General features: G+C 42.3%; 7 protein-coding genes, 1 long non-coding RNA gene and 5 other non-coding genes across 15 annotated transcripts; 5 read left to right on the top strand and 8 right to left on the bottom strand.

The window, feature by feature from the left end:
* Positions 1-1,347: 1,347 nt before the first annotated feature.
* Positions 1,348-13,724, bottom strand: ical1 (islet cell autoantigen 1-like). Of its 2 annotated transcripts, XM_070855471.1 has the most exons (16): positions 13,643-13,724; positions 12,840-12,872; positions 12,529-12,703; positions 9,191-9,263; positions 8,809-8,932; positions 8,501-8,699; positions 8,016-8,141; positions 7,763-7,861; positions 7,560-7,645; positions 6,846-6,895; positions 6,462-6,506; positions 6,077-6,310; positions 3,435-3,737; positions 3,240-3,335; positions 2,808-2,970; positions 1,348-1,643 (listed from the first exon to the last, which is right to left on the bottom strand). In XM_070855471.1, the coding sequence occupies exons 2-15, from the start codon at positions 12,845-12,847 to the stop codon at positions 2,855-2,857; spliced, it is 1,734 nt and encodes a 577-aa protein (XP_070711572.1). In that variant the 5' UTR covers positions 12,848-12,872; positions 13,643-13,724; the 3' UTR covers positions 1,348-1,643; positions 2,808-2,854. The 2 variants fall into 2 exon arrangements, with proteins under 2 accessions (XP_070711572.1, XP_070711571.1); XM_070855470.1 differs by having other exon boundaries at positions 1,348-2,970.
* A 1,036-nt stretch (positions 13,725-14,760) lies between these two features.
* wdr12 (WD repeat domain 12) lies at positions 14,761-18,764 on the bottom strand. The gene is made up of 13 exons (XM_070855635.1): positions 18,629-18,764; positions 18,159-18,253; positions 17,888-17,982; positions 17,555-17,661; positions 17,093-17,208; positions 16,855-17,009; positions 16,695-16,740; positions 16,520-16,605; positions 16,262-16,402; positions 15,786-15,891; positions 15,554-15,686; positions 15,226-15,298; positions 14,761-15,088 (listed from the first exon to the last, which is right to left on the bottom strand). The coding sequence occupies exons 1-13, from the start codon at positions 18,667-18,669 to the stop codon at positions 15,011-15,013; spliced, it is 1,272 nt and encodes a 423-aa protein (XP_070711736.1). The 5' UTR covers positions 18,670-18,764; the 3' UTR covers positions 14,761-15,010.
* Positions 18,765-19,511: 747 nt separating this feature from the next.
* nop58 (NOP58 ribonucleoprotein homolog (yeast)) lies at positions 19,512-24,679 on the bottom strand. The gene is made up of 15 exons (XM_070855472.1): positions 24,536-24,679; positions 23,950-24,026; positions 23,794-23,846; positions 23,395-23,519; positions 23,182-23,318; positions 22,913-22,977; positions 22,552-22,686; positions 22,025-22,170; positions 21,305-21,431; positions 20,951-21,114; positions 20,726-20,860; positions 20,556-20,617; positions 20,306-20,460; positions 20,102-20,211; positions 19,512-19,996 (listed from the first exon to the last, which is right to left on the bottom strand). Exons 1-15 carry the CDS (start codon positions 24,578-24,580, stop codon positions 19,934-19,936), a joined length of 1,599 nt encoding a protein of 532 aa, XP_070711573.1. The 5' UTR covers positions 24,581-24,679; the 3' UTR covers positions 19,512-19,933.
* Positions 21,189-21,271, bottom strand: LOC139224174 (small nucleolar RNA SNORD11B). Its single transcript, XR_011586237.1, has one exon. It is a non-coding gene; the product is annotated as a small nucleolar RNA SNORD11B (small nucleolar RNA).
* Positions 21,878-21,961, bottom strand: LOC139224173 (small nucleolar RNA SNORD11B). Its single transcript, XR_011586236.1, has one exon. It is a non-coding gene; the product is annotated as a small nucleolar RNA SNORD11B (small nucleolar RNA).
* On the bottom strand, positions 23,060-23,148 carry LOC139224171 (small nucleolar RNA SNORD70). Its single transcript, XR_011586234.1, has one exon. It is a non-coding gene; the product is annotated as a small nucleolar RNA SNORD70 (small nucleolar RNA).
* Positions 24,680-25,451: 772 nt separating the features above from the next.
* nufip1 (nuclear FMR1 interacting protein 1) lies at positions 25,452-30,031 on the top strand. 2 transcript variants are annotated; one of them, XM_070855726.1, is made up of 10 exons: positions 25,452-25,696; positions 26,347-26,432; positions 26,579-26,680; positions 26,777-26,839; positions 26,922-26,998; positions 27,119-27,211; positions 27,341-27,546; positions 27,702-27,836; positions 28,943-29,205; positions 29,322-30,031. In XM_070855726.1, the coding sequence occupies exons 1-10, from the start codon at positions 25,465-25,467 to the stop codon at positions 29,823-29,825; spliced, it is 1,761 nt and encodes a 586-aa protein (XP_070711827.1). In that variant the 5' UTR covers positions 25,452-25,464; the 3' UTR covers positions 29,826-30,031. The 2 variants fall into 2 exon arrangements, with proteins under 2 accessions (XP_070711827.1, XP_070711826.1); XM_070855725.1 differs by having other exon boundaries at positions 26,576-26,680.
* A 662-nt stretch (positions 30,032-30,693) lies between these two features.
* LOC139223679 (cilia- and flagella-associated protein 47-like) lies at positions 30,694-77,861 on the top strand. The gene is made up of 67 exons (XM_070855653.1): positions 30,694-30,837; positions 31,319-31,479; positions 31,624-31,739; positions 32,321-32,459; positions 32,547-32,631; positions 32,715-32,855; positions 33,117-33,286; positions 33,664-33,770; positions 33,914-34,143; positions 34,234-34,441; positions 34,724-34,949; positions 35,256-35,408; positions 35,497-35,692; positions 35,833-35,929; positions 36,017-36,233; positions 36,325-36,569; positions 36,720-36,850; positions 37,549-37,671; positions 37,769-37,900; positions 38,043-38,120; positions 41,700-41,847; positions 42,132-42,214; positions 43,636-43,834; positions 44,029-44,105; positions 44,383-44,599; positions 46,610-46,835; positions 47,628-47,739; positions 48,111-48,238; positions 48,667-48,767; positions 49,192-49,314; positions 49,450-49,675; positions 49,790-49,861; positions 50,290-50,427; positions 50,667-50,748; positions 50,887-50,982; positions 51,361-51,532; positions 52,178-52,275; positions 52,744-52,860; positions 53,169-53,303; positions 53,773-53,885; positions 54,883-55,033; positions 55,261-55,349; positions 55,677-55,763; positions 56,518-56,582; positions 56,737-56,873; positions 58,543-58,648; positions 59,041-59,267; positions 59,408-59,549; positions 60,243-60,370; positions 60,484-60,549; positions 60,890-61,033; positions 62,885-63,058; positions 63,593-63,704; positions 64,080-64,133; positions 64,269-64,366; positions 65,418-65,593; positions 65,859-65,966; positions 67,668-67,779; positions 68,243-68,347; positions 69,592-69,748; positions 69,876-69,959; positions 70,303-70,450; positions 71,764-71,948; positions 73,106-73,280; positions 76,081-76,242; positions 77,215-77,380; positions 77,541-77,861. The coding sequence occupies exons 1-67, from the start codon at positions 30,694-30,696 to the stop codon at positions 77,730-77,732; spliced, it is 9,312 nt and encodes a 3,103-aa protein (XP_070711754.1). The 3' UTR covers positions 77,733-77,861.
* trnad-guc (transfer RNA aspartic acid (anticodon GUC)) lies at positions 33,519-33,590 on the bottom strand. Its single transcript has one exon. It is a non-coding gene; the product is annotated as a tRNA-Asp (tRNA).
* On the bottom strand, positions 62,583-62,653 carry trnag-gcc (transfer RNA glycine (anticodon GCC)). The gene has a single exon. It is a non-coding gene; the product is annotated as a tRNA-Gly (tRNA).
* Positions 77,862-88,083: 10,222 nt separating the features above from the next.
* Positions 88,084-90,385, top strand: LOC139223420 (fucolectin-1-like; the record flags this gene model as incomplete). The annotated part of the gene is made up of 4 exons (XM_070855336.1): positions 88,084-88,090; positions 89,175-89,487; positions 89,928-90,070; positions 90,273-90,385. Coding segments are annotated over exons 1-4 (576 nt in total), but the record flags the coding sequence as incomplete, so codon positions are not given.
* A 4-nt stretch (positions 90,386-90,389) lies between these two features.
* LOC139223883 (uncharacterized) lies at positions 90,390-93,324 on the top strand. The gene is made up of 3 exons (XR_011586043.1): positions 90,390-90,492; positions 92,095-92,270; positions 92,894-93,324. It is a non-coding gene; the product is annotated as an uncharacterized lncRNA (long non-coding RNA).
* A 7,917-nt stretch (positions 93,325-101,241) lies between these two features.
* Positions 101,242-117,442, top strand: LOC139223842 (transmembrane protein 47-like). The gene is made up of 3 exons (XM_070855846.1): positions 101,242-101,506; positions 113,104-113,244; positions 117,223-117,442. Exons 1-3 carry the CDS (start codon positions 101,278-101,280, stop codon positions 117,399-117,401), a joined length of 549 nt encoding a protein of 182 aa, XP_070711947.1. The 5' UTR covers positions 101,242-101,277; the 3' UTR covers positions 117,402-117,442.
* The last annotated feature ends 4,454 nt before the right edge of the window (positions 117,443-121,896 follow it).

Below are 121,896 nucleotides of genomic sequence, written 5' to 3'. Positions count from 1 at the left end.
TCGTCCATCTCAGGTTGTAGTGACTAGGATACAAAAAGAAGACATATACTAACTTCTCAGCGCACACTAACAAGTCTACACTACTATTAAGAGAGCAAACCAACAGCTGCTATCTATGTAGCCTCACAGCGTGGGAATGCCGAGTGATGGAAAGCTGTAGCAGAGTAGAAGTAGAGACAAGTGTGGATGTTATTTATCCTGTGATCTGATTTGGCACGAGCAATATTTCTAAAAAAAGAAAAACAAAAAAATGAAATTAGTGATGAAACGATGAGTTCTGTTCCAAAATGAGATATCCACTTGCTGAAAAACAATCACAACCAACGACAACATGTTCCTCTTTGTCGTTTTTAGCCTGTTTACAACACAAAAAAAGAGCAGATTCATACATAATACAGATTTATTTCAGATAATTATTTTTTTTTTCAAAGTGGATAAACTGCATTTTGGAATGAGGCTCCGCACAAGAAAAACTCAACACAGCGATTCTTTGTTTGCTTGTCCAGTTTATTGGAAACAGAACTGCCAAGTTTTCATCTGTTAAACCCCTTGAGTGAAATAAAAAGGCATAGTTGAATTAAATAAAGCATTTGTGATTGACTTGAGAAATACATTCTTTTTTTTTTTTAGTGTGTAAATTAACAGTTTAATATGTGATGTGACAGAAACACTAAAACGTCGTCCCCTTTGACAGGCTGCACCTTGTGTCCATGAGTCACATCAAAAAGAAGAGGAAAATTAATAGAAGCTGCAGTGAAGCAGAGACACTGATGTGCAGCTTGTATTAAAAAAAAAAAAAAAAAAAAGGCTTCCAGAGACCGACAAAACATGACCATTTTTCCCCCATGATGCACTCTGATCGCCTCGGCTCCGCAAGTGTGCGTACAGTGTGTCGTAAGTGAGGACGTCATGTTCACATCTCAGCAGCTCGGATAAATGACCCACGGAGCTCATCTCAGAAGCCTACAACAACTCCACGTCTTCACTCAACCAATTCACAAACATTCAAAAATGTCAGTCTTGGTCGTTTTTCCCCCCCAGTCGGTGGGAACGGAATCCACATCAGGTACGTTTTAATTCATCTTACGACATGGTAACAGTTCTCCAGTGTTCCCATAAAACCAGAATATATTTCCATCTGAATTCTCAAAATACACAACACACAGAGCAAAAAATACAGTATTTTACAGTGTTATTTCATAGAGTTACTTTGTCAGTGTACTGCACAACAAAAACATCTGATTTGGTAAAGAGTGATATAATCTGCAAATAAATGCTGTTTGATGCAGCTCAGGTGCTGTTATTTGCAGACTGATAGAATTTAAATAACTCCCCCCCCCACCCACCCCAAAAATAATCTAATTCCTGTGTCCTACTTTACAATTTACAGAGTTGTTCATCCTTCACACGTTTTTCTTGGTCTTGGACTTGTGATTGTGCCGTTTAAACGACGGCTGGTACTGAAGATGATTTCAAACGCACCCCTATTTTTACCTGCTTCGCTGCGTTCAGCGAGCAGGCGACAGGAGAGACGTGACGGGGCTGCTGCGTCACAAAGCAAGTCCAGGTGAGTCGCCCGCTTCGCCGAGACCAACGGCAGTGATCTCGTGGACGACGTGATCGTTCATGTGAAAGAGGTGAAGCTCTGTTTTATGTGGCGGGAGATTAAGGGAGGAGAAAGGATTAATATCCACATAGTGAAGGCAGGTGTGGGGATTATTATTATTGTTATTGGGCCTTTTTGGATCCAGCTGGCATCGTCAGTCGGTGGAGGTGAGTTTGGCAGATGCTTTGCATAGTGACATTTTGGTGTGTAAGGTCGTTCCTGCTGAGAGGACAAGTGAGCTTTAGGGTCTGGAGAAAACATGTCTGAAGAGGTCTACCTGTCGTTTACCCAGCTAACTGATGCGCTGGCGACGTGGTTCTAGGGACGACAACCTGTCAGTCGGTCTGAACGACTGTTAGATGGGTCGCTGTGGAAGTTTCGTGACATCCTGATTCACACAGTCCCTCTTGGCTACACCTGTTTTGTAGCTCTTTTGTTTAGGTTTGGCTTTGTTTAGTTGTCCAGCGTAGGTGACGGCTGGGTAACCCACTAATCTTGCTTTGTGATACAGGCCCCTGGTGCAGCTCGAGCTTCAGCTGTTGCTGTTTTTTTGTGCAAATACAGGCTCAGTCACCGGCTCCCATCTTATCTCATACATACAATATGTCTAATATGTGACAATCATGTGCTACCATGTAGAAAACACTGAGCAGTGAATGGAGATACACAGACACGCATCCGAACATAAAGAGAACAGAAAAACAAACCTGTAACCCACAAACTCTCTCTGATCGACAGAAGCTGCGACAACTGATGGCCAAAAGTAACACAAACCACGTGAGGTTTGCTGTGTGCATATGAGTCAGTGGCTTCACGGTAGTGTTAACAGTCGGTTACAAAAGCTGCAGAGAGCAGCCGGAGCCACTGAGGGGAGCGTCTGGCCATCGATTCAGCTGACAGAGTTTTCCCTTTCCAGTGTAAGATAGCGTCTTCCAGTGGATCACTAATGTGTGTGTGTGTGTTTGCATGTGTGGATTTGTACACGTCTCTCCTGCTAGCAGGAAGGCGGGAGTGTGTGTGTGTGTGTGTGTGTGTGTGTGTGTGTGTGTGTGTGTGTGTGTGTGTGTGTGTGTGTGTGTGTGTGTGTGTGTGTGTGTGTGTGTGTGTGTGTGTGTGTGTGTGTGTGTGTGTGTGTGTGTGTGTGTGTGTGTGTGTGTGTGTGTGTGTGTGTCTGCCAGTTTGTTCATGTGTGTTCTTTTACTTGGTTGTTGACTTGCTGAGTCTTTGAGAGAAATCACACACGCAGCTTTAGGCGTTGAGCAGCTCGTCGGCGGAGCGTCCAATGGCGTCGGGGTTGGAGAGGGGGTCCAGGTCTGCGAACAGGTTGAACCAGGCAGACATGTCTTTGGATCCAACTGGAGCAGCTACACACACACACACAGACACACACACACACACAGACACACACACACGTTAGTTTGGATTTAGCTGCAGAACTAAATCGTTGCTCACAGTTGTCATTCTAGCTCACGCGCTTGTCACTGGTAGATGTGAAATGCATGCTGGGAGTCTTGTCTAATAGAGTTACAATGATAAATCCACCAGGCCGATGTATGGGCCGATATTAGCTTATTACAGGTTTTTTTTTTTTTTTAAATGACCGGACGAGGACACAGGATGAGACAGAGCTTACCATTGGCTGCTGAACTTGCAGCTGGCTGAGCTGATTGGTTCTGACCAGAGGGCGGCTGCAGGGGCGGGGCTTGGAACATAGGTGGGGTTGACCAGCCTGCAAGACAAAACGTGGTTGAGAAGAATTATTGAAGAGAGAGATCGACCCGTGTGCTGCAGTGAGCTCGTCCCTCCAGCAGAGGGCAGTGTGGCCGACCTGTGGAGCTCAGACTGTGATCCAGCAGCTGGGAGGGCAGAAAGCCTGTGGGGCTGGGGGGGTTGGAGGACGGACGCGCTGCTGGCCCGCTACTCGCCGCTCCTGTGCTCGACAGAGGGACGCTGGGGGGGTCAAACAGCCCGAAAGCATCTTGCCACTCTCGGCTGAACTCGTCGCTGGCACCCGGGCCCGGGCTGAGGAGGTCTTTGAGGAAAGCCATGTCGCCCCGTTCGCCGTCCTCCTCCTCTGATCTCAGTCCTGTCTCAGAGAGGGGGGGCACACCACCTGAGAGCAGTGCCCCACCTGGAGGGAGACAGGAGGGGTGCTGTGTTAGAGCAGAGGCACATACATCACAGCAGACACACAGACAGTGAAGGAGAAGAAGTCTGGCCTTGCAAAGGAAAAGTCAAAAGGGGAAATGAAGGTTGAAATGACTAAAAAGGACCAAGCTCGCTACAGAGAGCAGAGAGTACACCTTTCTTCAGACTTCTCCATAAAGAACATGCTGTACTTTGTAAAGAGGAAAGTCTGGAGCTCAAAATACTGTAATTTATCTCCTGATGCTTTTTTACGGGACAGAACAAAACCCAGCATCTGTCCTGTGCAGCAGAAATGAGCCTGAGGCCAGCAGAAGATGGTGCCTTTAGTTTAACACACATCCGTTTGACTTCAGAATACCCTTTAAATTTCACGCGCTGACATTTTCTAAAAAAGTAGCCGTTTAAAGATGAAGCCAAGGTCTCAGGCTGCAGGTGGGAGGAGAATGTGGAGTGACGTTAAAGCTGAATAAACCTTTTCACAGAGGGCTCGTGAGACGTCAGTGTAACTAATGACGGAGAGTGAGAGAGCATCGTGTCATTGGGGTGTCGAAACCAGAAAAGTTTAAGTTCTCTGAAGCTGATGAGAGACAGACATGAAGTGTTTTTGGCTTTCAAAGCGGGACGTGACACCAAACATTTGGGAACCACTGCTCTGGGCCAGGGTTTCTAAATCCTGGTCCTGGGGACACGCTGCCCTGCATGTTTGAAATGTTTCCTGCTTCAAATGAATGGACCGTTATCAGGCTTCTGCAGCTTCTTCATGACAATCTGATCGTCTGAATCAGGAGTGTTGGAGCGTCTGAAACATGCAGTGCAGGACTGAGAAACGCTTTCATCGGGGTAAACATTTGCCAGTAGAGGATCCCACAGCTTATGATGACATCAAACAGGGCACGCCTGTGCTTAGTCACGCAGGTACACGTAGGAAATGAAGCTCACACGTTCAAATACACAGGAAATGCTTTCTGTGTTAATTCATCCTCAGTTATTGTGTGTATGTTGTAGAAGCTTCTGTGTATTTGGACCATGGGAAACTGCATTTCCCAACTAAACTTGCATGCCAAAGCACAGGTGACCTCTATTATGGCGCTTTTCCACTAGTACCTACTCGACTGGACTCAGTCTGTCTGGTTCTCCACTAGGTGATAGTTCCTGGTACCAGGTACTTTTTTAGGCCAGGGTTCCAAGCGAGCTGAGTCGAGCCGAAAATGTGACGTCAACATACTGCAGGCCACTGATTGGTCAGGGAGTGACGTCACTGGAGAGTCATGAGAGCGACTCGTTCGTAAGAATCAAGCCCGCCATTTTTAAAACGCTGGAAACAGACCGGGCGTTTTTATTATTTCTGTGAACGAGGTAAGCGGCTACACACAAACCAAACGCTCCACGTCCTTAGTTGTGTTTGTTTGTACCGCATACAAATTACACCACCGGAGTTTCGGCCCGCCTTGCTATGACGACCCCCCCACTTTGAGGTGGTACGCTACTGTACTGGAAAACCAACCAAACAGAGTCGAGTCGAGCTAAAACTGTGTAATGGGTTGGCGCCATTAGCTGTCATTATGAAGGATTCCCATTTGTCAAACATTTGCTCTGATGAAGGTCCAGAGGCTAAACGGGAGTGTGGCTTTCTTCTCTAAACACAGCTGTCACACAACCCTGGCTGCTTAGAAATAAAGACTCAATCTGGGCGTTACGTAACTGAACTTAAATTATTTACTTAAATAACCTTCCTGTAATTACATATAAATTATGTTAAATGTACAAAAGGTGTCAAGTGTCACACTTTCCACACAGTGAAGCAGGACGTTCTTACACACTTCCAGGCTTGTGTGAGTCTAGTTTTCGATTATGCAATTTGTTTTTTACCTTTGAACAGAACCGGACTATTTCCGGTCTGTATGCTAAGCTAGCAGGCTGCTAACAGCTACATATCTAACGCACAGATAGGAGAGTGTTATAAATTCTCTCAGCTAACTCTGAGAAAGAAAGTGAATTGGTGTATTTTCCCAAATGTTGACTTATTCCTTTAAACAGGGATTATAAACGGCTGTCTGACTGTACTGTAAGAGGTCAGTAAATGCAGAATATGAAGCAGCAGAAGTGAAGTAAATGCAGAGAGTGAAGGAGACGTAGCCCCCTGCAGCAGCCAGGCAGACTGAATCCAGATCCAAAGTGTAGAAGGAAGCAGAGCTGAAATCCCCACAGAGGTGAGTTTGTGCCACAACCACGCAAAGTCAGATGGGAAAGCAGAGACCCAGCGAGGCAGCTCGAGGTAAAAATTCACAGGCAGACTTGACAGGAGACACCCAGCCAGTTTACCGGTGGCGGGCAGCTGCGAGAGGCTGGACTGGAGGCTTCCAAAGCCCTGGGGCTCCTGCGGGTCTCCACCCTGAGGAGGAGGCAGGAGGTGGGACTGGAGGGGGACGTTAGCTGGGGCTGAGAGCTGCGACTGTGGCAGATCACCCGCCATGAGCATCAAGTCGTCATCGGAGCCCACTGACAGTCCTCTGAGGTCACACAGGGCTGGGGTAGGTGTCGCGGCCTTTTGGAGTGCTGAGATCGAAGGATCATAAAGCCAACAGGCACCCGGTCCAGTCAGCAACAGCAACCCCAAAGTAAACATCTATACTATTGTGCTGGCTATAGAACCAGCAATACAGCAGAGCTCTGTGGAGGACCGCAACACAAACACACATAAACTTACCGCTGTCGCTGGTTTGGCTCTGTGCGCCTGCACTGTGGGTGGGCTCTGGAAAGGAGGACGCATCAAACAAATTACTGTTTTTTTTCTTCACAGCTTAAGCTCATTTTCTGAAACCCTGTTGCATTTAGAGCAACTACATAATTTTAAAGAGTGAATCACATGCTCCATTTACCTTAAAAAAGGCAGTCGTTTACTTTAAACAACATGTCAAAAGTACATAAATGTGTCATAAATGTGTGTCTGTCCAAACTGACACGTACAGTTTACTTCCACATGTCCCTGCAGTGTGAGCAGACTTCTGTCCCTCCCTGATGTTTTGTCTGAGAAAAACTGCTCGGACTTCACTTTAACTCTGTGTTTCAGCCTGCAGGAGGCGCTACATACTTGCGTCAGAGGCACTTCCTGATGGCTTGTCGTCATCCAAGGACACCAGACTGAGGGAGAGGGGAGGAAGGAGGGAGGGGAGTAAATGAGAAAGTGCCTTATCTAGCTGGCGAGACACGGTTTTGCTATTTTTAGCGATGCAGTAGCCTTTATTTGATTTGGAGCTACTGTTAAGAAGCACAGTCTCAGTCAGGTTCACTATTCTAAAGCCCTGAACTACCACATGGACCACTACTGCTCAGCATGTGCAAAATCTGCCACACACACTTACTCGTGAGTAATTAAGGGCATGACATTGGCCTCGTCTTTGATGGGGACATAGCTGAGGTGAATGAACAGAAAAAAAGGACAGAGCAGACAGCGAGATGAAACTATAGAGATGGAAAATGGCTGACAACAGAAGTGTGTGTGTGTGTGTGTGTGTGTGTGTGTGTGTGTGTGTGTGTGTGTGTGTGTGTGTGTGTGTGTGTGTGTGTGTGTGTGTGTGTGTGTGTGTGTGTGTGTGTGTGTGTGTGTGTGTGTGTGTGTGTGTGTTAATGATGACAGGGCAGAGAGAGGAGCGTAGTGGCATGAAAACAGAGGCAGATGGTGAGTGTGTGTGTGCTAGGACTGGCTTCCAGAACACACATTAGGCTACACTTGACTTAATCTCAATGGAGATTTTCACTTTACCATCTCCAGCCTCCTGTGTGTGTTCAGTGTGCTCTCTGTCACCTGTCTGTGTTGCTCTGTAGAGCCTTCTCCTTCTTCTGCTCTTGCTCCTGCAACTCTGTCATCTCCTCCAGTGGGTCTCGCAGGTCCTGTGGGAGCAGGGAGCACATTTACAGGTAACCTCAGCCGTAGGAAGTGAGGTGCTGATGCTGCGTTGATGACGTCTGTGTGGGACTGCACACTAGTTTGTCTTTAGTTTGAACTACCTTGAGTGTGGTGAACTGGTACGGTACGTGTCCTTGGAAGGCCTCGTGGATTCCCGACATGGCGTGGGCCGTCTTCTCCCAGAACTGCAGCAAAGTGGTCTGCCGTGACAGCAAGGAAAGAGATATTGAATAAACGACACAGACAGAAAAGAACTAGAGTAACTAGGTCAGATTTCACAAGCAGTGCAGACAAATTGTCGTATTGCTGTTCATTAAGCACAGGCTAACAAAGACGTAACATCCTTGGACTTACCTGGTAGGTGCAGAGGGAGTGGGAAAGCATGTTGCAGCGGCTTGCTCCCAGCATGTCAACCTTCTGACACACGTCATTCTTCAGCTTTTCAAACTGGCCCTTCGTCCCTCTCACCTGGGCTTGGACCTGACAGCAGAAAGAGAAAACAAACAAGACAATGAAAACACACTGTTACGGCCCCAGAGCCTTGGTCGTCTCTCTCTCTCTCTCTCTTGCTGGGCGGAGCATGCAATCACCCACCCTGGCACACCTGGCCAGTGTACCAGGTTATATAGGCTGGCCTGTGGAACCAGAGCCCTCTCTCTTCACATCCAGCCACCCATGCTCTTCGTTGTTCTAATAAAATGGTCTTTATTTACAGTAAAGCCTCTCTTGCACCTCTTCCTTTGTTGTGGACTGGGAGCCAGCCGTGACACACACTTAACTTAAGTTAAAGAACAGAGCATCAGCCTCATCCTGACACGACCAAACATACGTCCTGCTACCTTGCGGAACTTTTCCAGCTGTTTGTAGGTGTCTGGGTCCAGTTCTTGGGAGACGTCTTTCATCCAGAGCAGAGCGCCTCTGTACTCGGTGCGGGCCTTCTCCATACGACTGACCGTCAGCAGCGTGTCAGCGATGGCGCGCCGCCTGAACGTCTCCACTTCCTGGTGCAAACGGTGCAGCGGTGGGCAAAGTGCCATCCTGTGGAGAACGGAAGGAGGTCAGTAAGAAGGGATGTTGGGAGATTGTTTAAAATGCACTGTATATTCATGACTTGCAATCACTAGCTGCATTCTTTTCTGCCACACACCTCTGCTTGGCGGAGGTGCACAGGGCCTTGCTGGTGGCGTCCATCATGTTGCCAGCTTTTGTGCGGTCGTGTTCGGCCTGGAAGCGCAGGAACAGGCCGAGCTCGTTCTCCTCCTGAGACAAGCCTGGAGAAAGAGTTCAAGGATGAGAGATAAAGACTACGGAACATCAATCTACGAGAAAACCTGACAGCCTTATTAAATCCCCTAAACCCACCAAGAAGCACAAGACCACCACAATTGTGGTAAGTCACTTTTCAGTACGGTGTATGAGTGAGTAGTTTCTTAGTTTTATTGTGCCATCAGTGTGTGAGTGTGTGTGTGTGAATATGCATTAGATCAGGTCAGATATCTGTAGTAGGTGCAGTTTTGACTGTCACTCACGTGTGATCCTGTGCTGGTACTTCTCAATCACCTTCAGCAGCTCTGTGCACGTGGACTGAACCGAGCGGAAAAACTGCAGAGACAAACAGGCCGGTAAGAACACCTGACACACAAAATGTGCTACTATGACACTTTATTCTGTAGTGTCCACACAATGTCCCTCTGCTTCAGTGAGGCCGCAACCCCTCAGTCCGTAAACACAACATATTTTTCTCCTCCTTGTGTTCTGTCTGGCAGCGAGCCTCCGCTCCTCCTATCTGGTAGGCCACAGCAGTGACTAAATGATGTGATGTGTCTCATGGCAACGAGATTTCGAGGCCACTCGAGTGCTGTTGCGTGACGGGGAGGGACGACAGAGGGGTGGAGGGGTCACCTAGATTTTTAGAGTCTGACATTTTGGCTTTGTTCAGACTGCAGGCAAATCAGATTTGTTTCTTACAGCAGACCATTAAGACAGACTGTCTGTGCCGTTATTTGCTTTGATCAGTTCCAGACATTACCAACCTATCTGCATGGGTTGCTGTGGTAACACAGGCATCAGAAACTACGTACGCTGGTGAAGCGGCTTTCCAAAGCGTGAAGAATGGAGTTCCAACACCTCATTATGTGGCGGTGCAGAACTTCTCTGTCCTCTGTGCTGTCCTCCGTACCACTCTGCTGGTAGCAGCATGGACACAGCTCAGACGCTCTGATGCACCACAGCCACTCTGGATGTGATGGTGTTGTCGTGCTTTGCGTTACGAGTGACGCAAAAGGCACTTTGAAATTCAATTTGAGTGTCTGGGGAACCACCTTCAGATGTGGCTTGGAACTAACTGGCAAAAAAGTGGATTTTCATGTAATTTTACAAGTCCACTCTTTCTTAAATCTGTCTGGATACAATCTGAATGAGCCAAAAAAGGAGAAGACCTGAGACAAGTCACAGTAGGAGAAGCACAGGTGTTACTGATGAATCAACAATAGCCCACCATAGTCCTCTGAATCAGGGACAGCTGCATCCTTTATTTGACAAGGACCTATTATTCAGAGGAAACGTATACAGAAGAGCAGAGTGCTGCCTGCTTCTTCTTAAGACTGTGAGAAGGCGGAAGAGACTTGAACATGTGCAGTTACTGATTAACTGTAGAATAAACAGCCGCTACCTTCAGTCTGTCTGCCTAAGCAGTGGCCAGACGCCTGTCGGGGGGTCAGACCTCTGGCTGTGTGCAGCCCGTCGCTCCTCCTCTAATGTTTATTAGTGAGATGAGCAACACAAGTCGATTCATCAAGATCACGCTTACCTAACAGCATCTGCTCAGCAATATGGCAGGGGAAAGTAATGCTAATAACAGGCATTAGCAGGCAAAACCCCCAAACAGCAGCAACAAATAATGAAATTTGTTGAAATAATAATAAGTAATATATGCTATAAAAACAGCAATCATGTTAGTGCAGTACACACACACACACACACACACACAGAAATGTCAAATTGTTGTTGCTAGAAAAATAGTACAAGAAAAGCTTTCAAAAATGTATAAAAACTATTGACAAAATCTGATGTTTCACTCATGTAGAACAGAGCAAAAGTAGCGGAGATGAAATGTGAATGTGCCCTGAGGCGATGCTGTGATAATAACCCGATAAAATCAGGTTAGCTGCGAGGCTGCCGTCCAGATGTAGCTCCAAATCTAATCTGCCAGGGCAATTTTAGTGCTCTGCTGCCCCACGGAGGGCTCCAATCAAGATCGAATTTGTGGAGGAGATAGAGGACGGCAAGAGAGCAACGGGACAGGTCGGCTCTGAATTAACTCTCACTCCTCAACACTCTCCCCTTCCTTCCTGACTTTGTCTTGCCGGGGATAAATGGAGGGAGAATGAGAGCAGTGAAGGACAGAGGAGGCCTGATCTTGTTCCAGAGCAAACAAAAGGCTCACAGAGCGTCTCAGCAGCTTGGTGAAACTCTACCACAGTCAGGCAGCCTGTCACGACTAAATGCCAGCCGGGTTTCAGCCAATCCCAACTGTCTGCTCTCATTTGTTGCACCGGTGAGAAATGACTAAGAGGCAGAGGGACAAACTGTACCCTGTTGACATACTTTTCACAGCTGTGAAGTGGTGTGAGACATCTCACGTAAAATTACAACAGTTATAAGCAGACAGCAGAAAAGGATCTCCATAAACAATGGACACCTTGTGCCAACACACTGCTGGTATTCTGAAAAAACCTCTTTGTTTTCATTCTAAAGCTAATCCCTCACAAAATAACATTTGGTATATAATACCTACATGTTTGAGATATCTCACAGGCAACATTTTAGTTTTAGAAGCATGTGCTGTGGAAATGGGAGACATAAACCAGTGTGTGTAGCTCCAGGACTGTGTGTACCAAATAGTAAATTCCATTACAAGTCAACAAAATGCGCATTGAGTATTTTTTTCGGCTCTGTGGCAAAAACACTGACAGAAAGGAGTTTGTCGTTACTATTAACATTAATTTTTTGCCTTTTCCCCTTTATGTTTGGAAATAGTAAAGTATTTTGTCAGATGAATATATTCTAGACATCTTCTGCATCATTTTAGACACATTTTCACGTATTTAGCATCTTTGGAAACTTTGGGATCACCACCAGTAATCAAAATAAAAGTACTGTGGTATTAGAGTATCAAGTGTGGTATCAAGTTTGCATGAGTGTGTACTGACTGAACCACCAGTGGGTCAGTGGGGTGTAAGACATTAATATTTATAACTTTGCCTTTAGAAAGCAGCGTCTAGTAAGACCTCCCTCTCGTGTTTTAGAATGTCTAAAGAGACATTTCTCCTCTAAACTTCTCACATAGTTTAATTTTTATAACTGTATGAGACTCCTATAATTATCCAATACTTCAGATAAAAACAAAGATTGGAGAAAAGTCCAAAAAATCAATTCATATTTCTCCAATTAATCAGGGGGGGTCCTAGGCTGGAAGCTACTGCAAGCTATAATTTCTCTCTTTCTGAATGAAGTCTGTCTGACAACCTTCAAAGTCTAGTGCAGATTAGTGTTAAGTCACATGAAACACATCTGAGTGAAGGCACCGTTCTTGGTTTACTGCTGTGCTTTCTGAAGCAGTGGCTTTGGCCCCACAGTTATTGAATGGGAGAGGGGAAACCAGTGCTTAGAAAATGGCCTCCAGTGGTAGAGAGCACCCAGAAATGATGACAGTGGCAGAGCAGTGGGTCTATACAGGAGAGCATCTTTTAGTATGAAGCGTTTGTGGAATACAAGGCAACATGGAGACACAATTTGTGTTGCAGCTGCTGCTAAACACCAAAGACTGGAGAGGCCTTAAGGCTCGAGTTAATCTCTCCTCTCCTACCTCGAGCTTGGCATCCAGGTCGGCGTCTGAGGCCACTACGTACTCGTCCTCCTTCTTGCCCGTGGCTTTGATGAGGACCTGCTTGGTCTTCCAGAACTTCTTCTGCATGCGAGCCATCACCGAGCTGTCCTCACCGAGCAGAGCCCGGCCGCCGCTCAGCATGTCCCCTGCAAACCTGCGGCCAAGGGCAACGGCTCAGTCAGAGACACTAGAGGTACAGTTTCTAGCTGACTGCACAGGATTTCATACTATAATAATTATATTAACGATGGCACTGGCTACAGTCTGGTGAATATGAAATGTGCACATACCCGTCCATCACTGAATATCAGCCTTTTTCTGCTCTGAAAACAAAATATAGAGGTGATGTTTAGACAAAGGAAGAACAAAGATCTAAAAACATGTAGATATAAAGAATAATACAAATTTATGTCAATGATCCTTCATCTGGTTTCATATGTTGGGTCCCCACACAGAAAGACACGACCATGCAGACTGAAGACTGCAAGCTCTGTGAGGGGAATACAGTTTCATGGAGAAAACACTGTCTAACACAAGTGACATTTATACTGTCAGCCTTCAACAGTGAATGAAATCCCAGAGGAAGGAGGCTGATTGACTTTTGCGAGCATGAGCACAGAGCTGACAGATGTGAGTTATAATCGAGTTCTACGCGGTTATCGTGCAGGATCACGTGTGGCTGGACAGAAACCCCTCGGTGCTAAAGGCTGAGAAGCTCATCTAACACGGTCCTTGGAGCAGAGATCAGACACCTGCGAGTCCAGAGAGGTGAGGTGAGAGCCAGCTGGCTGCCGAGCAGGTGTTCAGTTACAACAAACGCTGCCGTTCAGGACGCACACAGAGAAGAAACAAAGGCTGATTCTGATATTTACAAATCCTGTGAACACACGATGCCACGGGTTGAGAGTAGAAATAAACATAGGTGAACGCCAGTCGAGAAAACCTGCCAGAAAACCTCTGTGGGGGAGCTTGTAAGCTAGCAGCAGTTAGCTAGTAGCAAGTGTCCACAACACAAATCAAATTAGAGCTTTTAGCAAAGCGATCCCGGTTTTTATGTTGGAGACAGACATGTTATTAAAAAAGGTGAATGTACCTTTGCCTTGCTTTTAGTTTAGTCAACAGTCCGAGCATCTATGCGGCGCAGCTCGGCTAGCCTCCTCTCCCGACAGCCGTCATAATCTGAGTCAGAGAAACAGGATATGCAAAGTAGCTGTAGCGCCGCTTGGACGCAGGGGGCGCTGCTGCTCAGGCCTCACCGATGATCGTCTATTAAAACGATGAGCCGCTCACAGCAAATAATTCACACAGACAAAGATCTAGTAACCAGCTGAAATGATCTCAGTGTGTGTGTGATCTCAATGAGTTTACTTCCCAAATTAAGAAAGCAGCATCAGCCATATTTATATTTCTGATATATTTTTATACATATATTATTATATCATGTCTCCTACACATACAATATATCATTATATATACAACAGCATAACTCAGTATAAAATAATTCATGCATTATCACCACTACTGTTATTATAATCATCATTTTGTACCATTGTGTACATATTTATATATGTAATCCCAAAGCAGAGAATATTTAGTGTTTGATCCAGTGGGAAATTGAGCATTGAATGTAGATAAATAAAACAAAAAATTCTTCAATACACTGAGGACAGAAGCATTTTGTCATGTCTATCTTGTTTCTCTGTTTACCTGTTTCCATTTTCAGCTGATGTCTCTACATATATACCTTAGCCTGTAATTTTGATTCTCCCCTTTCTAGCTTTATTTTAACGGTATTCTATTGTATTCAGATGTACCTGGCTGCTATGGCAATTTAATTTCCCTTCGGGACTAAAGTCCTCTATCATTTTGATTTTGTAGTGCAATAAAAAATAAGCAGAGGGAGAGCTCTTCGTTTTTCCTGCTCTCTGGTCAAACCAGTCTGAGGAGGAAAAAGTCATTAAACCCACAAGACAGCAGGTTTTTCTTTTTGCAGCCAAAACACAAGGAAGTTCATTGTGTACTGTTGCACAATGTGACTTAACCTGACATAATTATTGATGTCTTACTTCCACTATTAATAGTCTAATTAGGCACCCTGGAGGTCAAGAAATAAAACAATCAATACAAATCTAACGCCACATTTTAATTCAATTCATTAAATCGCTATTCTGTGTTTATTGCATCCTCAAAGTGTCTTCCACCTGCTTAGAAAACCAAGAACCACCATGAAAATATCACAAATCTACAATCAAGCAGTATTGAGTGAAACATTAAACAGAAGACACATTTTAGGAGACAAAATTAATTTATAGTTTTCTCGGATCACATGAAAACAACGACAGTCCATAAGAAAATATGTTTTAAAACGGAAGGGGGGGGTAAACGTATCCAGGAAAGTCTTTATGTCTGGTCTGTGGTGGTGGATGTGGTGGATCTCTGCACTCCATGCTGGCTGTGGAGCCTACGCCCCGGCATCCGTCTGACAGGCTGAGTATCTGTAGGTGTACAGCTTGTTATCCGCACCTCCGCTCAACATCAGCTGAAAATGGAAAGTAAACAGTGAAACGAGATAGTAAGAAATCATGCAACTTCTGTCTTCAGTGTATTATATCCTCAATTTTCCACTGGATCAAACACTGAATATTCTCTGCTTTGGGACTATATGTGTGGTCTTACCCCACTTTCTGTCCAGTCCACACAAAACACTTTGTCCTCGTGGGCCGCCAGGTCATACAGGGGAGCCTTACAGCTGGGAGACATGACAGCAACATTTATAGTTAACTTTATTCACTGAGCGCCTTCAACACAGCATTTAAGGAGAGATAAGACGGAGCAGACGTATCCGCCTCTACGTGTCTGCTCCGGCGCTCTCTCACACACACTAACAGCATGGATAATGACCCAGCTTCTGCTCTCCTAGTTAATTGGACTTTTTAAAAATAAAACTTTGACTGGACAACACATTTATACTCTAAGTATCCACTGAACTATGTGCTTCACAGACCTTCTGGTGTCCCACAGTTTGACCAAGTTGTCAAGGGAGCCGGAGACCAGCTGGTGCTCGTGTGACGGCGCCCACTTCACGGCAGTGACCCAGCCAGTGTGGGAGGTCAGAGACAGCAGCACCAGCGACCCGTCTGGAGTGGAAAGGAGAAGAGGGGGACGTTCATGAGAGGCAAAGTGCTCACAGAGAGTGGGGACACATCAGTGCTGCTGAAACAGACAAAAAGCGGTACCTTTGGTGCGAGGGTCCCACAGTCTGATGTGTCTGTCAGTGCTGCCTGAGGCCAGCCGTCGACACAGAGGCGAGTAGGAAATACAGTTAAACACTTTACTGCCCGTCTGTGGAGACGACAAAAACCTCAGTGAGTTAATCACAGGAAATGCCAAAGAAATGGTGCCTGGGTGTTTCTAAGTTTCTAAAATTGTTACTAATGTTACTATTCAAAAATGTTCTCCCAGTTTTTTGGGTTTGAAAGTATGTTTTTAGAGAAATGCAAGAAAACACAATTAAGCATTCAAAAGGTTGAAACAGCCATGAAATTCACTGACAGTGTAAAGTAAAACATGGAGGAAATGGTGAGTGTTACTGTTTTTGCTTTATACCATCATTTCTGGTAAAACTTGAAATATTGCCTGCAGTTTTCTTTTCAAATTGCAGTTACAAACTTTGTGCGGTCCACTACGATTTCTGCTTGTCTGTGTTTCTCACCAGCGTAGTCTTCACTCCTCCCGTCTCCACGTCCCACACGCGGATGGTGTGGTCCCATGATGCACTACAAACTTCCTCACTGTCGCACCACAGGACAGAGGACACTGCCTCGTTGTGTCCGGACAGCGTCATCAGGGGAGTCTGCGTTGGCATGAGGAACACACAGCCCACACTTTTTGATCTCTTTTCACATTCAGCATGTTAACCTGCACTAATGCATCACTTTTGATTGATTATCAGCTCATACTCTACACCCACCCTGGTGAGGCCAAGCTGTTGGGTCTTCTGTTTCTTCCTCGGTCTGTCGGCAGGTTCTTCGACCTCGTCCGCCTCATCAGACGGCACTAGCAGCGCAGGAATAAGGTTGGAATGTGTTAGAAATTTTTTTTATTCATTATTGTTGAAGAGGCATTCAATCATACTGGCAACGTACCTGCTGACCAAATCTTCAACATTTTGTCCCAAGAGCCACTGCAGAACTGTGTGGGAGCAACACAAATGCTTTAACTGACAAATAACTGTGAAAGCCCTTAAATTTGTCCCTCCTCATTCTCCTTCCTTGTTCTTCTTAACCACTTTGCGTCTCTATTTACCTTCGAGCCGCTGGGGTCTGTGGCGACTGTATCAACGCTCCCCGTGTGTCCCCGGCAGCAGTGTCTGGCTTTCACCTTGTTCCTCTCAGAGTTCCACTCCCACAGCAGGATGTTTTGGTCCAGAGAGGCGGTCAGAAGCAGAGAGGTCAGGCCTTCTGCAGAGAAACGGCGACGCAGATGTTTTAAAGCTTGTCACTGCTGCTAGCAAAGTGAATGTCTGTCATTCTGTCCTGCTCACCTCTCTTGACCCAGGCTACATCTTTGACCACATCGGTGTGTCCGGCCACCGTCATCACCGCCTTGCCCTCCACAGACCAGATCCTGGCCGTCTTGTCATATGACCCTGTTAGGATCCTGCAAAAAAAAAAAAAGATAAAAGTAAGGAAACACAGCGATTATGGTAGATTTCACACACATATATTCAGACAAAGGACAAGCAATACAAAACAATGATGTTTATCTAGATATACTTATCAGTAAAGAAAACTAAATAAAATATTATTCAGAACACTAGCAACAAATCTTGCTTGGGACCAGAACTATGTGATGTTGTGTGATGCTAATGTGCAGCAAACAATTTCTTGGATGTTTTGAAGCAATTAGTTACATGAGAAAATGTAAATGTGATACAAAACAAAGCAGAAAATGTGATCCTGGGCAACATTTCCCCCCTTTGACAGTCTGATCTCTGTCATCTTACCATTCAGCATCTGCGTCCACTGAGCTAATCCAGTCGTCGTGCATCATACACTCCTCTGGCTCTGGGGCTGTGATCCTCTCCACGTACTCAATCTCCACCACTTCTTCCTGAAACACACACAGAAACACTATATAATATCAAAATATGCATTCTCAGGCAATTAAATGACTTAAATCCCACAGACCCATATCTCTTTAATCAGTCCCTGCTTCGCTAGAATACAAAGAAGAATCTGAAATCCTTTGAAAAGGACAAGTACAAGTATGAAGAGCCATTAATGTAACAGGCCCACAGCACATCAAGTCAGGTTTAAGCAGTGACGGCCAGTCATACCGTTGATATGCCCTCTGTCTCCATGTGAGTGGACAGCGACGTCCGCAGGAAATGACCCCTGACCAGGAAGTCGAACTCCACTTTGGTGTGAGATGCTGTGGAACATGTAAACATCATGATAGTACAAGTAAATTAAGCATCTGATCTCATTTAAGCTCGGTGTAAAAAGAAAAGGCAAGTTATGTGTTATCAGAATCTGTGTTTAGTAATAATAGACAATGACAGCAATACTGGAAAACCATACTAATACTTTTTTTTTTTTTTTTTTTACCATTTCTGGCCTCCAGCAGCTTGTTGATGACATTGCTGAGGTCCTGCACTTCAGAGCCAGCAGGGATGGAGAACGGGACATCATCTACAACATACCTACAGACAGACAAAGGTGTGTCATCAGTGTGTACAGGTTACACCCACCACATCCACCTATACATTCAACATTAAATGGACTCATTTGTCACTCAGGTCAATGTACAACAAAGCTAACATTAGGTGCAAATACGTGGAGAGCAGATTTGGGACAGTTAGCATTAGCTAGCTACAGCAACAAGCTAAAAACATTAGCTAAATGAACTAAACAGTAAAGTAGAGGCTGGGCTCCACATACTAACATGTAAGGGTGAAGATAGTGTCTCACAGTAAAGAGAGCTGGTACTGTTTACTGTGAGTTACTAGTTAGGCTAGTCTGCCTGGCCGCTAGCCATTTTAGTTGTCCAATGATGCGTTCATGGGCTAAGAGCTCACCTTTTGTTCTCTGTGAAGAACCTCGCTTGTAACTGCGACATTTTTAGTCGTGTGTTCCTCTTTCGGACCCCTGGAGTAATTAATCTGGTTTAGTAGTCCTGCTCAACACACCCGACTCTCGTGCAGCCACGCCATGTGGTACTGAAGCAAGGCATATGAGCAGAGCACAGATTCAGCCACTAGATTATGCGGATCTGTGCTCCACTAGTACTGTCTGTGTGTAGCTGCCAGAGCCTCAGTTATCATCTGACAGCACATTCAAGTCGAAGTGTCTAAAAAGACTGTTCTATATCACATTGTTGGGTCAGTGTCGCGTTTTAATGTTGTGGCTGGTGAATGTGGAGCTCAATTTAACTATTTTAGAGTATTAGGTTGATTCATTCATAACATTGCAGCTCATCATGTCATGTAATATCTAAATCTTTAGGAGCCAGAAGTAACTACAGCTCTCAAATAAATTGAGTAATAAAGGATACGCAGCATGACGTTGAAAGATCACATATTTGTACTTTACAGCGTTTTAAATGTAAATGTTAGTTACCTTCCACTCATTGGTGGTCTAATTTAATAAAAGGTTCATAACAGGCAAGTAGTCTTCTAGTGAAGGGTACTGAGTGCATTTTACAGTCACTCTCATAGCCATTTCTTTTTCAGTACCAAAAGTTCCCTTTCTTGGTGCCCGGTATTTTAAAGGGGTTTGTAACACCTGGGGTGATTATCATGATATTGTATAGTTGATTCTCTGCTTTACGTTTCCTTTTTTAACCAAGTATAACTCCCTTTTAGAGACTGTTTGCTATAGTGTCCTCTGTGGTGTGCTTATATCATAGACCGTAAGCCAACTTCAGTATTCTATTTACATCCATACAACCAAACCACACAGTTACAGCAAAAAATGTTTATTTTCATCAGGGCAGACATTCAGTCTTGGACAATATAAAGAGAACTGGAGGAGAACTTTCCTCATCAACTCATTCATCCGGGCTGAATTTAATACATCTGGATGTGTTCCCAGATCAACATAAAAACTGTCAAAGCAGGATAGTAGATTAAACATAATTAAAAAAAATAAAATTTGTACATTTTTCACTCACTTTAATACTGGAAATACCATTGGTGTGATGTCAAACACCTCACTCACAGTTATAAAAGGAGATCAACGTTTGATTTCGTACTTTGACAAGAACTCTTTTTGGTGTCCAGAAACAGGCACTCAATACAGTATTGCCCTAATTAGATATAAATGTATAACACAAAACTAAAATTACAAAACTAAAACAGGAAATATGTACACTCTCCACTCTTTCATTCATCTTCTTCCTCCTCCTTGACCTTCTTTTTTTTCTTCTTTTTCTTCTTTTCTGTTGACTGCAGACAGAAAACAAATATTCAACAAAAAAAAAAACAGCACAGGAAAACTTGTCAAATCTCAACAATTGTCTTTAGCCTTGGGATCAAGTCCTAAATTCCTACCTCTGTTGCTGCGACCTCTTCCTCCTGTGGTTCCTCGGCTACAGGCTCTGCTTTGACCTTCTTTTTCTTCTTCTTCTTGGGAGTCTCCTCTGCTGCCGCTTCTTCTTCTTCTTTTTTTTTAGAGGGGAAAAAAACTCCTTAAGCATCATAAACTCCATTATGAACACCTTCTCATGAGATTAGATTCATCACCATTCCACCCACCTTCTGCTACAGCTTCCTTTTTGGGCTTTTTGGATTTGACCACCGGCGTTTCAGGTGCAGCCGCGTCCTCTTCTTCCTCTACCTCTTCAAACTTCCTCTTCTTAGAGGTGGAGGGAATTGTAGAATCACCAGATGGGTCGTAAATTCTCACTTCACTGTGGAGGAAAAAAAAGCAGTGTTTTTAAACAGTCTTCATATTTACACATGCCAACGTAAAATCTTTGGAAAGATGCAGTTTGTGACTATTCACCTCTTGTGCTGGTATTTGTCTGCCTTGGCCATTGCTTTGCCTGTTCCACTGATTCTTCGAATCTGAGAAGCAAAAATAAGATGAGATCAGACACCCAGGAGTGTAAATTTCAGCATACTAATTAGGACACCTAAAAGGGATAAATATCTTTCAGTAGTAATTGTACTCACTCCCTTCTCCTCCAGCTGGCGCAGCCTGGCCTCCAGCTTGGCACGGTTCTCTGCTCCCATTTCTGCATTCGTGTCCTCTCCCAGAGCATCATAGCGAATAGCCAGGGCTGCTTTAGCTGCCAGCATTCTGGAGATCTGGACAAATGTTGCAAAAAGAGAAGCCCATGTTTATTTTCTACCCACCAGACTGTGTTGATCATTCCTTGGTCCCGTTACTGCACATACCTTGCCCTTATTCTTGGCAGTGGTCTGGCCCACAAGGGAGGCGTGATAGATGAGACCGTACTTTGGTGTGTCTTTGCGGGTCTTCAGGGCTCTGAACAGAGCCTTCTCTGCTCCGAGGATCTGCACTGTGGAGGCCGGATGCTTTGCCAGATTCAGAAGGGACCCTTTATGATAGGGCGACAAGACAGAAGAGTAAATATGATGCTCTCACTAATACCTGCGCACTGCAACCTCTTAACACAAGCTCAGATGAGGTAGTGACTTAAAACCATCAGTCAATTTCAGGAAAGTGACGTAATGTCATCATCATCACCGCTTGGCTGGTTTTCACACGGTCTCTTGTCTGCGATTTACCTGCGTGTGAGATGAGACGTGCGCCAACCAGCTCGCCCACCATTACTGTCAGGTTGGGGGCGATTGCCATCATTCGGTTCTTCAGGTAGTCATAGAGCTGAGTGCGGTATTCTGTTATCTCAATCACCTGTGGGAACAGAGGAGATAATGAAATAAAGTCAAAAGCTCTTATGGCCTTTCTGCAGTTAGAAGCACTGTGATTTAACACTCAAAGAAATGGGCTTTTCCTAAACACTTTCTCTTTGCCCCAATACAGGAGAACTGATCAGGACATAGGAAAGACATATGAGAATATGTCTGCACTTGCACTGGGCTACATGAGCGGTCAGATGGCACAGTGCTTCAATGTTGCTGGAAGGAATTTACAGGATGGCGTTATCTCCTTTCCTAAAGGATGGTCCAGTGTACCCTATGCTAAAGGAGATAAGCAAAGAAGCATTGAAGCACCTTTCCTTAGCATTTAGAGAACAGGACTGGCTCTTATCATAATTGCCACCCTGATACTTCTGGGTCATTCCACTTGATTAGAAACCTTCATAAAAGAAAAAAATGCAGCCCAGGAGTCAAGAAATGTGACTGTTCAGATGAGGTAGTGACTGAAAACCCACATGATTTGTTTCAGGTTTAAGACAACTGTCGTCATCATCACCACTGTCACTTGAGCTCGTCGATTTTCAACAGTGAAACGGAAACAAGTACATATTGATGTGAGCGACGTGCCTGATCACACAGGTGCCTGATGTTGCCGATGTCCTGTTCCGACACTTCTGTTCCCATGGAGATCTCAGCAGCCAGTTTAACCTCTGCCTCGATTTCCTCTGGGAGGATGTCCGACAAATCGGAGGTGGCCACGTTAGTGCGATCACCTGGACACACACAGACACATTTAGTTAGTCAGGAACACCGTCACTGACACCTTCATGCATGTATGTTTACGTTAATGAGTTTTGAGACAGAAAGCCTGCATTACAATCTAAAACAGTTTTCAAAGATGTGGGCGTTTACCAGGCACAGGATGACTAACAAAATATTCTAATGAGTTACATTATGGGAAATGTAGGAGCCAGAGTTTTGATGTCTGACCCACACTAGAGACAAAAAGTCAGAATCTCAGCCTGTGATACACCCATTTGATTCTTTTTTAATGCCTCTCTGGCACCCCTCCTAACTTGGAAACGTGGAAATTCAATACTAAAACACAACAGTACCTCTTTAAAGAGTTATGTGGAAGTGGAAATTATTCTTACCAATTTTGCGGACAGCTTTGCAGTAGGCCAAGTTATCTGTGATGACCTTTCCCAGCTCAGGAAAGTGCCAGCCGTACCATTCCCTGCAGCGCATAATGTAGTTGTTAAGCTCCTTGTCCAGGTCATCCAAAAGAGCTGAAGAAACAAAGAGGAAAATGTGACACGGTGAGACAGTTTATCAAAAATGGAAGTATTTGTTAGACTATTTTTGGACTTGGACTAAAAGGGCAGGTTGATTATGTCAACTTGGACCAAACAATCGATTCACTGAGAAAAACAATCAGTTGACTTGCTAATGAAAATAATTAGTTGCAGCTCTATTCATTACAATATACTTCATATCATAATGAAGACAACTTACAGATGGCCTGCACAATCATGGTGTCCACTTTGTCTGGGCTGAACTTCAGCTTGTAGCGGGATAAACTGGAGAACACAGAGACAAAAATACTTATTATAGTTACTTCACACAGCAAAATATTTCTGAATTATTTAGTATGACGATGGAAAGACTGCTGCCTCAGTGGTAGTGACGAATGCTGAGGGAAATCTACAAGGAAGTTTCAGACAGCAGGTGTAATCATAGGCAGCAGTCACATTTCTGCAGCACTGTGTCTGCGTGCCATGTACCTGTGAGCCAACCCCAGAGACATGGCGCTGATCTCCCTGGGAGGAAGTCCAGTGATGAGGTTCTCCATCTGGCCCCTGATGCATCTCATCAGTTCAGCCACGGCAGGGCTGTGAACACAGCTCAGGTCCAGCTTTTCCTGAAAACCACAAACAGTTAGACACACCACACTTGCATATAATACTTGGGAACTGAATATCAATGACGACACTTACTTTGATGACACCACCTAGTTTAACATCACTGATGGCCAGCTGCTCATGAGCCTCCTTGGCAACAACTTTCTTCAGCACTTTCTTCAAACTCTTGCCAATTTTTCCCTCGACAAGGGCAGTTGCAGCTGTGGAGCAGAGGTATAGGAACATTGCATTAAATACACTCCAACATGCATATAAACTAGCCCAAAAAGAGTCAGCGCCTGAAGGGGGATTGTAGAGCATCTAATCTAATCCATGCTTTTTTCACTATCTAAACTACCTGCTAACAAGAAAAGATGAGGTCTCAGGGGTAGTGACGAATACTGTGGAATGCCTCATGCTTTTATCAGACACAGAAATACATCACAGACCACAGAACTCAGGTACACATTAGTGCAGAAGGACATGCATCATTACCTGCTAGGGCCTCTGTTGTGTCCTGAAACTTCTCAAAGTGCTTCAGCTTCACACTAGCAGGAAGAAAACAAGAGCAGTGAGGACACATGGCCTCCACTAGCTTTAACAATGTGACGAATCAGCCAGACAGAGTCTAAATACTGCATTAACACTTACATTTTGTTCGCTTTTTCTGGAGTTTCAAACTCCTTATACAGGCTGTCGACCTGTTGCAGCTTGGATTCATCGAGAACCTGAAAGGTAACACACTTAAAGTCAGCTGTCATGCATTAAAGAGGCCTGATGGAGCAGCCAAACCAGCACAGGTATGTATAATGTCTCTATGGATCACAACCTCTTCTGTGGGCCATTCAGGATGAGTGCTGATCACATAACATCAATAAATGTCTAATATCTGATGTACACGTGGGTGTTAAGTGAGGCAAGGCTGCATTCACTGAAGTTAACTTTAGTGTCGACATGCACACGTGGTTACAGGGCCTTCATGCTAACTTGAATTAGCTTGAGCATCAGCAAAAACGCTAATATGCGAGCAAATCATCGCTAATCAGCCAGTTCATGTACTAGCATACAAACCAAAACATTACATTTTACTTTGTTCACTGCCTGTTAAGTTGTCTAGATCTGAACCAGCACGACATTTGGGTAACTAACTGTTAGCTATGTGGCTAACTGAAGCTAACGCAAGTAGGTGGTGCGCAATTATTACCGATTCTTTACATGACAAGATGTAAAAACATACCTTAAAAATTGCATATCCAGCGGCGGTCTCAAATAACACGAGCATTTTGGCAGCAGCTCGGTTACTTCAATAGACTTTGGTTTCTCTCTGAGCTGAGAGCCTTCAGGTTTTGCTCGGACACCACGATGCCACTGCTGCTGCTGCTCCTGCTCTGCCTGAAACACACGCGGCGAGAGACGGCACCAGGAAACTGCTGGGTTGCCACGTCGTTTCACACGATATCCCCCCATACCACACGTGACGTTGTGATTTTACTCATATTTTAGCTTATTTTCAAACACAAACATTAATGTTTAAATGACATGAATAGTGAATGTTGTCTAAGAGTGATTTATGTTGTAGTATTGTCTTTGAAACTGCGCAATTTTGCGCTTAATATGTTGTAAAACCCCAAATAAAGGTAGAGTTGTCCTGTAAAAATGGGTTGCCACTCGTTTAACACATATTATGCCTACATTGAGACTTAACTTGCTTTTGTGTTTTCATATATTAACCAGGATTTGGTTACTCCATATATATTTCTTTAAAAGTGGAAAATAATTTATCTTCGACTTTCTCCTCCTCAACCTGGCAACCCAAACAGAGCCTACCGCTAAAGCTCGACGGAAGTTGGCGCACACATGCCGGCTTTAAAAGTAATACATTAAATAAACTCGCAGATCACCCAAATTATCAGTTGAAGATGATATGTACAATTATCACAAAGCTCTAATAGGTGTATTATGATAGCCGCCGTTAATATTTTGTATTTTCCCGGTGTTCATATGTTTTATGCGATGGTTTTATGTGCTTCCTGCTTTTGCGGAAGTGACGAACATGTGTGTAAACTAGAGCAAAACATGCACATGTGAGAGCTGCACGGCGAGAGCCCCAAATTTGCTCCAAATTAACTTCACAGTCGGTGTAAACACAGACTTCGGGCGTGTACCATGAGTGAACCGGGACACTATCCTCCGCCGGACTTCGGCTGCCCTCCTCCAAACTCCATCCAGTCTCTCCAGCACCACCAGCAGCCCCGCTCCAGTAGCTTCCACCCCAACATGTGGAGCTGGACCGAGCCCAGCTGGGACCACAGCGGCCAGGCGGGGTGGCATCGTGGGGCAGCGGCAGGGTTTGGTTTGCCATCAGGCCGTGGAAACTATGGACCTAAACGTCCATACGGTGAGTTGTCTAATCAGTAATCTGTTAATAGTAATCAAACTCACGGTATTATCGCAAACTTAGCAGAGATGCAGCCAGTTTTAAACATACTTTCCTTGAATTTCCTTGAAATCATTATAATTGCTTTAACTTAATGAATCATCAAAATCACAACCTGTGCTAATGTCAGTAATGTATTGCTGTAGTTTAAATGTTATCTCAGATGGTCATACAGGCTGCACTGATTCCTGAAGTGATCCAACCATATTGTCTTTCACACGGAATGTCACCATCATGACCATATCACTAATGATTTGTAACCTGACCATATCACTAACCAAATAGTATAAAAACACTGGGAAACCTTTAAAGGGATACTCCGCTCAGGCTAGGAGATGTAGGCTTATACCTCTAGAAAATTGGGGGCCAAGAAGAGACAAAAAAGAAAGGTCATGATTAGCACAGGCCCACACTTAGTAATGAGGATCAAAGTCCAAAAACCTACATTTCCCATAATGCCACCAATGCCTTGTTTGTTTATAACCTCTCTAATAAATGTTCACGCTTTTCAAAGTCCACACCTCCAGTTTGGAACTCTGTGCCCCATCATAAAGAAAATATTGTCACATTTTGAAGGTTTAGGTACAGTCTAACTTCATTCTTGCCTTCAGGTCAAAACTTTGGTCATGAGTGGCATCAGGGGGGGCATGGAGGAGGAAGACAGAATCATGGACCCCCCAACAACCATGGGAAGAAGGTAACTATCTGCTGGAACACTTCCACTTAAATCAAAATTGTGATTTTAATGGTGTGTGTTATACAGCAGCAGTGAACTGTGCACTGAGAAGAAGCTGTATGCTATACAGCTTTATGGTGAACTGATTTGTGTTTAACCCAAAGCAGAAAAATAAGAAGGAACCAGAGTTTTCCCATTTTTGTGACACCTGTGACCGGGGCTTCAAAAACCAGGAGAAGTACAATGAACATGTTTCCCAACATGTCAAGGTAATTTAGTTTCATACAGTATATTTTTCTTCATTTCATGACATTTGTGCTCAGTATTTAAATGTACTGACTGCCTCCATCACATCTCTTTCATAGTGTTCTGTGCCCGACTGCAGCTTCATGGCTCATGAAAAAATAGTCAGCATCCACTGGAAAAATGTAAGTGAATCGACTCGCTGAGTATCTAAAACTCTCAGCATTTTCCTCGGCTAATGTCAGTGTTTTCATATCCTGACTGCAGAACCATGCACCAGGAGCTAAAAGAATCAAGCTGGACACGCCGGAGGAGATATCAAAATGGAGAGAAGAGCGGCGCAAGTCAGTATAAGTCAAGATGATGCAGATTTCCTATGTTTTACATGCATAGATCTTACCTATGATGATCAGCTAAATGTAAAGATTGTTGTTGTTCAACTAGAGCTTTAATTTTCTTTCCAGAAACTATCCAACACTTGTGAATATGGAAAAGAAGAAAAAAATGATGGAGGCACGGGAGGACACTGGAGCTGTTCTAGAGACGGCTCAGTTTGGGTAAATATACACATTAGATGTGTAAATACTATGTTTGTACTGTAAACCAGACACAAGAGTGTATTTGCACTCATTTGCTTTGATGTGAGGTCTGAATCTAAATCTTAACTTTTAATATTCTTTTCGCAGACGAATGAGAGGCAGAGGACGGGGACGAGGATGGGGTCGGGGTCGAGGTCGTGGTCGGGGTCGTGGCTGGGATAACAGAGGGTTCCATGGGCGACACCCTCAAGGGCCTCACCCATCAGACAGCCGTGCTACAGACGGTCCTCCGTCACTCACCCAGCGCTGCAGGGACAGGGATCCACTGGGAGTGCTGGCCAGCAGTGACCACGGTGAGCCACTTGTCCGACACATCCATATCATATTTTTGGACTTCATGGACAGATTGCCGTTTGTTTTATATTGACTGTGTTTTAGATGTAACAAACAACAGTAATAGTAACTCATAAGCATTAGTATAAGTAATGTGTTTCTCATGTGCTTCCAGATTCTGACAGAGAGGATCCAGCTGCTGAGGCCGGGACAGACAGCCTGGTGGTGGCTCCTAAACAGATGAGCTCAGCTCTGGGCTCCCTGGTGGCAAACTACGGCTCCACGAGTGACAGTGACAGTGAACCAGAGGGTGAGTTTGCCACCATCCTCAACCTGCTGCCGAACAGGATGTGTGCCTTAGGATTATCCAGTATGGATTTACAGGCACCACTCATTTAATGCTGCACCACAAGCGAATTTCTTTGCTGGAAATTAATGAAAATGTATCTAATCTTCTCTTGAGTGACAAAATCAAGAAGTAGCTAATGCTATTCTACTTTTGTTTTAGTGGTATGTCACTGTTGATTACTGGGATGCTGCTGTTCTGGTGTATGCCGCTGCTGTGTGCCAGTTAGTCTGTAACCAGTGACACTCTGCAAGCATGGCTAATAAAAAACAGCACCCTGCTTACATCTCATTAGCAGCTACAATGTGACTCAGGCAGCATTTCCAATGAAGGCAAAGATGAACTTTTGTGGTTGCTGAGCCAGCATAGCAAGCAATTGTAGCTACATGCCAAATGGACATTCAGTCAAAATGTCTTTTTGTGTCTGTGGAACAGCAGTCAATTCGTTGTATCAGTTGCACGTGCCAGTGAGAATCACTATAAGCTCGTGTGGAGTGGTGTGTGGCAGTGGCAGCAACAGGAAGGATGGACTGATTCAATGTGCCATATGCCAAAAGAATAACAGCAACACACCACTAGCTAAAGAGGAATACCACTAAAAAACAACCCATGACACCAAAACAAGAGTGATGTACCATCCATGTGATGGCAGAGAGTGCTATCTACAAGAGGTACTCAATTTAAAAGGTCCATAAGCCAGTGGAACAGTAGGAGAATATCTGTAACTTCAGCATCGGCATATAACACTAAAACAATAGTGGCATATGACCAGACACTATTTTATCTTGGCTGCATTTTTGAGTGACATTGTTGAATTTTTTTGCTGGTATTTCACTTGTGAAGTTGACTCGTGTCACCTGTAAGTGGAGGATTGTTACTGTTGAATTGTCATGACTATTTATCTATACCCTGGATAATTAATAAAGTAGTTTAATTTGACTCAAGAAAGGCTGTATTATATAGGGTTTGGTTGTACTCTGTCAAAAAAACATACACATAACGTACAAGGAAACAAATTTTACCATCTCTTACATCCTGTGTTCTTTTTATTCCTTTTCCTTGTGTTTCAGCCGCCCCCATTCAGAGAGCCAGAGACCTTGTGCAAGAAAACCAGGCTCTGCTAAACACAATACCACCAAATTACCAGGACAGACGACCATCTAGAGGCCAGGAGACCTCATTGCACAGTGCAGAGGCTCACAGAGCCCCCCAGCCTGACTGTGCCCTTTACACACACCACAGCAGAAGAGGAAGAGGAGGCAGGGGAGGAAGGGGTGGTAGAGGAGGACGGCAAGATACACGGCAGGCAAGACGTCCCACTCTACTTGAGATGGTAAGGAGACATCGGATATCTGATGCTTTAAACTGAAAAAGAAAAATGACATTTAAATGTGTATTGTCTACATAAAGCATGTTAACAGTTTCTCTGTTTTCTTTCACTCTGTGTAGTTACTGGCCCCAGATATCCGCCATGAGAGGAACGTCCTCCTGCAGTGTGTGCGCTACGTTGTCCAAAGCAACTTCTTTGGCCTGGAGAGCAGACCTCCGAACCAGGAGGTGGTAAAGAACAGAGCCACACCAGCTATCCCAAACGGAGAGCACAAAGGGAGGCGGGAAAAGCCATCCGAGAAAGCCAGGGCCGTGCCCCTGTCCCTGGGTGGCGGGGAGAGAAGATCAGCAGAAGCTATTACAGAAACAAGTGAAGCCGTTGGAATAGACCAGAACATGCCACAAAACTGTCAGGACCAGGGTTTGCAGAGTGATCAAGTATGCTCGGAAACATCCGGGGATCTTCGTGTGGACTCAGCTGAGCAGGTTTCAGGGGATGTCATCCAAAATACTGAAGAGACACCCGCCAAAGACTGCGACAGCCGTGACTTGACGGCCACAGATAGAGTTGCATGGAATATTTATGATGATGAAATATGGGAGAGCCCTGGTGCTCTCATGTGAAATCCTATCAGATTACTATAATGGATTAATCTTATTTTGCTCTAAAGAGTGAGGATGTTATTTTTAAGATGTTTATGTTAATACTTTCAAATTCTTGCTATTTTTTAAGGACTGTCCTATTTTCTTATGTGATGTGACATTAGTTTGACTAACCATATCCAGTTATATTAGTAACATGCTATATACTGAAGAATAATTAATTTTTTTTCCCTCTGAAATAAATCACATAAACTCTAGATTCAGATTTGTTTAATCATTTTTAAACTTGAAGTGTGGACACGTTTATGATTTTGTGTTGTACAAAGTATAGTTATCATATTTTATCTGTATTATAGTATGTTGTATTTGCAAAAACACACTATTAGAGTAGTGTAGTTGGAAGACAAAACATTTACACGGTGTTCAACCAGAGGATGAGATTTTAGATTGGTTTAACTATCCGTGTAGGAAATGCATTGTTATGCCCCATGGAAAAACGCTGAGAGGCGGAGATAAGCTGAGAAATGTCTCCGTTTTAGAAAACACCGCAGCTTTTTGAATAAAACTGAGTCTACCTAGACATGGTATCAAAAAATGTAATTCCGCTGTAATAAAAAATATACTTTAGTTCTGTAAAAAGTTCAGCACCGCCCGCCTGGACTGCCCCAGGTCATAAAAAACGCGAGCGCAGCTACAAGTCGTCGCCTAGAAACCACCTGAGCTGTCAACCTTTGTTTAGTCTCCAGCGTTTGTGTAGCAACGCTGAAGTTTACCATCGGTATGTCAGTCAGCAGAGCGGACCACATCGCTAGTTGAGTTAGTTTACTGCTTGTTAACGCGAGGAAAAAGCATTTGGTGTGTGAGTGAGTGGTAACCAGAAGGTATCACCATGCCTGGAAGTTGCGTTCGTGTTGACCCCCCGTTTGTCGAGTTCAACGGTGTGAAAGTCGGGCAGGTGTACAGGACGACAGTCACGGCAGTAAACATCGGGAAAACCTCCAAGAAAATAAGGATTGAAAAGCCCACGTCAAAGGTAGTGTAAACTCCGAAGTGGTTCGAACAACAAACCAAACAAACTAAAGTTCACAAACGGCCCAGTTGTAGTAAAATGTGAATTTAGCTAGCTAAAACATTAGCCAACTTAGCTAACACCTCTGCAAGGAACTTCGTTAGCTAGCTAAAGTTAGCTAGTCAATTAGCTAGATAATTAAATATGCAAATGTGAATTTGGTTATAATTTATTCCTATTTTTCTCCTTTTCAAGAGAGTCTGCCACATTTCAAAAATGGCCCATCTTCTCTAAAGGAACTAATTAGTATTTAATTCTCCATTAACTCTCTCAGCTTTACCTGAATATATTGTATTAGCATTTGGATCGGTAAGACGCATTTTGTCCATCTCTTAAAATGCATCTCCAAGTGTTGTTTCAATTAAAAAGGAAATACCAAAGTGGTTCCTTCTGTGCATTTCTTTGATGCCCTTCTCACCCCCTCTCCCACTCCTTCTTCCTGCAGTTGTTGAAGTTCACAGCATCGAGCTCAGCCGAGGCGGTGGCTCCTGGTCTGTCTGTCAGCGGCCTGCTGGAGTACACTCCAGATGATGAAGAGGAGGAGGTCAGAGACTGCCTTCTCATTCATGTAGATGACGTGGAGACCATCAAGATCCCACTGCTGGGGTAAGCAGGCTAGAAATAGGATATATGTTAACATATGATGTACATTGAAGATATTTAGGACCGGACACACTGCCTGTGACATACAGAAGTCACATATTGATGTTTATGCACACATCTCTTCATCTTCTTTATGTTCTCCTCCAGGTTCCCCAAGGCTTGTTCCCTCCTAACTGACTCCGTACTAGACTTTGGCTGTGTTGCTGCCAGTAGTCAGGTGATCAGCAAACATCACCACATAACCAATCGAGGAACAGCGCCAGGTAAACCGAGCTTGCCTTTCTTAGATTCCTGAGATGCTGTATTTAAATATCTCTCAAGGGGATGACATGTTCATTTTCCCCAACACAGAATCCATGATCCATCAAATTATTAAAGTATTAGCTGCTGCTGTAAGTGATATCTATTATCAGAAAACAGTTTTCTTTTTAAGCCTGATAATGCAATTACCAACTTTTTAAATAATCAGTATACTTGATCATTTAATAGATATGAAAGTGGTCAAAATCCCTTGTTCAAAGTGAATAAAATGAAATCACAGAGTTCTGGATGTAGGAATGTAAAACCTGAGAACTTATGTAGACGGTAAACAATCAGCAGTATTTTATAAAACTGAAACATGCCGAACCAAGTTATGTATCAGCATTTTTGTAACTCGTTTGAGATTTAAGTGCTATTGATATAAACTGGTACTTTACTTTTCTTAAATGCAGTGAGCATTTTTTTAAACCAAACACCTTGCCAGTGATAAACCACTGTTTGAAGAAGAGGGTTTGCACTAGGGATTATTAAATGAATTCACTCCATGAGCATACGCCTATGTTTTTGTGTGTGTGCGTTGAAGGTGTGTTCCATGTGCAGTACAGCGGAGACCCTTTAGTCACACTCTCACCCTGCAGTGGAGTCGTAGCTGCTGGCACCACCCAGTGGCTGAAAGTGGAACTGCGCACAGATGGACCCAGACTGATCAATGAAAAGGCGCTGTAAGAAAACCTCTATAACACCAGTCCAAGATATCTCTAAAATCGCTTAAGTCACTCTACCTGGACCTCATCTTCCCTCTGTCTCAGGGTGAAACTCCAGAATCGTCCTCCCGTAGTTCTCAGTATCAGGGCTGAGGTGGTGGACCAGCTCCTTGAGGTCCTTGACCTGCAGGTAATTCAATGGGCCAAGTTATATGAAGATGCATGTGCTTATTTCTGTTGATGAAGAAAGCATAATGCTGTGCTATTTTACAGGGGGCTCCACTGTCCTGTCTGTGGTTTGGACCTGTGTACTTTGGGACGTCCCGTGTGGAGAATGTGGTTCTGAGAAACAATGCACCCCAGGCTTGTGACTGGGTCTGCTTGCTCCAGGATACTGCTGCAGGGACTGAGGTGGTGAGTGATGCCCTTAACGAATGTCAGTTACTGCCATATAGATAGGCATGTTTGCATTTAGGTAAAGAAATGGTTCGGATTGATAGAAGGGAAGAATGTAGCTGTTAAAGTTATTAGTATGGGAGGTGGGCAAGTAGAGCTGCAGATATAGACTAGTAGCTGGGGTAGGGGTAAACAGGAAAAGGTTGTTAGGTTTGGTTGGAAGATGGATTGGAGGCCAGTTTTACTGAACTAGAAATGTAACTTGTGTTGCCTGTGTAGGGAACAGACCTCCAGAAGAGCACAGATGCAGCCCTGCTGGAGAGAATGCGGAGGTGCAGCCCAGCCACCCAAGACGTCTCTCAGGCGTTGGTGTGTGTACCAAAACAGGGTCGACTGGGGCCGTACGACAAAACCACTGTGGCAATATGCTTCAGTCCTATCTGCAAGAGGTAAATTGTCTGCGAATGTGTCTGATATTAACCAACATATTCTCTCTGAATTTCATATATAAGAGTCTAAAGTAAGTAATGGCCCCAACATTAATATTACAAGAACCGCTGCATAGAAATTTCGATGTAGTAATGTTGAAATAGAGGATTGTTCAGTAAAGTATCTGACAGTGTTAATATAAGGATAAAAGCAATGGATAGAGACCAGCTGGAGGAAGGAAAAAAGGTGTAACTCCCCGTCGGGGAATCGAACCCCGGTCTCCCGCGTGACAGGCGGGGATACTCACCACTATACTAACGAGGAGCTGTTACTGTAACAGTAAGGGCGTGGCCCGTTTTACTGTCACCACCACAAAACAGCACACTGTCTCTTTCAGCTTAACAGCAGGGAAGAAACACGTTTACCCAACCAGCCGACAGGACTACTGTCTTTTCCTGCTGTTTGAGTCAGTTGGAAGCAGATATGGCTTCACTCACCACAATGGTACTCTCAACACACACACACACACACCACATTGTATAGTGAAACATGATACAAGTGCTCACAGGGCTCATAAGTAAGATTGATCATTAAAGATAGATCATGATGATATCTTCAGTAAAACGGTCTTTTCTCTGTCTCTTTAGGTGACAGCAGTGTGGAGCTGGCAGTGACAGCCTCCGGAGTGCCTGTGTCTCTGGTACCTAGTCCCTCTGAAAGATTTGATTTCCTCACATGTGTCACAGGCCAAGGTGTGGACCTGCTGTGTGTGCTACAGAACCTCTGCCCTCAACTTCCCATCAACTTTCGCTTCCGCAAGTTGGCACATTTCACAACCAAGCCCTCCACTGGCACAATCGCGGCTGGGCAAAGCCAGGTGAGGATGGTGTTTGATTCAGTTGTTTATGTATAAATCCAAGAGGAGCCATCAATGTGGAAACTTTTTTCTCTCTGCTGTGATCCCCAGGATGTAGTTTTGTCCTTCACTGCACGGCAGCAAGGGAGCTTCCAGGTGTGTCAGAAGCTGGATGTCTTAGGTCATGTTTTTCAAAGGGGTGCCAAAACCGCTGAAGATGGTATTGAACTAGAGCTTTGCCGCTTCCACACCGTTACCCTACACTTGTCTGCTGTCTGCCGCAGTGAGACCACACACCCAGCGCCTAAACTAAATCCTGGTGAATATTGAATAATTAATCCTGTGAAAAGACCAAAACCAGCAGCGTGTGTGTCTCTACTTTGACTTTTCTACTCTGTTTGTGGCTCTCAGTCCAAAGCTGGTTTTTGCTCAGGATACACTCAGAATACTTGACAGTAGTATCAAATCACTGATGGTTTGGGTCTTTTCATGGAATTAGTTGACAGTAAAAAGAGTGCATATTTCCAGACTTATCTTTTCATTGGATGATTTTAATACTCATACCTGTCCTCCTGTCCTACTTTAATCGGCTGCTTCACAGGCATCACTCCAGCAGTAACCAATCCAACCGGATCACAGCCTCTCGTGCGGTCAAGTGAAATGGCTCGCTGTGGGATGGTGCGTGCTGCTGTCCTCAGCGCTGACAAAACACGGCTCCACATGCATCGCAGGGAGAGGAGTCAGAACATAGAGGGGGAAGAGTTCCTGGCTTTTCCTAATGACCGAGCAACAAGCATTAGACCTGCTTCTGCACACAGACAATACAGGTAGAGCTTAAAGAAACACTCTTTCACAGGCCGACAGCCAATTCATCAACTGAAATGTGACTAAAACAACAAATCCATATTTCACCAAAAGTATGAAATATAGTTCATTATGAAGTATGTGCTGTTAAAATCTCTTACAAACAAATTCTTGTTTAGCTTCTTTTAACAGTAAATGTTGACTCTGTGGTCTCTAACACAAAGTTGTATATGTGCTAATTGCTACAACAAGAATATTCTTGTTTTAAAGTTATCCCAGTTTAAAGATTCCACAGGTGCTGAAGGAACTCCTGTCTTTGTCGCACTCAGGACCATCTTCACTGGTGTACACCGCTATCGCTATGTGGACACCAGCTATGCCTTCACTGAGGAAGAGGAGGAGCAGAGACGGCAGCACCGTCAGATTTATGCTGACTTCATCAAACAGCTCAGACAAACCCGGTTGCAGAAAGTCAAGGAGAGGTAGGCTTTCTTATGTATACTATCTAACCATCTGTCTTATAGTTAATAGTACAGTTTAACTTCTTTTTTATTGTTTTTTGGTTTTTAGACAAGAAAAAGTGGAGGATGATGTGGATATTGGGATTGTGCCTTCTCAAGGGCTTGTTCCTCCTAGACTTCACATCAGTGACCTGGAAAGCAGTAAGGTCTCAAAGACCAAGCCAAACTACGGCTATGCTTCCCTAGCCACCAAACGCAGTTGCCCCCAAGACATGACATCCATTAGCCGGCAGGTCAACAGTCAGGTCAGATCAAAGGTGGACCAAAGAAAGCACCAGTTAATTCAATAAACTAGAAACTATTGCAAGGATTGGACAGAGCGGAGTTTCACTGCAAAAAGTTTGTTTTATCTCTCAGGTGTCTCTGTCTCTTGTGTTCACTCAAGGTTTCAGAGGTCATGAATGCAGTTCCATCTACCAGCCAGGAGGTGGCACACTGCAACAGGACTCTGACGGCTCAGGAGCTCTACCAAGTTTACATCGGTTAGGGATTCATTTCAGAAGTGCTACAGTCACTGTTTCGAAGAAAAGCTTGACGTTCAAAAGCCAATCTCACTCTTCTCTCATTAGGTCCATTGTTTGTAGACTTTGGCGAGGTGTGTGCGCAGTCACTGTGTGTTCAGAAGCTGGAGCTGATCAATCATTTGTCAGTGTTCGTCTGGGTGCAGCTGGAGGTGGACTGCCCTGAGCTGCAGGGCTCCTCACCCCTCTCCCACGTCCTGCCACCCCACTCCCACAATACTCTACCCCTGACGTTTCAAAGCAGCAAGCTGGGTCACTTTTACAGGTTGGCGGGGGAAGCAGCTCAACACACTTTTATTATACAAAAATCAGTTATTGCTGTTGAAGTGTGATAGAAAAATACTCCTTTCTTCCAGACCTGTATCCTACTCTGTGAACCAGCAACACCCTGGTCAGATACTGGTCCAGGCCCAGGTTGTCCCCTTGGCTCTAGAGATGTCCACCACCCGACTGGTGCTCCGCCCCACCCCCAATCTGCTCGCCCAGTCAGGATACAGAAGCTCAGTTACCCTTCGAAATCAACAAAACCATGCAACAGACTTCACATGGAGACCAGTAGTCACAGAGAGTGGCATCCTGTTCTCCATTCGACCTGCTACAGGTGCTATAAGTACAGCTCAGTTTTAGTGCCCTTTGGTGTGAGCATTTTCAAAGCTGTGATATCAGGATTTTCACTGAATCTTCTGGCTTTTTAACGAATAGATTTGAATTTGAATTAGAGCTACTACAACAAATCTTCCCCCTTCCTCAGGCACAGTGGAGCCATACAGGGAATTGGACTGTGAGGTGGTGTGGCATCCCTCCTTCTCCTCCCCTCCAGAAGGAGACTTTGACCTCTGTGTCCATGAGGGCAACACACAGCGTCTGCACTGTGTTGCTAAGGTCTGACCCTAGATGAAGGGAGATTACTTTGAATTATCTCCTCATATTTACTACTTGTTGGCTTTGAATAACGTAGTGACATTATACCTAGAACCAACCATTTAAGTACTGATATTATGCTTTACGGTATTTTTCAGACATCCAAGAATCAGTGGCCACACATTAATGATGTAATGTCAACTCCACTGAGCTATAATTAGGGTTAATACAAAAAGATTTTCAACCATCTAAAACATCAGTTATGAATTAAATGAAATAAATGATCAAATAGAAGGAGTCTCTTTGTTGACCAATGTTCAGCCATCATATGAGACCAAATCCTTCAAAGAGGAAGATAACGATTCCTCCTCTCAAAGCAGCCCCAGCAGACCAGAACAAAATTCAGCAACAAGATGTATTGTGATTGAAGTGAGGCTTTTGGCTTCAATGCTTTTTTCTGTGGAAAAACTCTCCTGCTCACATTAGCTGCTGTGTATCGCTATCATCATCATCATTGTTATTGCTCTCCGCGTTGTACACATCCTCCAAATGCATGTGCTCAGGGGGCTGTCAAAAGTTATATTGTAAAATATGGGGAATCTGTGACTAGAATAGAATTAGACAAGGCAAGGGAGAGTGGGCGAAGTACAAACGTAGAATAAAACACAGAACAATGGTATATAACATGGAGAGAATTTTCCTCTCTGCCCTTCTCTCAGGTTGGATCCACCAGTGTCCAGCTGGCAGAGAAACATGTCCAATTTAGATCAGTGCCTCTCAACATGCCTTCCATCAGAACTGCAGTCTTACACAACACTGGACAGAACCATGCCTACTACCAGGTGCCCATACACATACTCAGAGGTTTTGAACATACACAGATACTTGAACACACCAAACAAGAAAATAGCCAGTGTCTCTCTGCTTTGTTTGAGACAGGTGTTAGATGTTTGCCCTCTGCCAGGCATGGTGGTGAGTCCATCTGAGGGCGTGGTGCCAAGCAGGGGGCAGGCTGCACTCAAGATCCACTTCAACCCTGACTCTGTTATCAAGTTCGACACCAGAGTGGAGGTGAGTGAGACACAGGAAGACAGAAAAGAGGTCTACATTTTCATGCTATAGTGATTTGTCTTTGTGTGTGTGTGTGTATGTCTGTCTGTAAGAAATAAGGAGAGGAATTGATGTACACTGAGAATATGTGTGTGCATTACAGATAGCTCTGAGGAACATGAAGTCCATTGAGCTCAGAGTGGGCGGATCAGTGGAGCCTCCAAATGTGGACATCTCTGTGGTGAGCTTGTGTGTGTGTGTGTGTGTGTGTGTGTGTGTGTGTGTGTGCGCGTGCGTGCGTGCGTGCGTGCGTGCGCGTGCATGCTCACAATGTTTTTTCAATTGAGGAATGTCGAGCCACAGCAATAAACATGGCTAGAGAAAAAAATACATAAAAATAGAAGTATACGATAGTTCTAGCTATCATAATTGTATTTAGAAAACTCCTTTTATTTACATAATTAGAGCTTATAGAAGATGACAAGTTGTGAGCAACTTGTCAAAAACTTGCAAATGAACTTGTTAAAAATGCACTTTATGTGACCTCAGCACTCAGTGCACCATTAAACTTTTATTCCCTGTGAAAAACAGTGAGCAAACGACAAAGCTCAAAGTCTAAATCATTAAATTTTCATCTTTTACTCTGCTGATACAGCAAGTAATGGGAAGATCAACGGCATTGTCCCTTGTGTAATTGAAATGTCTGCTGCGTATGCTGTGTTCTTTAACATATATTAGTATTGCAGCTGGAACCAAAACTACTATGATGTGCATCATGATTTTCTGTTAATATCTTATATCATTTTTTGGCAGGCAGGCTGAGAGGGGTTTTAAACTCTTAGCAAAGAAATGGTTGTTAAATAGTTAAGCATAAATCTGCTTTGTTTGTTCGTGTTAGTTTTCATGTTTTCATGTCTAAAACTGTCTTGCTTTCTCTTTCCTCTTTTTAATCAGAACCACAATGGGAATCAGCTTTTAGCTTTATTGGATTTGCTGTCTTATATTTACCGTTATTATAGTCTAATAAATCTTTCTTTTTCTATCCCATCTATCCTTCTATCCAATCTATCTAATTTTTTGCTTCATGCCGCAAGCCCAATTGATCTAATGAACGGTTTGTTCATCAGATTGATTGCACTTGGTACAAAGGATCCATTTGTAAATGATAAGAAGAAGAAGAAATTTGATTTGAAGCCGCTTTGATGTAATCCAAGGACACTTTACATAAACAAGCAAGAAAGGATAAGTCTTCAGTCTAGATTTAAAGACAGTAATTGACTCAGCATTGCAAATTGAGAGGGGGTGTAGTTATGGAGGAAATCAGCATGGTATTCAGATTTGTTGTCGTGCACGAGTGAGAGCTCCGTTTGTTTCATTCACGTCTTTCAGTCTTTTTGGATGAAGGCAGTTCATTTGATTCACCAGAGGTGGTTCACAGTGTCGTCATGAAGGTATTAACTCCAATTCAGAGTTGGGGGGGATGTTCAGTGTCCGTAACAATATAGTATTATTACACAGAGCACGTAATGACTTTTGTTGATGACCTACATTTTCTAGACTCTTCTAACAACCCCAGCCATCTTCTTTTTATTTTCCACAGTTTTCACTGGCTACCCGACCAGACTGAGATGCATAACACAAAGCTGCTCTCTATTAGGCTGACATACACTTTTTTGCCACAATATTTTGACCAACTTCAAATTCCTTAATTATTACACAAGAAATCGTCACTGACTACATACAATTCAGTTTGTTACAAAGAAGACGAACAAACTAACAAAGCATGAGTATCACATCAAGTGTGTAGGTGATCCATTGCGCTCTTTCTCTGAGAAGGGAAGTGTGTATGTCTTTTGATATGTGAAGGATGTGGAAAATCCTACACACTTAATATCACCCTATAGCTCAGAAATCTTGTAGCTATGAATGCCAGCTTGCAGTTATTTTTGTCAGTGGGGCTGGAATAGATGTGTTCATTTGATGTTTCATTTCTAAGCCATGTTGTTGCACACGGTCCTCCCTTGTTGGTTTTTGATCAGTTGCACTGTTTATTTTTTTAACGCTGGTATGCGTATTCTGTGTAAACCCCTTTATCATGTCTTTGTGACGATAGATGAGTAGTATTTGGCCTCTTCCGCTACAACTGTTTCCCCATTTTGCTTGAAAATGGATGCAAAATACATTATTGTTACTTGGATAGTGATCATCAGACCTGTTTTTAAGCTGATGCTTGCTACCATTCCACTCCGTTCTCACAAAGCAACACTAGCATATATTTACAGATTGACAGACGTGTAAATGCAAAATGAGAAGAAAATCTAAAGAGAGAAGAGAAGACAAGAACATACAATTCATCCACCCACACAGTCCCAGCAACCCCCTTTATAAAAGACTTAGAAAAGAGGACACCCACTCTGAAATATCTAATCTTTGGGGAAGCTTCATCTTAACTGCTGTCAAGCCAGAAAAAAGGACCTTCTTTTGATTTTTTTTTGGAAGATTAGGAAGCATCTCATCAAGCACTGTGCTTAGTAGACATGGCATGAGAACCAATAACATCTGATAATTTATAGTATAAGCTACTTGACTGTCAGAAAATATGTAGATATACTGAATGTGCAAATAGTAATGGTATGTTGGACTTCATTTTAAACTATAAACTTTTTAAAATTTAGTATAGTATCAGTATATCATTTTATACTCTAATAGTTGGTGATTGTAACTGTATGCAGTGATAGAAACATTGCATCATTCACTTTTCCAGTTAATAGCCTGTCCATACTTGAATTTACACACAGTTACACAACTATACTACACTTATATTCCTGTGCATTTTGTATTTGACAGCTTTGCATGGCATTACAATTAAAACAGATATATGAAGCATGTGAATTATATGCACAGGTGTTTAATTCTTGGATCATCAGGACACCATTGTGATTTATCACAGTGTGTATTCTTCAGTCTTGTCTTGAGTAAGGAGAGAGGGAGGAAATGGGAGCTGGGGATTCTGCTGTTGTTGTAATTGTGTAAAAATTCAATAAAATTATTATAGAAAGAAATCTCAATTTTCAGATTCCACTTACAGCATTCAAGAGCATAATGGACATGAATGTGCACAGTTTTGAATTAGTGGTGATGGAGCCCGGGGTGCTTTAGTTGGAAAAGGACACCTGGATCATTTCCATGGTTTTTATCAGTCCTAATCTTCACAAAGGTGATAATACCTTTGCTCATGGATGTTGAAAGTAAAAAATAGAGAGGAAGCAGTTGTGCAAGGAGGAAGAAAAGACATTAGACTTTGTGTGAATGTATGTGTGCATCAGTGTGTTTCTTGGGAAACAGCAAAGGTTGCACCTTTGAAAGAATTGGAGCTGAGGATAGTCTGCTATGGTACGTCTCTAGACGTTGAAAGCAGAAAATAATTTTTTCTCTTTCATTCTTATTTGCCATAGTTGTTAAGGCTGGAACAGAGTTTCTTTGGCAGGATGTGATACTTCAGTTGCTCTCTGAAACTTCAAGAGAGGAGTAGAGTTTTGCCACTCAAGCTGAATAGATAAAAGGAATAAAGAGACTTTTCAGTCAGTTAATCAGCTCTCTCTCATGAAAGGTACAAAGTTCACCTTTTCTGTATGATATTTATGTTGTCGTTTACTTTCCTGAATGGTAAATAATTGGATAATTACATTTCTGGGCATGACAAATGGAATGGCATTTATTAATTCCATTCATCATGATACACAGAAAATGCTGGTTTGAGGCCTGACATATCGTTTGATATTTCTTTCATCTACTTGTGAAACCCCTTCTCTCTTTTCAGTCCCATTTCCAGTTTTCCAGTGTCCATGTTGGTTCTCAGCAAGCGATACCGTTTGTTGTGACAAATCGTTCATCAGCCGCAGCCCAGGTCACCTTCGGCCTGTCAGAATACACAGACTTCTCTGTGCAGCTCTGTCAGCCTTCAGCAAGTACGTATTTACACTTACAATGCAGCGTATTCCACAGTTAATATATGGTGGTGGGTGGGTGTATGTTCTAAGAAGAAAAGAGGCTTGTTCATGCAACCCAGGACATGATATTGCTTTGCTTTGTGTGTGCTGTGACAAGAATAGATAAGGAAAGATTAGAAGTAATTTATGAAAAGAAAAGTGTTAAACACGACTTCAATACACAGCATATTGTCCTGGCTTTACTGAGCTTTGGTGTGTGAGCGCTTTTGATTTTGTGTTTTGTTCATGTGCATTTTTATGAGCAGAGAAGGAGCAAAGCGTCAGTGTTGTGGAGGTCCGGGGTTACCAGACAGTGGACTGCTCCCTGGTCTTCTCCCCCACCCAGGTGAGATTTTGGCCAAACATCCCAGTAGATACAGTATCATATTCTGCTTTTAACTTTGATTATTTTCTAAACCTTTCCTCTGAACAGTAATCATATCTTTAGCAACCCGTCTGTCAGTCTTTTGGCTCCTCCTCTTGCTGAAGGTGTGCACCTCAGAAACACAAGAATTTATAGGGTTGTGTTTTTTTGAAAGCATTTCCAAAAACTCGAGGGTTAAAGTGCAAGGAATGGTTTAAATAGTATGTTTATCTGCTAATGTTTGCCATGATAGTTTGCATGTCTAGCTAACTAGTTACCTACAGCAGTAACCAAGACTCAGTGAAAAGCGTAAGGAGCATGGTTTGAGGGCTAACAATTTATGTTAAAAAACAAACCATCTAGCACATCTACTTTATAATATATCCCCACTGTGTGGAGGTCTAGGATGCTATCAGTGTTTCTTTATTTCCATGGCTTACATTATATCAACTTTTTCCCTGGGGCATGCAGCTTTAGCCTCAGTCTTTTGGTGTTATATTGTTTATGCCATGTAAGCCATTAAGTGCATGTTCAAGGCTATTGTTAGCTTAATTTCATTTCATTTCTTTATTATTCAGGACAACACGCATTAATCAACGTTCTGTAAATGTGCCAATGTTGTTAGTGCAATTTTCACCTGCAGTCCTTTGGCAGGATGTTTTCAAACCCATTAAGCGAATTAAGTAGGTAGCTACAGCTGATAAAAGACTGCTAGAATAAGAGGCCTCATTTAGTCTGTGTTTGCCTGAAATCAAAGACGTAGTGTTACTGTACTGTTTCAGGGTTAGGGTTCGTTTATACTTTATACCATATATAGTTTAGTTTATAGTCTGGATATCAAAACTCCTTATCCCATTTCTACCACTCTGTTTTCCTGTCTCTCTTTTTAGTTTGAACATAACCCTAACCCTACATTCAAAAGACCTCATTTTAAGTGGTAAATCTGACACCTTTAACATTGGCTGTGCTCTGGTCATATGGCTGTGCTGCTTTATATGCAGTGCAGAGGCTAGGGAAATACAGCTAAATGCAGTGTAGGTGGCAAACAGTGTAAGGGGACAAGTGTGACCTTGAATCACTAAGAGCTGATAATCAAACAGCAGCAGATGGTAGAGATGCTGGAATAAACCTCAATTTCATCTTTTCTCAGTCTATAAGTGTCGGCAGAGACGGGACAGCGCCTTTTCCATTCAGCCATTATGTGTTTTAGTCTGTTTACTGTTGATGCTGCAGGTATACGTGGCACACAGAGACTTTGATTCAAGTTGGCATAACTTGGCGTGTGACATTTTGTGTTCAGATTTGAAATGGAAACCATGCCCAACATACACAAAAGCTTTGCAGTGATTCACTACAATTTCAAAGAAGTAGAGACGTACAGTTCAGGAAACGTCTCCCCGCAGGTGGGCAGCTATGACTTTGACCTGCCGCTGATGGTCAACGGAGTGAGATGGCCCACTGCCTCTCTGTCTCCTTTCCCTGCTCTGTCCCCCTCCTCCACCTCCTCTTCGCTGTCAGCAGGCAGCAGGAAACATGTCGTCAGACCTCTCCACCAGCCTGTCTCCATGGCGACACGACAGTCACTGCACATACAGGCCACAGGTGGGGTCATTAATGTGGAGCCAGAGTTGTGAGTGCGTTTTTGTGTCAGTGAGTGATATCTATCTGCTGGAATGAAGCTGAAGTCACAGCTGAACTACAGTTACATTATATGTGAAAAGAATACATTTTCACATACAGTGACGGCTAAATATAATGTTTTTCTTTCCCTTGCTGTTTTTTAAAATGTTTTTTAGTGCTGTGTGCCCCATTGGACTTGTCCCCTTCAAGCTTACAGTTCTTCATGGCACCACAGTCTGATGCTTGCACAAAGGTATCGATAAGGATATAACTGCTTCTTATCCTTGTTAAGCCTCCCTCCCGTACCATGTTTTTCCATCTGTTGTAACCTTTTTCATGCTTTCCCTCAGCTTGCTTACTGGATCTCATTCTTCCTCCATTGTCATTGTCACATCTTTCTGTCATCTTACTGCATGTGCTGTCCTACTGAATACATGACACCACTGTTGCTTGTTTCCTTTTATCTTGTCTTCAGCGTTTCTGCTGTCTGTTCATGTAGTACCATTCTGTATCCTGCTCTCTCTCTGCAGACAGTGGAGCTGAAAGCAGTGCGTGAAGACAGTGTGTTTTGGTGTAAAGGTGTCCAAGAGCAAGTAAACTGGTGGTTTGACTGCAGTGCACTAGCGGTATCAACAGAGGATGGAAAAGAAGGGCAGCTATGTACATTGTTTCCATCATCAGGCTGCCTGGGGCCCGGCCAGTCCATCTGTGTGATGGTCAGCATCAGGCCTGAGGCTATGAGACCAGGTAAGAAGTCATTGTGCGTCTAACATCCCTCACAATAGAACTTCACAAAATTAAGACAAAGTAAGGAATAAACTAAATCCAGATTGAAGTAATTCTCAGTTAGAGAATGCTCTCATCTAACTCAGACCATTAAATCACTGGACCTTAATAGTCTTTAGTGATGGACCAGCAAACAAGCAATTATGCTGAAGGCAATACTTGAGCTTGCCACCAGAAACAGGCCATTTTTGTTCAATAGTTTTTGAAAGAAAGCTTTACTTTTTCACCCTAAACTCAGTGTATAGTCATTAAGTCTCTGTGTCAAGTGTCACAAGACTCAAGACTTGCTTATCCTCTCGGAATATAAGACGCTCCTGCAGTGTGCTCCCATATCATTTTTCATGGCTCTACAATAGATATGTGTGCATAATACTCTGTGCTCAGGTGCAGATCATAGTCAAGCGCGTCCTGTCCAGTACATCTAGGGCTTATGTTTTAAATAGGACTGTCATTCGATTAGAGAAACATACTAATTAATCACACAATTGATGCTGTAATTAATGATAAATTAATAATTAATACTCGCTTTTTCCCTTTGAGACTGAAGCTTGTAATAATGTATATTTAAATGTTATATCTTGGATAGATAGATAATGTAGAATTCACACGAAAGTGAGGATTTTTAAATTCAGATACTATCGTCCAATAGCATCTTTTTAACTTTGAACACACACTCTATCCTGTGAAGTACAGATTTCCAATAAAACCATCAAGGCCATTGAAACATGACAGTCAGCTTGAAAGGCATATTTCTTATATCCACATACAGAAATAATAACAAAACCCCAGCCTGTCAAAACCAGTTGAATTTCAAAACCATCAAGGTCATTAAAATTAAATATAATTTTAGAAGGCAGTCATAGGTCATATGCACATTGGCAAAGACAAACCACATCCACTTTACAGACACACACAGAAACAAGTATCAGATTAAAGCTGTAGTGAAGTTTGAATGAGATGCTGCTGCTTCATGTGGATATTTAATACTGACAGCACTAGTTTTTAAGTTTCATTTAGATTTCAAAAAGACAAGACAAAATAGTTGCCTGTATAATCTTCATATTGCAACATAAACGTGATCCTGGTAATGATTACCTTCTTTGTTTCTGAGAACACCACTATAAAAAGAATTAACTCAAACAATCTTTTATCACATCAAGTGGATCACAGCAACCTATATCTTACCTGTATTGAAACGTGGAGCTTTGGGCAGCACTTTCACCAGATGTGTTAAAAAGAAGATGACATACTCATTGGTTGCCCTGGTTACCTGGTGTTTTGGAGAGAGACATGGGAAGGACTAACAGGAACCAATGTTCCTGAGGGAGTTATTAGTGGAGAGAGAAGTTTTACAATGGCCACATTTACGTGAAATATGGCAGGTTGAAATATTCCAGAAACTCAGTTAAACACGTGAATAGTAAGTGCTAACGTGCATACAGATTTAATACCCATTGATAGCACCACCCCAACACTACACTACACTACACTTTGTGATATTGAGCAATGGCAGCTTTGCTCAAACTTAGAATCACATCCACTTAACCTGTATTTCGCCTTGCTTCATTGCTGACAAAGAGACTCGTACCCTGCAATTTCTGTGTTTATGTTCTTTCATTCACTGTGATAAGTGGTGACAATTGAGGTGAGAGGAGGGTTTGCACTTGAAATGGTTTTGTTAAATGTGTGTTACTGAAAAAGAGAAAACTGTCAAGTCTGTCCTCAGCTTGCTTAATGCTGTTGCCACAATCAACAACCTCCATTGGCATCGGAAACGTATTGGAGAAAACGCAAGCAGCCCAAGCTATTTGTGCCACTGCCACAGCATTGATGTATTGTGGCGTTTTTGAGAAGGCGCACGTCATTCACAGGGGCTATTTGCATGGGCTTCGAAGCTAGTTGTGCTCAATGTCCACCTGAAGCTTACACTGACCCGTGTGCTCAATGTGATCTGTACACTTTTTCTCCTAGCGCCTGGAAAAGTGACCAAACTGTCCATCCCACTTTACCTGGGAAACGAGGGAGGAGAGGGGAAAGACGGAGAAGAGGGACATCAACCCTACCGAGAGCTGTCCATCACTATAACTCTCCATCGTCCTCGTATCACCATCCAACCCCCCCAAATCCTCCTTACACCAGTACCCTTGGAAAGCAACGCAACTGCCACACTGACTGTGCTGGCCTCAGGATATCCTGAGTTGGTTCACACACACACACACACACACACACACACACACACACACACACACACACACTCTATTCAACCTAGGCCAAAACTGTTTCAGTAACTGTTATATTTTTATGAATGCCTCACTTTTTGGACCATGACACATGGACAACAGCTTCATGATCACATTTATAGTCGTCAGCTTTTTGGGTAAGCTGAGCTATAACAATGATGCATTTTTATTGTATTTACATTTTTCTAGCTTGTGGCAATTTACCAGCTGCGTTGAGCCATTGGAAGTAAATGAGTGCGGAGGAAACACTCCCACACATATAAACTGACTACATTATTCATTTCAGTGGGATTTTTATCAATCAAGCCAGGACTCATTAACTGGCAGGTCTGCACTCGCATTGGATTTTGCCTACATTTTAAGCCCATAAGCAAATCCACATTCCTCTGTGGTTTACATTGTTACTCAGATTTCATAGTGGACAGCAAGCTGGCTGCATAATTGCAGTTCTGGCAGTGTTTTCTGACCCACATCTCTGTAACTCAACTATAGTGCGTGCTTAAAGATATTTATTATCCTCAAGAAAACATATCTAGAATACTGGTTACACATTCTAATGTCACAAAACAAGAAAGGAATGGCTACTCTATACCCACAGGCAATATGCAGAGAGTGTTTTTAATTTAAACTCTAATTCAATTTAATTTGATAATTCATAAAATCACATCATAGCACACATTATTTCCCATTTAAGTCTCTTTTTGAACGCTGTCTCTATAGATATTTCTTCTGTCTGTCCCCATTTGCAGTGGAACCAGGGTGTCAGCTGAAGTGGATGAGGTGGGGCTGGAGGATGGGACAAAGACACAGCCTGTTTCTATCATCTTTCCAGAGGGTAACAACATCCCTGCCCAAAACGAGGTACAGCCCTGCCATCAGACCAGTTTACACTACTGCACTGTAATTGTTTTAATGTCGATTTATGCTATCAGGGAGGGTAAAATTCAGACGTCTACAACAAAAATTGGTAAATACAATTCAGTCTTTGAATGTATTGTAATATGTGGATGAGTATGCAGTTTACATGCTACTCTAACTGTAGTAAGTTTTAGTAGCAGTCTGAGCAAAACAAATTTTTGCACATTCTGATATCTCACTGAATCCACCTGGTGAGCAGATGACAAAAACTGGATTAATATGACAAGGGTAACTGAGTTTCTTAGCTGGCACTTACACAGAGAAGTCATGGGCTGTAAAATCATCCCACTTTCCCACTCTATCTGCAACCATAGAGACATCTAGCAGGCATCCAGGACCAGGAGGCCAGTGTGACTTCTATAATCTGCAATGTGTCCTTCTGCTCCTATGTCCCTTTGTCCATCTGCACAACCATCACCTTCACCGACCACCTGAGCAACAGGTAAGTAGTTACTGTAAAACATAACCCCTCATATGTCTTTGTCTTATCTCTGTCTTTTTGCCCACAGTCTCCTTTCACCTCACTGTTAAAAATAGTTCCCAACAAACACACTATTTCCATCTGAAATAGAGTAATTTTTGTTAAAGCTCCAGCAATCAGATGTTTTAGGAAATGAGTCAGCCTGTTGGTCGTGGGGTGTTTATTAAAGATTTATGCCCTCAGTAGGAACCGTTGAGCCCGAGCCTGAGAGTCACAGACAGGGTAGTGAAGTCAGACAGTACTGAGAGATGGACTAACACATTGTTAGTTTTGGTCTTTTCGTGGGATATCAACAGCATTATTCTTTAAGGCTGTACGTTTGAAATTGATTCAGTCTGCCAACTTTTTCTGTTCTCTTTCTCCTTGACTCTGCCTTCCCCTGCCTCCAGGTTTAAGGTTAAGTTGTGTGCTATCGCTTACAACTGTCTGTTGACAGTCTGGCCCTTCATGGCCCTGCACCACTCCGAGCAACAGATAGTTCTCAAGACCGGTACTGTACCACACCAACACACACATACACTGTATTATATTGGGCACGAGTAGACGGCTTATCGGTCGTAGTTTTATATATGCACAATTCTCTATTTTAATAAAAATGTCATTCAAATCATTCGTATTGAAATGAAGAATATTTTACCTTTAGGGTGGGCTCCACACTGCCTGGACAAATCAGACACACCTGCACTAGACTGTGCCTGACTGCTTTTGGTTGCTCTTACTTGACATGCTGCTGTTTAACTGAGCTACAAAATGTTATCTGGTCCACGTCAAGCTAACTTAAGCTTTGTTTGCCCCAGTGACATTTGGCAAATAATTAAAAGTGGTGCAAGATGAATAATCGTGCTGCAGCTGGTATTACTTGTTCAGGATTTTTCGTCTTGTATCTGTTTGGTTTATGTGTTACTGTCATTTAGGGGCCACAGCTGTTGAGGCGATCCTTCAGCGTTATCACACACCAAGTCCTGCTTCTGGTCCGACTTCTTCATCCTCCTCATTGTTTGATCACAACAGCTCAACAAACAAGAACCCAGGCTCAGGTCAGAAAACTAAATGTAATGTATGTGTATGTGTGTCTGTTTGTAATTGTTTGAGTCTACCTCTAAATGTTTGTGTATGTCTCAGCAGGAATGTGTTTTTACTTACAGCACTGTGTGCATATCTGTCCTCTTCAGGCTCCTTTCCAGACAGTGACAGTGTGAGCTGTCAGACCAGCAGGGATACAAGTGTCTCTCCTAACAGAGACACTCCAACCAATCTTGGCATCCCAGAATTCCCTGCTGCCAACTCAGAGGAAGGACTATATTACCAGAATGTGTTACTGGCTGTAGAGAGGTGGTTTGGCCTTTTTGGGTGGCCAAGTGGACCACACCCTATCTCTATACCACACACACTTAGAAGGTATGAGGATTTCCCAGTAGATTTGTTCAGGAGCCACAAGTGGAGACTAGGATACGTAGGACCTCAATTTTTAGACTTCTGCTTTAATAACGTATGCCTCCTCTCGCCATCCAGGGTTGTGTCAAAAATTCAAATGGATGATTCCATTGGACGGACTTGTCGAGTCAGTCAAAATAAAGACTCCAGGTGTGTTTACATGTAGTGAATTTTCAGTACACATTTGAGCTGGAAGATAAAATTGTTTTTAGGTTTCTCAAATGAGATGATGAGCCAAGATGACTTGGCTAACATCGTGACAACAGATTATAGATCTGGATGGTTAGATCTAGCCAGCAATTACGATGAAACGAGGTAATTGGGAGGGATAGAAAGAGTCCCTTTGAAAGTAGGTTCTGTCTGCTGAATATTTCGTTTGTACGGAATAGAAATAAGCAAATAATGTTTGTCTGTTTTTGAGATGGCAGTGGGCATTCTACTCAGGTTAGAGCTGAAATGGGGAAAATAATAGATGGTACTTGAACTGGAGTTCTGATGGGATTTAATTTCTTATCATTGGAGGCATATATCTATCTCCAGATGCAAGGCACATCACTGTGTTGTATTATTATGCCTAGGTCAGTAGTGGACATGCTTCATCACCTGACTGGCAAACAGATTCCTGGTATTCCTCGCTGTCAGACGTTTTCCAGTGACATTGGCCAGCGCACCAATCAGCTGCTACAACAGCATAAAGCTATGCTTGCTTTTCTCAGGTAGGCCTTAAACTCACACATACAATGCTGACACTGTTTGACTCCTGACTTAGCTCCCTTTCACACTTGCATTTTGTTACATACAGTATCTGCAAATTTACAATATGACAAAGTTAGAAGCTTTTTGTAACATTAAACTTGCATATATATGTATGTATTTATTTTTCAAGTCCGACAAGGGTTTAAATGACATTTTGGGACCAGTGTCAAGTCTTTCTGTTTTGTCATTATATGTTCAGGGTGCAGGGAGCCAGCCTTTGTCACATCAGAGCAGAGTATTTGCTAGATGTGCAGGAGTTCAAACACTGGTGCTCCCTGCAGGTACAGCTGCAATGCACACAATAAGAATTTGGTCCAAGACCTACAGTAAATACAACTGCATGTCCTCTAAATCACTTTTTATATTTTTATATTGAGAGTTTTGTGTGTCTTGTACATTCATATGTGTGTTTCTCTCAGTCGAATGAGGAAGAACATGATCTGGACTACAGCCTTGTTGACTATGAGTCTCTGAGCAAGCGATCCTGGACCGACCTGCTGCTGCAGATATACAAGGTGAAAAAATCTCTTCATCTCTCTCTGTTTTCCCCTGTCATCCTCAACTATCTTGACATATTTTATGCATTATAAACTGTATATAATATATCCTGGGAAACCACTTCATGTTTTAAAATTCACTGTGATCTTGCTGAAGTCCATAGCTCAGATTTCTTTCTTTTACTTTTGTGATTTTCCACATCTGTCCATTTAATAGAATGGAGCTGCAGTCTGCCTTTGACAATATACATTTATGTCTTTCACCCCCTTCCATGCAGTGGTTAGTAGAAATACCTGGTACTTATTGAGGGTCAAATAAAAGTTGAATGAAAACACTTTGACCTCAGTCTCTTCTTGTTAAATACCAGTATTGAATATTCCTCTGTATGTGCCCAGGTGCTGGTGTTGTGTCACGTGCCAGAGAACAAACTGAACACAATTCTGAACTGCCAAGACATAGATGGAGTCAGCTCACAACCGCGGGCCAGTAACATCTATTCATCCTCAGAGCTCCAGTTGCTCTCATGGCTCAACATGCACTACCAGAGCACGAAGAAGGCTGTATGGGGTTCAGGTAGGATACACAACATGTGTACACGTGTTTCTTTTTATTTATCTATTTTTGGCCTTATAATCCATGGTCTCAACTCAAGTTGTTTAACAAGGAGCTATAATCAAATGCTCTTTTTTATTATACAGTGAACAATGCCTAAAACAACCCGGACTGACCAATAAATATTATTCAAGAATACATGCAACAAAGCCCACTAAATTCAGTCCAGCTTTAAAACAGCAGTGTTCACATCTCACTCACACAGGTCTTGTGACAAAACAGCAGCATCGTGACTAAATGTTTGTATCCTAGCGTGACTTAGCTGAAAAGACTTAACACAGCAGAAGTGCTATCCAAAATGAAGGGAGGTTCTCCCTCTGCTACTCAATATCCCCCAATTCACAGAAACACACGGAAATTTTACCCTGGATTAGAATACCACACTAGAGAAAGTCACATAGCCTCTGCCTCACTCGCTCTGAAACTCCTGACTGGAAACTCTGCCAGTCTTTGGGTAGTTTGTTTTAATATCTGCACTGCATTTCACCCTTTCTGAATACAGGTAGACCTTGAACACTTTGAACATAATCTAATATCCTGCTGTAAGGCTTGAGGCTACGTATAACTGATTGGTTGTTAATTTCTGCATGGTAATGGCAGGTGGTGTCCCATCAGCACGCTGGATAGTGAATTTTGACCTGGACTTAACAGATGGACTGGTGTTAGCTGCTCTGCTTGCTGCCTACTGCCCATACCTGGTCAGTGTGTGTGTGTGTATGAGTCTCCGTGTGTGTTAATTTTTGCAGACCCTCTTCAGTGTGGGTGAGTCAATGAGGGATGGTGGTTAATGTTTGTAAGTGGCACTGTGATTGATGCGATGAGGATGCAATTAGTCCCGAACAAGATTAGAAGAGCCTCTTATCATGCTAAGCACCATTTTGTGTGTGTATGGAAATGTGCATGTGCGTGGGTGTGTGTGAGAGAGAGTACAGCTCACTGCGTATTTTAGTGTTGGTATTTTGCATGCAAGAGTTAGCGAAAATTTGTCTAAATTCCAAAAATGTCTTTTTGCTAGCCAATTGTGATTTTAAGAGTCTGATTAACAGAGCACATTTTGCTCCTGAACAGTGGGTAATGGGGAAACAAAGGGGCTGAGAAAATAGAGAGATCATTCAAATGACATGTGGAAATAAACCATGTCATAGTTTCTAATTATTCCTGCTTAGATCTCCAGCCACTTTCGGAGGATGTACACCACAACTAACAACTTGGAGCAGATCCTTCACAACAACATCATTGTGGCCCAGGCCTTGACCGCACTTTGTCTCAACCTAGATGTACAGGTAAATGTTTGGAACATGGTAAGATTACCAGTAAAGCCAGGCTTACTCCAGTAAATCAGGCTCATTTCCAGAAGAAGGAGGTTGAAATCAGTCTGACTTGGATTACCATAGAAATTTATACCTCCAGACAAGTCTGGTCCTGGTGAGGTTAGTTTTCATGTTTAGCTCCACCGCAGGCTTAACCACTGGTACATATTATACCTCCCAATATTAATTGTAAGCAATTTCTTTGACAGAGAAATTTTTGCTAATTACTTTATTAATTACCTTGATTAATAACCTGTTAAGTATGCGTGTGGCGTGTTCAGCCCACAGACTTGTCAGACCCCAATCCAGTGCAGATGTTAATGCTGTGTGTTCACCTGTATGAGCGGCTGCCTCAGTACATGCCACTGCACACCATCACACTCTCAGGAGACCTGCACAGCACTTTCAGCAAACAGGTAACACACACACACACACAGCACCGAGGTTGGTCCTTAAAAAAAAAAAAAACTTTAACTACATGCCTTGTAAATCAAATTCATGAGCACTGTGAGACTGAAAGAGGCTCGGATAATAACCTCCTGGACAGATAATGACACATACAAACACTGCAACTGGGATCGCACACAGACACACATTAACAGGATTATAGACACACACATACATTAATAGGATTATAAACACACCCACACACACACTAACGGGATTACAAACACAGACAAATGTACATTTGGGTAATGATCCACATTGTCAGGTTAAGCCACATTACAAGCCTAACAAAAACAGATGTCAGTTTGTCTGTGCTAAGGAAGATGGATTTGATTGTTGTATTGCTTTCTGGCAGCGGCATTTGTCTGTGTGTTTGTGGTTGTGCATGCTTATGTTTTTATGTATAAAAACCTGGCTGTTTCTGTGTGTGTGCTGCAGGTGCGTCTGAAAAACCCGTCCTCTAAGCCTGTCAAATACCAGGTCTTCCTTTTAGGAGAGGATGCCCATCTGTTCTCCCTCCCTGATGGATCCACTGTCACCATTCCTCCAATGTATGTTTTTTACCCAGAAAATGAAAACCGCAGCACACTTTTATTTCTAGTAGCATGCAAACATAAAGAAAATGTTTGTCAAAACTTGCTATAAACTAGTTTTTCGTTTGCAGAGTACCTTCTATCACACATGATTCCATAAATACATGTTTTAATTATGTAATTATACACAAATGCTTTCAAAATCATGCTCACACTTATTCAGCATGACATGCTCTTTGCCGAGATATCACTTCTTTTCATTATGCAAGTTTGTCAGAATGTAAATAAATATAGGCTAAAAGAGGGACTCAAAGTAACTTAGTCACTCCATGACTTCAGTTTTCATATAGTCTTCATACCACAAAACTCTGGTATAACTATAGTTTCAGACCGTAGCGGTAAAAAGAATAGCAATAGGGGTGACATCCCTAATTTTTCCAGGTCAAAGCTTAAATAATCTTGAAAAAAAGAGTCTTGTGCAATGAAATTATAATCATGAAACATCGGTACAAGCCTTTTGTAGTGTGCATCAACAATAAATGATTAACTAAAACTGGAATCATTAATGCAGAATTGCTGTCTTTGCATCTAGTCTTCCAAAATAACTTTTTTTGGGCAGACCTGTGCCTTGCAAAGAAAAGGAAAAACCATCTTCCACTTAATCAGTTTTTCAGTTATTCACACTCCAAGTTAAGTAAATTTAGTTTTGCCTTGAGACTGTAGCTCATTAAAATGTACCAGTTTTGCTCTCAAGTCAGGCCTCTCTATAAAAATAGCCCATGTCCCATTTTGAATCCCTAACTTTATTTTCAGAAATGCTGTCTTCAAGGACAATGCCCTATGCGGAAACATAGAATTAAAATTCTGCTGATTCATTACTGTCATAACCTGAAAATGGGAGCTTGTACAATAAAATAATAGTAGTTGTAAAAGCACTGTGGAGGGCATTCGGGTTATCATAGAAAAGAGGCTCAATTAACAGATAATTTTCCGTCGGCTGTGGTGATTTTCACAGGTTGAGCACTGAACTGACCATCCAGTTCAGCTGCTTCTTCATGCAGCCCAAGGTGGCAGTCCTTCTGCTCATCTCCAGCTCTCCCTTTGGCCTGTGCAGCACCACTCTCGCCTTCAATCTGAAGACCCAAGTCAGTCACATCACACCAACAGTGAGTATAATTAACTAAAGGGGTCGACTTACTGTCACACTAACATTTACTGCACTACTGACTAGTGGCTACAAGCCCTTGAATCACAACTCACTAGCATGCTGTGTCTAACACACATCACACATAGTTTGGAGTACACTGTGTTTCTGAAGACCGGCTGTTGGATATCTACAGCTGTAGGCTGATACTAGATGACAGATTGTCTGCTTCTTACTGTCTATCCATAGAACACTATCAAGTGCAAGTCTCCATGCTACCAGCTGAAAGTTATCCAAGTACCCATAACTAACCCTTTCAGTGAAGATGCTAAGTTCAGGTAGGTGTCTATGTCCACATACAAATGCATGTACACAGCTTGTGACTGTTTAGAATCCCTCTTGACATAAAGCTGAGCACTTTAAAGGGTCTGGCAACCCAAACTACAAATTTATTTTCTCAGGTTTTAGATGCTCTGACTGCTGTAACTTTAGTACACTGGAGGTAAATTTGCTTTTGGTGCTTACTGCACTAAAAAATTGTGTTTAAAAAATTTAGCAGCAATGTGGCCTTCCAGAGACTAAGTTCTGGCACAGAGTGTTTTTTTGTGTTGTATTGCTGAATTCAAACCTTTCTGCTGTGTGTGTATGTGCACGTGTGTGTTTAGGGTGGTGCTGGTGGAGTCTCCATTCAACCCTCTGGAGCCTGAAAAGAAAAAAGACAGCCTTGTTCAACAGGCCTCCTCCAAGGCCAAGTAACAAATGCACTGTTCACAACATTCAGCTGAGAAAGCTGACACGCACACACACAATCAAAGACATATATTGTGTGGCACTGAAAACCGTTGTGGTTTTGCGCAGGGTTATGTTTTTGGACCAATGTAGTGACTTCCTGGAGTCTTGATTCTATCCACATGATGCCTCAAGGTGACAATAAGGTTCCAGGAAGAAGTAGTCCTGCATAACCCCATGTAAAACCCGACTTAACATTTTACATTTTGTTTATTGTACATATTAAACTAGATGTAACATGTTAATTAGTGAGCTTCAGAGGTGCCGGTTCACAGTTTTTTGTTACCTTGGAACAGAGCCAGGCTAGCCATTTCCCCCTGTCTCCACTTTTGAGCACACTGTCCAAGATGGCTCTGCATTGAAACAGATACGCATATTATCTGTATACAGTTGATTTAGAGTCAAAGGAAGAGCCTGTTCCTCCTGGAGTGTTCCTCCTGCTAGTCACTGCTTTAGAAGGTGGGGTAAAGTACGAGGTTGATCCTCAGGAGAGTACTGGGTTGTCATCAAGAATAGCTGGTTAGTATGCATCTCTCACCGCCTGAGACGTCTTCAAAGCCAAACATTGCAACTCCCCCCCCTCCTAATCAGGAGTTGACTGTGAGGATTTGAAATAGGACTGAGGTCATCTATGGTTCATCTGAATCAGGTTGTGTAGTCTGATTTCCATATACTATGAATTATTACGATATTCTTTCCTGTTCTATCATCTTTCAGTATACAGAAGATGACCTCAGACAAGAGCTGTGGGGAGGAGATTGAAGGGAAGTGTTCAGATCTGAGTAAGTATGAACATGCGCTCTATTACTGTTTAAACTTCTGTGTGAGTAAACTACCTTTATTCATGTCTATGTGTGTGTGTGTGTGTGTGTGTGTGCTCGTGTGTGTGTGCGCGCATGTGTGTGCGCGCGTGTGTGTGTGTGTGTGTGTACCCAGATGGGGAGGGCAGTGAGTTCCTGAGTGCAGTGAGGAGTGTTTGTCTGAAGCCAGGCCAAGCAGACACTTTGAACATCCACTACCTACCCTTCTGCCCAGGCACCAAGTATTGCTCAGTGCTGCTAGTTTGCCCGCAGGTCAGTGTGTGTCTGGGTTGTCTGTCAATTCCCTGAAATAGATTTTTTCTTTTCAAATAATCTTTTTTGAAACATGACAGACTGTATTTTTCAAATTGCAGACAGTGATGAACACTAATGGAAGAGAAGTTTATAATTCCTGACTGCAAAGAAAATCTACAGTGCTCACTAAATGAAATTAGAATTTATTAAATTAAATCCTTTCCCTAAAGTTTGCGTGTGCAGGCATACAGTACATGCTAATTGGGTGCATATAAGTGCAGTTTGATGCTCTGTCTACAGGACAGAACCCTGGTTCTGTCACAGCAGAGTATTAGATGGGAAATGCTTTGAGGCAATACCAAAATACCTGGTGCCAATTTTATACACGCAGACACAAAAAGTCTTATTCCTAACACAGTGCCATTTTGTGTCCTGAATCGGATGCGTGTATGAATAGATGGAATTGATTTAAATGCAACACCTGCACACTCACTCACACCATCAGGCGGGTGTTTCACTGCTAAACATCTAGTATACCGTTTCCATGACAGTGTTTCCATGTCAGAATCAGGGTTGTACAATATCATATCATCACAGTAGTACTGGTATAAATCCTAATGTGGTAAAAATTTGTCATCATATTAACAATTCTGTAATAGCAGCATCATAAAGCAGCAACACATGACTTTGATAGTGTAGACGTGGCTTGATAACATTAACCTGCAGAGAAAAAGAGCAGAGGCCTATATTACACGTCTGACAGCAGCAAACAAAACGCTTGCCCGCATATGTTATCTCAAAGACACTGGTTACTTTCACGGTTAGGTATTATTTATTTAAAGCTAAGGGCAAAGGGATGGTAAAAGTTTGACTTTAATAAGTATATAGTACTGCAGCCCTTATCTTGTATCCCAGGCAGAGAATAGGAGGGAATTGGTCCTTTGTTGTGTTATTGCTTCAGAGTAATTACCGTAATCAGGGCAGCACTTTGCAACGTCATGAAAAGTGAGTTCGCTGAGTCCAGCTGAACAGTGGAGGCAGTCAGCTCGACCAGTCACTATAGGATGGGACGTGTGAGGCAGTACTCACAGCACAAGCAAAGGCTGACGTCAGTTTTACCCAATGTGGTCTGTATCATGTTTAAGTTTGGTATTGATCAGCTGGACTCTGCTGACCTGCTGACAACAGTACATTTGTATCAATGGCTTTGATCAGGGAGATATTTTGAAGTGTGAGCACAGAGCCATAGCTTTGCCTCCTGTGACTTCACCAGGTATCACACAGACCGAGTACAGGGCCGTGCTGTGTAAATCTAACCAAACTAACCAATGATCAGATGAACATTTTTTTCCTTTTTAACACGTACTGTATAGTGTAATACTATAGTTCTGTAGTTAGTTACAACATCATGATATTATTTTAGGTCCATGTTGCTAGCCCCTTATCAAATAATTTAAGTTTAAACTAATGTTAGAGTAGTTTTCCACCAAAGTGTGAGAGAAAATTGCATAAGTTTAGATAGCGTGCAGGATAGTAGACAAGTCACAGTTTAATGATGGGCAAAGACCAAATAGCTTATTTAACACAAGTATTCATGTTTGGTTATATGGAGTCTTTAAATGCAACCAATGGGTTTAACAAGCTGCTCTCATTTATTTACCTTGTGGGTCTGTGTGTGTCCCTAAAGGTGGGAGATATGGTCTATATGCTAAAGGCCACAGCAGAATTGCCCCTTCCTTCCCCTCTCTCTGCCAGACCCAGCTCTAACATGGTCTCCATCCCCAACGACTCTGGTAGGAAACCTGTCACCCAAATAAAGCATTTTTGGCCATCGTAGTCAGACTGAAGTAAATGTTATTCACTGCTGCTGTTTTTCTAGTAATGAAGTATGAGCATCACTCACCACTACAAGACACCAACATTAATATATGAATCATGCATCATCATTTAGTCATTTAACATTGGAATGCAAATCTTTTACAAAATCCTATTTCAAAGCCAAAAAATGAAAATCTTGTGTTACATACTGTATTTTGTGTATGTTTTTCCTTATAGTTTACTCTTATATTCTTATCATGTTAAGACGGAGAGCACATCCATTCCAAGAGTGCGCTGTATTTTAACTGTTTTTATAGTGAATAGCAAATCAAATGCTATAAACACTGATGTCTTTCTCTACCAACAGAGCCAGCTACGTCTGTATCCGTACTAAACCTACACTGCAAATTGGGGCAGGTGTGTGAGGAGGTGGTGCGTTTGCCACTGGTCAATATGGCCTGGGAGCAAGCTCTGGCCATCTGGGGTCAGCACAGCATGAGTGCCGATGAGCACAGGAGGCGGATGCTGACACACACTTTACATAGCAGCAGTGTGAGGGCAAAAACAGCTGTACGCAAGTTCCTCAAACAACAGGTAGACACATTTATGCACTCTGGAAAACAGACTGCTTATGTAGTAGGAAGCTGTGTTTGGCAGGCAGATAGGCAGTGTTGCGAGATCTTTGCCCTGTTGTCCTTAATTTACTCGCTGACTCCTGACTTGTCTCCTTTTAGGTCCAACTGTTGAGAGCCGTTCACGACAGTAAAGGAGTGGAATACAGTGTGGAAGTTTCTTTGCCGCAATACTTTACTTTACCCGGTACTGTTACAATACCTCTAAGGGAAGACACCAGCATACCATGGGAGAATCCTGCAGGTACGTACACACACATACATATTTGAATTACAGTGTAGATAAGTCACACATGCTGTATGTATTTTTTAGTAGCAGGGGGACAAGTTAATTTAATCCATTTAGCTGAACCAACTTCTAATTCAATGTCATACAGACATTTTTCAATGAATAGTTTAGTACCAGATGAACCAAAGGAAACGATTTTGCGCATTTCTGTTTGTTTCCATGAGAACTTAAGAACCATGAAGATCAGGCAAATTGACCAAGGAAGGATTTTAAAAGCTGTTTTATTACATAAGGACTCAAAAACCGAGATAATCTATTGTTTTGTGGACAGTGTGTGAGTAGAAGTAATGAATGGAACAAATGGACTTTGTTTACAGTTGGATTACTCTCTTATATGTGTGGCCACTGGGACAAACTGACAGCAAGGCTCATCCATAATTACTACTTGTGACACCCAACACTGTAGTAATTTGTGAAGTTGTAGCAGCTGAAGGATTTGTATTCTATCAACCACCAATTTGCCCTACAAACTACATCCTCACAATAGCTGAACTATTGTAACCTTGACTTAAAGACCTTTATCCCAAGGGATCCTGTCCTGATATAAGTGAATAAAATGAACATGAGTGAAAACATAACTGGCAGCACTTCTCCTTTGATGGTCCACCTCCGCCCCTCCATGAATCTCCTTTTATCTCTGTTCAATAGATTGCGGCTGTGTGGACATCCCATTAAGGTTCAGGTCAGACTCCGTGGGGCAATTTACATGTCAGGTGGTCCTTAGATCCTGGTGCGACATTAGGGTCTATGTGCTAGAGGCACTGGTTACTTCACAGGTATATATCAACTGATAATGGATGGTATCTAATCTCAAATAAATGCTGGATTACTTGTTGGTCTGTGATTTTTATAGGAAATGTTACCAAAAAGATCTCATTTGTGATCATAGGGAGAAACCATCCACATGGATTTCAGTTCGCCTGCTTACTGTTCAGTCACGCAAGAAATCCCACTGGTGAGTGGCAAGAGAAAATGTATTAATCAGTCTGCGTGTGTGTGCTGCCTATTAAAGGCTAACCTAAAAGCATGTGATTAATTATGAATGATTTTAGATATTACTTCCATAATGGGAAACTGATTTCTTAGAAGAGAGTTGTAATTCTAAAAATACAGCAACCAGAAAGCATGGCCGAAATCTATGACTAGTTACATTACTTGACTTAAACATAACATATTAACAGTTTTAGGTTAAAAAGTAGATTCCTTTATTTGCGAAATTATTGTTTAATATGTTGCTAAAATGTGGAATTATGGTGGATTTGAGTCCAATTATCAGGCCTCTGTGTCTCTCACAGCACAATGAGACCCATCAGGACTGGAAAATGCAAGCTGAGCTGTGTGGTGAGGGATTCTCCGGCCCGAAGGTTTTGGATGTGCCAGCAGGGACAAAGGCGTGCTACCCCCTCACCTTTCACCCCTCTGCACAGTGTATTGTCATGGTAATACCGTAATTTGCTGTAGTTTCATTGTTTTCTGTCTTCCTATGGCAGATTCTTGCCTTTTAAAGGGTAACTTCGGTATTTTTAAAACTAGGCCCTAGTTGTACATATTTTCAGGAATTGGTCTAGAAGATGGCCTCAGCAGGCGGCCGTGAAGTGGCGAGTAACTCTCCCTCTCAGAACACCAGAGTTGTCGGTTCTACTGATTCCTCAATTAGTTAGTTTTGTGTTATTGTGTGTTACACACATAGTGTGCTGGATCTGAACTAAACCTTTACAACACAAAAATAACACAGTAACACAAACAAAGAACTGATCATGGCAGCAGTAGATCAGCAGCTCCCATGTTCAGAAGATCTTACAGGTCTGTCTCTGTAGGGATCTTTTTCATAATGTTGTCAGACACTTTGAATAACAATCTTTAAGTGGACATACTTTGGTCTTTTCCCAAAGGATTACATTGGCAGGCATTGCAGCACGTTGAGGTGATCTACTGGGCCAATTCCAAAACTTTGTATGTACTCATCATTTCAAACCCAAAATATGTAAAAAAAAAAAAAAAAAAAAGATAGGGCTCGGTTTTAAAAATACTGAAGTTACTTGGTAACCTCATTGCGTTTTATACACTTTCTGATAGAACCTGAAATCTTTTCAGTTTGTGGCATTGAGTTAGTGTTTCTGATGTGACTTATCCTGAATACACACTAAGCAGAAAGGCCTCTTTGAAAATCCCCTGCCACCAACGCTCATCCATTGTATATTATATTTGGCCTTTCTTCTCATTATCCTCCTCATTTCCATCCTCTCAGGGAACAGTCAGCTCAAGTACAAACCCTTATCTCTGTGCCTCAAACAGCAGCACGCTGTCTGGTCTGTGTGGCTGTTAAGATGATATCTGGGAATTTAAGCCTTCACTGTGGCCAGCATCATCTTCCAGTGCTTTTCTAAGAAGCACAACAGACATTTTTTCCCACAGCTGAGCTTTCTATTCTTGAGAAATAGTAATTTGATATAAATGTCTTGGAATTTATAATGGTTTTTCATCCCTTACAGTGTTGAATGAATACTTGATTACTTCTTTCACATATGGAGAATGTTGAACAGCTCAAATAATGATTTATTTTCTTCAGTTATTTATTACCTTAATTATCAGAGAACTTGGAGCTGAAAATGATTTTTTTGGCAGAGATCACAAATGAGTGAGGAAGTCGGCTTGAGTGCATGTTAGAGAGAAAGAGAGAGAGTGTGTCACACCCCTGTAGCTTGTTCAAGTCCAACAGAGTCGATGTAGTGGTGAGTGAAAGCAGACGCAAGTGAGGATACATGACCCTTAGATCTAGAGAAGGATACCATACGTGCTTCCTCAGACACACATGACAGTATTCCCACACTATGGTGACAGGCTGGATGTTGTAGGGAAAGGTTAGAGAGAAAGATAATTATATTTTTTTCTTTGATGATGAAGTTTTGTTATATCCCCCATTCAAAGTGGATGTACCATTTGCATTTATGTGTGTAGTGTTTAGTGAGATAGTTGAAAAAAGGATCTTGCATTGGCCGGGAATCGAACCCGGGCCTCCCGCGTGGCAGGCGAGAATTCTACCACTGAACCACCAATGCTTGACTGTAGAAAATGGGTGGGAGGGGTGGAACATAGCCTGCTGCAGACCATCACAGTGTTTATTCCTGTGCTCTCTGCCTGTCTGACACACTACACAGACACTTGTATAGTTACATGTGCTGGGCTCTGTAGTCATCCACATTCATGTGTCAGCTACTGTTTCGCTGTCAGTGTGCACTCTGAAAACCAGTTTGTGTGTGACTTCCTGGACTTTATCCCTACCCCCACAGGGCAAGCTGTCCTTACATAATGGCTGCGACGGCACTGAGCATGTGTTCACCCTCAGAGGAGTGGGAGAGCACCCCCTGCCTTTGGACCATGTGGTATTACACTGCTCTGTAGGTCAAACCACACACACGCAGCTGGATGTCCCCAACTACAGCCAGAAAAAACTCTCTCTCAAGGTACAAGCACACATGCAGATAACTGCCACATATATTGTCACTTGCTAACAAGGTTAGCAAGTCTGATATATGAAGAGTCTACAACCATGGGGATCGCCAAAGTGTGCAGGGTTCATCCTCTTGGGATCTTTAATGCCAGAGATATTTCAGTCAGTACCACAGTAGTGGAGCGACTGAATGGCAGTTTGTATCACTACTCTATTTTTGTTTTTCCTTTGGTACCTAAATCATGAAAACCAATAAAAGGGTATATATAATAACCATGAATGTGTTAGGCTTTTATCATAATTAATATATAATGAAAAACTGAATTTGTGGAACACAAAATGGAGTGGAATATATTAAATTTTCTTCTGACCTTTCTCACTGTCTGTCTGTGCGGCTCTGATTGTTGCATTTTGAACTCTGTGCAAGTGAGTGAGTGTTTATTAACTGTGTGTATGTGTGTGTATGTGTGTCTTCTACAGCTTTTACTTCCTTTTTTGTCTGAATTTATGGTTCTCTGTGTGTTTGTGTGCACGCACCTACACGTAGGTGATGACAGACCTATCTGTTATAAGTGGCACCCCCTCCCTGGAGATAAAACCTGGTCACAGCGCTCTCTACACCCTGGCTGTGTCACCATGGAAACGAGGAAAACAGACAGGTGACCCCCCCCCCAGCTGCGTGTGGGGTTTTGTAGACTTAATACGTGATGTGAAGCTGTGCTCAAATGTCAGCTCCATTTGCTCACTGCTTTTATTACATTTGCTTAAACACACAACGCACTCTTTGTGTCCTGCTATACTACACTCGATATTTGTGTATTGCATAGGTGGTTCAGTGGAATTGGATGTTAAGAAGGAAATATAAAGTACCTGTGTGTGCATGTGTGTACAAGTCTACAAAGTGATCATTATGATGGATTCATTAATTGTGTCAACTAAATAAAGCTAAAATAATTACAAACCTAAATTAGACATTACACAAAAAACAATCAGAAAAAATGAACTGAACATGTCATGTACAACTTCTCTTGCAGGCTGTGTCTCATTTCTAGAAACTGATGACATAGAAGAGGTAGACAAGCACACAGGTAAGCTTAAAGTTGTTCCATAAACTGCACATGAAGCACTTAGAGCTCAGAGATCTTCAAAAACACTTCACGTGTGTGTGTACATGTGTGTTTGCAGTTATACCGTGTTTATCCTTGTGTGTGACTGGTATTCAGGAAATGCATTTGGACGCTACAAGGTGTATTTCTCTCTCGAGATAATTTGTGAGCCAGCAGCGCCCATCAAGGTCATAGATGTACAGTGTTCTGCTCAGGTACGTTCTGCAAACTCAGTTGCATACTTCAGTGGATATTAACTAATCCTGTCGCAAATTACCTTTTAGTGCTGCAAACATTCAGTTCAGCATTTACTAGTATTTAAGACTACAGAGCCCAAATGGTATCGACTTAACAATAAGATCAGTGACTTAAGGGAAACAATTATAGGAGACATTTGGTTAAAAGTTTTATTTTTTATTGAACAAATCATAACATAAAGCATACAACTGGTGCAAAGTGGTTATGTCTTCTGTACTGTATGGCTAAATTATATCAAAATCCAAAATACACAAAGTCTATAAATACATTGGAGAAAAGAAGGATACAATTAAATAAGAATGTGAATAAATAAATAAAAGGAAAAAACTTTTAGTCTGTTTCCTAGAACTAGATTATTATATATAGGGTGTAAGGAGGGAGCCACGGAGGAAAACAGAAAGTTGTTGCGTTGCTGCTCCCCTCCTCAGTGAGAAGAGAAGTGACTTCATGCATCTTTAACTTTGGTTTCCTCTCTTTCTCCCCCCCAGTTTAACGGCACAAAACCATAGTGTATTCCTTGAGTAAATCAGGACAAACATGATTTGACACCTAAACTATGGTTGCAAATTCTAGGCCTCTAATTCTACAGCTTACATTTCTGTTGTTTAAAAAATTGCTTGATTTGTTTGGACAAAGCTCATGCATACTAAATGACGTTTGTGATGATATTTTTTCATCTAGAAAGGATCCAAATAGGCATCAAAGGTTAGAAATAGACACGTAAATTGTTGTACAACACGGTAGTTGTATCCTAGTTGCATAAATGTTATTGTCTGCCGTAATAATTATTTAATATAAATATGAATAGTGTGGTTTGATCTATACTTAAGAAAACAGTATCATTCAGCCCAGGATTATCGTTATTATTACATTTTTAACACTCAGGCCCTAAAGTAATGTCTCTGCTGCTGGCCACTGTCACAGGAAAACTTAACTCTGCACTTAGATCAAAAGACATCACAAGGAAAAGCAAAAATAAGTGTCACTTTTGAAATGTTTTGCACCCAGAGCTCAGTTGCCATAGAGATCCCAGTCAGTAACCCACAAAGAGAGCTTCTGATGCTGGACGTGTATCTGGAAGGAGACGACCTGAGTGGGGCCAGCTGGATTTCAGTTCCCCCACAGGAGACTCTCACCTACAAAGCTACGTTCTCCCCGAGCAGAGTAGGGAAGAGCACAGGCAGGTAAGACTGTAGCTGACCTCATTTAAAGAGAAAAAGCAGTATCATTTATCACACAGTGAAGATCCCTGTTCTTTAAATGCTTTGTGTAACTGATCTAAATATCTGATATATCTGAGACTCATTTGTGACCATGACTGTTGATTTGTGAGACTATAATATACTGTAGACCTCAGCGTCAGCTTGGTAATGGCATATAACCAGCAATGTATTTGTCTATTTTGTACAGTACATTATTTGCATAGGTTTGGTGTGTGTTTTCTGCCAGTGTGTTGTTCCAGTCAGAGCTGGTAGGGGAGTTCTGGTATCGACTGGAGCTTTATGCCCTTCCACCTCCAGTCACCATGCTACCACAGACCTGCTGTCAGCTGGGCAAGTAGGTGCACACACACTATCTCATTGCAGACTTATTGCCTGCTTACATTGTATTGGATCAAAAGTATATTGTATTACATTTTATTTTTCAAATGGTTTCTATAAAATGTTCATATTAACAAAATAACCTAAATAAACGTCAGCCTGCAGCCATCCCAGACACACACACCTAACAGTCAAACATGAAACAAAAATAGCTTTAGCTGTTGGAGTGTTCTGTGTACCATTACATCCTCTAGCCAGCATTTATGAGACGGATACAGTTTTTTTTTCCATCTGAGACACCCTTCAGAAAAGACAAATCACTGCCAACAAAGATATGTAGATAAATATATGTATATGTTTCGATGAAGTTACACTTTGGGTTTACTCACAGTGATGAATCTTCTCTGAAACATAAATAGGCTACTGGTGTCTGGGACATCATGAGCCAGCGGCCGTTGATACCATGAGATGTAGAACGTAGGCTGTTAGAGAGCGAAACAGACAGTTCACGAACCAAAACACATATAATATGGCAGGCTCCTGGAGCCAGAGCCGCTGCTGCTACAGCCTTAGCCTCCTCATCCTCCACTCCTGGAGTCAGAGCCACTGTACCTGTAGCTAGTACGCCTACCACAGACAAATCCTTTAAATGTTTATCAAGCCTCAGGCAGATGCTTTCACTGCCAAAAAGCAGGACAAAAGCACTCAACTTCTTGTGACTTCTTTTTAAAGAACTGCACTTATTGTTCCTTAGCTATTTTTTTTCCTCTATAATGATAAGAGGCTCGAGTATAAGATGAAAACATGTACACTGAAGTTATGTAGATGATTGACTATTTGTCAGACTGAAAACTGAGTCTAGCCTTGCAAAAAAGAAAGAGTATCAATGTTATTTCATTCATTTATTGATATGAATTGACAAGATTCAATTGGTCCAATAATATGTCATAAAACAGCTCTTTGGTTTTAACTCAGACTTTCTGGTACAGGAACCTTACAGGGACTAAAACACTGAATTTACATAAGACCAGAATCACTTTGTCTACTTTGATAATTATGTCTGAGTGGAAAAGGTTTTTAAATAAGCAGTCCAAGCAGACTTCTAATAAACAGAGAGAGTTCACTACATTAACAGACTAATGAATGGAGATTATTGCCTCATATTAACTGTGTCCACTGCTAATTAACTCAGTAAATTATAACTGCAACATTTGGTTCCTTATCAGTCATATATTTATTTTACTTCAAGCCGTTTTTAACTATCTGTACTTTTCCTCTCTGCTTTGGCAGCAGGATGGGTTTGATAAGGATGATAACGTTCATAATCCTGGCCATTCTTAAAAAGAAGAAGGCACACTTTATAAATCCCACTAGAGGAAACAACGTCTTTTCATTCTGTTGTTATGATACACACATCATCAGAACTCAGAAATCCCAACCTATATACATGCATTTACTATATGGCTGCCTCAGAGGATGGCACCCTGAGCAAGGTCAGCTCTGTGTACTGCCTTCAACCAGCAGTCCTCCAGTTGCTAAGCTACCATTACTGCCCCATATGTTATCGAAGGCTGTACAATAATTAAAAGAAAGACACTTTTTAACTACCTTACTTTTAATATTTGGATGTCTGTTTCTAACCCGCTTTTTAATCTATTCCACTTGCATGATTTTATTGTACATTTTTCACCTTGCTGAGTAAAACTGTGTGTATTAGGTGGACGAGACAGACCTTACCCCTGGTTAACCCAACAGCTGAAACTTTGGAGCTAGTCGTAGCCAACAGTAACCCCAGAAACTACAGGCTGGAAATGGATTCAGGAAATACTGTTAGTACGCACACTCACTACACAGCTTCATCCGTACTTTTGTCAAATCAGTATTCTGTTTATTCAACATTTCAAAATAGATCTCCACTTATTAAAGCATACATTTGAAGTTACCTCGCTCCTGCCCCTGAGGAAATTGATTTACCATTATTTTTGATGTTCTTTGTAGTTCAATGGCTGTCTGATTGTATTTGCTTTGGGTTTCATCTCTTAAAAGAACTATACATTATACAGCGACACTTGATAACACTGTTGTTGTTTACACATATCCTAAAACAAAGTGTCACTATTGTCAGTTGGAAGAAACAGACTTGCTGTATATCTGGATGGAAAGCTGTGGGTTGCCTAGCAGTGTGGTTTAAAGGATTTGTCTCTTTGAGCATGAGTGTGTTTATCTTCCCTTACTGTCCCCATGAAAGCTTGTCCCTGTGTGTGTGTGTGTGTGTGTGTGTGTGTTTTCCAGATTATTGTGGAGCCCCACTCCTCCACCCAGCTTGGCGTCCGTTTTAGTCCTTCAGCCATCGGAGAGGGGAACCACACTGCAAAGATCAGTTTCTCGTGCCCTGAGGTGTACACACACACACAGACACAGAGAGAAAATGGATCAGATAAATCACTGCTGCCTTCACACACACACACACACACAGGCACATTGGTGCAAGAATAGTTCACTTCTTTTTCCTGTTAAATTGGTTTAAGCAGATGCTCTCATTTTATTTGCTGCCTCATCATTCCCAATCATCCACATGAAGCCCGGAGCAATCAGATCACCTCATAAAGCTTTCCATCGGCCCAGATTGTACGTTTTATTTAAAGTGCAGGAGGTTTCTCACTGGGGGGGGGGATACAAACAATAGCAATGATGTAAACATTTCTTTGAGAAGTAACCTAGGAACCTTGATATACTGTCAGTAAGTTACATAGCTTGATAATGCACTAACAACCACTCACATTACAGATATGAAGCTATCTCTAACCTAATCATTGATAGTCCTTTAAAAGGGAAGTTCTGAGTTTTTGGAGTAGGATTATATGAGGTACTTATCCATAGTCATTTTATTACCTATAGTAGATTGCTGTCAGCATGCCCCCAGTTTGGAGATGCAGGCAGGACTCTCGGCCTGTATTTTAGCCACCTAAAATTGAGCTACTCTCCTGCAGGAAACAGACTGGTGATTGTTATATTGTTAAACTGTGCCAATAGCAGTGGGAATTACTTGTCACTATCCAAAAAACCACTCAAGTCAATTCAAGTCAGAGTCAAATACCAGAAATTATACCTATACGCTGGAACGAGCAGCCAGGCACTCAGAGAAACAAACCGAGCAACAAACCGTGACCATTAAACTGTTAAAATCGGCTTTTCTCAGCTGTACTAGACACAACACACACTGTTGCTGGTTTAAAGGAATAGTTCTATATTTAGGAAAACACATTTAGGAATGTGAAATTTGCATTCTTGCAAAAACATTTTCATACCTGTTCATTAACTATGAAACTAGAGCCAAAGACGCTTAGCTTAGCATAAAGGCTGGAAACAGTTACTCTGGCTCTGTCCACATGCAAAAAAATGTATCTAAATTATTGGTCTGTATTTTGGGTCTGAATCTACTACTAGGGAGTTTATTGTGATATATATATGCTGTGTTTTTTGGCCATATGACCCACTGCGCTCTCCACGTTTCATCTCTTGACCGCACCTTTTCTTTGTCTTCCCTCCTCTGTATTCCCGTCATGCTTTCTCATTTTTCACCTCATTTCTCTCCCTCTGGCCACTTGTGTATGTGTTAATCTGTCTCTGTCTCTCTTTAGTTGCAGGAATGGTGTGTGCTGTTGAGTGGACGTGGCCTTAATCCAGAGAGCGAGGAGCCTCTGAGCATCTCATCTCTGATTGGCTCCAGCGCCTCCATCACCATTCCTTTCACAAACCCTGCTGAGCTCCCAGTCGTGCTGAATATCACACTCACAGGTCACAGGCACTTCTTGCCTTTCTCCAATAGGCACTTTGTCACTCACTTGTCCTTGTTACATGCATGTGACACTGTCAGACATGTTCCTAACACTGTGTGTGCTCAGTATTTCTTCATGTTTTTCAGATGTGGAGCCGAGTGGGCCGTCCACCTACCATCAAGTCACTACAGATGACAAGGTCTTCTCTATCCCTCTGACCCTCACTGAAGGTGAAACGATAAGTTTTCACCACATTGTGACGAAATGGTAAAAGAGGTGGAGTAAATATGCAAGCATGTAATAAGAACTTATAATATAGAATAAGAAGTATGCCCCCACATTTTCTCAGGGCCATGTAATTGCTGTACATGAGAAACATCTTTTCAGTTGGTAATAAAACAGTAAAATATTCAGCTCAGTGTGTCTTAAAATGTAAAATAAGCCACAATAAATGTCCCTGTATCTAAGGTTATGGTTTTCTGAGTGGACATTTGTGTTTTTCATTTGCTTACTGGGCCAAAAGCTGAAAAAATGTTGATGACTTTCTGTCTCTGTCCTCCATGTTGGCCGCAGGCATACAGATCAGTGAAGGTGCCAGTTTTGATGTGCCTGTGGTGTTTGCGCCTCATTCTATGGAGCTACAACAGGCCTGGCTCTGCATCACTATGAAGCCCCTCAGCAGCACGGGCATCAGCAGTACTTCCAGTGCAGCCAGTGTGAGGTGTGTGTGTGTCTTATTGTCTGCAGAAGAGGCTATGCCTGGTCTCAGACACGTTTCTAGACATTCAGTAAAGCTCATTAGCTTCCGTTATTCCTACACCCAGCCGGGTTTCTGCACAGCCTGTCACTGTAAGAAAGAAATAAATAAATAAAAAAAATAGTTAAATCACTTTTTCTGGTCAACACAACAGGGAAGTGTCAAAAGTGCTGAGCACAGAGTTTGAGCTCAATAAAGATGTTCTTTTTCATACATGGTATATTACTGAACGAGAATATGACACAACAGTACAATGTACCTAGAATGTACTATCCGTTTTCCATACTCACTTAGGATCACAAGTAACTGTCCAGTTGTGCATTAGGTAAGAGGCAGGCTACACCTCGGACAGGCCTTGCATCACAAGGCCCAGCACCTGACAAAAACATGCACACTCTGTTTCACACCATGGAACACCTGGAGGAAACCCATGCTGGCAAAGGACTGCAATCCATTACTTTTACAGTACTGTACTGTACAATGCCCGTGACTCATTTTTCAGTGTTGGAATGTGCAAAACTCTTAATGCAAACCAAAGCCAAACTGTGAAAGTCTCACCTTTAAACACAAAATGTTGTCGATCCATACAAAATGCAAAGTCACATGCTCAGTCCTCAGATTTCAGACTCCTCATAGTAGAAAAAGTTTTAGTGCTTATTGCTCAACATACAGGTCATCGAATTAATGCATCATGTTTACAAGGATGCCCTTATTTTAGATAACATGAAGGACTTTATGGTCATTACAGAGTAGATGATGATGCAGTGACATTCATATTCGAGAAATACAGTCATTCATTTCAAATGCTGCATAAAATCTTCATTTGTCTTCTCATTGCTGTTTATAGTATATGTATAATACTGAGGAAATGACCACTGCAGAGTCTGTTTTGATGAGAATTTGTCATTGTTTGACATTTGATAATCACAATTGTACGTGTTGCCTTATTGTATACAGGTGTGTTCATTTTCTGTGATGTGAGAGATTTTGAGGCCAAAAGTACACACTCTGCTGTGAAAATTGAGCCCAAGCAATTGTAAAACACTTCGATTAAGTATAGTTAAAATGATTTAATTGGGCTGTGGGTATCAAATGTTGGGTATCAATCTGTGATAAATAATTGTAGTAGCTATTATCCTTACCTCTCTGGAATAGCAAACAGAAAATCACTTGATTTTTGACATGCTGTACACAGCTGTGGATCTGGCATATTTTTACATTCAGCACTCATATGTTGCTAATGCTGTGTAAAAAAATGCACTCCACCATTATTTCAGGTCAGAGCAGGAATTGTCAACCATCTGTTGGATTTACCCTCTCCGTGGGATTCCCATGGAAGTGCCTGTTGAGAATTCTCCTCTTGGCGTGGTCCATTGCGAAGTAGGCTGCCAGCTGGAAAGGGACGTGGATATACTGCTGACTGGATTTGTGCCGGGGAATCAGGACCGGAAAGGACAGGAAGGTGTGTGCCAGTTTGTGATTTTTACTGTTTTTCCCTCTTCAAGTCAAGTAGATTTTTTACAACTAGGTTATTTTAATGATTTCAGTCTGATATTGTTTAGTCCTTTCTACTCTAGCAGACCAAAAGCAGAAAGTTTCAAAAAGATCATCTGACAGCAATGTACCACTGATTGACTGTAGACCTTGTAAAACATTTGATTAAGACCACAGTTTTAAGGGATGGACTTTCTAAACCTAGAATGTCTGCAAATAGGAACTGGTAACGAGTCCCAATCCGATAACAGTGCTCTGTTTTCCCCAAATTTGAAATGTTTGCTGCATTAGACTGATTGGCATCATTCTCATGTGAGTTAACATTAGACTGTACAATGAGCAGTGGCACTGCATTACACAGCAAAGGTCTCGTAGTTAATGAGTGATGAGATTGTTTAAACTGTCATCAAGTAACTACATTGATGATGATGAGATGAGATGTGTCAGGAACTGTCTGATTCAGCTCAGCAGGTGATTGATTGATGATCATGTTGTATGTTTGCTTGGCAGTAATTAATCAGAGCAGAACATCACAAGTGGGGGGGGGGGAGAAAACTTTTTTTTTAAGTTGGGAAAAGTTGAGACAACAGGCCAAATAAGTGCAGGTGTGACACTTGGCTGAAGTTCCAGATTCATAATGGTTAGGTTTTTTTTTTTTTTAACCTGCCAGTTGGGGTTAGTTTGAAGGTGTTTTTTACCAGCTGGACTTGAATTGCATTGTTTTAATGCAACAGCAGTAAAACCTTTAACCATATCCTGGCCTGAGAGCTACCACACACAATTCCTGCAGTTAAGTTACTGTTGTTGTCTGCAGATAAAAACTTGACAGAATGCATTAAGCTGCTGGGAGTAATGATAATCAGTCAATGCTGCTGTTGTTGTTCTCTGTGTGCTCATAGGACAGTTTGAGTTCAGGGGATTCAGCTTAATTACATGCTTCTGCAGTTCTTCATCGTACCACTCCACCTGGGTGTGGCTTTGTCTTTTTTTATATTTTTGATATAAAAATAGTTGCTCAAATCTGCTCAAGTACAACAGCTCAGCAAGTTCTCCTTGTTGTGTTGTACCTTGCACCTGCACTATCACCTCCCTCCTACGTCCTTCCTACGTCTTACCTCTGGACAGTTTCCCAGGTGACGATGGAAGACTTCCTGTGCAAGGTTCGTTCAGACAGCAAAACGGAGCACTCAGAGGTGGAGGACTGCTTTTCTGCTACTGTCGTGGCAGCAAGGAGGGACAGTGAGACTGGCATCGTAACACTCAGCCTTAATCTAATCTACACTCCCCTCAGGCCATGCAGGTTACAGTATTACACACACACACATACACGCTCAAACAAAGTAGTTCAAAGTAAATGTGACAGACAGGGACGAGCACGCAGAGCAATGAAATACACTCTGAGGAACAGATAGTAAGAGTTGTTCTCCTTACAAAACATTGGTTCTGTTACCCGTTAAAGCAAACACTTGCATACTTAAGAAAAAACATTATGCACACAAACACACATTTAAAAAAAGAAACCACAAAGGCACACTTTAAAAGACAAAAAATAGACATACATCACATTAAAAGCCAAAAAACCAAAAACACTCACACTTGCACATTCAGACATCGAGAGATGAAGACATACACAAACATTCATTACCGGAGAGAGCTAAACACACAAACACACACACACTGTGAGACTATTATGCAGCCTGAGAGAGGCACACAAACGCCTCAAACGTTAAAATGCACACAAGCAAAAAGAGAGAAAAAGATAAACAAATGTGCACACCTCTGCGCAGGATGAAAAACAAAAGGATGCTAAGAATAAGTCAGAAAAACAAAACAAGCACGCTCTTTCTCTCTCTCTCTCTCTCTCTCTCTCTCTCACACACACGCAGACACACAACAGGAAGACACAAACACAATCTGTTTGTTGCTCTCTACAGATAACACACTTGCATTGAGCGTTGTGAGTAAACACTGCATTCATTTATCTCTTGTCTTTCTCCCTCTACAGTACAGTCTCCTCTCCCTCCTCCTCTCTCCTTCTCCTTTCTTCTCTCTCTCTCTCTCTCTCTCTCAGGTGGGTGTGGCCTCTGCATTCATTTATTACTAAGTGCCTACATGTGCTGAGTCTTAATGTTTGGAGCTAAAGGTTGCTGTTCTCTCTCAGAGGCAAAGGGGAAGGCCAGCTCATTACATCTGCTTTAACCATACACGCCATGTTGGCTCAGATCCCCATGAAAATACATTAACTTTGGTGTGACCTAAAAACACATTTGATATGTTTTAAAACACCAGGGATTCTCCTCCTGCCTATCTAATCAAACAACGGTCAGTGATAAAAAGAAAAAAGCATTAGAATAATATTTTGACTTGCCTCCTCCTCATGTACATGGCGATACAAACAAAAAATAAACCCACTCATAAAAGGGCTCTTTTGTGCTGCTAGAAGTCAAAAACCTCTACAGGGTACCTTTAACTGGCATTTGTTGAAATGAACATTCATGAAATGAAATGAATGCTGTAATTACCTCTGTAATGTACCTTATGATCTCAAGTCACAATTTACCTATTCTACTGTCCTCCTCACTGTACATTGCATGTGACATCCTGCTGAGTGAAGAGAGCATTCATTTATCAGCTCCCCTCTTCATCTGTGGAGTCCATTAATGAGGCGTGCCCTAGTAGAATCAATACCTCCGAGAGCTAATGACTTCTCCATGAGGAAATGACGGGGGGTGTGGTGCTTCTAATAGGCTCTTCCATTATCTGCATGTTATTTGTCTGCCGTGGGCAGTGAAATGAGGAGACCAAGTACCATAAGCCGAAAGTGAGAGTATTGAAGAGTGAATCATGTTTTTTATTTTTAGATGTACAGGAATGCCCAAACTACACTTTTCAAGATAAATTAGAGAGGAAGAATGATTTGAAAAAAACAAATTGGTAGAAAGCAGAATCTAAAACTGAGACATCTGTCTGTGAGCCAGGGATGGCCAACTGCATACAGGTCTGTATTCCAGTTGAAGTCCTCAGGTAATCAGTTAAATCAGCTGGTGATCTCACTGGCTGAATCTAAAGGTGCATATACTTAGCCCATAATCACTTCTATAATATCCCTGCTCTAATTAATGGCTTTTTATTTTAACTCTGTGTCACTGCAGAATTTACCAGTATTTTACTAGTGGTATTTCACGTAATTAATACACACACACACGCAAACAAACACAGACAGGTGTTTTACCTTGAGTTTTTATACAGAATGCCAAATATTCTTTGCAGCATAAATTCAAATGTTAGTATTTGTTTGGTTTAAGATTATTTGATTTTTATAATATTTCAAGTCAAATAGATGTGTTTGCACACTATCTGTCTCTCAGGAGTGTGAGCAGTGGCTTTTTAACATGGTCCTAAGGTTTGGCCCAAGTCTTGTTTTGAATAGTATTTTTGTAAATACCAAGTGCAATATCGTTTAGATCGTTAAAGGTTCAGCAGTGGTTCATACCATTCACACTCCATACTCCAATCCGCAGTAGTTGCTTAGAGTGAAAAATGTCTCCAGACTACATAAAGCATAACAGTGTAACATAAAGCACTTGTTGTAGCACCCAACAAGAGAGCCACAGGAGGGTTGGAAACTGTAGTTTCACTCCATGAAGCAATAAAATGTATTTGTTACACATTTTTAGTGTGTTATGCAGCTTCATTTGTACTGACTTCACTTTCTCAGATCTCCTCACACAGTTCTTTTTGCAGACATGCAGCTTGGCAGCTGGCACAATCATTAATCTCACCAAAAAAAAAACAAAAAAACACCATCCTAAAGCACACTAGAGCAAACAAAGAACTCTGAGGATCAACACAATGATCTAAAAACACTAACAACAGGTAGCAGAACAACATGTATCACTACAGTCTTTAAGCTATTGAAATGTAAATGTGTGCAATATAAAGTGTGAATACAGTGTTTGAAGGAGAAAATAGGTCACGAAATGTTAAAGATGTGGTAGTTTTGTATCAAAGTAACAGTTGACCACACTGAAAATATTGAACTTCCTATTGAGAAATGCATGTAGCCAACTGAAAAAAACAATGTGTGGGTGTGTGTCCAGGTGCTCAGCGATCCTAGCTGTGCAGTGTGTGTCTGGGAGGATCTGGGACTTTCCCGTCACTCTCGTCGCTACTGAGCCTCAAGTGGATGATGTCATCCTCACTGAAGTCACACAGTTGGGCAGTACTTCAGCTGTGGGCTTCCGTCTGACCAGTACCACCAGGTGTGTGTGTGTGTTTAATCACTTCTGATTTTTGGGTTTCTTTCATTTGCTCTTATTCCATCCTGGTTTCCAAAGATTAAATTCACTACAGCTCTTAGATGAAGAGTTATGATGTAGCCCTTTTATAGCTTTTGAACCATAAGATCTAAAGTAGGAGCTGAATATCCCTTTTGCACATTTTTCAAGTACAGTGAAGACGAGATAAACAACACCGGCTTTGAAATGCGTTTTTCATAAACAAGGAAATAACAACACAGTCATCCTGTTGTTCTTTGTATTTATTGTGGTTCAGTATTTGAATTAATGCAATGCACCAATGCAAAGAGGAAATGCAGAGCTGGAAAGTGGAAGTGAAAACCCCAGCTGTTTTTATCCCCCTGTGCCGACAACAGCTGTGGCTATGGAGACATTATGTTTACTGGTTTTCTGTCTGTCCCATTCTTGTGAACGCAGTATCTCAGGAGTGCCACGGAGGAATTTCATTACATTTGGGACAAACATCCATTTAGACTCGAAAATGAACTCATTTGACTTTTGTGATCAAAGATCAAGGGTCACTGTTTGGTCACAAAAATTGATTCGGTGATTGTGGACAAAATTTCACACAAATGTGTAATTGGATAATTCAGTGCCATAACTCAGCTGAAGGGTGACTTCATATTTGGCCGGATACTGTATTGGTGACTTGAAACCTTGGATTACATAGATCTTCTGTGCTGCCAGGTGTGAAGCTATGTGAAGCATCCGTGTTTGAGAATTTGTAGCATCTTTTCCAGTAACATCCATATTCAAAGGCATTGTCTTCTTCGACAGCTTTGTGTTCTACCAGATTCAGCTTCATGGCCAAGCATTTGAACACAAGTGGCATTCCTAAATATTTATACATCATTTGTTCATCCACTCATATCATGTGCTTTTTGCAAGATCGGACCAGCTCTTGGCAGTGCAGTCAATTTGAAGTGTTTGTTCCAGGAGTCCAGAGCCGTTCACAGCAGCGTTCCTGCCAGGTAGCAGCCGTGAGTTCACAGTGACACCAGCTTCAGGGGTGCTACCTCCTATTGGTTCTACCGGAGCTCTCATCACCGTGTCCTTCACACCCACCACACACAGCAAGCACAGAGCAAGACTAACCGTCCAGGTATTTAAATGATTTATCCTCTGACAGTTTCCTTGACTATTTTGTCTATCTGTATTTTCTTTTTTGTGGTGATAAATTATCGTGAATGACAAGATAAGAGTGTTTTTGTTTTTGCAGTTGTCAGGATTGCATGATTGACAGCTTACTCCTCTTGTTATAGGTAGCAGGAATGCAGTGGACCTACGAGGTGAGAGGGAAAACCCCTAATGACTCCCCACCCCTCGATGGCACATCCACCAATAGCAGCTCTTCTATGCTGCGTCCAGCCAAAGAGCGGCGGAGGAATTTTGTGGCTCGGAATCTTCAGCTTCCCGCCCTGGCCAACTCGTCGCCTCTCAAAGTCCGCAGATAAAGGACATGCTCACGCTCTGATACAGCTAAGGATTGTCATTTTTGTCCAATTTCCTTTTTTGCCTTTACTTAATATTTGAATTACAGCCATGGTAGCTTTTTTTTTTATCTATCAACATTTACCACACAATGTCAACTTCAATTTAAGACATACCTTTCAATTTTTAAAATTATCTATTATTTGGAGAGGCACATGATGATGATGGGTTTCACCTTTTTTTTCTTCTTAAATAGCTCAGTGTCGTGTTAGTGTTTCTCATCAGCAGGTCTAATGAGCTGACTATACAAAGACTATACAAAGACGTTTTACCTTGTGGCAAGTGATGAAATTAAAATGAGGATGTTTTTATAGAACTCTGCATTTTTTTCCCCAGTCTGTTTGACTTGATTTTAAACCTATGGTCATCACTATGAATGTATCTCCTTGAAGTAATGCTTTCATTTTAACAGTGCATACACAATACATTACATTATAGATGTGTTGTAATTGACATATTCACCAATCAGCACAAAACTCCACATACAAAAATCCCTCATCTCATGTGCTTCTCTTCATCTCCTTGTCCTTCCTCGTGATTGGTATAGATTTAATAAGTAAAGTCATAAAGGGAAAACGGTGTTTCCTGGGTTCACCTCATCAGTGTCTTCATGAAAAGAGACCCTGAAGTTTTACACATTCAGCAGGTATCAGATGTACGATGAGCAATAAATGCTAGTAATGGTTTTGATGTCCCTATTATACCTCAGAGTCCACTTCAAGTAAGATGTTATCAACTTCGTTTTATTCACCGTCCCCCTATGATCCTCTGTTAGATAGTATAGAGGGCCATAAATTAGATCCACCTCAAACTGCTGGTCCACGCATATTCCCACCACACATTATATTACACTAACCAGGACAACCTTGAAATATACAGCAACTTTTCTGAAAACCTCAGTATGTTCCATTTATAAGCCCTCAGAGGTTGTCTGATGTCTGGGCCTGTGTGCACCCAAATGTAGCCTACACAGTAACCATTCTCAGACAAGATTTACGCATGTAAAAACAACACTAGAAAGACAGAGGAACACTCCAAGCAACTGCATGAACAAGGAAATGAAAAACACATGTCAGAGGATGGACTGGCAGAACATTTCCAAGTCACTGAGCATCCACTGGAGTACATTTAAATCAAACCTAAGAAATGGAGAGAGCATGACACAGCAGTAAATGTGCCTGGAGCAGGTCAACCTCAAAAAATCACTGAGTGTGCAAGAAGATGACAGTGAGGGAGGACACCAGTGATACCTGTGACAACTCTGAAGGGGCGCCAAGCTTCAGAGGCTCGGATTGGAGAGACAGTGCAGAGTACTGCAGCTGTTGGGTGCTTCACCGGTCTGAGCCGCATGGGAGAAACAAGCAAACTGACATCTGGGCTACAGTTTACCAGAAGGCATGTGGGAGACTGAAGTCTGCTGGCAGAAGGTTCTTCGGTTGCTGAGACCAGTGTTGAGCTCTTTGGTCTACTCCCTCATCTCACACTGTACATTATCATAAACATGGCCTCCTCAGAAGCATGGGGGTGGCAGTGTCATGCTCTGGAGATGCATCTCTGCTGCAGGCTAGTGAGGGAAGATGATAAAAATGAAAGCAGTGAGATACAGGGATGTCCTGGAGGAAAACCTGGTGCAGTCTGAAAGAAGCCTGCCACTCAAGAGAAGATTTGATTGGGCCTCATGCATGAATGTTTCCATATTCCTATCCTCAAACTCTTGTAACTGCACAAACAAAATTGTTTCATCCTGATGAATATCAGCTGTTCGTGAGGAGTGCTTTTTTCCTATCCGACGTCCCAAAAATGGCCATATAAGGCTGTCTGTTCCTCTGTTTGTGGGCAAGTTTTATCCACAAAAATGTTATCAAAGAGTGAGAAGAAGAGCTTCACACTGTGGAGCTCAAATCTTGGCAGACAAAAAGTTAAGTTGTGTCAGTGATGCTACAGGACCCAGAACAATTAGAAAATATTATTAGTACAGCTGTCAACGTGGAGTCGATAGTCAGACATAAAGGGGAATACATGAAGTTGTGCACTGGGGGCATGACAGACATGACATTGATGAGAGGGGATTACACAGTAGGTGATGTTACTCAAATGAACAGAGTTTAAGTCTTGAAGCAGATCCAGATTTCAATCCAATAGAAACTAGTTTCATAAAGAAGAATGGGGAGAAAATTACAGCAAAGCTGATTGAGACCTACCCACACAAAGGAGTTCATGCAAACTTCAATTCAATTCAATTCAATTCAATTTATTAACAGTATCTCATAGTGCTTTACAAAGTTCACTGAAATAAACAAGTGTAAGCAAACATGTATTTTGTATTTTTCATTCGTCCTTAATTTACATTTATATTTAAAGTGTAATTCATATGGAAATGTAGAAAGTCTTGGTACCTTTATAAAGTTTGTACCAAATTTGGAAGCGTGGATATCAAATGTGGATCCGTTAGCTGCATACTGTAGCTTGTGTGTGTGTGCGCTTACCTTTCTGTGTGTCCACATATGGTCCTGTCCTATGGCTCACCTTGTGCCTGTGGAATTATTCACGAGGCAGTTACGCTCAGTTATGCGTCCATTAAGCACCATCTGCAGCCTGCTGGGGCAAGAAGGGATGAGAGAGGTAGAGGATGGAGAGAGAGGAAGAATGAAGGACATAATGGGGAGGAAAGCAAAGAATATGGTCGGAGTAATAGATGACGGAAGGAGCGAAAGGGGAGGGTGAGTGAGAACAGATGAGTGCGGCTGATAAAGTGAACCGTAAAAGGCGAGTGCTGGGTTGAGGATGGAGGGAAGATGTTCCCTTCATGTGTTTTGCATATCGTCTGTGAGAGAAAGGGTGTGTGTGTGTGTGTGTGTGTGTGTGTGTGGCCCTGCAGACGCCTGTATCACAATGTGCATCAATGAGCTTGTGAGTGTGCTTGTGCGGTTGTTGTGTCCTGTGGAAATGAGCTCCCCTTCTATCTGCGGATGTGTTTCCCCGGCAACAGATGAGCCAGGCCAACAGTGAGGGTCTGCGAAGTTGCCTGCAGTAGCAAGAGATCACACTGAAGTCTGACTCATAATAACAGAATCATGACAAACCGCTGAAGTGCTGACACACCAAACTAAGTCTAACAAAGCAGGTCAACCAACCTCCAGACACTCAAGTTTAATTACACTTCACTTTAGAAAGCTGAAAGGCTGCCATTTCTAAACTGTAACTTCCTCTCCTACCTCATAGTCAGACCGAAACATGTTTAGGAAGCTCTTTAAACTGATTGTCAGTAAAGGGGGTGATTGCTCCAAGGAGCTGCAAAGTAACTGAGTAAAATAAAAGATGAACTAATGCAAAGAAGTTATGATGACATATTGTAGTTCTCTGACAGTTACATGTTGATTAGACCGTGGTGAATACAAAATGCAAAACAGGAAACAGCACCTCTTTGTACGCGTATAGGCAAATAATCAAGGCTCTAGGTAACTAAGCTATTTAAGAAAAATACAATCCCAAAAGAAATGCTTTCCATGTGCTGCATAAGGCCAAACTGACAGTCATCACTGAATACCTACAGGAGTCATCTCCACAGATAAGGAAGCTGATAAAATGTTTAACTTCAAAAGACTAAATCACTTTGAGATACTTGATAAATACGGGATGTTGTGAGTAACTACATTTCTAATCCAAATACTGCAACAAAGCTTGGTCATACTTCGTGAGCTAACCATTACAGTAGCATTAGTCAGCTCCAGTTTGTCTGCGGTACCTCTTTGCAGTTTTTCCGCTGTTTGCCCAGATGGTGATGACCTTGCTTTGCTTTCAAAAGAAGCTCATCACTCCTCTGTGACAGCTAGCAAACGCTGCTTATAGGGATTCAACCTCGCATGATCCACCTTTTGAGCACTGTGTGCAACTGTAATTAAGGCAAGAATCATCATTAATGAGATATTTACATGACTTTCCTACCACATGTGTTGTCATACTCTACAGTCTAGATCTAAGTGAATTAACTCCCTGTGGTGGTGCCAATGTTGTTAACAGTTTAACTGTCAGATGAAGAAAAGTAACAGTCTGTGTACATTATGTTCAGATCTTTTCTTCTTCACTGAAGAAGTCCATCTCACAAAAGCTCAGGCAAAATTTGTCATATGAAAAATCTGAAAGGGAAATTCAGTTCAAAACTTTGAATATACCTAAGCCGGGCACAACAGACAGACTGTGTGACTATCTGATGTGCCTGGGGCAGTTTAGTTGAGTTTGTCAGAGACTTAAGAATTCCAGGGGAAAAAAGGAAATAAAATGAAATAAAAGAGACTGAAAATGAAAACATTTTAGATTTCAAACAACTTTGATGTCATCTGACAAGCGAGCCATATGGCGCTGCACTAACTAATCCCTCTCGTTTCCCAGACATTCCTAAATGGATTATCTACTTGGCTGCTTAATACTATTTCATTTTCATTCTGTCACAGAGTCCCATCCCCATACATCACTCACACTGGGATTTAATTAGCATGGCAGTAATTAAGCAGGGGCTGTTTCTCCCTGAAATGCACACAAACTTATTGTGCAGTAGAAGGGGAAAGTGTGTGTGTGTGTGTGTGTGTGTGTGTGTGTGTCATTTTGACAGAGCGTGGGTGATGACAGAATGTAAGAGGAGGATACAGTACCGTCAAACGTTGTCACTTTGTCTGATATCATCCTCACTTGTCACGACACAATGTAATCGTGTCAACCAACACATACACACACACTCGCATAAGCAGCTGCAAAGTTTGCTGTAATATCCAACAGTAACAAACTTATTCTAAATATTATCACTTTGTTTTATTCCGCTTAATGAAATATGCAATCAGCACAGTGTTTTGTTCCATTTCATTTTAGAGTCAGGTTAAAATTGAATGGATTGATTCCTAAAGGAAAACCAGCAATACAACAAATGAAAGTACAAACTTGACGCAATGTATTTTTCTGACAGCGGCCTTGCTGAAGCATTTCATGCATACGAATATGGTTCAAATACGAACTCACACCACAGAAACAGCACAACTCAAAGAGGCACTCCAGCAGTTTAGTATTTCACTTCCCGTGAGACAAATCCATCATGTCTTTTAACTCCCTGATAACACTTTCTCTCTCTCTCTCTCTCTCTCTCTCTCTCCACGCCTCAGCTCACAACAGAGGCCTTCTTTTAGAAGTTCAGTAGCACCCAGATTGAAAAGTCGGCAATGATACGCCATTTATAGACACACATATGGCTTCCACGAGGCTACTCTAGTGTATAACATTTAAAAGTTGCATTCTTACATTTTTTCTAAGTTTGTATTTCACATTTCTTGTCATAGTTAACATTCACCATTTCATCTCCAACTGAGAGCAGAGCAGTTTTCCCACCTCGTAATCGTGACTCCAGTTCAACTCAAGTGATAAATATTGTTTTTTATCAGTGGAGCAAATTACGGTGAACCTACATGTCAGTCAGATATTAACAACGCACAGCCAATGTGGCAGTTTATTCCAGCAGAGAAGAATGGTCCGGTCACCTTAGTTTGGGCAGCCAATCACACATCAGCCCCGTCTCCCACCGAAACAACTTTGTGGTTCTTTGAAGTGAAATCTAATTATTCCTGCCGCACTTCTCTATGAACGCTGTGTGTGTCTCTACGCTTATGCCTCTGAGCGAGAGGCGTGTATGCCTGTGTGTGAGTGTGTGTGTGTGTGTGTGTGTGTGTGTGTGTGTGTGTGTGTGTGTGTGTGTGTGTGTGTGTGTGTGTGTGAGAGAGTGTACACCTATCAAAACTCCCTCTGGTGAACATGACAGAAGAGATGGGGAGAAAGAACAAGCTGTTCAACCCTGCTTTCATCTTCTCCCCCTTTTTACTGCCTGGAAACTCAGCTCTGACACATAAAAAATCATCACGTCTGCGTGTGTATGTGTGTGTGAGAGACATTGTTACATATTTCATGCTTCTGATGATTGCAGGAGTTATCATTCTGCTTGCATCCGAGTGTTTGACAAAGCAGCACTTGTGTGTGAGGGACAGCAGGCATGTGTTTGTCTGCTTTGGTTGAGTGCTGTGTGACACATTTGGAAGCAGCTTTGATGACTTGACAGATTGTATGTTAGTGTATGACATGCTGGTGTTATTAGACTCTTTGACTGATGGTTATGTGTGCATATCTTGGTGAATGATGAGCCAGCATTGTTTGTATGTTTACCTTGGTGTGTATTGGGTTCTTTTTTTTCATAAAGCTATCTTCAGCGAGCATCCAGCACCTGTGTCTTGTCTCTGCTGCCAATGGAGACAGATAGAGAGCTGGAAACCCACCGCAGCAGGATATGAAATATGCTAATGAACCGACATAATAATAACCCATCATCACACACACGGCAGAAAGAAAATGAAAAACTTTGCAAAGGATTTAGTCTTTTTTCCGACCTTGTTTCCAGACAAATTTTGAATTATCTTACTCTCACCGAGGGGAACATTTGCTGGTTTAGAGAAACTGTATTTACATCAGAATGGTTCAAGCTGTATTAAGGCATCAATCATAAGCAAAACAAAGTCATTTCCTTTTGTTTAAGGGCACAATCCAAACATTATAGGTTGCCTGCAAAGTATTTCAATTACATGAACAACATTTCTAAGCAGTTTATTTCCTGTAGTACACACATTAAGGGAGGACATATTCAAAAAGGCCTGCAGAGGCAGAAAAAGAAATCTATTTTAAGAGACTAAAACACTTCAATCCTCCTATTTAAAACCTATATTATTCTTGAATCCCAGCCATTAGATAAAGACCAGCATTTAACCCCTGGAGTTTATGTAGGAAACATTCTACATTAAGGCCCTTTCTCCAAACTTTGTCTTAAGTACAAGTGTCCATTCCTAGAAGAAAAACACCCTCACGTCATCACATACAGCCTATAATAATGTTATTCTCTGTATTCATTATTCAGATTTGTTATTACACACTTAATATAATATGTACGTATTGCATAGTCACTGTAATCACATTCTGAAAAGTGAATACAAGCTCATATCCTGTGCACTCTGCCATCATGTTAACTTAGTAGCAAGTGAAATACGGGGGACTTGAAGTGGTTTCTTTTCTTAAGAACCCTCACAGAGCCTTTTCACTTTCACTGGATTCATTATTAATGCTCACCGGGAGCTTTGCTTAAAAACACTGTAGTGCTCCTTCATCATCTAATTGCAAAAAAATAGCCTATTAAAAATAACACTCAGTGAAATTTCTAATGAACAAAAACAACTCAGACTCGCTCATGTCGTGTCTGTATTCATTCGTCAAGTTTACAGTAAGCTGGTAAACTCCCATGTTGTGGTCGTAAATATACACATGCACCATAATGATTAGTCATGAGGTTACCACGGAGACGAGCACGAGCCACACCAGTGGTGGAAAGTAACTATTTACTCAAGTAATTTACTGTGAAATGAGATTTTAAGGTACTTGAGTATATCAATAGCCAGGTTTTCATCCACACGTAACACACCTTTTAAATAACATTTCCACAAAGTGAGAAAAGAGGCATTTATGCACTAAGAGCAAGTGAGATTTCTAAACTTCTCATGTGGTTTCATTGAAATAACTCAGACTCAACTAGGTCAAATGATCCAAGATTTCACACAAAAAGCAAAGATTAGACAAAAGTTTCTAATATTTCCTCACCCATTAAACATGTTACCACTCAGATTTATCTGGAGACTCTTTGAAAGGAGTTTGTCTCTCAGGTTCTTTTACTTATGTTTACTTGAATGCAGGGCTTTTACTTTTTAGATTGCTCAGATCCCTGAGTATGTCCTCCACCACCCCAGGTCAGTAATACACTGGAGTTTGAGCTCGTCAGTTTTGTGCTTTCTGTCAGCAAATCTCAGGTGTCTTATCTGAACAGCAGGGCCTCTAAAAACTACTATTATTATTATTATCAGGGCTTCTCCTCATTGGGACAAAGAATTAACTGTGCATTCATGTTGTAACCTTCAGCCCACTATTAATAGTCAGGTACGTGTGAAGTGAAATGTGTTCCAGAGAGAACAGGAAGTTTGGAAGCTTTTGGTTTGGAAATGAGTCCATTACTATATTTGGTACAGCAAAGGCAAATCATCTGAGGTGATTTCCATACTTTTTGTGCCATACCTGTTTTAAACAGCTTGAGCTGGGATGGATTCTAATCATTCATCATGGTTTCTGATTTTGGAAGTGTGCTTTTCTGTGAGTACCATCTTTGAATTGTTTGAATGGCAAAATTAGATCAAACTGATTATATTGTGATCCACTCTGATGGGATCTACTTATCACCTGTGTGATAAGTTTGATTAAATTTTACTATTCAAAACGGTATTTTCCTAAACTGCAAGCTGACTGACTTTATACGGTCATCAGTGTTATAGTGCTGACCCTGTGCCTGTTTCAACACAAGGGATCAAAAACAGCGTGTATGGTAAAGTTGCGATTACAATAAGAGAGAAAATGATTGTAGAAAAAGATCACATGACTTCATCCTAACAATCCTGAACAAAACATCAATCAAGGGGAGGAGACGGCTCAATAAACCTCAGACAGATTGAGTGTGAAATTTGATTGCAGCTCATAATACTATGTTAACCAGCAGGCTTGGCCAGGCTGCAGAGCTGCAGCTCATTATTTTATGATGTGAACATGGTCAGACAAAATAAACAACACAGGTTAATGGCAGCAGCTATGCTGTGAGATACTGACAATAAAAGTGAGTGAAAGGTAGAAGCCAATAAAGGTCAGCAAGTAAATAAACCTCAAACATTTCTTTCTGTATGTAAAACACAGAAATGTCTGACAAACAACTTTAACCAATAATAAAACTGTGGCTGCAAAAGTACAGATGCTCTGCTTCTAAAACATTCCCTGTAGACAATGACATTTTCTAATATTAAGAAAAATACACACATTTCTTTTTGTAATTTGTAAGTATGTATTTATTCTAATGTGTTAGTACAAGTTTAGCCAAACATTTCTCAGTCGACATTCTCATGGTTTCTCATGGGGATCAGTCCGTCCTTCCATCGTGCAGAGTAAGTCAGATGCAGGTGATATTTAAAAGATATATTTTTGTTAAGAACATACAGGATATGGTAGGAAATAAAGCAATAACACAGTATTTGGTTCTGGGTTGGGGTCAAACAGCTTTGTTAACACGTAATGACTCAAACGAGCCTACATCGTTGTTTACAGGCCTCAGCAAACAGCAGCAATTATCAGGCAGACGACACCAACATGGGCGATGAATTTCACTCTGGGGTAGCTCGACTTAACTGCATTTTAATATGAGCCAACCATCCATTACTTTGTTGCTTATTCTTGTCAAGCTTGCTTGGTACAAGATAACACTCATTAATGCAAGTAAATGGTTCTATGCAACGAGTGCACAGACGAGGGAACCTGTGAAACTGATGCTGAGAAAACACTTCAGTGGAGAACATCACAGCACAAGATGCACTATAAAGTTACTTTACAGCAGCGCTCTTAGTTCCACAAGACATGGCAGCAAAAAAGCCTCTTATTTTTTAATTTGATTCCTACTGTTTCATCCAGTGCATGAATATGTAATTTCTGTGATTATTGATGGCTCCCAGCGTCTCCACTAAAGGTTGTTTCCTACCAAAGAAATCTTCCTCACGTATTTTTCAAAACTCATTCAATCACTTTTCAATCTCTTTGTTGACTAGACAGCATCAGGTTATTCATCTAATGTTTCCAAAAGCGCCGTCCTTTTAACTAACTATTCCAATTTGTTTGAAGCAGAAAGCAGAAAACACTCCTTGGCTTCGACATGTGCAACCGGTGCCAAAAGAGCTCAGCGGTCTCATTTTTCTGTGGCTTCACACAGAGCGAGCTGAGGCTGGCCTTGTTCACCTTCATTTTTTTATACTTATTGTTTGTTTCTGGCTGCATAGATATCCTCCTAAAATGTCTTTATGTTAAGTTTCTCAACTGTATTTATTTGCAATACTGTGCAACAACGTGTTGATCTGAAAGATGAAGCTGAGTTCCTATTAGAAAATATCCTAAAACTAAGATTTGTAAACAGATCAGGAATACTCTGATTAATTTGAATCTTAAACTAGTTCATTTAAAGTTCACCAGCTGCCACAGCCAATACTACGTAGTTACTTTATCCTAAGGAGTACATATTTCACAATTCTAGCACTGAAATCCACAAAAGCTGGAAACAAGTTTTCAGAACTTTTCAGACTGCTTCGCACCTCCCTGCCTGCTTTTAACCAAAGAGACATAAAGTTCTGTCAGTTCATTCGCTTTAGTCCTTGTGCGAGAATGCGAAGTAACCTGTGTGACAGTTTGTATTGTAATCAAACCTTCACAATCCTCCATCTGTCCTCTGGTTCCGTCTGTCCTTGGGAAGTGCATCAAAAGCTCCCAATTCGACTGCACTTCTTTCTTTCTTTTTCACATTCCTTACTTCAATAGCTGAGGACTCACACGTCACACACGTCAGTGTGTCAGGAAAAAAAAAAAAAAAGCCATCTCTAGCATTATTAATATTTTTGTTCCCTTTACAAAAAACCCAGTGACATGTGACATATTTGAGAAAAGATTATGCACTCTTATCAGGATGGATTCAATTTCTAGTTTAATTTATTATAACTTTAGGAAGACATAAAGTTATAGAAAACTTTAGAACGTTATAATACAACAGTTATAATATCATTGGCATCAAAAATCCCTGAAGATTTAACTGTATCGCAAAAGAAGGCTGGAACAAAATATAAATCCTGGGTGAGAAAAAATAAAAGATCCTTCAGCCCCCTCAGACAGCACTGTAGCCTCCTCTTTCCTTTCTCCTTTCTAGGCCTCATTCAAAAGGTGCTGCTCCTGTGATTATTTTTTTCAAATGAGGTATCAGTTAGATAATGCGAGTAGGAGGATCTCAGAATGTTTCTGATTAACCGATCTGATTCTTTTTAAAGGGCTTTTCCTCCAGCTGGGGCTCCCATCTGGCTTGTCAGGTAAAATCCAAGTGTACATTTGCGATGGCATGCAGTTATTGCACACAAAACTTGTTGCTCGTACCGCACATAATGCATTCTCACTCATTTCTACTGCTGCCACACTGTAATGCTCAAACTTCATAGTTCGTTTTGTGTCAGTACAAGTGTTAGAAGTATTAGAATAAGGGCCAGAAATCTACCATTTCCTTTGTTACTTATTCAGTTATTCTAAGCTGTACTCATTACCATTTGTTTATTTGCCATATACATTTGAATGCACCTAAAACTGGATTAGATGGATATATACATGTCAAAATGTGAGATTGCTTTAAAATTGAGATTCCATGAGATGCTGAACTTAACATACAGATTAGTTTTTGGACAAGAACACTGGCTATTCAAGTTTTCTTTTTTTAGCAGTCCGTTCAGATCCCCATCTAGCTACCTCTTTGCCAAATGTGGCGCCCAATGGAACAGCATCTCAGTCATCGTTATGGGATCTTGGTGATGCTTGGAGAGCAATCGATGGGAACAGAAACCCCAACTATTTTGATGGATCCTGCAGTCATACGCTAAGTGAACGGACCGTCTGGTGGAGTTTGCTCCTGCCGGCCACGTACAGGATCACATTTATTAGCATCACCAGCAGGGATGAGATCCGTGGAACAATCAACAATGCTACTATCCTCATAGGGAATGACCTGGAGAACAATGGCAACAACAACCCACGGTAATCCTGGTGAATGTTCTCCTTTTTTCCACCTTCACATACTCCACTGTTAGATGTCACCAATCCAATTTGGTGACATTTGGTACAGTTATAATTCTCTGATAATTTACTGAACATGCAAGTAAAATGTTAACACCTTGACAAAATTTGGGGCATATCGTTCTTCCTATTTCTATTTATTTATCCATTGATTTTATTTCCCCACCTACCATGAAGGCGAAAATAAACCCATGCTCTGGTTTAATTCAAAACATTTTATCCCACCTTCAGTTGAACCTCTGAAAAGTGGTCTGAATAATCTGTTGATTTGGCTACAGTTGATTGTATGACTGCTGTTTCTCACCCCACCAAACTTAATGCACTTAATGTACCAAACTTTAAAAAAAAAAAAAAAAGCAAACCATGAATATCTTTTTATTTCTGTTTCTCTTTTTTCTCAGCTGTGCCATTATTCCCTCCATCCCACCTAGAAGTACTCGCACCTTCCACTGTCAGGGGATGATAGGACGGTTGGTCAATGTGCTTCTCAGTGACGCCAACGAAGACAGGGTACTGATCATGTGTGAAGTGGAAGTGTACGGAGGTAAGTCGATCAAAACTTGACATTCAATCCAAAAACGTGCATGGATTTCTCAGCAGGCGATCATATGTGTGATTCTAAACCCTGGTACAGCCACTCAATGAGAAAAGAAAAAAATTCATCAGTTGCACAATATCAAAAAGTATCTTGACCGGCCTCGCTGTAGCATGTCTACACCAGATGTTCTGTTGCTCACTTTGTTCAGAACCGGCTGCCCCTGCGCCCTCCTTCAGCGCGGCGGTGATGGGTAGGAGCGTAGCAGTGGTGGAGAGGAAGCTATGTTGGTCCGATGCCCTGTTCTATTGCAGAGACTTCTACTGGGACCTGCTCAGCATACGCAGTGAGGAGGAGCAGAGGGAGGTGGAGGAGGTGCTCAGAACGGCCCCCTTCAACGTCACTAAACGTGTTTGGTTGGGGCTGCGCAGGTACCCTGTCTGATAACGAGGTCCTGTGTACCAAGTTCTAGCCTTTAGAATTGTTCTTACTTCTTAATTTAACTTTTTTGAAAGTCATGAATATTCTCCTTTACCGAAGTCTGTTACAATTAAAAACACATCAAATACAGGTTTAAAATGTTGCTGGGTCTTCGTGGCCTTATATGGAAGCCCATTTCCACAAGAAATACATGAAAAGTTAGTCATGGTAAAAAAAAAAATACTCATTGACTGATTGAGCATGTAAAAAATATGACTTAGTGTCTTATAGTTTTGATTTGTATGTTTTTCTTTTCTCGATGGAAATGCTTAATCAAAGTAATAATTAGTTAGTTGAAATATTGACTTCCTAAGTGAAATTACAAATAGAAAGTCAAAATGATGAATGAGGGTTAGGGTTAGTCAAACGTATGCAATACTACCAATATAATGAAGTTGAAAGTATGATAGTGTGTGAAATCTGACTTACCAAGAGTTCTTTTTATTCATAATTCTCCAAAACTTTGACTTTCTTTTCCTGACCGAAGTGAGTTTCCATTTCCTGTGAACGGTTAATCAGTGATGAGGGTAAAATAATCTTTAGTTTGAGCACTTTTTATTCTTTTTGTCTACTTCTAATGACTTGCAGCCGTATAGTTTTAAAGTATAAATGATTCTAAACCTTCTAAACTACACATTGGTAACTTTCACTCTGAGTATATTTTAAAGGTGATCTATCTTAATTTCACATCCGTATACAAATGAAATAACTTTTGATTTATTCAACTGGACTCTCCTCACTACCACATTCCTCTAACCCTGCTCTAAGATTAATCTGATGCCACAGTGCAGGGCAGAGCTGCACAGTTAATTGTGCGGTGTTGTTTTTCACCCGTATTGATCCACGGAAGATTTACTGAGCAGCGTGGCTTGTTTAAGCAGCTCCGTGCCGCTACAATCGGACTCTCACGTGCACTCACACTTGGACATCAACATGTATAACAACAATCTGCCAGCGTTTGCCTCTGAGCAGCATCAAAAGTTGGGTGTAGGGTGCCAAGTGCAAGAAGACGTGGAAAGTATCTGTGGAGACTTTTGTATTCATTTTCCCCGCTTATGTTTTCCCCATGCTGTCAGGAGATTTGAACACCTCGGTGATGCTTTTCTTATTTGTGCTATCAAATAATTCTGTGTGGACCAGATGAACAGAAGTTGTTATAATTCCCAAACCACATTTGAGCCCGCTGTGTTTGCACAATCGTGATTCTTCCATTCTCAAAGATAATTCACTCTCATTAGTTTTATATCAGGGCCGTTTATAACACCACTGCACCACCAGACAACCATCTGGTACGTTAACAACAGGCCATTAAAGCAGCAATAATAATCAAACAAAAGTCACAATCAATAAGCTCCAATTGTGACTAAGTGCTATAATAATAGGAGGGGCCCAGCTTTACAAGGGAATGGCTGCTATGTTCTATAGTCTCCACTGAATTTCACATCCAAAGGCCTTTTTGTCACAGCTGCTGACATCTATAGACTCAACCTAGCTGGGCTGATGAACACACAAAACTGAATTCTTGTGTCAAATATCAAGGCATACCTTTTTAGGTTCCTGATGGGTGACGTTTGGTTTTGGATGCATGGTGATTCTATGGAATACACCCACTGGGAGACAAAGTCCATCTGGCAAATCTCCAGTCCCTGTGGTGGCATTGACACCAGCGACCGCTTCCACTGGACTGATCTTCCATGTGGAGATCATCTTCACTTCATCTGCTCAACAGGTGAGTCTCATCGTCCTGGCATCAAACAAAAAAATGTGCCGTTCAACTGAAAGCTGTGTTTTACTTACGACCATTTGCCACACACATTTTATGACACACAACTAAATACTAAATGCTACTGCATACCACGACCTACTAAATGTGGCTTTCACCATAAGGTACTCACAAGAAAATCAACTAATTCAAACGGATGACAAATGTTTTCTGATTGTAGTGAGCGCCTTTGTCCTCATATGGTTAAGTGATATTTTGAAATAAAGCTACTGGAATATTCTACTATCTATGTGTTTACAGTGCAGCCAAACAAACAAGACCCGTTAAGTTCTCTTGGTTCTAACTCCACATCCCCAGATTTGCTTTAAACTCGTCCTCAGCACCAACCGACACTGACTCAAGTAACATCACTTGAGGACATTTATCAGATTCAGATGCTCCTCAACACCTAGAAACACACTCTGATGTGCAAAATCGGTGGAGTTCCCCTTTAACAGCCAAACAGGAGTGTTGAACTTGAGGCTGATGGTCACTGTTATGTGGAGAATACAGATAATGTGTAATAGTACTCTATTACGTCTGACACCTTTTGGTAAACTGTTCCCCCTTCCACCCGTGTGTCTTCACAGACATTTCGAATGACACGGAAAGAGTGGAGTTCTTCAGTAGCACCAGACCACCGCCGCAGTGATCACCTTGAAGAGAAAAGAGAGTTTTACTCAGTTCACCCGACATCAGGGATCTTCTGTTGCTCCTAGAAGATAATACATTGCATGCCAGGCCGCATGAGCATACCATTTTTTGACTGCTTTAATTTCAGGCCATCATTTTTTTTCTGAATGTTAAGAAGAGGCAAAGAAAGCTGCTGCCAGGCTTTCAACATGTACGCAGCTGTGGGGAAGTGTTAGTGAGTGTGGTTTAGTGAGGTTTCTGATTCAAAGTTGGCCGACAAGTTTTTTAAAAATCCTGTAGTCAATTTTGTTTTACCTGTGGAGGGAATTTGTGGGAGGGAATTTCTTCAAGTGTAGGCTGGTGTCTGTATGTGCACAGATAAATTCATGAGCGTGATTTATGTGCAGATTTATGCCCTGAAAATTCTATAAAAAAAATAGTATGTGAAAATATCAAGTAGTCTTTATAGTGTTTTATCTCTGGTTTGAGGCCATCGTCTTCCCCTATATGATTGTTCCAGAAGATCTCGTCAAGGTAAGCATTTTATTTAGCCCGAGGACTTGACACATTTGAGGTGAAAATTAGAATGAAAGCGCCACTGAACGTCTCTGATTGTCCCTGGAGTTTTTCCATCCAGCTACAATCAGCAGAAGACCACGCTGTGTGCACGTCCCCGCCGAGGCCACGTAAACTGGATCTGTCAGCTCATAAAGAACAAAAACACAATTTGGCGAGTAGTTCATTATTCTTCTGCTGAACGTCAATAAAGGACTGGCAGCAAAGTCAGAAATTAAAAGATGTCCTTGATAAAGTTGCATAATGTTTCCAGTAAACGCTTATGTAGCTTTTACTCCACTGACAAAGTAATAGAAGAAAACTACCTTACTTGCATCTCACATATTGCACTTCTTTACAGTATTAAATCTAATTTCCTGTTGTTTTATCACTAAAAACTGGTGGGTCCTATAATATGATAAACAAAATAAATATCACTCGCTGCTGCCCTTCATTGGCTTTTACTGGTTTTGCAGCAAATCAGCATATCCATTCATTATTCAGTAACATGCCCCCAAAGTATACCACCACCTCCTACCATTTAACTGTGATCTATTTCATAAAAGTCAATGTTTGGGAGGATGAAGGTGATGGTTTCTGTCTGAGAGGTGGTGTGTCTCGGAGATAAAACAGTGCCAGGAGGTATTTTTGTTGTTAATATGTGAATAACTGATGTGGATTAGCAGTGAGTGTATTCATTTAGACCTCCGTGTGAGACCTCCTTCCTTCATCCCATCATGTCTTTCACCTCTATCTGTTGCCCTTCGCCTCTCCTCTCCTCCGCTCCCTGCTTTGCTCCCCTGCCTCCCCCTGTCTCTCCCTCATCATCGCTCATTATTGCCCTGATGGAAAGTAAACAAGGCCGTCTTTCCCTCCCATCACTCTCTCCATCCCTTCTTTCTTTCCGGTTCGATAAACATATGAATGGCTCCGGCTCCCTAAACCTACTCACCTCTGCTTTTCCAGCCCCCACCTCCACCACCACCACCCCTCATCTCTCTCTCTCCACCTCTTCTGTCTCATCTCTCCCTTTGTCATTAGTATGCAGAAGAAATAATAATACTCCTTCATGTGCCTCCCACTTTCTCCTGCCCCATCACTGTGTTTGCTCTCCCTCTCTCTTCTGCTCTTTGCTTCTCCCTCCACTGCAAAACAAGCCCTTAATATTTCATCTACTAATGAGTCCAGAGGCATGAGATGAGGCCTGATGATGTGAGATCATTTATTGCAAATGATCACTTGTCCTAAATCAGTGGGAGTTTCTTTAAATGATGAAGCCATCCAACTTATTTTGTCCCATTTCAAGATGGAACTCAAACTTAAGATATAACACAAATTAAAAGAACACATTCTTTATCTTACAAATACAGTCATACAACATATCAGTCATGATATCAGAGCACAAGTTCACCGAATGGCTGTCAATACAATATTCATTCATCTAAAACACAGTCACAGTGGAGACATCAGTTTTCCATGTCATTGGCTTATTATTGTGTGATTGGCTGATGATTCAAATTTGTAGTATAAATAGAAATATATGTCAGGTTTAGTGATTGTTTGTAAAGAATGTAAATGTTACTATACTGATAAGTTAGCATGAGAAGTCACCATAGAAACGGCTGCAACACACAGTCAGCGTAGCTCTGTGCCAAAGACGGTGTTTTAAATTGAGAACTGTGGTGGTGTGAGGTCACGTAACCTTTTCCATAATGTGGGTGAGTGTTCCCAACTTTGAGAAATGTGCAGCAGGCCGTGCAAACCATAGACTGTATTTAAGAAGTACAGTATATCATTAAGTGTGTTATATTATTCTTTTATACAGTTTATGATTATGAGACTTTTTCCATATCCAGGAGTCAAAAGACAAAACAAAAAAAAGAACATATGAGATCATTTTTCTTACAAATGTCATGACTTTTTGTGACTCTACTGTCAGTTTTAACACATTATCATGTAACTAGAAAATTTGCAATTCCTGAAGAAACTGCAGTGTGAATGCTGCCTGCTGAATAGCTGACGTCACACTGCATTGCTGCCTTTTGTAACTGTAATTCATGGTTTAAGCTTCCCTGATTTGAATGTATGTTCTTTTCTTTCCGTGGCCACATCACTGCGACGAGCACGATTTTTTCTATGTTTCGATGTATAAATGGTGAGTGTGAGTGACACACGTTGGGCGTGAGAGCGAGATAAAGACAAAAGTTTCTGACGATTTTAATGCTCCTCTTTGCTCTGGTGATGACGTCACCCACTCTAGGCAGCGCAATACACACCCATAAAATATGAGAAGGGAAAAAGACATAAAACTAAAACTGATATTGTCAATATTGTAAAATCTGTAAATGATATCAATAAGCTGAATTATGTGGTAACATAACAGGTGACCTGTTTAAAAGTTGAATGAAGTCTCTAGCTGAAAGTATGAGGAAGCTATAACCTTTCAAAGTGGAGGACGTTGAGGATGATTTGAACATTCAGCCCACAGACTTCAATGTTAAATGAAAGTTGAAAAAAGCTGAATATTTTCAAAAGTTTAAAAAGGTTGAAATGTTTCAAAGTCACAGTTGAATGTCCTCAACGAGCTGAACATTTTGATGTTTGAATGGTTTCTGTAGCACAAAGTATGAAGGAGTTGTTAAGTCCCAAAAAACGTACGTAAGAAGAAAATGTGTGACTAATAAAGAGGATAAGAACAGTGTGAACGCTTTTCAGCAGCAACACTTCAGACCTGAAGTCCACCCAAAATATGAAATAATATATAATACAAAAAAACTACACAACACACAAACAAACAAAACAAAACAGGGTCAGTAAGGACATTTGAACACATCGGTTGGGGTGCAGGTATATCTATGTCTATGTCTATATGCTTTAGTCCAAGTTAAAACATGGCGTATCTCCAGGATATAACAAGTTGTTTCAACCTTGCCGTTACTTTAAAGGTGTTTTTTTTTCAGAATCAAATGCAGAAGCAAGTATTTTTTCTCTGTAGCTTGAAGACGTCACTTTCACCATTTTTCTTTTCTTTCTTTTTAACTGATAACTTGATAAAGCAAGTTCAGTCAATCTGACATTGTCAAGTAGACAAGATGATGAATGTAAATTTAACCTACAATAAACTAGAATAACTGAGTTAAAATTCTAAAACATATCCGAGCACTTTGAGTTAAAGAGAAACTAAAAGGGGCTGTGATGTTTTACAGTGTTCAAACTTAACATTGGTGTCAAACAGTGAGAAAGCAAAAGGCATGAGTTTATCCCAGTTTGGGAGGGATTACACAATCTGAGGGGAGGCTGAACTCGCCTCTGCCTCACTTAGCGCGCTTCCCTGTAATTTAACAGGAAATATGCACATTTAGCTATTTTGATTTTTAAAAATGATTGAAATTATTGGAATTGTACAGAAGTGACATTTATTGCACAGGTCACTTAACAAATATTAATATTTATTTTATTGTATCATTATTTGTTTTTTTACTTTTCATGATGACCGCACGTCCCTGATACGATCCCTTATTAATTCTGCTTCGTTCAACACTTTGACACTTTGAGAACAGTTATCATACTTTCATTCTAAGTTTTTAACAGTGTGCAGGTATATTTGATTTCCACTGTAATTATGTGTTTTTTCTCAGTTTTCACAATTTCAGCCAATAATTCAACCCTTGATAGAAAACCAGTATTTGATCACACTATGATATGAACAGTGAGACAAGAGCATGAAGGATGATGAACAATGTTCTACAGAAATACAACAATACAGGTACAATTTATCTATTTGTATTTTATTCCAATTATTGTCTATGTGGGAGAAACCGGAGCACCCGGAGAAAACCCGTTCCCGTGTGTGTGTGTGTGTGTGTGTGTGTGTGAGAGAGAGTGTGTGTGTGTGAGTGTTAGTCCAGGTCCTGGACCTTCTTCTTGCTCTTGTACTTGCGCCGGTGTTTTGGCGTCAGAGCTTTCTTGAAGAGCCTCCAAGTTGAGATGTGCTCCTCTGTTTCCTGGATGTTCTCAGGAGTGTCTGCGTTCTCCGGTGGGGAGGTTGTTGCAGTCAGCTCACACATCATCTCCACTTCCCTCTCCAGTGCCTGATAGGCATCCTGCTGAGTCTTCAGCTGGGAGGCCAGCTCCAGTTCGGCGCTGGTCTTTTCTTCCAGCTGCTTCTTCACCTCCTTCAGCTCCTCAGCAGTCAGTCTGCAGACCTCCTGCTCAGTGTTCAGCTGGGAGGCCAGCTTGAGTTCGGCGCTGGTCTTCTCTTCCAGCTGCTTGTTCACCTCCTCAAACTGTTCGGCACTCAGTCTGGAGACCTCCTGCTGAGTCTGCAGACTTGAGGCCAGCTCAAGCTCGGCGCTGGTCTTTTCTTCCAGCTGTCTCTTGACCTCCTTCAGCTCCTCATCAGTCAGTCTGCAGACCACCTGCTGAGTCTGCAGACTGGTGGCTAGTTCAAGGTTGGAGCTGGTCTTCTCCTCCAGCTGCTTCTTGACCTCCTCGAACTGCTCGATAGTTTGTCTGCAGACCTCCTGCTGAGTCTTCAGCTGGGAGGCCAGTTTGAGTTCTGCACTGGTCTTCTCCTCCAGCTGCTTCTTGACCTCCTTCAGCTCCTCAGCAGTCAGTCTGCAGACCTCCTGCTGAGTCTTCAACTGGGAGGCCAATTCAAGTTCGGCACTGGTCTTTTCCTCCAGCTGCTTCTTGACCTCCTCAAACTGCTCAACAGTCTGAGTCTGCAGACTAGATGCAGGCTTGAGTTCGGAGCTGGTCTTCTCATCCAGCTGCTTCTTTACATCCTCAAGCTGAGCCGTCAGTCTGCGGACCTCTTTCTGGTCATTTTTCAGCCCCTGCATCACGTTGCCATGGGAGATGTTTTTGGCTGTCAGCTCTAAAATCAGGGTGATGTCCTTGTCGATTCTCTCCCTAAAAAGTTGCAGGACTTCTACAAGTGTTTGTTTGAAGGAGTCAGCCTTCTTTCTTTCACCCAGGACCCGAGCTTCTAGATCCCTAATAAGATCCGGGTTGCCACTGTTGTTTGACTGGTCCTGGGGCTCGGCTGTGGAGGAGAGACTCTTGATTTCTTCTTTCAGCATCTCCACCTCATTTTCTCGCCTGCATCTCCAGTTGCGCTCCTCTTGTAATTTCTTCTCTGCCTCCTGGAGCCTAGACTTGAAGATGTCCACATCACCTTCTGCCTTGAACCTCTTCTGTCTTTCTTGATGCAGCTGCTGGTGTAGAGATGGCTGCCCGCTGTTGACGTTTTGAGGTGGCTGCCTCCTCGGCTCGTTTTGAGGCGGCTGCCCCCTGTTGACGTTTTGAGGCGGCTGCCTCCTCGGCTCGTTTTGAGGTGGCTGCCCCCTCGGCTCGTTTTGAGGCGGCTGCCCCCTCGGCTCGTTTTGAGGCGGCTGCCCCCTCGGCTCGTTTTGACATGGCTGCCTCCTCGGCTTGTTTTGAGTCGGCTGCCACGTCCGGCTGCGAAGGGGATGGTTGATTCCTTCCATTGATGTTCTCTGTAGACTAACTGTCTTGAAGAACTGGCTGAAATCACTATCCAAAATCGCTAACCAAAATCGCTTTCCCAAAATCGCTGTGTGTATCTGATATCTGATCGCTGTGTGTATCTGTGAGTATGAAACTGGTGAGTTTTCAAACTTGTACCTTATATATACTCAAACTGAGGGTCAACATTCTAAATGTCTTTGATGAGTCATCAGAGCATTTTAGAATGTTGAGGCGTCAGAACCATTTTGAATGATGACGTGTCATCATATTTATTTACAAGTTTCAACAAAATGGCCGCCCCAACATCAAACCACGCCCCCAGGAAGTGCTCAAGGATTTGATGCCAATTGTACATAGTAGCCAGAGATGTCTGTAAATCAGTCTAAATGTTTTTTAGCGTCGCAAACTGTGAAATCACTCGTTTGGCCATCGGACTTTGATCCAGTCAACAGCATCACTGAATTTTATTATTTGAAATAGAAAAATTGCAATTCCTGAAGAAAAGCTTTACATGCTGAATGGCAGCTCTGCTGCCACCTGGTGGCTCACAGGTTTTTATTAAGCTGCTGCTTCTGTTTGACCCGTTTGTAACGGTACTGAAGAAAGCGCCGATGACGCCACCACATACACACTCATGTAAAATGAGATAAAGGAGGGAATAAAATTAAAGCTGTGATTTAGAGCTGAACCACCACCATGAGCAGCAGAAGACTCTGCTGAACACGAAAATGTGTTATTTGTTTGGATAAAGTTGAAAAATGACCTTGATTTCACAGTTTTAAAATTCCAAACTTTGTGGGTTTGGTCACAGATTTCAGAGCTGAAATAACATTAGAGTCAATGAGGGTTGAGTTGAAGTTGTGTCCTGGTGCTTTGGGGCTGTGGCACCAAAAACGGTCCAGCAGCTGAAATGCTTACATGGTCTTAAACTAGTCATGTTTATCTACATTTTATCTATCTTGTGAAATGAGCGCTTGCTAGCAGGTAAAAGAAGTTTTTCTCTCTCCCTCCCTCCTCTGTCATTTTAACATGGCAGTCAATGAGCCGTTCGGTCGGTGCTCCCGTCGCTCCGAGGCTCGTGGGATGCCCTGCGTGTTCTGGGCCACATGACTGCGTGTCCAAAGACTTAAGCTACATTTTGAGTGATGATAAACTGTGACTGTGGGCGAAACGGTTCGGACACAGCAGGGAGTTAAAGACAAAAGCTTCATGTGATTTTTCCACTCCTCCACGCTCTAGCGATGACGTCACCGCTTTAGCACGAATGGAAATTCCGACGATTCTCCCCATTCACCTCCATGGACTCATAACGCACCACGAGCAAAAATTTCATACTGAATATTATGGAAACTATGAATGAGAAAAGTCATAGCACTCGATTACCGATTGAGCTGCACATTTAGCAGTTTGAATGACGTTCATACCTTGAACGGTGTGGGAGGAGAAGCGCGGCAAAATATTTCAGTAGAAGAACATATAGTGTGAATGCTCTGGAACATTCACACTAATTAGCGGCATTAGTGTGAATGCTCTGGAGCATTCACACTAATTATTGCCACAGGGCTGTACACCACTGAGGACACTCAGCAATACTTGTGGAAGTTTCAGGGATTTAATGAAGTGAGGAAAATAGTGGAAGTTATTTTATTAAGTATTAATCTGAATTTTTTTTCATTTGTTCTATCAAATATCAGAGAATAGCCCATTATAGTTTCCCAGCTCCCAAGCTGTCATCTTCAAATGTCGTTTCGTCTGCCCAACAACACAGAACTCAAAGATTGCCCATTCAGCAAATATTTACATTTGAGATCTGAGGGCTTTATAGTGGGTTGTAAAGTAGTTTTTAATAGAAACACCCACAAAGCTGCAGAGGCAGTGGCTGGTAGCTGGTTCAAATCTTTTGGTTTGCTCACAGGACCTCTGTGTTCCTGAAATCCTGTCTACGGCCCTGTGTGTGTGTGTGTGTGTCTCTGCCCCTCTGTCTCTCTCTTTAGGACCCTGTAGCACCTGCTGATCCCTGGGAGCCTTGACGTCAGCGCAGTAAACGGTGGAGATCTCCGGTGCGCGGCGGCAGCGGCGCTCACAGGCGCAGCGTCCGTCCAGCGCGCAACGCAGGCGGCTGCGGCGGCACCAGCAGCGGCAGCAGCAGCACCCAGCTCGCACCTCCACGTCCGACTTTGGCACACATCCTCACCCCGTCTGGAAGGGACAGACCAACACACACACACACACGTCGACACTCACCCAAGGTTTTGAACCGGTCCTCTCTTCTCCTCGCCTCTCCAGCCCCGCCATGTCGTCTGCTGTCACCGAGACGGAGGAGTCGGCGCGCAGCTCCCCGCTGACGCCGCTCAAGCTGGTCGGGCTGGTGTGCGTCTTCCTGGCGCTCTGCCTGGACGTGGGAGCCGTGATGAGTCCGGCGTGGGTCACCGCCGACGACCAGTACTACCTGTCCCTGTGGGAGTCCTGCTGGAAGCCGGCGAGCACCGACAACTGGCAGTGCATCACCACGCTGGGAGCAGGTAAGGAGAGGGGGGAAAGGGAAAAGTCACAATGTGGGGGGGCTCAGGGAATCCTAACAACCGCTGCTTGTCTCCTGTCCCGTGCGCACCGGGGAGGATATGGGCACCCGCCGTGCGTCCTCTGTGGCGCATTCACGGGAGCTTTTTATGTAGTTGAGAACAAAGATTGGTCCTGAATGATGCTGAAGCTGGTGGCGGTGATTGGAGGGGAGCTTCCTCACCTCCAGAAGGGCATTCCCAGATGAGAGGACAAAGACAATAATGTGTTGACTCTATTCAAACCTTGGGGAGGCTTTGTCCTGAGCAGTTGTGACTCCCCGCTGCCTCTATCCAGCCTTAACAAAGCCTCGTCCTGACAGTCCCTGTCAACCTGGGACTCCACTGGGATCTCCACTTTCATTAATGTGGAGGTGAAATGAAGGGGTTTAGCCAGGCTGGACTGCACTTCAAACCGAATCACACTCACATTTTCAGCATTTCTTTTATTTGAAAACCACGAAGGAAAAAAAGAAATAAATCCAAACCCACTGCTCTGAACTGAAAGTGATGCAGTTTGTTTTACCCGGCTCCACCTGCCAGTGACTTCCCCCTCACATTCCTTCTCAGCCCACTCTAAAAGCTGCAGACGTGACATTTTGAAAACACACCAGAGTGTGGTGAATACCAACGCTGGTGTTAATGGGCGCACAAGTGGCTGACTGCCACAGGTCTAACAGGGAGCTGCTAGAGGAGAAACTGAGGTGGATGCCTGTCAGACAGTGGGCTGCTAACAGTAAAATTATGAAGCATTAGAGCTGAAATGTTGATAACTCGGAGAGAAATTAGTTGGTAACACTCTCGATAATCAATTAAATGTAAATCTAAAAGGCAGCCTGCTTCTCAAATCTGAATATTTCATGGTTTCTTTTGAGGAATCTTCTGTGAAAGCCATTTTTCTAACATTTTATGAATCAAACCATTAACTGATTAACTATATTTACATAATTATGGTTACAAATTAATCATAGATCACATTTAGTATGAAAGCAAAGTTAGTTCCAGTCTGAAAATGCTATTTGAAGTTATGTTAAAGCTGAATGGTGAGAAGGCATCTCTGTGTGTGTTATAAGGCCTGATGGAGGATGACCATGGTTTCCCCCTGCTTATCAGACTGTGCACTAGAAACTGTTTAGACACCTGAACATACCACTCAGCCATTCTGGGGAAATAAAACTAAAATAAATGACGCCTGTTTTTGTACTTCACAATGATGACCATCTAGATCATTAACTCTGCAGAACTGCCACCACCTTCACGGTGAAGTCTATCAACTCTCGTGGGTGCTGCCTAATGAATTCATTTGTCAACACAGGAGATGGAGGGGCTGGCTGGCTCGATTATATAGAGCTCATCCCGCCTCGCTCTTTTTTTTTTTTCTTTTGTTGTCTAGAAGACGGCCTTGTTGTCGTGCCCGGGAGAGGTCTCGCAGTTTTGTTGCAGGAGAGGTCGGGTTGCTCTTGGATGTTGGATTGGTTTCCAGGGAAACGGGAGTTTACAAGCATCACTTTATTTGGAGATAAAGTGGCTTTATTTACTACCGCTGTGACACGAGGAGCTGACTGGTGCTAATTACACTTGGGGGCATTAAAAAGGAATCATTTAAAGGGTCTTTAAAGTGTCAGACACTGGACCAGACACCATCTATCTATCTGTCTGTCTGTCTGTCTGTCTGTCTGTCTATCTAGGTGTGATGGGCTTCTGTGTGTGTGTGTGTTTCTGCGTCTGTTTGTGTTTATTTGTTTGCAAGCGAATGAATGTCTGACTGTATGTGTATTTGTGTGACAGAAGGGGTGTCTGGGTGTGTGTGTGTGTGTGTGTGTGTGTGTGTGTGTAGATTGGCGTATCTGTGTGTGTTTGTGCCAATAAGAGGCTACCATGTTGAGCTGACCTATTTCTGGACAGTCTCTTCTGAAGCCCAGCTGAATATTTCATGTCACACTCTGATTTCTCTGTTGTTACATCTCCACACCTCCTCTCCTAGGACCTGTGCGCTCACACACACACACACACACACACACACACACACTGACATACTTTGTGACTTTAAGCACTTCCTCTCTTTCTTTCTTCCATTTCCATACACATACACACATCCAGACTCCAGACCAGGGCTCTAATTAGATGTCTTGGCGCGACAGGTGTGTGTCGGCTTGAAAGTGTGTGTGAGCCTCACCGACGCACACACACGCACACACACACACTGATCTTAAAAAATAAATCACTCCCTGCTTGTGCCAGCTCCCTCGGCTTGTTCTGCTCACAAAGACAGCAGTTTCTGTTAATTTAGCTCATCCTTTTCATTCCGTTGTGATGATCTTTTTTTAATAAATGAAACTGAATTGAGCGCCGCAGGAAATCAGTCTTTTCACCATCCCTGCTTTAGAAAGCAGAGCTACCACAGCGCAGCCCCAGCTCGGGTTGGCAGGGGTGTTTGAACCAGGTTGACCACCTTACTGTTCAAAAACATACAGCTTTATAACATTTACAGGCGTTGATATGTATCAATTTATACATTCAAATGCACAGATCCCTCTTTGTGTCTGGATATGTACAGGCCCAATCACACCAGCATTTAAAATGACCGAACTTTACAGCTAAATCAATTCATTCCAGGTGAATTGCTGTGATTAGTGGATTTGCTCGCGGGACCGAAACAAGTCGACTCAAATTTTCTGCATGAAGTTCGACTTCAAGCGAACTCTGACTCGCCATCTTAACTGCTGATTCATGCTTCTTATTACAGTTACTCAAGAGCAAACTGTGCGTGCAGTTTGTGATTGACGTGAAACTATAAAATATCAACGACTTTACAGTCACAGCTTTGTCTGCATATCATGACCAAAATGTCATTTTTACATACACTAGCTCTTTAAAGACATAATACAGTTTCAGAGAAACTGTGTGACTCTAAATGTTGATCTATTTTAACAACAGAAACTCATTAAACTCAGGGACTTGAGGGCTTAATTGAGTAAAATGAAAGGATTAGACTTTAAGAGATTGGAGATGTGTGCTTTATGTTCATGGCCTTTCAAGACCCAAAGTGTGCATCTAAGGGCTGAATCCAGACAAATGCACCGTCTGTGGAACTGCCCTCACCTCCAGAAACAAGCAAAATGCTGTAATGTGTGCAGAGGTGGATCATGTAATACTCCAATCAGAGTAATGAATCTTTAGCTTCTGATGAATTGGACTGAAATGGAAAAACAAAAGCATCTCACTTAGCAGAGTAGAACAGAACTAGAGTTACTTTGTTAACTGACACAGTTGTAGTGCACCAGAATCACTGTGTAAAAGTCCCAGCAGCAGCATTATCAAGTCAGACAGAGCGACATGAGGTGTTTTATGGCTTTATTAGAGACTGCCCGCAGTGAGATGGGGAACGACGTGCGCTGAAAGCACCTCCCACGTTCGCAGCATGCGGGACGGACGATAGAGAAGGGATGAATTCCTGTGCTGTTTAACAACTCAGGACGCTTCTGTGATCACAGGATTGGTCACGTTAGGGTTAAGTTAAATCTAATTCCGCCGAACGACAGACTCTGGCTGAGGCGAGGCAGCCATGTTTGGCCGGTTTTATGCTCCTTCCATATCAAGTGCCAAGTCTGATATTTTGGAGCTTTCACGAACATGTGATTTCACAGTCATAATTAGAATCTGGATGCTGGTGTGATTACTGTTTTACAAGATGACTGTTGCTGTGTGTCTGCTGGATGTGTAAAATAGGTAACCGCTGCGGGTTTGTTGTTCTAGCGCACATTAAATCCAGCTGTAACACACGTTTAGGTTCCACAAAGACAAAAAGCTTTGGCTTTAACACACAGGTGAGGCGGTGTTACATGTTCCTCTCATTATACTTCACCAGTCACACGGAAATCCTGGAGTTCTCGTAGTGGACGTATGGCCTTATAGGTAGACCAGAGGAACCTCCACCTGTCTCTCTCTTCCTCACACACACACACACACACACACAGATGTATTACAGTGCACTGAAAGGTGTTTGAACCCTATGAAGTTCCACCTGGAAGCCAACCTACTTTCTTCCTCTCTTTATTCCCTCTCTGCCTCACAGTCACTCCTTCTCTTCCCTCCTCGCATCCTCCCGTCAGGCTCAACCACCTCCTCCACCTCCTCCACCTCCTCCACCTCCTCCTCCCGCGTTCATTCACCCCTCTTGTTGTTCCTCTCGTCCGCTCTGCCTCTCCCCCTCCCTTTCTTCCCCTTCCCTTTTTCCACTTTGTTTTCTTACGACTCGGATTTCACGCTTTTACACTCAATCAAGTAAGCAAACATGTCTGTTTTTCGGTGCCTCTCACAGTCAGCAGGCGCTTCAAATGAGGCACAATGAGTTGAACAAAAGATGTGCTTTTGCTACCAATAGGTTTGTCATTCACTTGACCTTGAGATATTTCCCTGGCTCTCTGCTGGATTTGGTTACAGCCTGAGATGCTATTAAGAAAAGCAAGGAAACCACATTATGCTCTCTCTTTGTCTTCCACTATTATAACAGGAATACTCTTTCATTGCGAATTATTAGATGGGATAAGCTTTTTCAACTTTTGCATGTGGTAATCTTTGGATATTTAAGAATAAATGCCGAAAGATGTGCTCAATTGTGCAGGCAGATGTGATTAGAAACAAATGGGGAGGGAAGTGGTCTAAGTTCTGGCCTGTTCTGACCCACATTAACCAGTCTTTGATGTCACAGATTTGAGATCAGTCACCGCTTAAGACCTAAAAACCTCCATAAGTGCTCCCTGCCCTACTCATCTTTCTCCATCAGTGTATCGATCCATCCATTTTTACTCCTCTGGCTCTTTTCATCTCTAAATGAATTGTCTCTTTCTCAATACTCAGCCCTCCTCCTTTTTTTGTTTTTTCCACACTCCCCTTTGTCTCTGTTCTCGCTCCTCCTTACTGTCCCTCTCTCCTCCCTGAGGGCTTCATCGTTACATTTCTAATGTTAATCATTTTCCCTTTGTAATTTCTCCATCTTTCTTCTCTCCAGCCCCCCTCTGTTTCCATTTTCTCCAGGGTCAAGTCTCTCCCCCTTCTCCTTCTCTCCCTCTTCTCCTCCTCTGTCCCTCCCTCCCTCCCTCCCTCCGTTCCCCTCCTCTCCTCTGACTCCGTCTCTCCTCTCAGTGAGCCGCGGCCCCAGAGACACCCGTTCTATTTGTAGCAGCTGAACGAGGAATGGGAAATGATGTGGCATTCAGTTCTGTGGCAGGCAGACAGACAGGGGAATAGCCAGGAACTTACAACTCCCATTCGCTACCCCCAAAACGCACACACACACACACACACACACACACACACACACACACACACACACACACACTGGGGGTATGATGGGGAGAGGGATGTGCATGTGCCCAAACACACATAATCCATTTGGTGGATGCAAATCAAGCTTTCTTCAAAGCATTTATGGTATCACAGCGGCAGCATGTGGCAGCACATAAAAAGCCTGTAAAAGTCTTAAAATATACAAATTCTAAATTATCTATGGACATAAAAGAACAAAATTGTCTTAAATACAGTCATTCCTCTGGTATTTTTTTTAATACTCCTCATGTTTTTCAACTTTCATCTGCCATGCTTACTTGGAAACAGGCTGCTTTGTAAGCCTCATGTTTTGGTTATAAAATTGGTCTTTGATTAAATCTGAGACCTTCAAACATTTTACATCCACTGTACGATATGCAGGCGGTTGCAGCCCTCTGAATTAACACCCAGGACCCCTCAAGTACCTCCAAATTACATTTCTGGGGATCTACTTCTTATATGCAGCTGATACTCAGCACTATGGTGCTTCGAGCTAACATGCTCACAGTGGCAATGCAAGCATACTGATGTTTACCAGGTATAATGTTTACCATGCTCTCCATCTTAGCGTGTCATCCTGCTAACAGTTGCTAATCAGCACTGAACACAATATATGGCTGAGGCTGATGCAGGTGTTTGGTCATAAACTTAAACATCGGACACATTGAAATTTGTAATGGCACTAACATAATTGTGTATTGCATTTTGTGCCGCTCCGTCTGGTAGGTTGAGAGATATTAACCAGGATAACTGAAAACTTTGACCTGATGGTGTCAAGTCAAGTCAGAGATCACCAAACTGTGAATCTGGGCAGAGAGTGGAGGAGCTCAGAGAGGCCGCTTATGATAAGTCCTGGAGCCAGTAATTCATGAACGGATCCTCGCTTTGCCAGCTGTGCCTGAATCACACAGGGTTCTTGGTGTGGTTGCCTGCCAAAAAGTTGATCTGAGGCAGATGGAAACTCAAGTGAACATAGAACATGGAGGGTGCTTCTGGCTCCTCAGTCTGCACTTATCTCTGCATTGTTTTTATCATTTATTTATCTCTTGAGGCAGTTGTGAGCCCCTTCAGCACCCCGAAGCCCAGAGCTTTTTAGCATTGCCAAGGACTGGAGTAACCTCAGCAGAGTTTTAATTAATGTCATGAGTGAAATGGTAAAATGAAGACTAACTAACAGATGTACTCCTGGTTTTACATGTGCAGCTACAGGACAGGACTTCTGCTTTGGATAAAGGAAGCCAAAGTACCACTGCAGCTAATCGGCGTGACAGCTTGGAACGGCTTTACAGTAAAGAAAAAAATGTGACAGTGATCCTGTCACATGGCAAACAGTCACGTTACAGCAAGAGGTATTTCTCACAGCACAGCACTGTGTGTGTGTGTGTGTGTGTGTGTGTGTGTGACAGAAGAAACTCTATAGTTGCCTATATGTCTTGCAATGTCTATGACGCAATTTTAAAAATCAAAGCTGCCATAGTGTGTGTGTGTGTGAGAGGCAGAGAAAGAAGGCTTTACATATGGTATGTGTGTGAAAGATAAAACGGCAAGGAGAGTTATACAGTTAAAGCTACCATCTTAAGTGTGTGTGTGTGTGTGTGAGAGAGAGAGAGAGAGAATGTGAGAGAGAAAAAGGGGCAAGATGTGTCATACTGTAGTATTTTACTCCAAAACCAAAAGATATAGAATACAACTTTAAGTTTGAATTAGAAAATAGGGGATATAGGGATTTACTGAGCTGATGAAGGGAACTGGGATCATGACGAGTCCACATTAAGTACAGTTCTCTTCCAGTATCATAAAATTCAATGGTTACTCATCAGTTAAAGACGGCACTGGTATGTGTGGTATGTGCACGTTCTGGTATTATCATGCATTTGTGCAACTTCAGTAAGACATAAATGTCTGTGGCTATAAATAGTGAGTTAAAATCATCTCTGTCGTGTTTTCCAATGACTTATTCAAAAGTAGAAGCGCATGACGTGAAGTGTTTGTGTGGGTGGCGAAGCATTCACCACAATTAACTATTAATTAACTATTTGTTTGCGATGTCTTTTTTTCTGTCTGGTGAAATTCAGCTTAAGATGATGATGTCTCATGTGTGTAGATGATTCATTAGTTACCATTTCTGGGGGGGGATTAGGAAATCACAGGCCAAATCTAAACTAAAGTTCCTGCCCGATACACAGCAAATGATCACTTTGTGTGTCTCAATGAAAACATGATTGATAGACGAGACAAATATGTTCTCAGCTAAGATATGTGACATTAATTGACCCAATAAATCACAGGGTGACTAGTTTCAAACAAGTGAACTTGCACGTGTATAAAAATGTATCAGCATGAGGTCACAGTTTTTCATTTGCCCAATAGTTTAGAATTAACGTAGATTTTAGTGAGCTTTAATGTGAAATATAGTCATTAGAGGTTGGATATTAATCATTTTGACATTAAATCATTAAATTTGTTAAGCATAACCAATATCCCTAATGTTTGATTTAGGCGCCTCGCAGCGCTGATACTGATGGATCACACATTTACTCTGCATGTGTGTGTGAGTGTGACAGAGAGAGATGTGACGCTCAGTGAACTAGAGCTGAGGACATTTGTTTCCACTTCTGATTGGTTATTTGAAGCCTTTCATTTTGCATGCCGGTTGATGCCGCCTGCACAGAGTGAAGCCGGCTCTGTGCTTCTAGAAGGGAAGTTAAATATGAATGAACGATAAACCAACTGAGCCTCCCGAGAGCCTCGTTTTAACCCTCCACCTCGCTGCGTCTCATCCCTCCGCGTCTCCCATCCCTCATTCCACTCCGCCTTGCATTGCTTATGCAGGGCGACTCTCGGCGGGCAGCAGGATTTGCCTCAGTGTCGCCGCTTTTTGGAGTGAAATCCTGATTATTTTTTTTGCCTGAAATGCTTTTAGCTAAGATATGAAGCAAACGTGCACACTGACCCGCATGGGCAGATCAAAATGCAAACTGGGCTTTCATATGGGAATAACTTTCTGCCAGGAGTCATTTTAATAGAGCTGAATAAGTGTTTGTCCAGGAACCAGCCTCCAGCGTCACCGTCCCAATCAGCAGGCTCCTTCAAACTGAAAATAAAATGTTTTTGGGTGTTTTGCATTTGTAATACAAGATGCTTCTGCTCCATCCCTTTTATTGCTCCTCTCTCCTTTCTGCTCTCGCTTATCTTTAATATCCTCCTTCCATCTCCTGCCTCCCACTATCCACCTCTGCGTCTCATCTTTCACCTCCGTCTCCGTCTCTCTTACCCTCCCCTGCCTCGAAATCTCTCATCTTCCCTTATCTCTCCCCTCCACCGCCCATCTTTCAGAAGCTTTTTTTTTTTTTTTTTCACAGTGCCAGAGCAGTAAATTTAGGAGTTATGTGTATTTACACAACTTAAACAGCTGTATGATGAATTATGAATTCACCTAAACAGCCCTGCAGTGTGCTGCTGATGCCAACCACTGTGCATCTGTACTGACAGCTACATTTCTGCGTCATTGATGTTTTCTATGGAATTTTCAGTTTGAAGTTTGCCTTTTAAGAGCAGCTGCATGTCCCCAAGGACTACAGATAATTTGATTTCTTTATGTATGTTTTTTTTAAATGATATTTCCTGTCCTAGTTTAGTGGAAGCACAGAATTGGGTTTGACAGCAGCTTCCACGAGTCCGGCCAGTTTGGCAGCAGCACATCTGATCACAGTGTGAAGGCAGACAGGTGGAATAAAAGGTTAGAGGAATGGTCAAATGTGTTTTCTCCCTTTGAGCCCAGATGGATTAAGTGACAAGGTGTGTGTGTGTGTGTGTGTGTGTGTGTGTGTGTGTGTGTGTGTGTGTGTGTCCCTGTCACACCAGCATATAAAATGGTGTGATTTTGCACTGATGTGTCCATTCACTTGTTGGGATGCATTAACATTAAGGATATCCACATTTGTTTCTTGCAAAGAATTTTATAAAGCGAACTTATTTGGAGAACTGACCAACAGACAGTCAGGAGTGGACCAAGATGCTTTCAAGTTCAAACTTTTTCAACTTTACCTTGTTTTGTGCTGCCGCCGTAGTCTGACATCACCAAACCCAATCAGCCTGGAGCTTCTCAGTTGATTTTCAATTTCCTCTGGGTGTTATGAACGGGGCGTAGACCAGAATACCTCTGGATGCAATAGGACCTACAACTAATCAGAGCAGCGCAACATGTGATGTGGCGCCGAGTGTGAATGAAACTTTCACCACATCCTGTCGGAAAATAGAGCGACCACTCATCAACGAAAGCTTTGAGTGCAGTCGGTTGGTCTTCAACACAGTGTTCCACATCAGCATGCAGCCATCTTGGCTGCCTCAGCCTATAAAATAAATGGCTGTGATGGGTCGGGGGGGGTATTGACCACACACACGGTCGCACCTGAACACGTTAAGAAAGGAAGGCAGAAAAAGCAGGAGCAGCAGCAGAAAGCTCATGAATCTTGAGTTTGACGTTAGATATGGGTGTGTCTCCGTCTGACCATGTGTCCTCTGTGTGTGTGTGAGTGTGTGTGTGTGTGTGTGCTGTTTCAGAGTGCTCCCTATATAGAAATGCGGACAGATTTTTGATAACATGCCGGCAAAGCTTTTTAGCCGAGGCTTTTTGTCAGCTCAGGTATACTAAGTGCTCTCTCTCTCTCTCTCTCTCTCTCTCTCTCTCTCTCTCTCTCTCTCTCCCTCTTCATTACTTTCACTCAGCGCTGCTCTGTCCCCAGCCCCTTCACGCCCTCCTCACCTCCTTTTCCTCCTCCTCCTCCTCCTCCTCCTCCCCCCCTACTCTGCCTCCACTCCTCCTCCTCCTCTCCTCCGTTTGGCATTTCTTTTCATGCTGTCCTCTCTCTGTCCTTGTAACATTATGCTGGTGCCTCTCCACTTGCATGTTTCTCCTCTTTTATCGCCCATCACCCTCTCGAAGACGCTCACCGCCTCGCTGCCACCGAACCTCTCTTCATCTCCCTTTGTTCCTCCATTCTTGCTCACTCATTTGCTCCTCCTTTGCTCTTTTATTTCTTCCCTCTTGCCTTTCTCCCCTTCAATAATTCGCCTTTCATCCTTTTCTCCCCTCCATCTGCCTGTTTTACCTTTCTTTTTTCCCTTCTTCCATTCTCTCCTTCCTTTACTCCCTTTCTTACTTATTCCCATTACTTGTCTTCCCTCCTTCCTACCCTACTCTCCTTGCTTCCTTTTTTTCATTGCCTTTATTTTACTCTTTTTCTCTTTCTAACTTTGTGCACCCTCTCCCCTTCCCTCCATCCTGCCATCTTTCTCTTCTTTCCCTCTTTTCCCCTTGCTTCCTTCTTTCCATCCCTTCTCACCCCTCTGCCCTCCTTTACACTCTTCTATCTGTTCACGCTTCCTTAATCTAACCATCGTCATCATCGTCCTCAGTGTTTCTTTCCTTCCCCTTACCGTCTGTGCTTCGTGCGTCAACCCCTTATTTCTTTATTCCTCCTTTCTTTTCACCTTTCAGTGCTTTTGTTTTATTAATTCCTTCCATTTTCTGATGTTGTCCATTCTACCTTCATCCATGTATACCTCTTCTTTCCACTCTTGATTCACCTCGTCCTCTCTCTCACTTTCCTTCTACTTTCCATCCTTGTATTCTTTTATCTGCATGTCTTACCTTTCCTTTCTTTCTCTCCTTTTCACTCCTAACCTTTCTTCCTTTCATTCATTCATTTCATTTCATATTCTTTCCCGCTCTCTTCTTGTCCCTTCGCTCTCCTTTGTGTTCATGCCTCCTTAATTTCACTACTGTTGTTGTTTCTCTCTCCATCCCCCGTCTTTCTTCTACATCCCATCTTTCCTTGGACCTCATTACTTCCATGCTCTTGTGCTCTCCTTCCTTCTTTCTTTCTCTGTTTTGTCTTTTCTCCTTACACCCCTTCCTGTTTCATTCTTCATTCCCTCCCTTCCTCACCTCCTCCCTCATTCTTCCTCCAATCAACACACTTGATGGTGGTATATGCAGTAATATGAAATGCCAAATGAAATAATATGTCTCTTGTGGCTCCGTCTCTCCTCCCACTCCCTCTTTAAGCTCTGCCGCCTGTTCACTATATTGCATTTATTCATCAAGTTCTCTGTATATTCGTCCTTAACGCAACATGTTACGTGAGTTTTGCTTCCTCTCACTCATTTGCTCACTTTCTTCTTCTCTTTCCCACCGTGTCCACGTCCCTCCTCCTCCCTTCCCATTCCAGACTGGCAGGTTGCTACGCTGGCCCTGTTGCTAGGGGGTGGAGCCCTGGTGCTGATGTCATTCCTGGTCGCTCTGGTTGCCGTGTGCATCGGCACGAGACGGCGATTCTACGCGCCCGTCGCCCTCATGCTCTTCGCTGCAGGTTCAGTGCACACACGCACACAAAATGACCTGTAATCCATACACAATCACAGCAGTCCTGGGTCGAAGGCCACACACTCATTAAGTGTTAAAATATACACACCTAATGACTCTCACACACACACACACACACTTAATCAGCCAATTTATACAAGGTAACTGGAAGGTTGCAGGGTAATCACATTGAAAACTGACATGCATTTAAATGATAATCCTTACTCACTCATTAAATAGGCACACACACATTCTTGAATACAGACGGACACACGTACACACACGTTTCCTCTCGCCCTCAAACTCATTTGGGGAAAATCGTATTTCTCTGCGGGGTCAAAGCCGAGTGTCACGCCTGTCCGTTTAATTTCCCCACTCAGCCCCAGTCTCAAGTCGAACAACTGTCAAGTTTCAGCGCTTTCCCCATCCTCACCTCCCGGAATAATTGGAAAATTTCATTTTTTTAAGCCGTGAAATGTTGCGTTTTGCAAAGCAGGATGTGTTGCCTGTCGGAAAGTTACTGTGTAAACCACAGAAGTGAGATGCAGCACCAAAGAGGAAAGCTTCTTAACTTAAAGGGATGGTGGGGAGGTTTACAGAAGCTAAGTGATTTCTCATGAATAGGAAGTCTTCTTTCCCTGAAGAATACTGACAAAATCACGGATGAGAGCTGAAAATGTAATGGACTGGAATTAAACGTCCTCGTTATGTTTGGATTGACATTTGACTGCTCATTCAAATAGTCTTTTTGCATGCTGTAATGATTGAACAGCCTTTCTGCAAACAGTGTGACATTTCCAGCTCGAATACATATAGAGATACAAAGTGGCTGGAAATCTTCATTTCAGCCATTTCCTTATGATGTCCTCAGCGCATTTATCATAGAAACACAAACATAATGATGCCACAGGTTTATGTATTGGCCGTCACTTTAAATGATTTCAGTTTGATTTATGCAAAATCATGTTTTTTCCCTATGAGGTTTGGCTTTGCTTAAAATATGAAGCCTCTGCAGCCATTACTATACAAAAGCATCCAGTCAGAGGCAAGAATCTGAACTGTCGCAGTTTCAAAATGCTTGTTGCTTGCTGCGATTTGGTAACCAAACCGTGTGCTGAAAGTAAAACCAAATGTGTTACTGGGCCTCTGAAAGGATGAAGCCCAATTGTGACACAAACACGACAACTTTTAAGAACTTAACAGCAACTGGGAATCGGGTTTTTGCCGTATTTTAATGTCTCACCTTGCTGCAGTGATGTTGTGGTGTACCCCAGGATGGGACAGTACACCGTGACATCACTGCTGAGTGTGTCTACAGGTGTGATGAACACACCTCAGGACAACACAGCTATCAGTGATGTTGGCTGAAACAGCCTGCTGTTAAGTTACTATTTAAACGGCGTGATTGGATTGCCAAAAGAATAAGAAAGGCACTGTTACTGTGGTGGTGTCTCATCTTGTTAACCGCATCATAACACTGTAATGGAGGTTAATGATTTTACTTTCTACCCACCTTTGCTAAGAAATCTGGTCAGGAGGTTCTGCAGACCTGTGACATGATGGTAATATAGTCATTAAAACACAAAGAAACATCTAAATGAATCATGGATCATACACCAAACCCAACATTTGTCCATAGAAACTCTGAAATTTGGATGTTAAAGCATAGATTGGATTTAACATTGAACCTGAACTTTAACGCTCCTCGTGGTTCACAATATAAATGTGATGGCAGACCAATGTGCACTAATGTTCAGTTTAAACAAGGTTGTCTTGTTTTTCTAAAAACAAAAAGTTAGGCCATCAAAATAACTTGAAAGAAGATCCCTTAAAGCCTTAAAACAGCGGCTTTAAACTATTAGCGGTGCTAGCGCAAGCTAAAAGTGATGAAAACCCGCTGAAAGAACATTTGTGATCATATGTTTTCTTGCTGGTCGCACCATAAAGAAAACTGGAACAAGTTGTTAAAACTGGATTATGTTGTTTGTCATTTTCAGCACCACGGACTGGAAGCCAAACAAAATGTCCCCATGCGCCCCATTAAACTTTAGAGAAGCATTTTACTTTGCAAAAAGCCAAAATGCTATAATTATATGATTTAGCACGACGGAGCTGGAAAAACAGAGGTCGGTAAACTATTAATTCTTAACGTACAAACAAACAAAACAGTAGCTGTCAAACTTCTCGCTCTCCCCGTGATGGGACACAAACAACCTCTGTAAACGCTATCTTGGAAGCTGAGCCCGGAGTGTTTTGCGGGTGGACTATAAAGAGAACCTCAGTGAATGATAGATCACACGTACGCTCCTTAACGACCAGCTACCTCTTTAAGGCTTGTTTTTTTGCACCATCTGTGTTAATATTAGCGTATTTTCAGATATTATGCATTCCACGCTTTTTTTTTTCCACGCAGGAAAGTGCCAGAGCTGTTTGTGTTCCCACAAGATGAATTCCCTTTGAAGAACTAACGATTGATGTGTTCCCCTTTGTTCCACTGCCATCCACCCCCCCCCCCTTTTTTTTATACACCTATCTCTCTGCCCATTCTCCCCCGTCTCCCCTCATCCCTCCATCTCTCCAGAAACTCGTCTCCTTTGACCCTTTAGTCCAACTGTGACGCTCTCTCATTCCTTCCACCCTCTTCCTCCTCTCTCCTCCTTTCCTCCACCATCACCCCCTCTCCTTCCCTCTTGTCTGATCCTGCTTGATTTATTTTGTTTGTCTAAAATGTGCTAAATGAACTAAACAGAGCTAAATGACATCCCCTCTGGGCACGCGGCTCTCTTCAACCCGGCCGATGCTAATTTCTGCTATTTTTCTAGTATTTCTAAACGGCTTTGTATGTGACTGCTAAAAAAGACAAAAAGTGTTTGTGGCCAAATCCCATGAACCCAAACTCATCCGACTTCACAGAAGTTTGTTCCGAATGCACTTTTGATTCACTGATTAATAATTGATATGAAAATAAAATATTGACACCCTGCTGTCTAACATGGCGTACTGAAGCTGTAAATACAAATACTTCCCTCCATGCTCACTCACTTATTGGTATTATTGTGCAGCTGTTGTTTTTTTTTCTTTGGAATTGATAGATTGCACAGTACATAAATATTTTCAACATTTACAACCCTTCTGCCTCTTCCAGCTGGTGCCCAGGGTGGTGTCTTGTTCTAACAGCTGTACCTAACATAGATACCGACTGTAGTTTAGTTTTAATGCTATATTTGTTCTGCCTTTTAGACACATTTTCACTATTCAGAAACAAGACTAGGAGTCTATAGTGAGGCTAATGTCTAAATGTCTGAGCGTCTGTTCCCAATATGATGGCAAATATATTCAATAGTCGATTTGTATCTGGCACTCACATTTGTAATATTGTAAATTTGTAAATATCTCTATTTTCTAGCTTTATGTTTTATGTTCCTTGATTATGCACCATTGTACCTGATTCTGACTAACAGGGCTCATGGACTTCCAGGCAGCCAGAAGCAGTGCTAATCCCACTACTGCTATGTGTGGTACTACAGGCACTCGTACTATTAGACTCCAGCAGTGTATACAGGCAAAGCTTCCCTCACAAGAACTGTCAGCGTAAGATTAATAAATATTTATCAGCAGCACGGGATCATTAAAAGAGAGCACAGCTGTCTGTGATGTTTTCCTCTGAAAAACAATAGGCCCTAACAACATCTGTCAGCTGTCACTGTCACTGTCCCGCCCGGAAACTCTAAATCTGTGTCAAGTGAAACAGTAAAGTGATCGCAGAGCCGTAAACTTCTGAAATATTCATTAATAGCCATAAAGACACAGTAACAGCACGTGCTGTCCTAACTTCAGTTGAAGATTTCAGTTATTCTGGTTTGTTTTCAGTCCACTGTATGTGTGTCCATCCAACTTCTCCCTACAAACCAAACTTTTTCTACATTTATGTTGTGTTAAGCTGTGATACCTCACCTTGTACTTAGCGTCTGCATGTCTCCTCCAGTTGTCCTCCAGGCCTGCAGCTTGGTCCTCTACCCCATCAAGTTCATCGAGAGCATCAACCTGAAGATCTACCACGAGTTCAACTGGGGCTACGGCCTGGCCTGGGGGGGCACCATCTTCTCCTTCGGCGGGGGAATCCTCTACTGCCTCAACCCCAAGAACTACGAGGAGTATTACTAGCTCCGATTCCAGCTGAGAGCCCTGCAGCCACATGCTGGGAGAGGTATTCAGGGGATCAAGAGGGTTTTGGGGGTATTTTCCTTATAACAGCTCAATTCCCAAGAACTGAAAGAAATACTAAACACTCTGGGTTTGAGCCATTAACTATATCGCCACAAGCTTCCTCCTGGGGGAATTTCGGGGGGTCACGCTGGTGGTCGGGATTTCTTTTCTTGCCTCAGTTAACAGAACTGTGAGCACTGAGGTGGGTATTCGAACTTAGAGCCCAGAGGGAGTCTTAGTAGTTCATTCCTAGGACTTGTGACACACCTAGGACAACTGACAATCCTGCAGTAACAAAGGAGAGAGGTTTGCAGTGATTGTACCACCTCCATTCTTCCTTCCCTGCGAACTTAACTGCAAGAGCTGCTCTTATTATGTCACTAGTGTCAACCCAACCTGTTGACTCTGGAACTGAGGAAACAGGATGTCAGACTGGGAGGCTTTACTGCACGTTTACACACGCATGCACATGCAAAGGCAGTCCTCGGGCTGGACATCTCCACAAATCTCATCCTGCTCCATCAGCGCATCGTCATCGGGGGGGGGGGCTTAGTCAGGAGTCGCGGCGTTTCGTCCTCTTAAACTTCCACAAGGACATGGAAGAGGATCAGACGCTCCAGTTTGCGCCTCATAACTTTCCATAAGACAGATAGATTCCTCTTGAGGGTGGGCAAGAGGGGGGAATAAAATAAAGACACCCGCTCAATATTCTGTTATCGACCCACTTGTCTGTTACCGCGGCAACCCACAGGGTGCGCACATGCAGCTGTCATGATTGATTAGCCATGGTCGGAGGTGTGAGACGGGACTGCACTCAGCTGCCTCCGAGGGTTTGCTAAATTTCGATTCCCAATGAGCCGAGTTTCTCCGCACTGTGACGCTCGGAGCGTCCTTCCCCCTCTGGTCCTCTGCATCCTGCTGGCGGATGAGAGTGTACACACCACACACACACAGTGGCGTCTTAGAGCGCTGGTGTACTGTAAGTGCAGTCTCAGACACACATATGGACATCTGCACACCTTCAGTGCAGGTGGGGGTAGCTGGAGTTTAGGTGTCCACAATCACCACTTACTACAGTGTTAGCAATTTGGAATTTGCATTACATGTTTTGGTAAAAGACATCCATATGTGTTGTAAAAAACATTTAAGCTGGTCAGAAATCACTTTCTAATCTAAAAAGGCACTTAACTCACTAACTAACAGGATTACTGTCAAGGACATAATCACCTAACTCCCAGTATGAGGGATCTATGCATTACTATGTGCATGTAAACATGAGCCACTGAAGCGGACTATTTATAAACCGGATCAGTGTATCTGCTGATAAGTCCAGGCCACGTTTCATTAACACCAAACAGCTGTCTCCTCGTCCACAGTAAATGTCAGGGATCGGCCGTGCGCCATGTGTGTAGATGTTGATGGGAAACAAGGCGGGCAAACATCTGTTGGCACGGGGAAAGCAAATGTCAATATCAGCCAGTGTCACATTTTAGTGTTGATGAAATGCTGGGGCACATACTGTAGACACCGAGTAGGATTGTTTCTTGCATCAAAGCATAACCATCTTCCAGAAGAGATCATATCACTGCCTTCATGTCCCAATGGGCTGATTTGAATTTAAACAGTATTTATCTCACCTGCCCTCCGGGTTCAGCTCTAATTATCAGTTGTTATGTTCGGGTGGTAGCGATGGATCCGGTGAAATTCCTGGGTGAGAAGCAAATATTGTAAACTCAAAACTGATTTTAAAGTCTAGATTGGGCGATAAAGCAGGTGATGAAGCTACTGTTTGCTGTTACCCTGTTTATGTTTCCTCTCCTGTGTGCACAGTTACTCCCCTAACCTCCTGACCTCCATTACCCCCTTCAAAAAACACATTCTGTAATTTCAAAAGTTCACAGGGACTCGGATGTAAAAGAAGAATCCTACGGACGACGTTTTAGAGATGCAAGAAGCGTCTTGTCTGTACTCTCCATTGTCACATACAGTATTTACTGTGGAGCTGTCAAGCAAGCGTCACCCAAAAATAGGATCCAGGCTGCCTCCCTCGCCACCTTAATAAATGTGGAACCGTGCAGACGATCATGCATGCAGAAGTCCATATAAACTGACACGATGGTGTTTAGTACAGACAGAATCATTCCAACTGATGTTTGTGACAGTTGTGTCTGTCCCTGCAGCAGCAGTGCTTCTAAAATCAGCTCATTCACGTGGATGAAGGACTGAGATCTGATGAGGCTTCAGGCAAACTGCTGTGTAATCATTTAGTGTATACAGTGTACCCATTAAACACTCACTGGGTACCTTTAACAGGATAAATATGGAAGTGCAAAGAAAGACGATGAGAGGTTAAGGAATTAGGAGGTAACAATTTTGTGTTTAAGTGGGACTTAATTATACTGGAAGTATTATTTGAATTACTGAATACTATTCAATAATGACCTGGTACAGTAATATTGTAGGAAAATGGGTTAAAGGATTAAAGGTACTAACATTAAAATGAGTTGTGGTGTAATCTATTCTGACATGATTTACAAAAACTTGAAAGTCAAGTCAAGGTACAGAGAAGCTTTGTTATTAAAGGAATAGTTTTGGGGGACTTATTCATTATTTCTTTCCATCATCGACTGCTTAGCTTAGCATAAAGCCTGGACATGGGGTGAAAGCGAGCACTGCTCTGTCTGAATTAAAAAAAAATCCACATTATATCCACTGTTATATCTTGATAGTCTGATCTGTACAGCTGCTGGCATATTTAGCACACAGACACGAGAGTGATGTTGATCTTCTCATCCAACTCTGGAGAAGAAAGCAAAAAAAAGAGTGACTATTCATTTCTTGTGGTATAAATTGCTGGGTTTTTTTCGGGGGAACAAAACATTAGGTCAAGCACCAATATAACCACACATAAAAGCATGTTGCAAATGATGAAATACTGGAGAAAAAAGAATGTGGTTTTGGGATCCAGTGTAGGATCGATCAGACTTTCTTCTCAGGACGTGGTGGAGAGGAAACCTGAGCTAAAAGGAGAGAGAATAATGTTAATGTTGCTCTGTGCCTGCACTGGGTAATTTACAAAGTACTTTCAGTGTCATTTTTTTCTCAGCAACGCATCATCATCATCAGTGCACCATCATCATATTCCATGTACTTTTCTCCTTCCCGGGACATTAGTACCCTGTACAGTGTGTGCAAAGTATTTACACTGTATATGTGGGCTGTGTTGTAGCCTTACTAAAGAAGAAGAAGTGGTGGACTAAATCTCACTTGACGAGCCTCTCGAGGCTGACATAAATCTCATGTTGTAAATTCACCATGTATAGTAAGTAGTATTGAACTGATACTGGTGTTATATGAACATAGGGGGTGAAAAACCCTAAACTCCAATGCTTTTAGGTGGATTCTTTTTGTGACTGGATGTCACATCTTTTTATTTAGCACTGAGTGAAAACAGAAACAGCGCTTACTGTTACAGCCATTATTCCATTAGTCATACCAGCTATGTGGGTCAGCGAGTGCTTTACGGCACGTGACCCCCGCTCCTCAGTGTTTTATCAGTTTGAAAGATGTCACAGCTTCGGCGTGTTCAGTGGTGGGGCTCCAGTTAATCAGTGTTTAGCTTTGCGTCACTGGACCCATCGTGCTGTTGCTCCACGCGGGCAGAGTGAAACTGAAGTCCTGACACGATGAGGAGGAGCTGTAATAGAGATCATCCCCACCAATATGATATTTGATATGGCCGCTACTGTATTTAATACTGTATGATCACAGCTTAGTGAGGTTGTTTTTGCTACCTAGAAATGTGTCTGTGCTTTGGTGGTGTAGAGGAGCCTTAGGCACTAACACTGTAACAGACCTGGGTTAAAATATACAGGAGTATTTTCAAAGATCTCCTTATATATTAATGGATGGACTAAATAACATTTTAATACTTTAAATATTGGTTTTTATGGGCAGAATATTCAGCAGCTACTCTGAAAACGATGGTGGTGCTAGGTTTTACAGCACCCGTATTCTTCTTAATCTACCTGCCAGACACATAAATACTCAAAATATCTGGCAGGGGAACTAAATCCCCTTTTTTTTGGGTTCAGATCAAAGACTCATTGGCTTGTTTCATCAGGTAGTTGAACACTGTGCGGCTGCTGTTATCGGTACATCTTTTATCCAAGATTGAAAATGACAACACAACTTTTTTTTTTTTTTTTTCTTTCAAATTTGCGGCGCAGAAAACAAACCAACCCAAACTTCTGCTGCCTTCAGCAACCCGGCAGATGCAGTTAAAGTTGCCGCTTGTTTTGATTTCTTAATTAGGAGCCAAAATCAGTGTCACGTCAGTTGTTAATTACGAGCCTCTGATTCTAAATGACAATGCAAATATGTTTGCGCTAGTTTCAAAAAATGACCTACATGCTTTGATTTTTAATGAAGCGCTTCCATTTGGTTCCGAGTA

This window comes from Pempheris klunzingeri, chromosome 24, assembly GCF_042242105.1.
Source record: "Pempheris klunzingeri isolate RE-2024b chromosome 24, fPemKlu1.hap1, whole genome shotgun sequence".
Lineage (NCBI taxonomy): Eukaryota > Metazoa > Chordata > Actinopteri > Acropomatiformes > Pempheridae > Pempheris > Pempheris klunzingeri.
The sequence above is the reverse complement of the archived record's forward strand: the minus strand, read 5'-3'. Positions and strand labels throughout refer to the sequence as shown.

Bases quoted from the DNA above. Each gene is read 5' to 3' on its own strand.
- nufip1 (XM_070855725.1), top strand. From the start codon at position 25,465: ATGAGTGAACCGGGACACTATCCTCCGCCGGACTTCGGCTGCCCTCCT. The intron at 26,433-26,575 runs GTAACTATCTGC...TTTAACCCAAAG, and splicing joins CCAACAACCATGGGAAGAAG to CAGAAAAATAAGAAGGAACC. The intron at 29,206-29,321 runs GTAAGGAGACAT...CACTCTGTGTAG, and splicing joins GTCCCACTCTACTTGAGATG to TTACTGGCCCCAGATATCCG.
- LOC139223842 (XM_070855846.1), top strand. From the start codon at position 101,278: ATGTCGTCTGCTGTCACCGAGACGGAGGAGTCGGCGCGCAGCTCCCCG. The intron at 101,507-113,103 runs GTAAGGAGAGGG...TTCCCATTCCAG, and splicing joins CATCACCACGCTGGGAGCAG to ACTGGCAGGTTGCTACGCTG. The intron at 113,245-117,222 runs GTTCAGTGCACA...TGTCTCCTCCAG, and splicing joins CCTCATGCTCTTCGCTGCAG to TTGTCCTCCAGGCCTGCAGC.
- wdr12 (XM_070855635.1), bottom strand. From the start codon at position 18,669: ATGTCGCAGTTACAAGCGAGGTTCTTCACAGAGAACAAAAG. The intron at 16,403-16,519 runs GTGGGTGTAGAG...ATGCCAACGCAG, and splicing joins AACAGCTTGGCCTCACCAGG to ACTCCCCTGATGACGCTGTC. The intron at 15,687-15,785 runs GTACCGCTTTTT...TTTCCACTCCAG, and splicing joins GTGGGACCCTCGCACCAAAG to ACGGGTCGCTGGTGCTGCTG.
- nop58 (XM_070855472.1), bottom strand. From the start codon at position 24,580: ATGCTCGTGTTATTTGAGACCGCCGCTGGATATGCAATTTTTAAG. The intron at 24,027-24,535 runs GTATGTTTTTAC...GTTACCTTTCAG, and splicing joins CTGGATATGCAATTTTTAAG to GTTCTCGATGAATCCAAGCT. The intron at 20,212-20,305 runs GTGGGTGGAATG...CTAAAAAAAAAG, and splicing joins AAAGGAAGCTGTAGCAGAAG to AAGAAGAAGAAGCGGCAGCA.
- ical1 (XM_070855470.1), bottom strand. The intron at 9,264-12,528 runs GTAGGAGAGGAG...TTGTCTCTGCAG, and splicing joins ACCTGGATGCCAAGCTCGAG to TTTTTCCGCTCGGTTCAGTC. The intron at 7,862-8,015 runs GTAAGTCCAAGG...CTGTCACGGCAG, and splicing joins ACTCCCTCTGCACCTACCAG to ACCACTTTGCTGCAGTTCTG.
- LOC139223679 (XM_070855653.1), top strand. From the start codon at position 30,694: ATGCCTGGAAGTTGCGTTCGTGTTGACCCCCCGTTTGTCGAGTTCAAC. The intron at 50,749-50,886 runs GTACAGCTGCAA...TGTTTCTCTCAG, and splicing joins AACACTGGTGCTCCCTGCAG to TCGAATGAGGAAGAACATGA. The intron at 55,034-55,260 runs GTGAGTATAATT...GTCTATCCATAG, and splicing joins TCAGTCACATCACACCAACA to AACACTATCAAGTGCAAGTC.